General features: G+C 43.1%; 4 protein-coding genes across 10 annotated transcripts; 2 read left to right on the plus strand and 2 right to left on the minus strand.

The window, feature by feature from the left end:
* The first annotated feature begins 11,932 nt into the window (after positions 1 to 11,932).
* On the plus strand, positions 11,933 to 30,337 carry PRG4 (proteoglycan 4). The gene is made up of 13 exons (XM_030953360.1): positions 11,933 to 12,029; positions 14,309 to 14,431; positions 16,477 to 16,596; positions 19,912 to 20,013; positions 21,486 to 21,956; positions 22,581 to 22,868; positions 22,983 to 25,898; positions 26,751 to 26,837; positions 27,258 to 27,397; positions 28,057 to 28,213; positions 28,706 to 28,885; positions 28,997 to 29,122; positions 30,042 to 30,337. The coding sequence occupies exons 1-13, from the start codon at positions 11,933 to 11,935 to the stop codon at positions 30,143 to 30,145; spliced, it is 4,911 nt and encodes a 1,636-aa protein (XP_030809220.1). The 3' UTR covers positions 30,146 to 30,337.
* Positions 30,190 to 63,600, minus strand: TPR (translocated promoter region, nuclear basket protein). Of its 5 annotated transcripts, none has more exons than XM_030953359.1 (51): positions 63,429 to 63,600; positions 61,344 to 61,448; positions 60,850 to 60,923; positions 59,740 to 59,836; positions 59,410 to 59,513; positions 58,619 to 58,783; positions 58,296 to 58,388; positions 58,095 to 58,175; positions 56,970 to 57,057; positions 56,384 to 56,524; positions 55,517 to 55,608; positions 54,551 to 54,748; positions 53,944 to 54,051; positions 53,203 to 53,429; positions 51,992 to 52,155; positions 51,773 to 51,912; positions 51,534 to 51,682; positions 51,109 to 51,271; positions 50,716 to 50,850; positions 49,934 to 50,074; positions 49,607 to 49,775; positions 48,971 to 49,137; positions 48,597 to 48,749; positions 48,205 to 48,321; positions 47,347 to 47,550; positions 47,072 to 47,256; positions 46,738 to 46,885; positions 46,239 to 46,376; positions 45,489 to 45,620; positions 45,100 to 45,230; positions 44,534 to 44,744; positions 44,230 to 44,376; positions 43,654 to 43,852; positions 42,812 to 43,017; positions 42,246 to 42,307; positions 41,152 to 41,360; positions 40,575 to 40,847; positions 39,640 to 39,788; positions 38,750 to 38,833; positions 38,233 to 38,319; positions 37,775 to 37,906; positions 37,124 to 37,214; positions 36,495 to 36,682; positions 35,519 to 35,587; positions 34,835 to 34,944; positions 34,087 to 34,193; positions 33,310 to 33,405; positions 32,968 to 33,124; positions 32,201 to 32,319; positions 31,235 to 31,333; positions 30,190 to 30,398 (listed from the first exon to the last, which is right to left on the minus strand). In XM_030953359.1, the coding sequence occupies exons 1-51, from the start codon at positions 63,577 to 63,579 to the stop codon at positions 30,343 to 30,345; spliced, it is 7,011 nt and encodes a 2,336-aa protein (XP_030809219.1). In that variant the 5' UTR covers positions 63,580 to 63,600; the 3' UTR covers positions 30,190 to 30,342. The 5 variants fall into 5 exon arrangements, with proteins under 5 accessions (XP_030809219.1, XP_030809216.1, XP_030809218.1 ...); XM_030953356.1 differs by having other exon boundaries at positions 37,127 to 37,214; positions 38,233 to 38,433; XM_030953358.1 differs by having other exon boundaries at positions 34,835 to 34,926; positions 38,233 to 38,433.
* A 304-nt stretch (positions 63,601 to 63,904) lies between these two features.
* ODR4 (odr-4 GPCR localization factor homolog) lies at positions 63,905 to 80,159 on the plus strand. Of its 3 annotated transcripts, none has more exons than XM_030953312.1 (14): positions 63,905 to 64,031; positions 65,576 to 65,709; positions 65,808 to 65,939; positions 66,295 to 66,390; positions 67,520 to 67,626; positions 68,337 to 68,373; positions 68,481 to 68,621; positions 69,193 to 69,288; positions 69,747 to 69,812; positions 71,104 to 71,232; positions 71,989 to 72,079; positions 73,016 to 73,201; positions 78,128 to 78,220; positions 78,935 to 80,159. In XM_030953312.1, exons 2-14 carry the CDS (start codon positions 65,611 to 65,613, stop codon positions 79,000 to 79,002), a joined length of 1,341 nt encoding a protein of 446 aa, XP_030809172.1. In that variant the 5' UTR covers positions 63,905 to 64,031; positions 65,576 to 65,610; the 3' UTR covers positions 79,003 to 80,159. The 3 variants fall into 3 exon arrangements, with proteins under 3 accessions (XP_030809172.1, XP_030809171.1, XP_030809173.1); XM_030953311.1 differs by having other exon boundaries at positions 63,917 to 63,986; XM_030953313.1 differs by lacking the exon at positions 65,808 to 65,939 and having other exon boundaries at positions 63,917 to 63,986.
* Positions 80,160 to 84,526: 4,367 nt separating this feature from the next.
* Positions 84,527 to 103,349, minus strand: PDC (phosducin). Its single transcript, XM_030953635.1, has 4 exons — positions 103,266 to 103,349; positions 88,732 to 88,815; positions 86,892 to 87,052; positions 84,527 to 85,051 (listed from the first exon to the last, which is right to left on the minus strand). Exons 2-4 carry the CDS (start codon positions 88,790 to 88,792, stop codon positions 84,527 to 84,529), a joined length of 747 nt encoding a protein of 248 aa, XP_030809495.1. The 5' UTR covers positions 88,793 to 88,815; positions 103,266 to 103,349.
* Positions 103,350 to 139,969: the final 36,620 nt, after the last annotated feature.

The following is a 139,969-nucleotide window of genomic DNA, read 5'->3' on the forward strand; positions in this document are numbered from 1 at the left end:
AATGCATCCAACTCCATCTTAAAATTCATTTGGTCAGCAGGCTGTTGCCAAGTCTCAGTGATATAATGCTTAAGAACATTGTTCTAATTTCCTGCAATCTTACTTACAAAGTGCTTACAATGATTGGGCTTTGGCTGCTGTTGCTAAAGGCTTTATTAAACTAAAGGTTCAAATAATCCTCTTCTCTTGGTGCCCCATAACCTTATTGCCTGGAGGTATTTACACACAGAAATAAAGCCCTTCTTTGCTGGAATTAACAAACTGAACTCAGTGCTTTCCTCTTGCATCTTTCCATTACTTTATTTATTATTGCAGCCTCTTCTCATTTGTCTTACTTTCAGTACCGTGTGCTCAGGCAGCCAAAGCTGCTCACAGTATCCCACACCAGTATAAAAATACTAACCAAGCCCCATGGTCTGCTTTCACTGAATCCAGGCCCCTGATTTTCTGAACTGTGCTGGTCTAAATGTCACCAGAAAAGCGTGTCACAATAATGGGGCAGTTTTATCTGGCCACACAGTGAAGTTCACTGAGTAACCTGAGCCCTGAGGAGCAGAGCACCAGGGCGTTGCCATGAGGTAAGGCAGAGTCATCAGCCCCAGCCAGAGCCCTGGAACAGAATGTTATGAATATAACATCAACCCGAAAATGGTGCCAAACTTCTGCAATCCTTGCAAATTCCACAGCCATCTCCCCCATCCCTCAGGATTCCCAAAGACAAAAACACTTTAGCCTATCTGCTGTCAGGGAGGGCTATTCCCAGCCCCTCCATGAGTGAGTATTCCAGGCAGTGCTGGCTGCCCACGGACTGGTAGCTGCTCACTGACGCCAAATCCTCCTTCTGCTCTCATGTCCTGTGTCTGCAGCCCAGCCCATTCCCATCAACGCCCCACTGGCCAAACAAGCCAGCACATCATCTCCACCAACACTGAGGGACTCATTGAGTGCCCAGAGCCTCTCAGTCTCTGCTTACACCCTCCAAAGTCCCCTTGATCTTCACTGCTCAGGTTCAGCTTGCCCCCTGCTATGTTCTTGTTAATGCCATATTTAAAATTCACCTGAACTAGCCCCATTTCTCACTGGATCTAATAATGCAACTGGTTAAAACACAAGGCCACCCCTGGCACAGTGCACCCTCTAGCCACCTGAATTTCAGTAAACTTGAGGTGAAACAAAATTTCATCCCATATGGACACTACCTACAAACCAGGACAGCCCAATAATAGTCTGTCCTTCATGTTTTCCACATCAGAAATACTGCAAAGGAACACCACAACCATCTCAGCAGAGCCTCAAGACAATATTCAGGATTTGTACATATTCTGAAACCACTGTGAAACTGTAAACTGGGAATTTAAAAGCATCCTAAGGTTTAACATTTATTAGATACAGATGGGAAAAAAGACCTTGGATGTTTTGTGGCTTTGACTTAGAGGTAATAGGCTGGAATACATTCCAATAACATACATTATTTTATGCATATATTTTACTGACATAAATAATTAATTTATGAAATTTTCCTAGTTAAATGATCCTTTTTTACGATCATTTAATTAACTACTTGTTGCAAGGGCCTAAAGGAAATATGTATCATCATATTCATAAATAACTGCAAAACACTGAGTTTTCCTGTTTGGTCTTCACTCTGGGCAAAATAGGCACAATGAATATTCAGGTTTCATCAGGGCTTGATATAAACTTGGAAAAATACCCTATATTATCTATGTTCTGTTTCAGAAATAAACCCCTTTAACCTAGCCTATGCTCACAGCTCTAGTATTTGTATATAAAAACCACTCTAGTGAATTAAACGTGAACCTCAAATGGATTTGGAATTTAAATACTTATGTCTTAAATCTGGAACACTTAGCTTATGAAACTAATTTCACTCAAGCCAAAGTTACAAATTTGTCTTTCTCTAGGCTTAATGGAGCTAAAAATTTTTCATAGAAACAGATGAGACTATGTAGCACATTAATCCAACTAAAAAGATCAAACATGCCCAAAACACAAGGAGAAGCACCTTATCTCTGTTTATAATTTAGATCTTCCTAGTTTAAACTCATCTCATATTTTCACATGAGAACAGTTTTATATAAGACACAGTGTCTTCACAGGAACTCTTTATCTGAAAACAAAAGTTGCATCTTTCTGGGCATTCTGAAATAAATTTCCTAGAATTTGACAGACAGCCTGCAGTCCCACTGCTTTAGCTTCTCCATTCTTAAACATTTTCTAGCAATTCTTCCTCTAGTAGATGTCCACTTCATGGATTCTAAGGATCATTTTGAAAATGTGGTGTTCATATCAGAGTTACATCAAATTACTTTAATCTAAGAGTTATGCTAAACACTTAGAAGGACTTGCTGTTCTCCTGAACACACTGGTGAGTTTGGAGCACATGCTTAGTCAAAATGTATGCTATATTCTTGAAGAATCAAGGGAAAAAAGATTAATTAAAACATCAAAATATCTGAATTTCTACTGAGCTTACCATGAAAGGTTGAGCAAGATGCTTCCCTTTCCAGCTCCTTTTCCTTTCAGTGTACTCAGGACAAGCAAGAACACATGATCTTGTACCAGGAAAGGACCATAGCAGGATCTTTCTTTGAGCTGTTCTTCCTCACGTGGCCCCCACATTCATCTGAGAGTTCATTTTCACTGCTATTTGACATCACAGTGTAGTCACTAAGCTCCTGTGGGATTGGCTTTGGCATGCCGTTACACTGAGCTTTCCCATAAATTGTCTCTCCATCCTGCTCATTTCTCACGTCCTGCACTGAACAGCAGCAAGAATTGGCCTGAATCATTTGCTAAAGCTCAGGCAGAGCAGGGGCTCTGATGTTCATTGTCAGTACTTTGGTACGTGCACCTCCACCTCCACCCCATGCTCAAGGTTTTCACTCCTCAGCAGAAAAGGAAGCAATTAGCAATGTCATTTTGTTACTGACAGGATTTCTGGAAGGCCACGTTTTTAAGCAGCAGTTATTGTATATTATCATAGTTATGCAAATTCTTTTCTTTCCAGTCTGATTGAGCCTTTATGATATTTGTTTCTCAGGCACAGCACCCATAAACACAGGATAAATTATGTTCTCTTGTAAGATTATGCTTATGTCAACTCATATTCTTTACCAGCACTCCTAGGATTTTCTTTTATTTTCTGAAAACTAACTTTGAGCAAAGAATGTTGCCAATACCCTGAGCTCAATCTTTCAGGAATAGAATAGTCTTAAGGGTGGTGCATTATTTATAATGTTAATCTTCAAATCAACTGCTTTGGTCACAAAAACATATGACTCATTCTGAAGTGAATAAAAGAAGGTTGACTGTAAAAAGTCACATCCTCCAGATACATCTCTGATGATATACTAAAATAAGATTGTTAAGTGCTGAGGGAAAGGACTTTTTCTTGTCTGGTCTGCAAAGCACCTTCCTTTTCCTTTGGGAGAAGTTTTTAAGGATGACCTTCTACTTCCCTGAAACACCTTCTCCTACGACGTCCTTTACAAATGCACCTCCCTCCTCACGTCAGAAACTGACATCCTGTCCTAATCTTTTGGGACAAGAGGAAAAAAAAACAGATAAAAAGAGGGTCCCTCCCACTATCTATGCTAGAAAGGGAATCTTCAGAGTCCAGCCAAGGGAAAGAGTCTTTATTCAAACTAGGCTTTTACTGCAGGCAGGTATTACCTATAAACCTGTCAGCCCATCAGAGAGTGATGCAAACTGCTCGATTCTCTGCTGCAGAGATTTTATTTTCCTTTTAAGTCCTCATGACAGCTCAGAGTCCCTCAAAAAGTTGAGTTAAAGAGCCATCTGCACAGAGAACACTGTGACAGAAACAGAGGAGACTATGTTTGGTGACACCAATTAATTTCAGGCGTCAGTCACAGAAAATACAGAAAACCATTGCCAGACTTTGGTGTTCTTTTTCCCTTGACCGTGGTGCCAGTCAAGGTACAAAAGCCTGGCAGATGCACCTGCTCTCCCATGCTGTGCCTTGGGGAAGGGAAAAGTGTCTTTTCCTGTTGCTGTCTGGTGATTAAACATGTCCCAGAGCCCAGCAGTTAATAGCCACATTCTTCTAGACATGCATCATGTTCATATACTCTATATGGGGGTGAGTGAGCTGGGATGGAGATGCTTCTGTTTTCTCTTCCTGGGAACATGACAATGATTTGCTCCCTGGCTGTTCTTAAGGCTGCAGTTTGTGATGGGTTTAGTCTAAACCCTGGTAGAATAAGTAATACAGCAATCAATAAAACGGGTTTCTGAGACTGTAGTTTCCTAAATGGTAAACCAGACTATAACATACCCATCTATGCAGTAAAAATATTATTATATGTTTAAATATCACATATTTACAGCCAAAGGTTGACACCAGTACAAATTATAGCTCTGTAAAGTACACCAGAAAAGCAGTTCTGAGACTCCAGGATAACCACAAAGGCAATCCCCAATTAAAACATAGACACGTCAATGGCCAAAAACCTATACCACAGAGGGCTCCAAATTTCATAATCCTAATTTGAAATCCTGACCCTGATCTTAAGTACCAGATTAGATTTCTCCTAACTCTAATCCTATCTCTGCAATCCCCAGATAATGTATGTATTGATGTGCTGAATTGTGAAATCCAATCTTCCTTATAGGCAGAGATTAGTGCCTCTACAAAAGTAAAATACATGGCTGTGGATCATGTCTGCTGACATTTTTTAGGCTGTAGAAGCCTAAGTATTGACTCCAGCTCCTGAGGCTAACCTCAATAAGGTCAATCCCTACAGTAACATGTAAAGCAACCGAAACACACAAATCTCTGAAAATTTAGACCAAAACTGAAATATATAAATTGAACTATAATGAAATACACTGAAATGCTATTACTAAGAATATACTGAAAGCTACCCATAAATTTTAATATCATGAAAACCTCAAATTTTTTACTGTAGAGCTCAATTCCTGTGATAATGCAGAAGGCTGATCTTTGTCAGCTCTCAGCCCTCCTTTTAACCTCCTGGTGCCAGAGCTCCAACACCAGAAGCCCTGGCTGTGAGCCCACATAAATGCTTAGTAATATCAGTATATTGATCAATCCCTACAGTAAATGAAAGCAGCAGGGCCATGCCAGGCACCTCCCTAAAACTGAACACCACAAAGTTGAATCACTGATTTATAATCTAACTTTAATTGAAACCATAAAATTAATTGGAAGTCTAGAAGGGGGATGAATCATTTAAACAGAAAAGCTGCCAGCCCTCTTAACTCCTTGAGCTTTTAAATTCCACAGAGGCTCATCTTTCCAAAGCTTGACCTTGACCCCAGCCTCCAGCATAGTCACCCCTCAGGAAGGATATGGGGACTAGTTCATATCCCCAGCACCAACAGCTGTGAGCGCTGGCAGCCCATGCTGTGAAGGAGAACTGCTTAGGACAGGTAAGGAACTCCCTGCCAGAAGGGAGCTCCCAGCACCCATGCCGGTGCCCTTGAGAACCAGGGAATTACAGGGGCTTTCAGTTTTAGATATCTAAAACCTAATACTCAGCTCTAACCCCAGCCTTAATTATAGACAAGCAGAAGCCAATGCCTAGAAATTTCCTGATGTATCAGAAAGATATCTGGATAACAACTACAGCTTGGGAAGTTTTTGAATTTCATTTTCCCTCATCAGTTAAGGTCAAGAATTTTGCCTTTGCTGCAGATCATTCCTGCTTCAGATCAACACTGCACAACCTCTGATATAGCATAGCCTTGCTGAATAATTTACATATTTGCCATAGTTTCATTTGTAGACAGAAAATTCCTATTATAGTTGAAGTACAAACTCAGGGCTGCTGAGCCTCAGTGCCCTGCTTGGAGCTGCTGCAATCATGCTGTGCTTGTGCAACTCTTGCAGGAGGCCTGAGAAGAAAACTGATTTTTTAGAGGCAGAGTTCATGTTGAAAGCATATAAAGGAGAATACAACAATTTCAAAGGTCATTGAAACTGAAAGGGAAATGAACATTTTCTCATGTTTTAAATACCTCTACCTCTGCCAAAAAGGGGATTTATCATGCTGAGACAATTCACTCTGCCAAACACCCAGGCAACCCTTTTTCACTGTAGGTGTCTTTTAAACAACAGAATCTGAATAGACAGAAGTACTGAACATTTCACAGAAATAATTCAGATTCCTGTAAAACAATGTTTACAGTAAGAAAGAAAGCAGGTCCCACAAGCCTCTGGCAGCTTTAACCAAAGCTTTCTCCACTACCATTAATATACAGTATTCAATAGTGCCAGGAGAATTTTTTTTGTACAGGAGCTTGATATTTGACCTTTGAGAGCTTCCTGTTGAATGTGCATCAGAAGTTACTATTCAGTTCTCACTCTGAAGTCAAGCAGCAGCAGAAAACTTCCAAAAAAGAAAAAAAAAAACTCTTCTCAGAGCCATATACATTAAAATCTACTCATCACTTTTCTGTACAATTATGCCAATCCAGGAAGATTTCCCCCCTTGCATATACACATTCAAACAGATTATTTTTGCATGAATACATTAGAAGTGAACGCTTGAAAATGTGCTAAAAGAATTATTTATGGTAGCCTGAGTGTGATGTCTAAGAAAGATGATTCTTCATGTTACAAGAAAATTACCTCACACCAAGTCTGAAAAAACCGTCTGACACCTTTTCACTGCTCTTTTGCCAAACTGAGGGTGTTATTTGTCAGCCATATGAAAAATGGTGACTGTTTCTGGGAGTCTCCACCATCTGTCCTGAAGGGGTGATGACATAACTAAACTGAAAGAATTGTCTGCATATTTCATTCCCAAGATTTCCAGAAGCCACTGCTGATTCAGCTCCTACCATTGAACTGAGAATTCTGGTTTAACTGCTAAACATAATTTCCTGCATTATAGACAGACATATACAACTTCTCCTAGATTTACCTTTCTTGTGTTAATTTTCTTCATTCTTCTCATCCTGAGCCATTCTTCATGTTGAAATGCTGCTTGACTTTTTTTCTTCCTATAGTTAAATCACTTGTTTTCTTGCAGCTATGATTCAGTAGAACTAGTCCATACACTGTATGAATAAAAAAGAACAAACAATATGAAACATATTCCATTTTGTGAGACATTTTTTTATGAAACAGAACTCACTTTTATCAGCTATCTGTATCCAAATGTTTAACCATTTCACTAGGCCCAGGTTCAGAGAGAAATAATTCCTGTAGGGGAAAAGAAAGAGAAGTTCAACATTTCTTATTTAATGAGGTCCTGTTCTGCCAGACATTCCCCAAAAGATTTCACCCAGTAATTTTCTGCCACTAAGTCTGCCCTGTTGTATGAACCAGAGCACAGATTCCACATAAAATGAGATCCCAGTCTAGCTCAGATAAATCCATGCTCTAGCTTTGGGATAAAAACGTTTAAAATTATTTTATAGAAAATTGTGAGGAACCACTGAGAAATATCATGACATCTATAAAGTGATGTACTTACAGCCAAGGCTCCAGAGAAGTCCATTACATCCACAGATGTAGCCAGCCAGCAAATCTGCTTCTCCTCCTCCTGCTCCTCAAGATGTTCCATAATGTCTGCAGCTATACTGAGTTTAAAGGCTTTTCTGGAATAAAAAGATTTCTGCTACTGATATTGGCAGTACAATGAAAATAACACAGACCTGCAGATTCTACCAGTCTTCCACCTATCATTATGGGTTTGCCTGAGATTTCTGTGAGAGCAAATATAATATCTAAGTAATATTTGAATATGACTCTCCACTTCTTAATTTTAAAAAAATTTCACACCTTTTTCAGAATTGGAAATACAATAAATCTGTATTTACATCAGCTGGATGATGTATGTGAGCATTTTGAGCCTGGGTGCAGCAGAATTCATTGCAGTACTACTGCTACTCATAAACCACAGAAAAGCTAGGGTGTTAATATTCCTTTTTCTTAAGAGCCAGAGGCACTCTTTCAAATTAACTCTTTTTTTTCCCCACAATCAGATAAAATGCCAGTGAAAGGTAGCCAGTTGTGCATGGAAGAAAGTGACAGACTGTAGAAGGCAAGACAAAGAAGCACCTTTGATCAATTATCTGTTGTCCGAGAATTGCAATCCCATGAGTTTCTCACATGGAGCTTCTACCTCCTCTACACCATCCCCTTCCTTGCCCCCCCAAGACCCCAGCCCTGAAAGTCTGTCAGTCCTTCCTGCAAGACCAATTTTTTTCTGTGATTCTTGACAATTTTTCTTAGTAACTTCAGTGAGACCTCCAGCATTCTCATTTAATTTACAATTACATTCCTTCTATGATTCTTTTCATGTGAAATAAGGGTTCACCAATCAATGAATATTTAACAGGCCAACACTACTCCAAATATCTTTTCCCTTTCCTGTTGCTCAGCTCAGTTTGTATCACTTCTGCTGGGATTGCCCAGCAGCTCTTCCTGAGTCCTACAGGGACAGAGCACCCAAGGTAACTTAGTGTCTGTCCAAAAGTCACAGGATATTCTGAGGATCCTGATGGGTTTACAGAGGGGACCAATGATGGTCTGAAAAAGCAGTTTTCAGTTCTGCCAGACCAGGCTTCTGTCAGACCAGGCTCAGATCATCCCAACAACTGTTGTCTGGCATTTCACTGACTTACATTTTCCATGTGATCCCAGTGGATATGATCACATCCCCAAACCACTATCATAAATGTGACTGACTGATGAGCTTGGGAAAAAGCCTGAAGAAAGGCCTGAAAAGGCACCACCGGGTCACGGGCACCAGCGTAAGGAATCTGTTCATCCAGAAATAAAAAATAACAGCAATTGTGCTGTAATTGGGATCCTTGCAGTACACAGGCAAAGCAAGGGCTTTTTTTTTATCTCTTCTTTTTTTTCAAAATGCAATCTACCAGGGGAAGTTGGAAGTACAGATAAGATTTTGGATACACATGCCAAGGTCTGATGAAGGGTTTGCGCTGCCTGAAAGCCTTGCCAAATTAAATGACTGGCCAGTTGATATTAAGTGAAGCAATAAAAATCAGATAAAAAATAAGGTTCTCTCTTTTTGATTGGAGTGACTAACCACAATATGAGGTCCCATGTGCTTCTTTAGGACAAAATAAAATGCTGGTGAAGCCATGTATCCCTATTTACTCATCAGGAATGATGAGCAAATGTAATGAGTCTTGTTTCCCTAAAGGCAGCTGAACTCAAAAGAAGGAAATGGAACATTTTGTACTTTCCCTATGTTATATCTGTGTTTGGGATGGAACTCTCCCTCCCCTGCCCGCGCAGCTCCCCATTCCTCTCTGGGCCTTTCTCCCTGGCACGCCAACCTGGGCACAGCAGCAGGAGCACACCCCGCCCAGCACTTGTGCCCTGAATGCTTTTCTTGCCACCTATGAGAATCTACAACAATAATTTAAACTAGGATTTCAAAATCCATACCTAAAAACAAAGGGGAGACCAGCAAAAGCTGGTCAGGATCAGCCCTCACCTTTGTGTTATCTGCCCACCCATCTCAATGCCACAGTGACCCTACAATTTTAAGGTGTCTTAGGTGCTCGTCACAGCCTGTTGATCCACTTATAAAATTTTTTCATGCAAACTTTGCAACTCCATGCGACCTCTAACAACCCAAAAGTTCAGTTCAGAAGAGAAATTAAAAACACAATCCTACCAAAAGGTATATCCATAACACAATGTGGCAGTCAGTCACAACTACCCATTTTTCAAGTGTGTCTATACCCAATTGTATGACTCAGTTGAGCCCTGGCTCAACAGAAAAATGATAATAATTTTGATCTTCTGGGTTTTTTTATTGAGTCATACACATGCACACATATATATTCACCTCAGGTAGCCAGCCAGTATTTACTGGGACTCACAGCTGCACCAGCTGTGAATTGATGGAAAAGAAAACAAATCTTCTCAATGCCATGGATCTCAAAGTAAGGATACACTAGATTAATTTGGCCTTAAATGTTTTGCATGATCAAATGATAAATTAATTAAATTATAAGTATTTCAGTACTTTTCTAGGAAACGTCTCATCTTGCTGATCCTGTTTAGCTACTCTAACAAGTACTTCTTCCCCAGGCTTCAAATAATCATAGACAGGTACTATTCTACCCAAGCCAGGGTTTCTTTATCAAGCTTATAGTCTACTAAAGACAGCCCTGAAACTCTTATAATATGACACGTAATATACATTGCTTTTTGTATGACCTTGAATAAATTCCATAAAAACTCAGTCTCCCCTTTCCCACAAAGTAAAGTAATAGTTACTCCGTTTAATTGAAGCAAATAGTTATTCCATCTGCACACAATGCAGAAAGACTGAATGGAAATCTCTCTATAGTGATAATACAGAAATTAGAAATTCTAGCATAAAATCACTCAAGTTATTCAGTCAATGAACCAAGTGAGGGAAACATTCAAACACATGTTTAAAACCACTCCTGTTCTGCATTATTTTCCTTAAGAGACTTATTCTCATTTGAAGTGCTTTCCTCAATTGGGATCAGTGTCAACTATACCATATTTATTTTTGGGGTTAACAGAACTACTTTGGTACTCAAGTAATATAATAAAAGAAGCATATTGAAGTTTCCTGGCCGTTAGGATAATTTCTGAATAAAAGATCCCTCCTAAAGACCAAAAGTGAGGACTGTAAAAGTTTAATTTAAAACCTCCTCTGTCTCTGAGAGTTACAAATGACCATTTCCACTATCCCAAATCTGGAACCAATGAACACAAAAACCATTAAAACAATTAAGGCCTCTTTCATTCATTTTTGATGTCTTACATATCATATGTTCAATAACTTTGTGATTTGACTCAATTCTTTGATTTCCAGCCAATGCCTTGGCAGCGTTTCCATTCAGTGCAGGGAAAAGTACAAAATATTCAGTGCAAGTGGTGAATTACTTATGTCTGTATGAATTAGCTCTCACAACTTCTTGGAGAAGATACACCATCAGTAGCAGATAAAACTGCATCATTTCAGGCTACTGTCACCTAAGCTCCATTTGACAGGAAAGAAAATACACTCAGCATTTGCCTGTGATGGTTTTTTATTGCTCTGCAATACTCTCTAATGCCTTCCAGCTGCATTGAGGACAATTTGTTCATTTCTCTCAGTAATCAAAATGTGTTTTGACTAGTAAGTCCCTATTTAGTTTTTCTGTAATCGTTTTTCTTAATGGGAGTATTTTCCAGATGTTGTGTTAGTCTAGTCATCCGGGCCCTCTTCCAAGCCCTGTGGAAAGTTTGCTGTCATGAGCTGTCATTGGTGGTGTGTTTAACAAACTGCCTAATTACCTGACCCCAGCACAGCTCCAAAGCAATATATAAGGACTCTGGAACAGCCCTGGGAGCAGACACACTCTCTGCTAGGTAAGTGCTACACCTGTCTCTACCCAGAACTCTTCTTCAATAGGAGAACAAGGAACTGGGACAGAAAATCCAAAGTTTTCCTTTTGAAAGAAGATTAGCTTATGTTTCCATTTGACATATTTCAATGTTAGGTCATGGTTTATAAAGTTATGTTGCTGAATAACTAATGTTCTGTCAGTATTTGGTTTTATTATAGGTTTTCATTTCTCAGTATTATAACTTTAAACGTTGTTGTGCTGAAGTGTACCCATGTTAGAAGATTACTGTGACTGTAGTCTTCATGTAATAGAATTCTGCAAAAATTTATTTCTATTACTTGTTCATAATGAATTTCTATAGTCTTACTACAGAATTTAATGGCTAATTGACTAATAATCAAGAGGGAATTTATGGAGCAATACTAAATTAGCGATTTTTCCTTCAACAGTTTTATTATTTATTTTACATTTTTATCAAGCTAGTCTTTGTATATAAAGATATGCACAGCATTTTAAAAATTACAAATTAAGTGAATTGCAGATAGTGATGTGAGATTATTTCTTTTTAGGAATGATGTCGTACCTGAAAGTTATGATCATATGGAACATACTATGCTTATCCCTGGTGGTCCTTTCACTGTCCTTGATTCCAGAAGTGTCTTCTCAAGGTACTGTAACACACAACACTGAAGGGAGGCTGTCTAGGAGTGTGTGACACACACTAAGAATATTTCAAATGCATCTTCATAAAAAGACAAGGTTCTAGAACTTTATTGAGATAGGAAATATAATTCAGTTTTATCATCACTGAATATTTTCATAAATAAATTTTGGTGTAGCATGGTGCTCTTTTTTGAGGAATAAGATAAAAATATAAATATAATGTAAAATATATATGAACCTATTACTTTTTCTTTAGGCAGCCTACAGAGCCTCTTGCCCTCATACTGATGTATTTAGCCCTAGTGATTTGCAATTTGATTTAGAAAGAATCTAACTTGAGAATATCCACAAAGTTTGGCCAGAAATATTTCAATAAGCTCTGGGAAAGAAATGTCTCTACCTTGCTAAGTGCTTTCCCATTAAATGCACCATTATTACACCACTGAGGCAAATTTAGGGAATTATTTGTCTAATGATACTTCAAGCTCTATAATTAATTCCTTACTAAAGTAACACTGTTATGGTGAAGCAGAACATGCCCCCTAGCAAATCCTGTGCTGTTGCAGTTCTCTAATAGCTCTCAAATTTTCAGGGGGATGACACTAGGTGTTACTTGCTGGTAGAAAGTGATTTATTACTACTTGATAGCAGAAAGCACAATGTCATGTATCTGAGAAGTTCCTCAGGGCACACCCCATGCCAGATGCGATCTCACGTTGACCCCTTGATAAGTGATGCCTTCCCACCTGTTTCAGCAAAAATCAAGACTTTTGCCAACAGCAACCAGGACTATTCAAGCACTTCCTTACAAGTAACTCCATAACTTACAAGCCATAAACTTAAAAGAAACAAATGAAGGAAGAGGTGCAACTATTGGACTACTACATATTATCCATATAACTACTGGACTTATTTTCTTTCCATAAAGGAAGAAGGGTTTAATATATTGGGCATATATCCATAAAGGAAGATGCCCATTTTGTCTTTTCAATTGCTGTATTAATAGCCCAGTAACTCAAGTCCATTAATGTCTCCAGTTGTCCCTAGGTTCCACTTTTCTATTTGTGGCAAAGTGGTAACAAGCATTACAAGTACTGGCTGAGAATCACTGTATATGTATTAGATGTAATATTTGTTATCTCATGCTCTTCCTTCAGAGACACACACGTGGAGTGTGTGCTGTTAGCAATTGTCTTTGGTGTTGTGTTGTGTTACATGTTATTTCCTTGTTGTTCCTCAATGTTTCAGCTGATTATCTGTTTGGGCTTGCTGATTGTTCAGCTTCTTTGTTTGTATTTAGGGACGCTTCACTTGTGGTCCTGCATGTTTCATGTCCAGAAGAAGCTGTTAGCTGGTTGTGTTAGCAGAGATTTCACAGAGGAAGTGGGGGATTGCAGGGTGAATATCTGATTTGGCAGCAGAAGGTAGCAAGGCACTGCTGAGCTGGAGTGCTCACAGGTTAAAGCAGGACACGTCCTGATGTCTTGTTTCACCACCTGTTATCTGCACCATTTCTTGTTATCCAGCATTTCCCAGCAGTCTGGCAGTAAAGCCATTATGGGATGAGCTTTTCTGTTAGTGTGCTAGTACATAATCTTCTAATTACCAAAATGTACTTCATAGGAGTTACAGGGCTAGATCCCAACTGTTCTTAACCTGAGAGCTGATACCAAATTCTTCCCTGACATCAGGGAAAAAATATAGTGTAGGGAGTAGGCAGATTTTGAAACTTCCAATAAAAATGGTTTCAGGGACCTGTATTTATTATGACCGCGTTCTCCAGTTTGCAAGCTAGCCTGATTAGATGGGTTATTAGGAACAGCATTACCAACAGTAAAAATCAGACACCTAGGGGGTCTGTCAGGTATGGGTGTGCAGATGCACATCTATTGTCATACAGAGGGTGAATCAAATTGGAGAGTAAATCAGCAAAGCTGATATACTGTCAAAGGGACTAGTTTGGAAGTCTGTGGTCATACTACAGAACCAATCCTCAAGGATTCCTTAGTTTTCAGAAGAAAAGGGTTAAGTTAGCTCAGTGGAAGACCCCTCTAACCTGAACACGTGCTGCTGCTGGTCCTCAGGCTGGTTCAGAGCAAACCTCTGCTCCCCACACCTTCAGAGGTGGGGTGGGTCACACCAGGCCCTCATCTTCTGCAGTACTGAGTGAAGAAACCACATTCTGTAGGAAAAAAAGAGAGAAGCTTTAGTCCTTTTCCATTCAGCATTTCCTTAAGGACTGTTGTTGTTGGGCAATGCTTACACCAGTGTTGTGTGATTTTAGATGTATCAAGCTGTACAGGGAGATGTGGGGCAGGGTATTCTAGAGATCATGACTGCCAGTGTGATTTTAACTGTCACCACTACATGGAGTGCTGCCCTGACTTCAGGAAAGTCTGCACAGTGGGTAAGTTCCCAAACACAACCAGCTCCTCTCCTCAAAATTCCCCTCCCAGCTCCCTACCACACCAGTGTCTCCTCTGAATGCTTAAATGTCTGTTGGTTGGCTGTGTCCTTGTTCCCTCTCATATATGTACTGTTGTTCCCCTCAAATATTCAGGATAACCTCTTGCAATCCAAAGAAAATTGTGTAGCCAAGCAAAGAATTTTGCTTTTTACACAGCAGAACTAGGCAAGATCAGCAAAAACTGTTTGTTTTCTACTCCTTAGTGCATTTGTACTGTATGTGTCTGTCTCTTAAACAAAGAGAAAAAGTGGTAAAAGCCAATTTAGGGTTTTGCAGAAAGAAATTCTGGCATATTCCAACTCAAATTTAAAGTGTGGATGCTGTGGAGTCTAATCCAAAGCCAGGATTCCATTCCATATAGTCCATAGACAGAAATTGACTCTGGATTTGAACCATGTCCAGAGTCTGCTAGAAAAGGTTTTTGGATGAGTATTAATTTATCATTTATTTATAGGCAAAGCTGTACAATGTAAATAAATAAGGTTTTTCAAACTGCTTTAGTGAGCATTAAAAGCATTTTCTTAGCAATCACCAATGTCAGAAATGTCAGTGAATTGGATAACAGTAGTTTGTTACACTACACTGTGGTTCCAGTAGGGTTACAGGAGTAACAAATACTTCTCAGAACCAGCTACACCACTGAGTGTTGTTCAAAATGCAGACCTAGCATTCCCTAAAATTCCAGTTCTGCTGCCCAGACACACACTGGGGACACTTTGCCTTTCAGTCTCCCCCATCCTCATTTTTCTTTGTGGGGGACATCAGCATTTCTCACAGCTGAAGATGCAGAGTGAGGCATTTTAATTATGGAGACTATTTATTCATTGTGGGTCAGATTCTAAAGGTATTCTGGCTTCTGCACCACATTTAACTAAAAGTTTAAGGCTAGAGGAAGTCTTCCCTGTTCTACTCCAAATCAGTGAGTCCAAGCAAGCACAGTAGGTGCCATCCTGAAAGGATACAGACAGTCTTCTTAAGGACTGTTGTCCAGCTAGTGTGGAATCAACACTGACTAAATGACAGAAATGCCAGGCATTATTTATGAATAAAAATTTACCTAAGACAATAAAAATAATTCTCACCTGTGCACGTGGGATGGATCCACTTGTGGCACCAACACTGATTCCACAACTGCAGTAATCCAAAGATGTTCAGAATCTGCCTATACAGCAATCCTAATTTTTCTTGATAGTGATTTAACTGTATAACATGATTTTATGCCTTGTGTGCCACAGGGACAATGACTTCAATGGAGACATATGAAGAGAAAGCTCTTTTTCTGAAGTCTAATAGCTGTGCACACTCTTTCTAACACAACATGGTCATTATTTGATACGAAATAGCAGTTTTGGTCAGTGAAGTTTCAGAAGTTAACCAAACATGAAATACTAAAATCATGTGGTTATTAATCATGTCAAAACATGGTATATAGTCCTTTAGTACTAATAATTAAAGAACTGTATTAAACAGTTCTTAACTGGTCTCTTGGGGTAACTTGGCTAACCTGTTCACACAATTAGGTTGCAGTGTTTGCCTGGACACACCAGGTACGCTTGGTTGTGACCTAATTAGGTGAATTATTTTTCAGAAATGCTTTGGTAGACACATCATTTTTGTTGCAAAGGGATACCCTGGTGAACACCTTCCTGCAAACCCAGCCCAGAATTTAAATATCACTCTTGAGATCACCTCTCTGTGGCTGGAGAAGCAGAACCCTCATACGGTGGGACCTGGCTAAAGTGAATGCGGCAGTCAGGTTTTATCACACTGTCAATCCAATGTCACTGCCATGGCACAGTGCCCTTCTGGTGGCACTGCCTGATCCAAACCCCACATCAAAGACAAAGCCTGGATCAGACCAGGATAAGCACCTGATTTTATGGAGCTGCTCTTGGCACAGCTCGAGCCAATGACTTCACTGTAGAGAGGTCCCAGCGTTGCAGGTGAGCTGGCCCAAAGCCTGACTGTGCTCTCTGCCCCTGCAGCCGCCTCCTGCGAGGGACGCTGCTTTGAAGCCTTCGAGAGGGGCAGGGAGTGCGACTGCGACGCCGACTGCGAGCGGTACGGAAAATGCTGCCCAGACTACGCCAAGCACTGTAAAGAGGGTAAGAAATTCCTCCATCTGTTTCTCAAAGACATGTTTAAGCAGAGGTGCTGTACCGTAAACAACACTGTGTAGGCTTTGGTGACAGCTGAAAAACAGAAAACAGAACAAAACAAACCAAACAAAACAGAACAAAAATAACAAAACCAATTTCACAAACAAATTGGCCAACTTCTGAAGCATAAGCACTTTATGGAAACATCCAGGTAGATATCCTGGAAGCCATCACCAAGATGTGAATTCTGAGGTTAAAGTTGTATTTTACATTTGGCTCTTTTGGCACTAGCCATGCTCTGTTGGAGCCCTTCCTCAGAATAGCACGTGTAAAGATAAGGTCTGTACATCAATAATAGAATTCAGCGAGAGAAATTGGGGAATCAGAACAGATTTGTTTGAAAAGGCCTTTTGAGATCATTGTATCCAACCATTCCCCCAGCACTGCCAAGGCCACGACTAAAGCATGTCCCCAGGTGCCACATTCACGTAGTTTTTAAATCCCTCCAGAGATGGGGACTCCACCCCTGCCCTGGGCAGCCTCGTAACCTAAACCTCCCCGGGTGCTCCTAGGGGTCATTTCCTCTTGTGCTATCCTATGTTCCTGGGAGCAGAGCCCAACCCTCCCCCAGCTGTCCCCTCCTGTCAGGAGCTGTGCAGAGCCAGAAGATCCCCCCTGAGCCTCCTTTTCTCCAGGCTGAGCCCCTTTCCAGCTCCCTCAGCCCCTCCTGGTGCTCCAGACCCTTCCCCAGCCCCGTTCCCTTCCCTGGACACGCTCCAGCCCCTCAAGGTCTCTCTGGCCACGAGGGCCAGAACTGGACACAGCACTGGAGTCCCTCAGCAGTGCCAGCACAGGGCACAGCCACGGCCCTGGGCCTGTGCCCACACCAGGGCTGGCACAGCCCAGGGGCCACTGGCCTCTGGGTCCATCTTGGCACACCTAGCTCACATTTAGCCACTGTCCCCACTACCTCCCCTGGGCCTTTTCCACTGCGCAGATGAATAAATGAATTGCAGTAAAAAGCTGAGTTCATCTTATAAAAACAAGGTGGAAGGTTCATCTCCCTTAAAATCCCCACCCATCCAAAAGTGGGGAATGGCTACTCTATGCCTGGGGATAGTAATACCTGGACCTCCAGACCACTTGCTTGGGGTCACCACAAGCAGTCACTGGCAGCATATTAGAGATGCACATCCTGCATTCTCTCCATCTCAAATCCAGCGTGGGAAGAACAGCCCAACCCAGAAACCCATCCTGTGAGGCAGGAGGGAGGAACTGCATGTCACATGTTGACAGGGTAGCAAGAAAAAAATTTAAGAAAACACACATTTTACCTTTAGGCTGTAAGTTCAGTCCAGGGCAAAATCAGTCACTTCTTTTGCTCTGTCCTTTTCTGCAGAGCCTGGTGGGGTTTCAGCTGAGCACAAAGGCACAGATCTGGAGGTGCAGTCCCGCCCTCATGTAGCTTTAAGGACACCAGCAAATGAACTCTAAAAAACAACAACAGAATATGTTTAATTCCATCATGTCCTTAAACCTTTCTGGTACCTACAGACCTAAATTAATTTCTGTCAAGACACTTGACAAGTGACGCTTGGCAGGGGGTCATTGCACCCACAGAGCAGCGCACCTCCAAGCAGCCAATTCCCAAAGCCTGCAGTGTGACACACAACACAAGTCACAATTATCATTTGGTTCTCTTCACCCAAGTGGTCCCCAAGTGCCGGGATAGCATCTTGGCTTTGCCACACAATTGCACAGTAATTTAGGCTGAAATAGAGTCTATATCCAGCAGACAGATGCTATGTCTTTTGACTGAATGTCTAGAAAAGTGTCTTGGAAGCATATTGAGGTGAATTTGCTGCTTATGAGGCTGCTTAATATTTCCCTCTTTCTGCTGAGTTTATCACACCCAAACACTCACAAAACACTGTTAAACCATTTCACATCAGTTAAAATAGAATGAAGAATTAATCAATTGTTCCTAATCTTAAAGAATTTTTTTCTGTATTGTACTAAGCTTTGCTATCAATTTTTGTCAAAAAATCCAGCAGAAATCCCCCAAAACACTGTACTCAGTATTTTGCTATTTATGTTATGTGCGAATAACTGAGAAATCTGTTAAACCTCTTGGAATAAATTTGCTGTTTTAGCATCCTCCGAACATTTTTTTCTCTATAGTAAAGGCAACTGTTCAATGCATATCCAGAGCTCCCTGTTAACTTCCCTGTCCTCCAGGAGCTCTTTAATCCCTGAATACCTGTACACACAAAAACAAAACATTCCCCTCCCCAGCAATTGGCTTCCAAAGGAGTCATTCAGCTTCAACTACAACAATTTCTCTCTCTTCCTCAATAAATGTTTCAGGATATAGTGCAATACCCAACCTTCCTTGCTTTGAGCACTAGCTTGCTGTGAAAGGAAATCTTTTGACACCATGGTCATCCCTTGGAGATAAAAATCCCATTCCTTTTGTAAAAAGCTGATTACACACACCTCTGGCAGTTACCAGCTCCCTTGGCTGGATCAAAATAATTTGGCCAGGTCCCTGAGCTCCGTCACATTTCCTTCACAACTAACAAGTTACTTCTACAAGGCTATGCCAGTAGCTCATTTCTAATTGTACAATTTGGCCAACAATTAATTACAAAATATTATCTCGCTCTTACTGGATGCAACTGAATTTCCATTCACTCTTCCGAACTGGAAAATCTGAACACAACCTCCTATTTCTCCTAAAACTCAGCCTGCTAGAATTTAGCTTAATACCCATGTTGTTTCCTTGGTCCATGCCTGCTTTGTAGCTCCTGTCTCCTTCAAGGAAACCATTTCTTTTAAAATGCCTCTCCAAAACAATCACTTGTGTAGAATTATCACATCTGAAGAACTGCAAGGAGATTATCTAAGTAAATTCTTGCCTAATGTGACAGCTCTCCTATTTCCACTAGAGTTAGTTATCTGTAGTGAAAGTCAAGTAGTAAAAAGTCGTCTGTAGTGAAAAAAAAGACAAATTTTCAGAACATAGAGCTCTGCTCAAAATTCATTTCTTTTCCCACCTCAGAATTGCCATTAGCTAATAATGCCTCACCTCAAACTTCTGGGAAAAATATTACTTCCATCTGTGATGAAATACTTCAGGATCAAAAGGGTATTTTTGCTCTTTTTCACACAAATACTTGTGTAAATAATCCTGTAAATGAAAAGAAACTTCGTTTTAAGTAGAAGAGGGTGACTGAAATTTTGTAATCACTCTTATACAGTTGACACAAAGCACCTATAAAGATAAAATAATCTGTTAATGGGAGCACTTCTCTCTTTCAGCACACACAGAAAAGCCAACCCCGGAGACTCCCCCAGAAAACAAATCAACATCTAAAAGGTCCTCCACAGATGAGGAAGAGTCACCAGAGGAAGCTGTGGAAGGTAGGCAAGTATATGGATGCACAAGGATGGGTGTTACCTGAAGGAAAATTAAAGACCATTTTCCTGCTCTGGAAATAGAAAGCTGATCCTAGACATTACCAGACAGTTAGCAAGCTTGGAAGCACTTGGTTTATAAACTGATTACCTCACTGAGCCCTCAGGACTTTGGAGAGTTCACTCAGCACAGATGGTGCAGAGAGGTGATGTCTCCTGTGTCTCTATTGGGCTGTCACACACATCCTCCAAACACAGGGTACAGACCATTGTCAGTCTTGGACAGCATCCATGCCTGGAACAGGAAGAGTGGGACAGTGGTGAACTGGCAGCACAGGAAAATGTCCTAGCAGGTTTCTTTAGCTCCAATCAAGCCAGCCTTACGCTGCTTCAGAGAACACATTTATTTATTTATTCTGACTGGAAAATATGCTGCTTTCCTGTGTTCTTTGGTAATGTGTTCCAGCATTTGAAGTGATAACTCAGGAGACCAGTTTGAACTTGAAGCACAATTGAAAAGACACTAGAAGTCAGTCAATATTTTAATCCTCCCAGCCTCTTCCTTTTGTTTTAGATTTGGAGTACTTATTTTCCGCTGTTCCAATTTCCTATTACAAAAAAACCCAACCCCCAAACCAAAAAAAACCACAAAATCCCCCCCACAAAAACCTAAAATCCATGTACTGGGTTAAATGAAAGAAAATTAAGGAAATTCAAATAACCAGTAACAGGATCCCAGCTGGCTTATGGTATTTCAGCTACAAGGGATGGCAGTGAAACCTATTCTGCAATGTACTGCTCATACTAAACACACGTTTGTGAATGCAGAACTAATCTGCAAAATCTCAGAGAGACTGCTTAGGGAGCGATTGAAATGCAGAAGCATTTACTGTTCTTCTTGCTGAATAAGGATTTGACTCATATCAATGTAACTATAAATAGAAGTAAGAAGAGCCTTAAATCCATGCATCACAATGAGGAAAACAAGCCAAGGAACAAAGAGACAGCAGGAGATGCAGTCAGGGCTCTGTGTTCAGGAATGATTTTCATCTTACTTCCCTACCTCCAGGTTGTTGGTGCAGACTAAGTTATAATGTAGGGCAGTGGAATAAATCAAAATAACAGATTGAGAAGGGAAGTGTTCTGTCAGAAGGACTATTTTTCAAAGTGGCTTCCTTTCCATGAAAGCAGCAGGAAACCCCAGGCAGCTCCACCAACAGGCACCAAACTAAACCATGAACCTGGGGCAGCACCCGGCTGGCCAAATGAGATCACCTAAAATTGAGCTGAGCTGCTGCAAAGTCCCATGCAGACAAAAGGAACTCCCATTTCACCTGGTCCAGGTTAGTTTGGCCGTTAAAAAAGGACTTGCTATTCCAAAGGAAGCACCTATAGCTAATGGGTGTAAAACAATTATAGGCAATAGCTACCTGCATGGTAAATCCAATGGCTGAACCGAATTTGTATTTGTTCTGTAGATCCTGAAATCCAAGTGACCACTCCTGCCCCAACCACAGAACCTGCAGAGACAACCCCTGAGGCCACAGACGAACCAGCGACTGAGGCTGAGCCTCCCACTCCAGAAACGGCAGAAGATGTGACCCCTGACGTCACAGAGGAGCCACTGACTGAAATGGACCCGACCGACCTGCCCCCAACACAAGACCCGACCCCTGATGCCACCGAGGCAGCAGCAACCGACAGCGAGCCTCCCACCAGCCCCACGCCTGAAGAGACAACCCCAGAGGAACCGACAACACCAACACCAGAGGAGACAACCCCAGAGGAACCGACAACGCCAACACCAGAGGAGACAACCCCAGAGGAACCGACAACACCAACACCAGAGGAGACAACCCCTCCGCCGGAGGAGACAACCCGCCCACCATCAGAGGAGACAACCCCAGAGGAACCAACAACACCAACACCAGAGGAGACAACCCCTCCACCAGAGGAGACAACAACACCACCAGAGGAGACAACACCACCACCAGAGGAACCAACAACACCAACACCAGAGGAGACAACCCCAGAGGAGCCGACCACACTGACACCAGAGGAGACAACCCCAGAGGAACCAACAACACTGACACCAGAGGAGACAACCCCTACACCAGAGGAGACAACTCCCACACCAGAGGAGACAACCCCAGAGGAGCCAACCACACCAACACCAGAGGAGACAACCCCAGAGGAACCGACAACACCAACACCAGAGGAGACAACCCCAGAGGAACCGACAACACCAACACCAGAGGAGACAACCCCAGAGGAACCACACACACACCAGACAACGCAGAGGAACCACACCAACACCAGAGGAGACAACGCCAGAGGAACCGACAACACCAACACCAGAGGAGACAACCCCAGAGGAACCAACAACACCAACACCAGAGGAGACAACCCCAGAGGAACCAACAACACCAACACCAGAGGAGACAACCCCAGAGGAACCAACACCAACACCAGGAGACAACGCCAGAGGAACCAAACACCCACACCAGAGGAAACCCCAACAACACCAACACCAGAGGAGACAACCCCTACACCAGAGGAGACAACTCCCACAGCAGAGGAGACAACTCCAGAGGAACCGACAACACCAACACCAGAGGAGACAACCCCTCCACCAGAGGAGACAACCCCAGAGGAACTGACAACTCCCACACCAGAGGAGACAACGCCAGAGGAACCGACAACACCAACACCAGAGGAGACAACCCCAGAGGAACCGACAACACCACCACCAGAGGAGACAACCCCAGAGGAACCGACAACACCACCACCAGAGGAGACAACCCCAGAGGAACCGACAACACCAACACCAGAGGAGACAACCCCAGAGGAACCGACAACACCAACCAGGGGACAACCCCCAACCCCACAGAGGAGACAACCAGAGGAACCAACAACACCAACACCAGAGGAGACAACCCCAGAGGAACCGACAACACCAACACCAGAGGAGACAACCCCAGAGGAACCAACAACACCAACACCAGAGGAGACAACCCCTACACCAGAGGAGACAACTCCCACACCAGAGGAGACAACTCCAGAGGAACCAACAACACCAACACCAGAGGAGACAACCCCAGAGGAACCAACAACACCACCACCAGAGGAGACAACCCCAGAGGAACCAACAACACCACCACCAGAGGAGACAACCCCAGAGGAACCAACAACACCACCACCAGAGGAGACAACCCCAGAGGAACCAACAACACCACCACCAGAGGAGACAACCCCAGAGGAACAAAACACACCACCAGAGAAACCCCAAAACCAACAAACCAAACCAGAGACAACCAGAGAACCAACAACACCAACACCAGAGGAGACAACCCCTACACCAGAGGAGACAACAACACCACCAGAGGAGACAACTCCCACACCAGAGGAGACAACGCCAGAGGAACCAACAACACCAACACCAGAGGAGACAACCCCAGAGGAACCAACAACACCAACACCAGAGGAGACAACCCCTACACCAGAGGAGACAACTCCCACACCAGAGGAGACAACCCCTGAGGAACCGACAACACCCACACCAGAGGAGACAACGCCAGAGGAACCGACAACACCCACACCAGAGGAGACAACGCCAGAGGAACCGACAACACCCAAACCAGAGGAGACAACCCCAGAGGAACCAACAATACCACCACCAGAGGAGACAACCCCTCCACCGGAGGAGACAACCCCAGAGGAACTGACAACTCCCAAACCAGAGGAGACAACCCCAGAGGAACCAACAACACCAACACCAGAGGAGACAACCCCCCCACCAGAAGAGACAACTCCAGAGGAGCAAACAACACCACCACCAGAGGAGACAACCCCAGAGGAACCGACAACACCAACACCAGAGGAGACAACCCCAGAGGAACCGACAACACCCACACCAGAGGAGACAACCCCAGAGGATCCAACAACACCACCACCAGAGGAGACAACCCCAGAGGAACCAACAACACCAACACCAGAGGAGACAACCCCTACACCAGAGGAGACAACCCCAGAGGAACCGACAACCCCCACACCAGAGGAGACAACCCCAGAGGAACCAACAACACCAACACCAGAGGAGACAACCCCAGAAGAACTGACAACACCAACACCAGAGGAGACAACCCCTACACCAGAGGAGACAACCCCAGAGGAACCGACAACACCACCACCAGAGGAGACAACCCCAGAAGAACTGACAATACCAACACCAGAGGAGACAACTCCAGAGGAGCTGACAACACCAACACCAGAGGAGCCCACCACCCCCAAACCAGAGGAAACTACACCAGAGGAGCCAACAACTCCTAAACCAGAAGGGACAACCCCAGAGGAGCTGACAACTCCTAAACCAGAAGAGCCCACAACTCCAAAACCAGAGGAGCCCACAACTCCTAAACCAGAAGAGACAACCCCAGAGGAGCCAACAACTCCCAAACCAGAGGAGACAACCCCAGAGGAGCCAACAACTCCCAAACCAGAGGAGACAACCCCAGAGGAGCCAACAACTCCCAAACCAGAGGAGACAACCCCAGAGGAGCCAACAACTCCCAAACCAGAGGAGACAACCCCAGAGGAGCCAACAACTCCCAAACCAGAGGAGACAACCCCAGAGGAGCCAACAACTCCCAAACCAGAGGAGACCACTCCAGAGGAGCCAACAACTCCCAAACCAGATGAGACAACCCCAGAGGAGCCAACAACGATCAAACCCAAAGAGCCAACCACCTTGGCAGACTCTCCTGCCACCCCCAGACCTGAAGAAACAACCCCAGAGGAGCCAACAACCCCCAAAACGGAGGAGACAACCCCAGAGGAGCCAACAATGGCAGACTCTCCTACTACCCCAAAACCTGAAGAAACAACCCCAGAAGAGCCAACAACCAAGGCAGACTCTCCCACTACTCCTAAACCTGAAGAAACAACCCCAGATGAACCTACAACCAAGGCAGACTCTCCCACCACCTCTGAAGCCGAGGATGCTCACTCCCCAACCACCCCTGCAGCCCCTGAGGCCAGTAAAGCCACGGCTTCTTCAAGTAGTGCTGCACCCACAACAGTTGGGAAGGACTCCCCCACAACTGGGGCAGGGACAATGCTTTCAGATACCACAATGGAGATCAAGGAGACAACAACACCAAAGAAAGACAGAACTACTCTGCTTAAAGACATTTTCACAGCTGCAACCGGGAAAGACACAGTTACTGCAGCTATGGTGACAACAGCTAAACCAGGTGATTCTCCTAAAGGTGTGGATGACATTCCAAACACAGCTCCTACGGCCAAGGAACCTGTCACTGCAGCAGCTGAATCAGAAACAACTTCTACAGACACCAAGACTGCAACAACAGCAGCCACAGCTCCCTTGCCCAGTCACACTGTGCTGGTAACAACCATCGAGGAAGATTCGACTCCTCAGCCCAGTGAGGCTGTAACACCAAATGAAAAAGAGACAACTACAGACACTGAGCAGGCTGGGCCAGCAGCAGACAAAGAGAGCCCAGGTGCTTCTTGTGTTATTGTGGAGATGACAACAGCTGGTAAAAAAGAGGAAACAACCATTAAAGAAATGAGCACCACACCTGAAAAAGAAATGGAAGGTGTCACTGAAAAGGCCCCTGGTACTGCCAAAGAAGAGGTGACTACAGTTACCAAAGAGACCACAACAAGGGATAAAAAGGACACAATAGAAGAAATGTATCTTGTGTCTAATGGGACATCCAAGCCAACAATATATTTCCAGGAGGTCACTGAGGCTGTAGAAGAACCTCATCCAACTGAACCTGAAACTCTACCAGCAAAAGAAGAGCCCGAGATAAACAAGCCTTTAATACAAGCTGGGGACCTGCCAATGTTCCCTGGAGAAACACCAGGTAAGTGCATTCCAGCAGGTACAAAAGCATCAGCAGCTGTGGAATTAATTAAATCCTCCAGGTAGTTTAGAACACGATCTACCATAATTGGTTTCAGTAAGTGGTCCTACTGAAAATTGTTTGCTGTAAGTTTCTCCTCCTCCTGCTTGCTATTGTAGAAGATGCAAACAGACAAAAAGTCAAGGAAAAAGATGACAAATTTCTAAATCCCATGAAAAAATTGCTAGAAGTCAGGCTGCATATCCACCCTCCCTCATGGTACCTAACCTGGTATTTTGTAGCCACATACTAAAAATATCATATAAAAGAGACAAGAAGACTATTGTCATGCTTTTTGCCACAAACTTTTTCATGCCTTCTCTTTATTTTAATCAGACATAGCCTGCAGGTTCTTGGGCAATTTTTGAATTAGATACTGAAAGATATTTTGGGGGAAAAAACTAGGGATTTAGAGGCAAAATACTTGAATTTCATTCTGACTGAGATTCATCCTTCTGTTATATTTAACTGCATATATATATATTTAACCACAAAAAAGCATAATTTTTTTTTAAAGAAATAACAAGAGGGAAGAGAAGCCGCTAAAGCAGCTTAAAGGAACAATAAAATCCTAGAGCATGTAGCACACGAGGTGTTTGTAGGTGTTTTCGTGAATTACGGGTACTTAGGTGGCAATAAGCAAAGACACCCACCTGGTCACTCGGCACTGCCGGGGCCGCAGCACCAGAGCCGACCTTCCCGAGAACTCGTCCCCAGTGAGGAATTAATCCCTGGCCCACCGGCGGGGCCGAGGGGAAAGCTAAGGCCGTTCTTGTGGAACCTTAAACAAACCCACCTGGCTGTGTTTTGCAGAGAGGAACGACGAGAAGGACCTGTGCAGCGGCAAGCCAGCGGACGGCATGGTGGCCCTGCCCAATGGCACCCTGGCCGTCTTCCGAGGTGAGACTGCTCCGAACATCCTCCACCTGCCCCGGCATGGCCCCGCTCCTCCTTCACCTTACCCAGCTCCGGCTCTGGCTCCAGCTCCGGCCCTCCTCCTTCCCCCGCACAGAGCCCCCGCCGGAGCTCCTCCCTCACCTGCCCCAGCCTCCTCCCGAACCCTCACCTTTCCCGAACCCAATCCTTCACCTGCACCGTCACCTCCTCCTCCTCCTCTTCCTCCTTCACCTGCCCCGTCTCTCTTCCTCCTCTCTTTCCTCCCTCACTCGCCCCGGTGCCACTCACCCCTCACGAAACTCTCCCGAGCCGAGTCCGTCCCCTCAGATCCCTCATGGGGCCGGCTCAGCCTCGTCCCCCGGGGCAGGACGGCGATGTCCCCTCGCTGCCCCCGGCGCCCCTCACGCCTGTCCCCCGCTCCAGGTCACTATTACTGGCTGCTGAACGGCCGGAGCCCGCCGACCACCAACCCCCGCCGGATCACCGACGGCTGGGGCATCCCCTCGCCCATCGACTCCGTCTTCTCCAGGTGCAACTGCGATGGAAAAACCTTCTTCATCAAGGTGGGAGTGGTCCGGCCGGCACGATGGGGCGAGGCTGATGAGGAGCAGCTGGGGAGGCTCAGCTGGGGGAAAAGGAGGCTCAGGGGAACCTTCTGGCTCTGCACAACTCCCAGACAGGAGGGGACAGCCGAGTGGATTCGGGCTTTGCTCCCAGGCAACAATAACAGGATGAGAAAGGGCCTTAGGTTGCACCAGGGGAGGTTCAGATTGGATATTGGGGAAAAAGATTGCCTAAGCTTACTTCTAGTACGTTTCCCAAGCTGAAATAAAATGCTAATGAAGTGCCCACGCTGCTTTAAAGCTGTCATGCAGTTACTTCCCAATAAATCACTCAGTCCTGGAATTCAAGCTGCTTGTTATATCTATGAAAATTTAAGAGATTTAGAAAGGAAACCCCTTTTTCAGCAACCCCTCTTAAAAATTGGCTTCTAAAATACTGTAGCCCTACTCAAAAGTTAAAAGGCTGCAGGAGGTACTTAATGAAGTTGTAGTAGTTTTATCCCATTTGTATGGATGTAGGAGTGATTCCAGTCAGATTTACAATGTAGCTGTCAAAGAACTAGTGCTTGATTATGGATTATTCTTCATGTTTGTTTTGTTGAATAACCAGGAATTAACTTCCTCTAAAGCTCCTTTTTTTTTTTCCCTTACATGCTCAGGGTCCCCTGTACTGGCGTTTCACGAATGGTGTTATGGATAATGGCTATCCCAAACCTCTCGCAACTGGATTTGCAGGGCTAAGTGGGAGAATAGTAGCAACCCTCCCTGTGGCAAGATACAACACCAGACCAGAATCTGTTTATTTTATCAAAAGAGGTATGTTTTGTATTCCTGAAGTTCAGGAAGGTGCTTGAATTGCCTTGGTCAGGAATAAAACACTGTTTCTCTTGACCCAAGACCTATTTCTTTCAAACACAGAAACAAAAAGTTATGCCAGTGCTCCAGGTGCTCAAAAATAGCCTGAAGCTTTTAAAAAATTTGTACTAGAACTTGGAGGTCTTTCAGTGCATTTTAAACCAGGTCTGTAAGGGTGAGAATTTGGGAATCCACCACTGTAGTGGCTGAACACTGAAATAAGTTTTGTCTGGTGGTAAAGCTATTTTAGGCTCAAGTTAATTAGAGAAGGGAAGGCTTTAATCTTGTTAGTTCCTAACTATGTGTGGAAATTTCCACCTCCATTTCTGATTTCCTGTTATTGATTCCTTATGTGTGCTAGGAATATAATGACATTTTCATACCTGATCAAGCTGGGTGTTTTTTTGGGGGGGGATTTGTTTTTTAAACTAACAAAACAAATGTGTGTTGTAGATGGGAACATGCAGCAGTATGTGTACAGACAAGAACCAGCCAAGAAGTGCCAAAGAAGAGCCCAGGTCACCATCAGATACCCAGCCTTTGTCCCCAGAGTTGTCATCCGGCGGCGCTTCCAGCGTGCTGTGCGAATGCCGACCGTCATCCGCACCGTCAGGATCAACCCCTACCCCTCTGGTAAGGCTCTCTTACACAGGTGCTTTCTGTAGGTGCTGGCACAACCTTGTGTTTGGAAGGTTTTAATGGATATAGGGGACAGCTGCTCACGGAAGGTTCCTTTGCTTGCAGGAGTTCTGCGCAAGGAAATCAAAATGACAACGTACTGGAGAGGGCTCCCCAAGGTTGTCCACTCAACTCTCTCCATACCCAACCAGAACAAGCCCGATGGCTACGACTACTATGCCTTCTCTTACAGTAAGTAAAACTAAAGCACATCACTATAGACCTCAAAAGGGGGTGGGGAAGAAGCTCCTGTTATCACCTGTGGTACTGCTTTCAGCACTACTAAAAAGTCCTGAGGATTAAAAGGTTGCCCATAATCAAGAGATGTTTCTATTAAAAATCAGGACAAGGTGCAGCAATGAAATACAGAGGTTCAAAGGAGCCAGTTGGGGAATGCATTGCCAGGGAGTTCAGCCTTGTAAAGGGACAAACCTTAAATGAAGGATTATTTTAATGATAGACTTAAGTCTTTGGATCACAACACAGCAAATTTTTTAATGGCTTCTATGGAACTATGTTTCTGACAAAACACAAAAAGGAGGGAGATGAACTGCTTGACTTAGCCCCAAAAAATTATTTGTGATCCTAGATTAGGTAGACTCATTCCCCCAGCCAGGATCCCATATAAGCATTCCTCAGTTTTCATAAAATTAAATAGCTCTAAGAACAAGCCATACCCAAATACAGGCTATTAAAGTCCCAGTTCCTCACCTTGGAGGAATCAGCCTCACAGGCCCATTCACACTCAGGGACCATAGACTTCCCACTGCTGTAGTGAGTGCAGGATTGTTGTGGATGTAGTTTGATTTCCAAATTCTTAAGACTATTTCTGTGCTCTAGCAACACAAGAACATTCTTCCCTGGCTCCTGCTCTTGGGACTGATTTAATTATTAGCAATGCCATAAAACTTACTGCAACTAAGGACACTTGAAAAATAAAGCTGAGGAAAGAAATTTATTGTTGGAGCCTCTCAGCTCCCTATATGGACATGGAACAGTAAATCTGTTATCCAGGCCTAAATGACACTAACAAGCAGGCTTGAATTTGTGAATTCTTCCCATGAATTAAATGTAGTTTCTGGAATTTAATCCTGACCTCTCTTCCTTTCAGATCGGTACTACAGTTTGGATATTGGCAAAAGAATAGCACGGCCTGTTACTGCTCTCACAGGAAAGACTGTAACCAAAGACTGGTACAACTGTCCCAGCAAGTGATGCACAGCAGAGGAGTTCAAATCAAGATGCCATTTGGATGTCAATGTTTTTTCTAATTTTATTAATAAAAGACAATGAAATATGTGCACACAACTCTAAGTATTAAAATGCTGCTTCAAGCTCTGGCTTCATTACACTAAGCAATCACAGGCAAACTGGCATTTTGTATACACAGCTAGAAGTCCTTTACATTTCATTTAACTAATGTTTCCTCTGTTCAGGCCTCCTCTGCCTCCCATGGCATGAGTTACACCTGTGCAGGGAAAGAAAACAAGTGCATTAGTATAAACCCTTCTACTCAACCATTGCACAGGTGATACTTCATCATTCCTAAGGAATTGTCAGGGCAGTGGAGTGGTTCCTTTCTGATACAGTTCAAGTTCCCCCTCTCTCCCCCTAGGCCTGGTGACACATGTACACATCACCTGCGTCATGGAAAAGGCTGGGGGTGACTTGTGATCCTGAGCCAAACCAATGAGCAGAGGATTCTTACCGCATCTGAAATCACTTAGTCCCTCCTTGTTATTAAAAAAATGGTGACAGATGGAAGAAAATCTATCCTAGTCCCACCTCCTTATTTTTCTCCCCGTAAAATAGCAGCTAATCCATATTTCAATGCTAATATTGAGTCTTCTACAATGTTAAAATAATGCAAAACAAAACAAAATCCAAAGGCTTTTTTTTTAAGTACAGAAGTTGCAAAAATAATTTCTTGCCATGGTTTAACTCCATTACACTGGAAAACCTGTAATACTTCCAATAAAGCTTTTTTCAATGAGTACACATTGATATAACTGGAATCCTTAATGTACCAAATGGAAGCTTCTCTAATGCTAAAACCAGAATTTTCTCAACTGCTGTCCTAACAGACTTCTGGAACCTTCCTTTAAAACTTTGAAGATGTAATGCCCTTCTCTCTACTGATATGAGCCAGCTGCCACTGCAGAAGGAAGTTTGCCTGTCTGAAACCTGCTCAGCCTAACACACTAAACCCCAACTAGAGCTCAGGATAACCCACCAAACTGGAGGCAGGGCTGCTGTGTCACTCACTCACTCCCTGCCAGGCTGGGAGCAGCCAGGAGCACTTACCCCTCTGCCTGTTGAACTGCCGGCCACGCACGCCCGTCCTCAGCGTCGGGGGCTGCAGGCGCACACGGCGCAGGGACTTGGGCTGAGTGCTGCTCGTGTCTGTGGGGAGAGGCAGTGCAGAAAGAAAGGGTGGCTGTGCCTGCCAGCTTCTCATCTTTACATGTTTTGATATGGTTTATGCTTTCTTTACTTTAGAATGATGAAGGTGCCTACTTATTTCATTGACCTCTCCTCTAATATAAATAAAAGCTTCAAAGCAAATAAGTTGCACTTCTCTTGCTCTCTATACAAGGGGTTAATTGATAACTGAATAGAGATTAACTTGTTGTTTCACAATTTAATTAAAAATATTCTAAAGCTGACATCAAATAAGCCAGTGAATAAATCAAAGTATCAGTAATGTTTGCTCCTTGAACTGTTGTTCTTACTTTGCCTACTCCAGTTACTGCGGTCCAAGGAAAAATGGTTTTGCCAAAGTACCAAAGAATCTATAAGCATTAAAATATGATCTTGCTCTTACAGAATCTGGGGAAACCTTAGAGCCCCCTCCAGTGACTAAAGGGGCTCCAGGAGGGCTGGAGAGGGCCTTGGGACAATGGCCTGTAAGGACAGGACAAGAGGGTATGGCTTCCCACTGCCAGAGGGCAGGGTCAGATGGGATATTGGGAAAGAATTGTTCTCTGTGACAGTGGTAAGGCCCTGGCACAGGGTGCCCAGAGAAGCTGTGGCTGCCCCTCGAAGTGCCCAAGGCCACGTTGGAACCTGGGCTAGTGGAAGATGTCCCTGCCCATGGCAGGTGTGGCACTGCATGGGCTTTAAGATCCCTTCCACCCCAAACTATTCTATGAATCTGATTCTAAGAGTTTTATCTTATTTTGTATATCCTGGCTACCAGCCATGATGCTGGACAAAGGAATTCTCACTCTTAATGAAAAGGTATCAACTATTATTGTGATTATCCTGTACCTGCAGATGAACTTGAAGGAGGATCCTGACTAGTTGAAGGAAGATCTGACTCATCAGATGCTTGAACAGATTCTTCCTCTTGCTGGCTATCGATTTCTAGACCTGCTTCTGAAGTAATGCTAGAAGGGAAGGTGGAGGAGGAGAACCATGTAAGTATATTTGCATAGCTTCAAAAAGGTCCAGAAAAAAACCACCCTGTCTTGCAACACAAAGATTTAAAGAAAATCAAAAGTAAAATATAGCATAAAACGATAAACTGTCCCCTTTTAGATCTTTACTTCATCATAATACAAAATATAGCAATTATTATAAATATTAAAAGTTGCACTTGTAAAGCAAATGTCAAAATTATTTGTCTACAAAATTCACTAAGAACTGCTTATTCCAGCCCCGTGTTTCATCTTTTGTACATGCACTGTCTTTACTGGGTGACTTAATCATGTATGTGTGCTTTGCATGAGGAGTGATTTTCTGTATTACACAGGAATGCCTTAGTCTTTATTCTGCAAACTGATCCTTCAACCCATGCCTTTACCATCAGTATTTGACTACTACAGAGTGCTCTGCATTCTTAAAAAATAATTTTTTTTGGTGACTTTTATATTAACTCTGTTAAACCCCAAGGAGATCAGCAGAAAACCACTGGTTTTGGATGAAGACACAGATTGTCCTGCCTCACAGCACTACAAAGCGCTGTCTGGGCTGCCCCTGGGTGATAATGAACATATCAGCAGTGCTAGTGAGCCAAAGCAGCAGCGGTGCTTTACCCCTCAGACTCTGCCTCTGCGAAGACCTCGTCGGCGTCGTCGCCAGCGCCGGGCTCGGTGGTGGTGGACAGGCTGCCGGTGGAGGTGGTGACCATGGGCACGGACTGGGACGCGTGCTCCGAGGCATCGGCCGAGGCACTCTCTGTGAACACTGTCACTGGGGAGCACAGACACCCTGAGGCCCTGCCCACAGAGCCTGTGACAGCACAGGCAGCTCGGGGACAGGCTGCCCAGCGCTCCTGAGGAGCAGCAGCACTGCACCGACCACGGGGAATCATTCCCAGCTTCCCTCTGCAAAAGCACCTGCACCTCTGCAAAATTCCTTGCACCTCTGCCACTTACCTGGTGCTGCCACTTGTAATGGTGTTGTGGGGACGCTACGACCCCCTGATTCCTCCTCGTGGGCAAGGAACAGTGGGGTTTCATACATCCCTAAACCTGCAATACAAAGTTCCAGTGACAATCCATCCAAATGAGCAGCTATAAAAAGGATTAACCAATGTCTTCCCTCTGGCTATTTGATAAAATCCAGTCACTTGTATTTAGGCAGATTTTTGTTATTTTGTTTTGACTTACTGCCAGAGCTGACCATAATTTATTGGAAGGCAAAACCTTCATGAAAATATTACTGCTTGTTTTCTTAACTTTCATCCTTGTATTATGCCATTATTTTGCTGTGAGATTTTTTCAGAGAACAGCCTGTGTTCCATGCCAACAGGAATGCCAGGAAAGGGAGTGATTCAGACCAACAACAAACACAACAGCCTGGCCATCTCTGAGCAAATGAGGATATAGCCCAAAGATTTCTTTGCATTTGATGTTTTCCCCTATTGTTTCACCACAGAGAAGCTACAACCAATAGTAAAATTGAAGTTAAAAACCATTCCTTCAATATTTCATTCAATTTCAAAATCCCAACACAACTATAAATGTAGCAGCTTGAAGATAACACCTTCTCAATTTCTGTTATTCTCTCCTTGACAACAATTATTTAAGAGTTGCAGGTTTCTACACTTCAACAATTTCCTGAAGTGTTGTGTGAAGAATTGTGTTTTGTTGACTGAATTCTCTCTTCTTCACTCAAAGACCCACAGAAAAGAGAGCCCAGAAGTGCTTTACCTCCTTGTGATGCCAGCTGCCCAAGATCAGAGTGACTGGAGCTGGTTTGTGGCATATCTTCAGGGGGCCCAAATCTGAACCGAGGAACTCCAGCTACCTGGGGAGAACTGGAAAATAGAGACTTGAGGAATTCTGCAACTTCCCCAAAGATCAGGGCAGGGGGGAGAACTTTCTGACCAGGAGAACAAATCAAGCATGAGACAAAATAAACTAATAGTGACCATAAAAATCAGCTGAGCTACTGCTAAATAAACAGCAATTAGCTCTCAAATTGTTAGGAATGCATTCAAAATCAGTACAACAGTCCTGAAGAGAATATTCTTTACTTATCCATTCTATGGACCCTCACAATTTTAAGTGGATTGCTGGACATGTCCAGAACATCCTGAAAACAGAAATGGAAGCAACTTTTCCTACTTTCATTGGCAATATTAATAGGGAGGGAGGAAGAACAAGGAAGGAACTATGATAGAACTTTTTTGTTTGTTTAATCTCTTCTTAAATCACCAGGTTACAATACTCTGGAAAATATTCACTTCCTAATTTGCTGATCAGTTATATGACATACAATTCTAACAATAATTACTTATCTGCACGTGCAGTTATCTATCCTACTACCTACCATGTTACTTCAATCACAAGTTTGTTTAATTTAAATTTATTTTCATTTCACTAAAAAATAGAAAGAAATAGAATAAAGAATAGAGAAAAGCCTTTTTTTCCCCTTTTTCTTTTCGCATCTACTTACTGAATGGCTTCTGCAAATCCATCTGTACGATGTGGAACTACAAGAGTTGGTGTGCTTGGAACTGTTCTGTCCTCATCATCAAAGAAGTGCTGCTGCTGGAAAAAAAGAGACTGATATGAGAGCCTACAATGTATTTCCAGTTTATACCAGCTGAGTTAAAGGTTGATTTTTCCACACAGTCCAGCAAAACAAAGACAGATTTAGCTCTAACAAAATTCTTGTTTGATTTCAGACATCTAAAGCTGATGCCTTTGGTCTCACAGATACTTAGTCTCTTTTCTCTCACTGAACCTGCATTTGTTCTGCCAAATACAGCTGAATAAAGGGTTCAAAATTAGCTGATGGAGACAGCATAAATTAGTCTTATTCCTTTAGGATGAGGCTGAACTTAGTATTGTTTTTTCCAGCAACGCAGCCACTGACTGACTCTAAAAATAAGTAAATAAAATCACCTTAGACAAAACCAATTGAGCCTCTTTTGAAGCCTTTTGTTTCCTGGGAGTTTTCTAATCTTTGCCTTCCATTAATACAAGAATTAACAGGAGTAGGATATTTTCTGCAAGACTACAGAGACCATCCCCCCTTGAAATCAGAAGACAGGTTTCTTTAGAAACCAAAGTAACCCCAAGAGTCAGGAATGTTCCCTCAAAGCAGGGCATTAGTAGTAGACTCTGATCCACTCACCATTCCACCTATCCCAGGGGTCAGCTGAAGCCCTCGCCCCACCGACTGTCTCCGAGTCATCTGGATTCTCTTTATGGGAAAGAAAAGGGGAAATTGTGTGAATGTGGTCCTGGAATTCTAACAACATACAAGTGTTCAGTCAGAGCCAAGGATAGCAGCTAGATGAGTAAGTATGGCAATCATTATGGAATCATAGAATATCCTGAGCTGGAAGGGACCCACGAGGATCATCAAGTCCAACTCCTGCATGAAGGACAGACCCAAGAAACCCAGGAAGAGCCAGAGAGCATTGTCCAAACACTCTTGGAGCTCTGACAGCCTTGGGGCTGTGCTCATTCCCTGGGGAGCCTGTTCAGTGCCCCAGCACTCTCTGGGGGTACAATGTGTATATTCTGGGCAAGTGACAGTAATCTTTTACTCAAGTCTCTACTGAATACAGAAAATTTGCACACAAAAATATTGTGATGCCTCAGCACAAGTTAATGGTAAAAGATCATTTCAGTCAGGGTATTTTTGAAGAATTCCTGTTGTGATGTTTTAATTTACAAAATCTACAGGTCTTCAAGAAGCATAATTGTGGGTCAGGCATTGACTGTGAAACATTTAACTTGGAAAATAAATGGCAGCATTCCTTTGCCCCATCTACATTGGGGCAACTCATAGAAACCCTTCAAATCTGAGCTACAACCTGGCTAAGAAAAGCTTTTTGAGTGGAAGCATCATCAGCCACTGACTGACACAGCACTGGTATAATATAATAAGAATTCCAAGATAAAAAGCAGTAAGACACTGGGGATGGATTTGTACATTCCCTGTCCAGCAGGATCATCTGCAGGATGACTAAACCCCTTTGTTCAGCTACCATTTCCATCATGTTGAACAACTGGCAACATTTTTCCCAATGGATTACATTGATAAGAAACCATACAGCAATTTTTTTCCCCAAGTCTCCTGAGGCACTGGAGCTGGTTTGTACCTGCACCGGGGGCCCCAGCTCCTGGGGAGGGGCGTGGATGGTGAGCCGTGGGGGCAGGGGGTGCGGGGGCCTCCTTGGGGACTGCGGGGGCCGCGGGCCCTGGCGCTCGGACGATGCCGACGACGGCTGCTGCTCCCGCAGGCTCTCGTGGGCAAACGTGGACTCTGCAGCGCTCGTGCTCCCCTCTCCTACAACACAAACACACACGGGGAAAACCTTAGGAACCAAGTTGAATGCATGAAGGCAAATCTTGCAATTCTGCCACCAATTAACTCATTTTTCCCTTGCAAGCCTGGGGACAGCCCAGTGTTGTTATGTAAAATCACTTGAAGAGGACTTGTGCCAGCTACAACTCCAGCACTGAAACAAAGTGTTAATTATTCAGGTGCTGATTAATCCAGTGAGCCATTAAGTTTCCACAGCAACCAGAGCTTGCAGGATTTTCAAAGGAATTTAGAACAAATCCAGAAAAGATAATTTCAAAAGAATCCACACTGCACATTGAAATGGCCTTTAGTATTTCACTGATATTTTTACTTTTAAGTGCAGATTTTAACACATGAAAAATAGCTTCTACATTTCCCTCCCTCTACCTACACAGACTGTGAAGAAACATGGAATAACTGTACCACTGTTTTGGGAATCTGCTGCCCTCTGGTTGCTTTCAGCTCCTCCCATGCTCTCTTCAGTCTCTGTTCCAGGATCTGTACCATCAGCACCCTAAAATCCCACATAAACAGAGTATGACTAAACAAATTATAGGTTGTAAAGAGAATATAAAAGCAGTACAAAAGTATTCAGAAAGTAAAAAAAGTCAAATATATGACAATCTTAAAATATTTTTGTATCTACAGCATTAGGTAAATATATTCAACTGTATGAGATTTCAGGAGTTTTGAGTACCTGTGCATATATAAACCTGAATAATGTAGCCACTATCATTTAATAACAACAGATAGTGAAATATCCAGTTCTTCAAAAGCCTCACCAGTTTTGCAACCACAGTATTTGCTGCTGGCTCCTGTACTTTGTATTTTCATTCAGCCCTCTTAAAGATTCCTAGTTGATTTTTCTTGTGAAAACACCAGTTGTAAAAAATTACCATGACCCAGTATCATCCCTCAACTTTTGGGGATGAATTCATACCAGGATTTTCTCTTCCAAGCAGTCACATTTGTGAATGAGTATTGGTAAATTTCTTTCAACAAAACAGTGAGTATTACAGCACTGATTTGTTGCAAGAAATTTATCAGGCTATAAAAGAAAGGTACAAATCTCACCTCAGCATCATCTGCTTCATATCCATCATTGCCATCAGCACTACCAGTTCCTTCATTGCTGTCATCACCTTCATCTCCCATCCCTGTGTCTTCATCATCATCCTCATCATCCTCTTCCTCATCATCATAATCCTGTGATGAGACAAGAAAAGAGCCTTAGGGAAATGCAGAAAGGGGAGTGGAATAGGCTGGATGTGGTGCACAGATCAACACCCACCCAGACACTCCCTCTCTCCCTCTTCAACAGGTCAAGGGTAGGAAAGAAGATGGAAAAGCCTGAGGGTTCAGATAAAGGAAGGTAAAAGAAAAATTCAAGGTGAATTAGCAGGTAGCTTTAAAACACTGCAAGTTCAGGCAACAAAAATACAGACCAATTACTCAGTCAAAAATATTTTGATTAAATTAGTTTTGCATCTCATGAAAGACAATATCATAAAGGAATTCCATGATATACATACTTCCTGCTCCCCTTCATTTTCTTCATCATCATCATCTTCATCATCACTATCAATTACAATCACATCATCTCTCTTGGACTGGCCATCCTGAGATGAAGAAGTGTTTTGTTGGTCTGACTGAAGGGACCCCAGGTCTATAGGGATAGACTGGGAAGTCTCCTCGCTGTCCTCCATGGCCGCATACTCCCCCTGTGTCACACCCTGCCAAAGAGCAAAGGCAATCACCAGAACAAACAAAGTTCACTGCACCATCACCAACAGCAAGAGAACCACACTCTGATGCTTACAGGACAGCTACTGCTGTTCCTTAAAAACTGACCAGAGGAGAGGACAAAAGAGAATGTGACAGGTGACTGTCAGTGACTGAGCAGTTCAAGTCTAAACTTTAAAACATTTAAAGTGGTTTCCATGGGAAACCTGCAGGATTCCATTTGAGATTTCACTTCTAAATATACTGAGAGTTTGGGGGGCAGATGGCTATTTCTGCTGAAGACTTTTGCTCTTCAAATATGCTTACTTCTCCAATGGAGTCTTGTGAGTCTTGATTGTATGTTTGTGCCTCCACCTCTCCATCAGTGCTCTCTTCGGCTGTCACCTCCTCCTGGGAAAACAAACATTTTTCTCACTTAAAACCTATCATTAGCCGTAAACATGGTTGAGATTCTTGTTCTTCACTTCAATAAAAATTATCTTTTGCTACAAAGATTATGGGCAACCTTTTCTCTGGCTTCCTTAGCAATGCTTTTATCAAAAATCTCACTTCCCTGCCCTGGAGAAATACAAGTTCCCCAGTCCACTAGACCTCAGCATACCTCAGTCTTTTCAGGACTAAAACCAAACCACCAAAGCTTCCCATTCTACCTCCAGCCTTCCAGATCCTTATAGGATAATGTTCTTACACAATCCTGCCCTTTTTCCCTTCTGAACATCCCTCTGGTACAGGGTTAATAAAATATCTTCGGCTTCCTTAACACTGTGAGGTTCTGTCTCATCAATTTTATCCCTTTTTCACAGCACATCCCAAATCCCTCACACCAACATTCATATGCATCTTCTGTAGGCTCTTCCAGCAACTCATCTTTGCTTTCCATCTCCTAAATACCCTTTATTTTTATCTAAAATTACTGTAGATAAAGACCTTCTGAACCACACTGAAAGATGTTTGAACTTCTTCTTCCTCAATTCCAGGATATGGCACTCTCTCTCCCATGCTACAGGTTAAGATTTACATCATTCATTCTAACTGTTTTAACCTCTGCCTTTTTAGATACCCAAATATAATTGTTTCCTCCCCAACAGATTAGAAAGTCAATTAAGAATTCACTGATTTGCTCTGAAGTAACATAATTTTTCTTCCCATTCAAATCCTACAAAGATTAAGTAGTAGCACTTTATGTTTGTGCAAACCTCAGGTCCAACTCTCTGCATGATTCTCAGTTTCTTTGAAGTAGGTGCATCCACTGTTTCCTCAGAGATCTGGTCTGAGTTCTCCACAGTGTTGTCCTCCTCTTCCTCTCGGGATCGTTTAGACAGCGAGGAACTGGGGGTAGCTGAAACTGCAAAGACCTCCCAGTTATTTTCAGAACAACACATGTGTAAACCAGAAATCAAAAATTTTGATATTTTCCTCTGATGATCACCTCCATTTCTGCATTGAATAACAAACAATCAGAATTGCACTGAGCTGTCTCCTAGGCCAGGAAAACATCAACCCCTTTAATTATGTCTTAAGCTCTCAGGCCTTTATTCACAACTTAACTGACCCTAAGTATAAGCCCCAGGGTACAACCCAAAAATTTCTTCCAACATCTTGGCTTTGGACAAGTACACTCAAAATTTTTAAGAAGAGTATCAGCTGGAAAAAGAGAACTCCAACAGTCTGCAAAAATGTTTTTTTGGGGAATAAGTGATCTATTTACACAGTATAGGACAAACAGATGTGCAAGAGTGTATTACAGTGTGTAGCATTAGAGCACTTCCTATATTTTAAATTCAAGCTTAAGTAGCTTACTCACGGCTCCTAAATATAACCTTGCTCATAGTGCCATGGAAACAGAGCCAGCAAGGGTTAATGTATTAAACTCCAAAGCTGCTCTGAAAAAGACAAACACAAAGTTTTATTTTCTTTCTACTTCAAGCAATGCAGTGCCAACAGCATTTCAGAGGCACCATTTCTGACAGCTCAAGAAGGAAGCCTAACTTTAGAAGTTCTTAAAATGTACAGTAAACTAAGGGAGGGGGAAAAAGCCCCCAACTGAAGTGAGGCCTGGCTGGCCAAGGGTCCAACTGGAGCTACCTACAAGGAACTATTGAGCAAGGCAGGCCTACAAAATGACACCAACCTGTGCCAAACACAGCTGTGGAGGTGGAGGGCCTCTCAATCTGGGAGCTCTGCACCACCTCCACAATGGCAGGGGCAGGCTCCTGAGCTGCAGGCTCGATCTGAGCATGGCTTTGCTGGGTGGGCTGCACAAAGGCAGTGGCCTGGGTCTGCTGCTGCACAGTCAGGATGGGCTGGGGCAGGGATGTCTGCACGTTGGGGCTGGTGGAGCGCACGGAGCCGCTGGCACTGCCGAACACCGGGACGTGCTCCACGGGTCCTTCCGACTGCATGGCTGCAAGGCAAACAGCAGCACAGTCAGGGTCTTCATTCATCCAGCACAGCTCACATTGTCCCTCTCAGGATGCCCTGAACAAGCACATTCAGTGTTCTGCAAATGAATTCATGTTATGCACATCTTCAGCTGAGGAACCATGAACTTTGCTGCAAGTAGAATGGTCATGGAAGTGCAACACTCCAAGAGATGCAGGGACAGTGACACTGTCTGTGGCCCTTCCAAACTGACTGCCACCAAACTTTCAAGGCAAAGGCAGCACTTCTGAGTACTGAGGATCCTTATACTACACTAAAAAGCTCACCTTCCTGAGTCTCCACCTGTGTTGTTGGCATAACTGTGGCTGTGGGGGTAGTGGTGGGATTGGTGACTGTGGCAGGAGTCACCATGGGACGGATGCTGGCCCTTGGAGTAGACTTATTTCCAGCCATTGCAGCAGCAGTCACTTTACTGGGAGTTGACACAACAGGAGTTGGTTTAATGTTTGCTGTTGGAGGATCTGAAGTGCTGGCACTGAAAAACAGGAGATTGGTTTCATCATGGTACAGAAAGCAGACTTTAAAAATAACAAACAAGTATATTTTCATAGTCAGAAACACTGTTTTTTAAAAGCTTTTAAATTTAAAAGCCTGACAACAGCCCAAGGAATTGTCTTTTTATAGCTGAAAATGAGAGACACAATACGCCATCAATAACATTTTATCCAGCTTGGAGAACTGACAGGTTTCTTCCAAGATAATCAAGTGGAAATCTAGTAACAGATCAAAATGTTTGTACCGTTGGCTGTGCTGGAACTTTATTACAGTGAGTAACACATCTTACATCAAAACTGATTCACTCAATACAGAGTGACATCATCTCTTGGCTGAGACAAGGGGCAGCCAAATTTTAAGAGACATTTTTGAAAGTCTTGCTGTCTAAAGGATACATTTCATAATAGCTGAGACGAAGTTTGTTATCCCAGCTCAGTAGTACAGCAATATTTCCCATTTCAGGGCTTAGGCAAATGACTATTTTATCTTTGAGAGTTATCTGTTCATTCCATTTCTCATTCTTTCACAAGGCAGATCCTTCCCAAAACCAAAAAGGTTAAAATTAACAATCAAAATTACACAACTTCAAAAACCTTGAAGTCTGAAAACAATTTTTAAAAACTTTCTATGTTTCCCAGATGCCATCTTCCTGGTGGCTAATATGCCAGCTTGCAACTTGAAAGCCCTATTGATTAGACATAGCTGAGAAAACAGGAGGAACACATTATTTCAGTCAGTATCTATCTTTGCAGTTGTTTAAGAAAAATTATTATTAGCCAGTGGTTTGCTAAAAAGAAGAGCAACCACATAATGATAAACCCAAGAAGTATCAACCACAGAAGCTCTGCAAACCCCTTGAACTCACATTCCTCTTTCACCTGAAGCTGGAGTAGATTTGAGTGAGATTTGCCTCTGCTGTTCTGGGACCTATTAGGTAAAAACCAGAAATATCATGTCAGGTACACATGAAACAGAGAAAACAACATGGAAAACACTTCAGCACTTCGCTAACAAGTCTGTGAAAGAAACGCTTGTTGGGTATTACCTGGGCAGACTCTGTAATATGGCAAATTCCCTGAACGAAATCATACCAGCCATACCAAGGCTGGAAAACAATTTGGTAACTGCTCGGGTATTTTCTGAAGCTTTGAGACATGAACCCATTATACTGAATGCATGAGTAAAATACAAAAATAGAGGGCAGAGCACGAACAGCTCCTTGACTGATTCACAGTGAATGGCAGAACTGCCTGCTTGTCGGGGCTGGGAACTCTGATTAGGGCAGGAAATTTAAATTAAGTTCTGAACCCTTACTGAGGCCAACCTGCGGATTTCCAAGAGCCGGGCATGGTGGCACCTGAGTCCAGGCTGGGCAGTGGTGGCCTGGCTGCTGTGCCAGGGCTGCCTGGCAGGATTGTGCACATGCTGTACCTTGTTTGTGGACTCTGGGGGCTCGTCCCGCTGCTCGTGGTGCCGCTCCTGCTGCTCCCGGAGCTCCCTCTCCAGGCGGCAGATCCGCCCCTCGTACTGGGACTTCAGGGCGCTCATCCGCACCTCCAGCTCCGTCTTCTGCTCCTCCAGGGAGCTGCTCTTCTGCTTCCACTCCTCATTCTCCTTTGTGAGCTGCTCTTTTGTACCTGGCGGAACAGGAAAAGGTCCAGCCTTGCTGAATCTGCATACTGAACACCTGGGTGTTTTACCTGGTCACTGAAGTATCCTGAAATCCTAAAAAAGTTAAGCTATAAAAGGAGATCTGGGAGGCAATATGGCCATTTTTCTTTTCAATTGCAATTAAATAAAAAGAAACTGAGATAAAAAAATATGTAATAAATAATAAATAAAAACTTACAGATGTAGTCCCAAAAGTACAAGATGTTTCCAGCAAGCTCTTACACCATCATTCCTCTTGGTGACATTTAAAAACAGAGGAGACAATGTGTTTTGCAACTCTGCATTTAGGGAAGGGGAGATTACCCAAGTTGTTAGTAGGGCCAATCTGCTCTAATCAACGGAAGGATCAAAAATGTAATCATGTTGGCTGGCCAAAAGTAAGTAAAACTTTTTCTACGTCTAGTGTGCAGCTACTTATGTACTTATACTATCCCCTGGAGGAATTAAATTTTAAACTTTAGAACAATCCCTGTAGCATTTAGTCTAGAAAATATTTTTCAGTAAAATATGAAGCAGGCCATATTTTTCAAGCATCCTGTCTAAAAGTTTTTCCACAGAAATAATCAAAAATCTCTAAGAACAGAAAGAAAGAATTACAATACCAGCTAACTGTGCAATTTTCTGCTTGGCTGCAAGCAAGGTCTTCCTTGTTTTCTCCTCCTTCTCCGTAATCTGTTGCCTGAGCTGCTCTTCCTGTGTAGTCTTCTCTTGCAGATCTTGATGGAAACGGGCCAGTTCTGCCTGTAGCTGCATTATCTGCTCCTGAAGATTTCTAACTTCAGTTTCCTTTTCTGTTATTGTCTAGAGAGGGAGAAAGATTGCAATTGTTGGCCACAACCAACTACTTTGGCAAATATGGGGCCCAAGTTCCAAGGAGCTGGTATTAGCTGGCCACTGGATTAAGGTTAAAAGGCTTCTTATCAACAACAGGAGTTCAGTCCTCTCTGAATGCAAGAGCTGGAGAACAGCATTCTCTTTCCCACTTATTCCAGGAAATAATGTGAGACACACTAAGATTTACACCAGACTAAAGATCCCTCCTTCCCAAGAAAATAGAGGCACAATTGGTCACTTCTCATATTTCTGTAACAGACATCAAAACATCCTCCCATTCTTCACTGTTACACACTCAGGACTGCAGTGGAGAACAGTACTCTGAAATTACTCACTGTTCTTACCTTTTGTAAACTTTCAACCTGAGTCTCCAAATTCTTCGTCTTCACTTCAGCTTGACTGAGAGTGTCTTTTAGCTCTTGTACTTCTTGGGCAGAAACTTGGTCTTCTTGTGGTTCTGCCAAAGGCAGAGTTGACGATTCAGCAACCATCTGAAAGGCATCAAGGGGTACAAGGCTGAAGGGGACTACCTGATCCAACATTATTACTTTCACAAGATGCTTTTGTGATTAGTGCCAAGTGATTAGTTTAAAAGTTCTCGGCAAACCCCAGGAACACTAAGGAATGCTCCATTTCAGTTCTACCTACCTTATCATGCTGTGCTTTCAGCTCCTCATACTGGGTCTTGTACCTGCGACCGATTTTCTTGACCTGTGTTATAGTTTTCACTTTTTCCTGTATGTCAGCCACTTTAGCATCCAGTTCTTTCTGCAAAGTGTCCTTTTCTGTTCTTATTTTAGTTACTTCATCCTTCAGGCTCTGAACAAGATTCTGGCTTGTAGTCAAGGATGCGTTAGTTCTAAATGACAAGAGATCAGAGGGAGATGCAAATGAGATGCTTGAAAACATATATACATTTCAATATCCCTTATTTATGTAACATCACATTATCTGCAGTGGATTATGTTTTCTAGGATTTTGCAATAGAGAATAAAAATTATTCTAAAATACATTATTTTGGAATAATTTCAGCTAATAGACAGCTTGCAAAACAACTCTCACTTCACCTTACCTGCTTGTTATCAAGCCACAGAAAGAATACCAAAACTTTCACACTTACACAGAGACACTTAGGAAATGACACTTCCAGATACAGCTATAATTAGAATATTTTGCTTTGCACCAAACCTTTTACAAATTGACCAATACCACACCTGGCAACTTCTGCTTTAAGCCTGCCTGTTTCTTCACTCATCTGTTGGACACGCTTGGCATTTGCCTCCTTCTCAGAGAGCAGCTTTCGATACTCTTCGAGATCAGTGTCCTTCTGCTGGCTCAGTAAGTGCTGGAAGGGGAAGAAAAGAGGGGCATTTTTGTAAAATAATTACACAGTTATGGCCATAAAATCTCCTTGAATTAGAGCCACTGCTTTTGCATTTTGATATGGAACAGCCAACTCTGAAGCTGCATGAACAATGCTTTATAATTCAAACATATTTCTTAGTTTTTTATTCTTTGTAAGAAAATTTAGCACTTTTTTTAGTTGTTTGACTGGTGGGCCTTTTTTCCACATTATGTTCTTTGAAAGGAGGAATTTCCTCACCTGAGTTCTGGCTTTCCAGCGTTTAACATCCTCTTCCAAGAGCTTTTTCTCTGCCTGCAGCATCCCACTCTTCTCACTGAGCTCAGCATTGGACTCTTGCAGGGGCAGGATGTCTGCCTCAAGCTTGCGTACCTGAGAAAGCACAGTAAGGGGTTACACTCTGCACCTCAGGAGACTGAAGGAATCCCTCAGGAAAAAGCCATGACAGAGCTTCTTTCCTAACTCTCTGCCTTCTTTTCCTAACCCTCTGCCACCTGGAGGAAGAGAAAAGGACAAAGACAACAGCAGAGAATGATCCTACAGAGAAAAAAATATTGGTGCAACTTCCCAATCTTAGATGCTCACTCTGTACTTTGGTACAGGAGAGATTATTAATGTTAAAATCCAATGCACTGGTTACCATTAAAATAAGCAGCATCTCACTTTTAAACTCTTACTAAAGCTGTACTCTGTTTTATATGCATTCTTGTGCCATTTTTAATGTAATTGCTGATAATATCCTTGCTCCTGGTATACCTCTAGCTAAGGATAAACACTGACTTTCAGGTTCATCTAAATGGAACTGAACTTCAAGCTTTCCAATACTGCAGATGGACCAGTCTTTTAAAATTGGAAATGTAAAGTTTCCTCATTAGTGTATGACTAAAGGAATAATGTAAATCACATATTTACTGGAATTAGCAATGGTGTATCCCAACATTTAACTCTACACTGAATATTTGAAAGGTTTATGTGAAGCTCAGTACTAACCTTTGCTTGTATCTGCTGTAGCTCTTGTTCCAGCCTCTCCTTCTCTTCCCTTAACATCTTGTTGGTTTCTATGAGTATGTTCATGGTCTCAGTTTTCTTCATTAATTCTTCATGCTGTGCAATGGTTTTTGCTGTTACCTGTGGAAAGAGTCAACCCAATCATTTGTTTTGCTTGCGCATGCACATATACTCCACCCGTATATGGTATAACACCACCTTGGAAAGCTATCATGGCATTCATTATTTCACATGTACTTTCAAGACATGGGGAAGCAGGAGATGGGAAAAAAAAAAATATCTTTATTTTCCCTAATTACGAGATTTTTGGGATTGTCACACACTCTCACAAGACCTGGAACAAGATACTTCATTTGGTTATAAGCAATCCCAGTTAAAAAAAAACCAAAACAAAATTTTTCAAAAATTCATTTTTGGGCACAGGCAGCCACAGAACAGCCCCGTACTCACTGAAATCACAAGCATTAACCCCCAGCCATACCTGCACCTTCTCCCTCTCAGCGTTGAGGCTGTCCTGCAGCTCCTGGAGCTCCCTCTCCAGGTGCTCCACTCTCTGGCGGTACCGCAGGCTCTCCACCTGCGCCACCTCGAACCTCGTCTCTGCAATCTCCTTCTCCCGACGGATAAACCTGCAGGGAGGAGTTCAACACCACTTCACACTAGGAAAATGTTCTCAGCTAGAACAACCACCCCTCATCAGCAAAAAAGCACCTGGATTTTTTAACATTATCCTTCAAGTATAAAGTAATGCAGAATTATTTAAGTTCAAATCTAATTTATAACCCCCAGGAGATGGAACCCAGAGCTAAGGTTACCTAAGAATTTCCAAGATTTGTTCCTGGGATTTGCCTTCCTCACTAAGAGAAACATTTGCTGCAGTTGGGATGGCTTCTTTCATGGAAGTCACCATCTTATTGCTCATGCTCTCCAGCTGCTCATGTAATAATCGATTTTGTTTCTCCAGATCTTCACAGCGGGATGCAAGTTTTGAAGCTTCATCCTACAACAAAATCATTCATTGAGTCTGATTTCTCTGGCTGAATTTCTGTTAACTGAAAAAAACCCACTGAAACAACAAAGCCCATCACACCTTGATCATTCTCTCTCTCTCTTCCCAGGAGGCTTTGGATTCCAAGAGCTCAGACTCTGCTTTCTGAGCAGCCTCCTCCAGCTGCTGCCTCACTGCTGCATTCTTGGCAACTTGCTCTTTGATGGCCTGCAGTGCCTCCACATCAGCAGCATGAAGCATCAACTCTCGCTCATATTTGTTCTGAGCTTCAGAAGCCATCATTGCCTGCACAAAACCAGAATAAATGAACTCTCCTACCCTTATTTTGTGTGTTTGATGTGTACAAAGAGACAAAATCAAATTACCACAAAGCAAGAAGAAAATCACTGCCCAAAATCCCTGCTATTCTCAAGCACAGGAAACATGGAAATGCCCATCTACTACATTTGGGGTTGGATTAAACAGCCAAAAGTTTTTGATATCCTTGAAACCAATTAGTGCTGCTCGAATTCTCATCTGCAGAAAAGTAAATTCCCTTTAAAAAACAGTTGATAACAAGACAATCTTACCAGCCGCTGCTAAATATCACACTGCCCCACAGTCGTTAAAGATGACAATTATCTATTAGGTTAGAAAAATACTTTCCCCATTGTCTTGTTGGGAGCATTTTCAGCCCCCTCCTCAGGGCATGAAGGCAGCAATTCATTAAAATCTGTTAATTACATTCCCAAGCCAATCTTTTTACATAATGAAACAGACCTTAGAAACAGAAATCTATTGCATTCAATAAGCAGCTGCTCCCAAAATAGAAAATGTGCTCTCCCAGCATTTTTCCCGCCTCCAGCAGTCCCTGAGTAACAAGTTTAGTTTTGAATTCAACTGAAAGCTAACAGGAATTCTGTTGACCCTGGCTAAAATAGGCAAACACCACTAACTTACTTGCTCCTGGCAGTCCCTCCTGGCCTGTTGTTCATTATTCAGAGCTGTGCTGGCTCTCTGAAGAGCTTCCTGAACTTCTGACTGCACAGCTGACAGACTCTTCTTCAGTTCTGAAAGCTGCAGTGACAGGCGAACAACAAACACAAAGTAAGAACAAACCCAGGACTGAGAGGACTGAGTGGCAAAATATCTGCAGAGCGCTGAACACAGTCACTCATAATGGTGATTATTTTATTACTTATAAATTAAAGAAATCTCTCACAAATTCAGGCACTCTGTGTACACTCTAAAAGACTGGTTCAGGGCACTGCTATAGTGTGAAACCCAAGTGAAGCTGAGGCAGCTTTGTGACAGCCCATTCCTGGGGACTCTCAGGGAGGGTCAGTGCATACCTGCTGCTCCATGTTCTCCACAGCTTTACGCTTCTCCTCCTGCAGTTCTTGTTTCTCTTTTTCTGACTCCATCAACTTCTTTTCCAGCTGGGCCTGATATTCTGAAGACTCCTTCAGACGAGCTTCAACTGTTGTACGAACTTCCTCTGTCACCTTCATTAAAATCCAACATGAGATCCATTTTTTTATCCAGTTTAAATACATTATTCTGACACAAAACTTTGTTAACAATTTTGTTAACAATTTAAAGCCAGAATAGGTATTCTCAGCATGTAATTTAGAACAACAACACTGAAAAAACAGAAAATCACAAGCAGCAGTGAATTTTTGCTCTAAAAAACAAAGTAAATAAAAACAAATAATTAACTACTTACTTGTTTTTCCTTATTGAGGGATTCCTCCAGGCTAAGAACCATGGCCCTGTACTGTTCCACGTTACTGGAACTAGTCTTGAGCCTTTCTCTTAGGTCATTGACTTGCTCCTCAGCTTGTCTCAGACGACTTACAAGATCATCCACATCTTCACTTGTACTAGGCTGACCTGCAATGTTAGAACACATTCATTAACTGAAGTTTAACTTAGTCTTAAAACCATTGTTCTCGTGAAAACTGAAGTAATTTTTGGATAATAACATGATAAAAACAATTATTTTTACAAAGCTTCTCTAAATAAAATTGTAAGCCCTCACCAAAATAAAGGCTTATAATAAACTTTGTTGACTATTTAAAACTATGTAGCCTAATACATTTAATCTCCTTCAAATAATAAAAGGAATCCTTTAAGAAGTTTTGCATTATTTTTCCCCTTTGTCAAAGGGGAATGTGGATGTGAATTGTACATTAATAAATCATGCTAGTTATCATCTGCCTGAATATGTGATTGCAGTAACAAAGTGATTTATTATTTAGTGTACTGTTGTCCCAATTCTAATTATCATGGACTATGAATTTTACCATTCTGCAGATGGCAATGCTTAGCATAAAGAGAAATTAACTGCAGAAGATTTTACCTTTCCCTAGAGGCCTTTGTGAGGACTGGGATGTGAGCTGGGCCTCAGTGTTGTTCAGCTGCTGTTTCAGCATGGCACTTTCCTTCTGGGCGTTCTTCAGGAGCTCCTTTGTGTTGATGTGACGGTTGGTCTCCGTCTCCAGCTGCCTCTTCAGGTCCAGGATATGAACCTGCAAGCACAGGGCTCCTCAGTTTGCAATTATTCCCAAATGGAACAGAGACCAACTGTGGCTCTACATGTCAGCCATGGAGAAGAACATGCTGCACTCTGGCAGAAGCACCTGGGGCTTTATTTTCCTCCAAACAAGTGCAGCATATTTACACTCACCTCTTGATTCTTGGTGAGGGAATGTCTTTGTTCCACCTCACTTTCCAGTTTCTTCTTCAGCTGAGATATCTCACGTTCAAGCTTTTCTATCTGATTATTGAGTCTCTGCTTTGTTTCTGTCTCAGATCTTTCGAGTATTCCCTGAAAAAAGAGCACAATGCATTTTGTTTACAACATACCTCAATAATTTTCTTCTGAATTACTGCAGCACTTCATACAAAGTTGTTACAACACTTCTCCCACCCCAAGAATAATTAAATAATAGGTAGATACAGAAAATTATGAAAAGTAGTACTTACAATGTTTGACTTAGCTTTGTAAAGGTTTCATTAATGATGTTAGTACAATAAATATTATTAGAAGAATATCTACTATCCACACAGTCTAATGCCATGGACTAAAAAACCTCCAAAAGATCTACTAGAGAAACAGAATTCAGTCACATGATAAAATGTGCATCCTTAAATACATTCTAAGTATTGCCATTATAAATCTTTTCCTTTCACTTTGTTTCATGTATATTTCCATTTGATCGTGAAAATCCTTCTCCTGAACTCAGAATTCTCAGTACTTTGCCCAGGTAAATGACAGAGTATCATAATGTAGGATAGGAACCCAAAACTTGCTGAAACAAGTTGCTGAAATATTTTATATTGTGCTGATTTGTAACCACAAAAAAATCCACATCAAGACCCAATCCTTTGAGTCTTTGATTTTCATGGGTATTTATTGAAAAGCCTGACAGACAAACCCAACCTGGGCATAAGAATAGCACCACATACCTGAATTGTTCTCAAATTGGTGAGCAGCAAGTTCTGTCCTCTTTGTTCAACCAGCAGAGAGTCACGTTGCTGAGTCAGGCGCACATCTGACATCTTCAGGATATCCTTCTCTTTTTTCAAGTTTTCTGCTCTCACCTTTAAGACAAAAAATTATAAAAACTTTGTTGTCAATCCCCAATCCCTCCATTGAATTTAATATTATTTTAAAATCTGTGTGAATTAAGCCAAGAATAGTAAGAACAGAACTACTAGATGTTCTGCTTTCCCTGCAAACTGAAACACCTTGGAATGTTCTTACATCTCCACTCTTCACTTGAGACATTTCAGGACAATCATAAGGAAGACTGTTGTACTACCCTGAAATACCCTGCAGTGCCACACACTGTTACCGACCTCTGCCACTGCCAGTTTTTCATTAGCTCCCCTCAGGTCCTGAGTCATGGTGTTAATGATCTGCTCCTGCTTCTGAGTGGTCGCTGTGAGCTTCTGGGTTCTCTCGTGCAGGGAGGTGATTTCCCGGCGATAGCCTTCCACGTTATCCTGCAGCATCTCGTACCTTCCAGGGAACACAGCAAAGCAAGTCTGCCACAGTGCACTGTCCAACTCAGCAGGGGCATGCACACTGCTGTGTGCTTCATGGTTTTATGCTTCAGTTTGCACAAATGTGCCTCACTCAAGTACAGCTTCTGCTCTTGATCCCACCTGCACTATTTCCCTTATGTTCTTACACAGAATAGACAGCATCAATGTTTAGGTGAGCAAACAAAATCAAGCAGCCAGAGAACATGTAAGGCAATGATATTATGTAGCTGAATTACCGTTTGGAGGCAAATTCCAGCTGTGTGGATATCTTGGCATTTTGTGACCTCAAGTCTGTGACCTGCTCCTGAAGCTTCTCATTCTGTTCATTCAGAAGCTTGTCATTCTCTGCCTTTTCTTTTTTATAGTTCTCAAAAACTTCTTGTAACTGCAGAAAAGGACATAAAAGTGAGCAAGTACCAAAAGCAAGTAAAAATAAACAGGGACAGCTTTGTGCAATGTCTACTGAAAAATGTACCTGCTTAAGAGCAGCCTTGGCCTCCACAGTCTCCACGGACTCAGTCATAGACACTGGAGCAGGAGTTGCCATGGACTGAGGTAAATTTGGGCGCTTTGGAGTAGATGTAAGACAGATCTCCTCTGGTAACATACCTGAAGCTACAGGAAGGTAAAGAGAGTTTTAAAGCCACACTTCTGCTTGCCACAGCAGATCACCCAGCCCCTGCAGCCTGGGTACCTTGCAGAGGAATGATGGCCCCCGTGGTCTGGGTGAGCAGGATGCGGAACATGTCCCGCTGGCGGATGATGGACTCCACGAGCTGCAGCTGGTGCTGCCGCGACTCCCGCAGCTGCTGCAGCTCACTGAGAGCCTCATCCAGCTGGCTCTGCAGCTCAGAGATCCTGAAACAACAACAACAGCCTTCAACATCACACACAGGCACCTCCAGGTGTTCTGGGCCCCTTCCTTCTACAAGGATAGTTAGGGTCTGGAGAGTGTCCAGGAAAGGGAACAGAGCTGGGAAGAGTCTGGAGCACCAGGAATGGCTGAGGGAACTGGGAAAGGATCTCAGCCTGGAGAAAAGGAGGCTCAGGGGGGACCTTGTGGCTCTACACAACTCCTGACAGGAGGGGACAGCCAGGGGGGTCGGGCTGTGCTCCCAGGGACAGGGACAGGAGGAGAGGGAATGGCCTCAACTGTGCCAGAGGATGCTCCAGTTGGACACCAAGAAGAATTTTTTCACAGAAGGGGTTGTTAAGCATTGGAAGGGGCTGCCCAGGGAGGTGGTGGAGTCCCCATCCCTGGAGATGTCCAAGGAAGGCCTGGACGTGGCACTCAGTGCTCTGGGTTGGTGACATCTGGGGCATAGCTTGGACTTGATCCTGGACATCTTTCCCAAACTTAATGATTCTGTGAATCTATGACAGAATCCTGCAAATTTCCAGGAGACAGGTCTTTGGGCTGCCATTTGCAGATGAAAAGGAAAGCAGGCCTCTTTCCTGAACAGCAGAATTCTATTCATGTGAATAACTTCAGAAATGTCAGTAGCATGAGCAGAGAGTCAGGCTAAGAACCTTTCACACAGAATTCACACCTGTGGCCTTTACAGTAGTGATGTAAAAAGTGCACACATGCAGTTTTTTGTTCAGCTAACAGGAATGAAAACTTATCTTTTTGAAAAACAGCTCTGTTGTGTGAAATCAGTCACTAGAAGACTGACAATTATTTTTACTTCAGGTTTTGATGACGGGACCTATTATAAGATATAAAGCTATAAAGCCATTTTAATAGAAACCTGAAGGTCCTTTAGCTTAATAAGAACTTGCTTTTATGAGTTACAAAGCTGTGCACACAGTTAATAACAATCAGAAGTAAAAAACTGAAAAATGCTTGAATTAATCCCTGTTACTAATTAGTACAAAGTTAATGAAAAGGAAGAGGTGACCTACTTAGATGATGTTGTTTCTTGCTCCTCTTTTTCTCTTGCCTCCCCCAGCTCCCGAAGAGCCACCAGGAGACGCTGATTCTGCTGCTGAAGCTCTTGGATATTTCTGTAGGACACCAGATGTTGAGTGATCACTTCAGAAGAGCTGCTGATGTCAGCAGAGCTCACTGCTTCATCACGGATCACGTGGTTGCCTCTGGCTTCTTCTAGTTCCATTAACAGCACACAGATCTGAAAGAGAACAGTGCTCGTGTAAGGCCTGCACAGACTCTAAAGTTTGCTGTGAAAAACATGTTAGGAATAAAGGACTTGGAAATTAAGGGGTTTTCCATAAAATGTGCAAACAATTAAAATCAATAGATCCTTGTAAGATAATTATGTGACAGAAAAAATAGCTTGACTAAAGGCAACAAATCAAAAGTACATGAACTGTTCAGGTCTGTGAAGAGATCACAGAACAGTCCAATCTAACAAAGAAATTATACAGATGAGTTTTCCATGTCAGATGCTTAACAATATTACCCTAAAGCAGCATCACTTCTATCCAGCTAAACTTATTCCAGTTTTGAAAGCAGAAGTACCATGCTGTCCTTAGGAGAAGCTTTTATGTCACTAAGGTACTTAGGAGAGCCAAAGTCTCCATGACTGTGGCTGAATGCAACCTCCAAGTAAACACCTGAAATGCAGCAGCACACGAAAATACAACTGCAAACAGCCCATTTAACCACAGCAATGTTTCCTGTACCTGCTGAGAGAGATCCTTCACTCGCACCTCCAGTCTCTGGCTCTCCCTCTCAAAGAAGGAGGCATGTTTGTTGGCCTGGTCAGCGCTGTCCTGCAGGCGATGGATCTCCTGCAAGCACACCAACAGGAGTAAACATCACAGCTCAACTGGACACATTCCTTTCCAGAGAGATAACAGCATGTGCAGACATGCCTGGGGAACCAAACTTCTCCCTAAAGTTACACGCCCAAGGTTAAACTCTAGGTGTTCCAGAATTAAAAGCCACGTTCTTTTGTAATGTACTGGTGCATGCTTTAAAAACAATGGGAAGGGAGCACTGAAGTCCAATTTTATGCCAAATAAACACTAAACTTTGTTTAAAGTGAACCTACCCTCAGAAAATCAGAGACTGTAAATCATCACTATAAAAAACTACAAAATACATTGGTTCTGTAAAATACTTTGTACAGTTCCAGAAATTACAAGCCAGAAAGTCCAAAACATCTTTTCCCATAATAAAAGTTGACTGAAAGATCCATTTCATACACTTACAGCAGCAATTAGGTTTAAAGATCTTTAAGGTAATTTGTTTTCCAAAATTATACATGCTCTTTTATTTTATACCAACCTTCATAGCTTGTTCAAGCTTTGCAGACAGACTTGCAACAGCTTTTTGGGAACGCTCAAATTCTTCACGCTGACGTTTTAAGATTGGGGCTTTGGCTTCGACTTCCTGCACTATTTCATCCAAATATTTATTGATTCTCCTATTCTCCAGCTTCTCCATATGCAACTGATCCTGAGTTTCTACGTAGGCATTGTACAGCTGCAACAAAAAGGTTTTGGGTTGGTTTTGATATGCTTGTACAGATCTCTTTAAAAAGAAGCACTGGTAATGATACAGTTCATACCTTAGGGTACTGCAATTTTATACAACTGAACTAGTTAATTCAGAAAAACAAGCTGGACTTTTAAAATAGGGTTCTAGGACTCGTATCACAGCAAAGAAGTTACACATATTAATTTTTAAATGGCAAATTGTATAGTGCAACTGTATGCAATAAAAGAATTCTGTGTAAGAAGTGTAAGTTTTAAGCAAATATAAGACAACAGAAATATCAAAACCAGTAACACAGCATAAAGGAATTTAATGGCTGGACAAAACAATCAGTAACAAATAATAACAACACAAATTGCACAAACAGAAGGGTAAAACCCCCTAGAACCTGTATGCTCTATTGTTATGTTAATTGTTTGCAAGTATAGGCCAAAAGCATAGCAGTACAGATTAAAAGATTATGTAAGTAAGCAAAAAAAGGCTGCTCCTGCCAAAAAATGCATATAGAAGGTAAGTTTATATTAACAAAACCCACCTACTTCTGAATTTGATCTACTAAAGAAAACCTGTAAGGCATGTTGAAAAAGATCTCAGTAATTTAGCAAGAGAAGTCTGCCTCAAGTAAGACTTCCCTTCCTTGCCTTCATCAGGCATGACCCCAAACCCAAAGGTGCCCCAAGCCTGAACCTTTCTGTTCTCACAGTGTCACTGATGGCATCCAAGGGCTTTGCTGCTGGAGAGGTTGTGCTCACTCACCTCAGTTAACTTCATGCCAGGCTTGACCACTTTGGCCACTGCTGCAGCAGTGGGAGACATGGCTGCCAGCTCCTCCTCGGACAGGATGGCTCCTGGAGACACAACCCCACAATTACCATCCAAAAGCTGCAATAATCCCCACCAGGAATACTCTTAGATATCAGATCTGACTGGCTTTATTTGAATTGCTGAAAAGCTATTGCTACTAGGACTCCTAAAATTTAAATAATTTCAGAACATGAGCAGTTGAAATAGCTGGAGCAAAGCTTAACCTCAGGTTTTTTAGCACAATGTCAGAGGTTTGGAGCAGCAGAGCACTGGTTTATTTTCATTAAATTAACACATAGATAGAGCAAATGTACTCCATGCCTCTGCTCCTTCCTGCTCTCTATCCTTTAGAAACTATGGATATAAAGCAAACAATAAAAAGGACAGAGCTAAAACAGTGAACACTGAGCAAAATTTAATGTTAGACAGAAATTTAAGGACAAGAGGTTTGTTCACTGCTGCCTATTTTTAAAGAGGAAAATAAGACTAGCTTATCATCTCCACTTCCCTCTCCAGAAAACCACTAAAAGCAGGCTGATTCAGCCTTGAAGAAAAGTTTTCCCTCCATTTATTTGAAAAGATAACAGATTAACAAAAAACTACAAAAATCTGTGACAGAAACACACTTTCTGCTAAGGGGAGCATATTTATATACATATATAAGGATATATATATATGAAACACCTTCTAAAATGAATTATTAGAAATTATCAAAGATGACATTAGATTAATGCAGCTGGTTCAGAGAAATTCAGCAATATCCTTGAAAGACCATAAAAGCCCAAGAGTTTCTGTGTTTCAGGTGCCAGCTGATCCCACCTTTGCGCTTTGTAGCTGATAGTAAATCATTGGCATTCTCCAGCTCCTTCTCCAGCTTACTGATCTTCTCTCTCAGCTCCTTCTCCATGGTGGCTTTTGACTCCTCCACCTCAGCCAAATGCTCCTGGGCTGCTTTATTAGCTAAAATTCAATCAGACAAGCAAGTTATGCGTTGTGATTGATTTTTATTTTAAAGGTATCAGAATTCAGCTGTGTACCTTAAATTTTACTTTATATGATCTGCAGAAGTTCATGCTGATAAGAAAACTCAGCAGTGTGAGAAAAGCATGAACCACTGCCTATTACCCTTGCTTAGAAAATGGCATAAACATGAACTGTCCTCAGCAGTGAAAAGAAACTAAAAAGCTCAAGTGAAGACATATCTTGCAAAATTATCAAAATCCATAGTAAAATTCCAGATCTATTTGAAAATAGTTCCCTAACCATCAGTAAATTCAACTAGTACAGTTTTTGTTACAATCCCCAAAGCCCAATGGAATTCCTTTCAGGAACACAAAAACCCCATTTTTCAGAGCATCAAGGTACTCCAAGGAGCCCAACTGCTCTCTTCCCTTTGCCAGCTTACCTTCCCCTGCTTCCTTCAGGAGCTTGTGCAGCTCTTCCACTGCTCCTGTCAGCTCATTGCTCTTTGCCTCTGAGTCATCAGCAGCACTCTGAAGAAAGCATTTTAGCTCACCTTTAGTACACAGCAACAGCAGCCCCATGTTTACAAGAAAGCTTAAACTGACCACAAATCATGAAACCACAGTTTTCTGCAAAAAAATGCTGAACGAGTCACCCAAGCTGGTCAGTCCTTTCCATGTGGATTGTCTCACTTTGATGCAAACTGCTTGAGAGTAAGAAGCATCAGACACTGATTTGATGTGGCAATCCCCAATACAATCTATGGCCTTTAGCTGTTTACAGCTGCTGCTGGCTCCTTCCTTCTTCTGACTAAAGAAAACTGGGAATTTTCAGTACTCTATTTCAAACAGTCTGAAAAAACAGTATTTTTAGGGGCTCATATTATATAACAGTTTATGTTTCTTTGCTTACAGCTTGAGATGCCCCAAGTACAAAGCTGTACAATGTTTATTTGGTGTTTGTGCAAGACAGTTCACAAAGCAGAGCTCAGTAACCTGTGAACTAAAATAACCAAACCAAACATAAAACTTTGCTCTTTTGCAAACCAAAGAGCAAAAAGTTGTACATTTCAGCTGACTTACATGGTATTTTTCACTCTTTGAGCAAACAGAACAAATACTACTTGTTTAGATGCTGTGTCTTTGACACAGTACAGGACATTCAGCTGGGTCCTAACCAAGTCACCAATATTTGCAGCGTTCATAAATGAACTTCTAACTCAGAAAAATCTCTTGCACAGTCATACTTTCCACACAAACTTTTACCTTCCAACAAATGCTAAGACATAACCACATATTTGCAACATGAAGCCTCAAAACAGTTGGCATCAAATTACTATTTCAACCTCAGTTTTGCTTATTGTCCAAGACAATCCAAGCTATGTAAGAGTCTAAATGCTGACTAAGACAGCAGCAAAGAAAACAATGTTTTGCATGTTTCACAAAGTCCTGCAATGGAAGTTAGCCTTTCCACATCCAAATTTTGTGTGGAAAAAAACCCTCCAAATTGGCCTGCATTATGTAAGATTCAGACCCTGCTACAGTTATAATGGAATTAACAAACCCACCTTATACAAGTTGGACAATTTCATGTGAGCATTCAGTTCATTATGGAATCTCTCTTCCATGCTTGTCTGCTGCTCTTTTGCCTGGCAAATGAAAGAGGAGAGAGGGTAGGGGAGCATTCCACTATTTCTTTTTCACTCATTTTATTGTTTGTTTTGTGGGAGCAACTGCAATGCCATTTAACATATTTCAAGCTGTCTCACCTCCTTCAGTTTATTCAAAAGTTCTTCAACATACTTCTGGAGGTTTTCGTTGGACTGTTTCAAGCTGTTCACCTGTTCCTCCATTCTGGAAACCTATTCAGAGAAGAAATAAGGACACTATATAAGATTTTTAGCTCCTAGTCCAGTTTATTTTGGAAAATACTTGCCTAATTGTTTTTAACTTAAAAATAAAAACAAACCCAACAGTTGCTGAAAGAGCATATAAGGTCACTCAAATACAGTCATTAAAGTAATGGCTTTGTTTAACACAGTTAATCAGGTGGTATAATTTGTAAGAAATGACAACTCAGTAATTACATTACCTCCTCCTTTTTGTTCTCCAGACTGCATTTGAGCTCCAGGATTTCATTGCCTTTCTCCCTGGCAGTATGGAGCAGCTCATCTGTTTTGGCTTTCAGCTCAGCATTCAGCCATGTGTTCTGGTTCTGCAGCAGCTCCTTCTCTTGCTCCAGCCTTTTCTCCCGGTACTGAAAAGAGAATTGCACAGTGTGAGTGTAGTGGTTCCAAAGAAAAGAGCACAGCCAATTAAGCTACTCAGATTAGAGGAGGAGTAGCAAAAATGTACTGTAATTTGGTAAATACAGGCAGTGCTCCTTATTACACTGGTAGTAAGTTACAACTACCAAGCAATGAGAAATTCCTGCCATTTGAGTTAGTTTCCTCCAAGTTTAAATTAGTTGGGAAGAAGAACAAGATGAGTAGCCTTTTAGAGGAAATTAATTATGATATTGAGATTTTTATCCCTTCCTCCTCTCTTTATGGAGTTTATTCTGCCCACAAAGTAACGGTACAGGTTCACAGCTCATTATTTTTCTCCTTTCTACCTCCTTTCATGGAGCTGAAGTCCTCCCTAACAGTCCTTCCTTCCACTGCCACCAAGAAGGCCTGGACATGCTTGCCCAGCCTGACACCCCATGTCTTCCAGGAATACAGATCTAACTTGTAGTCACAGCCATCAATTTTATAATAAAAGAATTTGCTATAAATAACAGGCACTCACTTGACCTACTTTCCAAGGAATTGTAACAAAATGGTGATTACATCACACACAAACAATGCAGAACATACACTGTGCTTACAAAGCCCTCCTCACCTTCATGGAAACATCTGATGTTTGAAGCTCATCCAATTTCAGCTGAAGTTTTGCCTTTTCTGTGTTGGCCTCTGTGAGCTTTTCATTTAAACGTTTAACATCCTCTGCAAGAGGGAAATCAGTGTTAGAAAAATCTGTTGTGTAACAGCTTTAATTACTAAATTGTAAAGAATGACAACAGGCAAGATACTTTGTATGTAATTGCATGTTGGGCACTAAGATACTGTGTAAGGCACATTTTTAAATGGAGAAGAACAAGCACCAAAGTGGTGTCTTTGTGCAATGACTGTGTTATTTCCTGGTATTTATGGACTGTGCTCCTGGCTGTACCATTTAAATGTTCGACTTCCTGAGATCGCCTTTCAGTGGTTCGGACCAAGTCTCTCTTCTCAGCTTCCAGTTCTTCCTTCTCTCGAATTAACTGGCTCTGAAAAAGATTGCAGAAGGGCAATCAAGAAATGTGATCAGCTCTCTGGAACAGTTTCTAGCCTCTGCTTACACTCAGAACCACACAGCGAGCTAAACCTCACTAAGCTACCCCAGCCAACTGAACACTGGGATAAGAGGCTTAGAGCAGGCAGGGAAATCACAATGGAGCTGTTCAAAACTGCATTTCATTTTAATATTCTTGAAAAGACAGCTGTAATAGTCAAGAATTTCCTGAAACAGCTTTGTTTGGTTAAATAAAAGGGCTAAGAGAGTAAACAAGGAATGACAGTGCAATTTACATGCACCAATATAAACAATGCACTAACATAAACAACCAAACAATGCAATTTACATGCACCAATATAAAAATCAAAACAAAGCCAACAATCTTGGATCATTTACAGGCTACACTGTGTCTCAAGGTATCACTCAAGGTATCACTACACTTGAGGATCCCTCAAGGTATCACTACAAAGCGCCTTGTCAGGCCCAGGTAAGCTCCTTTGGGGGAACAATGAGATCCATCTTCTCATTGTGGAAAAATCAATCTAATTAACTTGTTTTAGCTTCCTGCTTCAAAATTGCTGTTCTGCTGGATCAGTCAGCTCAAGTGACCCATCCTGCAACCCAGTGACTTTTGGGCATAACACAAGAAAAACTGTGCCAGAGCATGGGAAAGGATGGGGAAAAACAGAACTCTTGTTTATAGCTTTGTCTGAATTTTGGGGCTTTGGTTTAAAGTCACTTCCCAAGAGGTTTCAGCTGGAATGGAACAATCCATCCAAATTGAAACAAAAGCACCTGCTTGCCTGTCACTCAGTTTGCTAAAACATCACCTTTTTAAAAGCTCCTGCAATTTTCCTGCACACCCATCCCCATGGACATGTAAACACCTCCCTGAGCTCATACTGGTGCTGCTCCTGACACTCTCCATGGGGAACTGAGTGCATTCTGTGCTGCAAAGGGCCAGGGAGCCCCAGGGTGTCAGCCCCTGGCCAACCCCAGCAGTACCTGCATGGCTGCATTCCGGTCCTGGGCAGCCTCGAGCTCCTTGTTCTTCTCATTGAGCACCTTCAGCTGCTCATCTGGGGGGAAGGAACAGCAGTGAGGGATCTCCACCAGGACGTGACAGAACTCACCCTCCTAATGCAACAGAGCCACAATTTCGCTGACAAATATCTTGAGCAAAAGGGAGAGAAGAATGCCAGACCCTGCCCTGGATGGACCAGGGGCACTGAGGCAGAACAAGGCACTGCTCAGGGCAGAAGCAGCTTTTGTGAGGATCCATACACAGCCCACTGCACTGCTACTACCCAGCAAGGGGCTCTTCTGCCATGAGAACAACAGATTCCATTAATCTTGGAACACACCACCAAATCACATCCCAAATGCAGCAGATGGGAGATTTTCAGCTCCTGTGTAAACCCTGGGGCAGTGCCCACAACACTGAGCTGGAGGGTGAATGTCCTGCCCAACACCTAAGGATGTTACACAGTTATACTTACGAAGCTTTTTGAGCTCCTCCCGCAGAGTTTGACATTCCTGGGTCTCATTTACAAGCCTTTCCTGGCTCTGAGCCAGTCGCTTTTCCACTTCAAAGTACTGTTGCTCTGCAAAATAACAAAGTCATCTCAGTTTCACATCATAAACACTTTTTTCTTTCTCACCTTTACCGAAAAGCATTCTAAAAAGAATATATAAAAATACTAAGACTGTAACAGAATTTGAAGAAAGGAAAAAAAAAACCCACAACATTTTTGAAGGCAAAAACCTGCATTTCCACATTGAATGAATGCTGTTTAAAACACTTTGCTAGCATGACAAGTGCTATGTTTCCAGAAACTGTGATATGTTTCAGCCTGGTCTAGCAGAAAGTGTCCCGTCCCAATAGGAGGGGTTGGAATGAGATGAGCTTTAAGGTCCCTTCCAACCCAAATCATTCCATGATTCTGTGACATTGTCCATCAACTCAAAGCCTAATTAATCTGACTAGTTCTTCAATATTTTTGATGTAACCAGAGATGTTGTATCAGCCCAATTATGCAGTGTGGGCTCATCAGCTTAAAACTTCTTTTATTTCTGGGGTGTTTCTATACATACAAAATAAAATCCACATATACCCAAGTATCAAGGGATTTGATCTGGGGAAACTTTTAATAAAGACTTCTTAAAATTAATTCCTGGGCTCTATTCCCTTAGGAGTGAAAAAAAAATAATTAGATGTGAATTTTTGTGATCTAAAACAGTAACTGTGTCACGGAGCTTCAGTGTAAAATACTCAGTAAAATTACAATTAATCCCACTCTTGGGCAGGATGGGCTTCTAAGGAAGCACTGAGGGATGTCTGTTTATTTTCCTTTGATACATTACAATTTCAAATAATGCTGCTCCTCCTCCTGCCACATGCAAGAAGAATGGATCTGGAAGTGAGCAACTTGCTAAAGTATGTGGGTTACCTTAATTTACACCACATTTTAGTAATATATTTACCAAGATTTCTACCATGAGAGAGATTTAAAAACTGAAAGGTAGAAGAAGTATGAAGTATGAGAAGTATGAAGTATCAGAAGTATGTCACATCCTCTACAAATTAACTCATATTCACAACCTCACACTCTTGTCTTCTGCTCTCTGCTGGTGCTACTGTTCTGTTATCAACTCATCTCCAAATCAATATAAAAATATTGATTCCATCAGGGCCACTTTATGGAATGGAATTGAACAGTAAAGTATAGATCTAGGGCTTTTTGAGAGCTGTGTGAACAAAGCTGAATTTCTCCTCCACAACAAGGACCAAAGCAGACTGAAGCACAGAACTGTTGGTTTGGGTTGGACAGAAGAGACTCCTGAGATCAGAGTCCAACCATGGCCCAGCCCTGCCAAGGCCACCGCTGACCCATGTCCCCAAATGCTACATCTACAGGGCTTCAAAATCCCTCCAGGGGTGGGGATTCCACGCCTGCCCTGGGCAGCTCTGGCAGGGATGGACAGCCCCTTCAGTAAAGGATTTTTTCCCAATATCGAACCTGAACCTTCCCTGATGCAACTGAAGGCCGTTCCCTCTCCTCCTGTCCCTGTCCCAGGCAGCACAGCCCGACCCCCCCGGCTGTCCCCTCCTGTCAGGAGCTGTGCAGAGCCACAAGGTCCCCCCTGAGCCTCCTTTTCTCCAGGCTGAGCCCCTTCCCAGCTCCCTCAGCCGCTCCTCCTCAGACCTGTGCCTATCAATGGTTGCTCAAAACCTGGCGAAAAGCTGTTCAATATGACCATTTCAAACGCAGTTTTAAGCCTGAACGTCCCTTAGCAAGAGGGGAAAAAAACCCCAACAACCACCAGCAAGAGAAAAAAAATTAAAAAGTGTGTATATATATATATGTATATATATATATATATATATGTATATATATATACTCCAGGAGACAGAACGAGACAAACACCGCTCAGGTCCCACTGCAGGCCCGTTCCCAGCCCCCTCCCGGCCTCACAGCCCCCAGGGTACCCCCGAGAGCCTGTGGAAGACAGAACCGCGTTCCGCGCTGTGCCCGCGCTGCCTCCCCCAGCACAGGCACCGTGGGCCCGCCGCCCGCGCTTACCGCTGTCCACCTTGAAGCGCTCATGGCGGGCCCGCAGCCCGTCGATCTCGCCCTGCTGGTCGCCCAGGAAGCGCTCCAGCTTGCCCTGCACGGCGCGGGGCAGCTTGGCGAGCTCGGCCCGCTCCAGGAGCTGCTGCAGCACGGCCGCCATGGCTCCGGCACAGCGCCGCCCGCCGCCGGCCGCGCTTCCGCTTCCGCCACGCCCGCGCCATCATGGGAGTGGCGGCAGCGCCGCGGCAGCGCCACAGCCGGGACAGGAGATCGCACGGCCTCGTCGCCATGAGGGATACAGGAGCTTCAGCCCTGCTACGTGACAGGAGCTGTCTGTGCTTCTGAGGTGCCCCGTGTGCCCGAGTGGTGCCAGGGAAGCGCGGCCGCTTCCGCCACTCCCAACATGGCGGGGCGGGAGCTCTGCGACCCCTCCCGCGCCCTTTTCCCGCGCTCCGCTCGGCATTGCTGTGCGTCATCTTCGTGCGCCGCGGCGCTTAGCGATGACACAATCGGCCACATCGGTGCTCGGCTGAGACCGGGGCGGCTGCAGAAATTGGGGATGTGGAGGTACTGAATCCCCCTGTGCAGGGGCTGATCCATGGGGATGGGCAGGTACTGAACCCCCCTGTGCAGGGGCTGATCCATGGGGATGGGCAGGTACTGAGCCCCCCTGTGCAGGGGCTGATCCATGGGGATGGGCAGGTACTGAACCCCCCTGTGCAGGGGCTGATCCATGGGGATGGGCAGGTACTGAGCCCCCCTGTGCAGGTGCTGATCCATGGGGTGGGCAGGTACTGAACCCCCCTGTGCAGGTGCTGATCCGTGGGGATGGGCAGGTACTGAACCCCCCTGTGCAAGTACTGATCCCTGGGGATGTGCAGGTGCGGATCCCTGGGGATGTGCAGGGGCTGATCCATGGGGATGTGCAGGTGCTGATCCCTGGGGGTGTGCAGGTGCTGATCCCTGGGGATGTGCAGGGGCTGATCCCTGGGGATGTGCAGGTGCTGATCCCTGGGGGTGTGCAGGTGCTGATCCCTGGGGATGTGCAGGGGCTGATCCATGGGGATGTGCAGGGGCTGATCCCTGGGGATGTGCAGGGGCTGATCCATGGGGATGTGCAGGGGCTGATCCCTGGGGATGTGCAGGGGCTGATCCATGGGGATCAGCAGAGCCCTGGGAGTCTGGAAGTGCTGAGCCCTGCTGTGGGGGCATGACTTGAGGTGTGTGAGCACCTTCCCTGTGGAGGTTCAGGATGCTCTTTGCTTTCTCACCCTGTCCTCTTTGGCTTCAGCTTTTTAATGCTTAATTCTATGGGAGAGCTCTCCAGGCACAAAGGGGTTTTCAGCCCAGCCCTACAGAGAAGGGAGGGGAGTCTTTGGCACCCCCATGCCCTGGATTCTGGGGGGAACTGCAAAGCTGCTCATTGGAATGTTCACAGGTGGTGTGCTCTGAGTGCTTGGGAATTGGAGTGGAAGCGGTGTAGGGCATGTTCAAGGGCATGTGTGGAATTCAGCAAGTCACTGTGGGAATGGAACAGTGCATCCTTTACAAGTATCATGCAGCAAGATACTTTTTCTTGAAGGCATTTCAAAATTCAAATCCTAGGTTCTGTTTTGGGCCCCTCATGACAAGAAAGATGTGGAGGGGCTGGAGCGTGTCCAGGGAAGGGAACGGAGCTGGGAAGGGTCTAGGGCACCAGGAGGGGCTGAGGGAGCTGGAAAGGGGCTCAGCCTGGAGAAAAGGAGGCTCAGGGGGGACCTTGTGGCTCTGCACAGCTCCTGACAGGAGGGGACAGCTGGGGGGTTGGGCTGTGCTGCCAGGAACAGGGACAGGAGGAGAGGGAACAGCCTCAGGCTGGGCCAGGGCAGGCTCAGGGTGGACTTTGGGAAAGTTTCTGTACTGAAGGGGCTGTCCAGCCCTCGCATAGCTGCTCAGGACAGGGTAGAGTCCCCATCCCTGGATGGATTTTAAAGCCATGTGGATGCAGCATTTGGGGACATGGGTCAGTAGTGGCTGTGGGGGAATGGTTGAACTCTATGACCTGGCAGGGTTTTTTCAATCAAACAGTTCTAAAGGATCTTTGTGTGAGATTTGTTCTCCTGTACCCATTGCAGTGTATGTGCCTTCTTTCACTTAGTGCATTGTGTGTTTTGTAGGTTGGAACTACAACAGATCACTTAAACCTGGAGCCATGGGTAGAACTTACCTTGTCGAGGAAGGTATTGGGCAGTACCTGACAGAGCTCAGCACGAAGGTGAAGCCATATGTCACTGGCCTGTTGATAGGGCAGGTAAGTGTGGGGTTGTCCTTCCTTTCGTTCCTGTGAACTGGGGAAACCCCTGTTGAGCAGTCTCAAGGTGTGTTTGCTTCTGTTGATGTTCTGGCAAGTGCTCCCCCCAACGGGACTATGTCATCAGGGCTGTGCGAACCCCTCCCAAGGAGCAGCAGCAGGAGGAGAGCCTGGGCCCTCCCAAACTGGCATCCCTGGATGAGGAGTGGATCACCACACATGCCAGTCAGGTGAGAACTCGCCCTGGGAGGTGGCAAAGGGGTGGGAGGAACAAGAGGGAAATAAGATGGACACAAAGGATCTCAGCACTTGTATCATCTCAAAGTGACAGAGCCTTCCTTACCATGCTGGGCACAGGTGTTTTAAAGCAGAAATGCCCTTAATATTTTTAGGTTTTTTGATGAGAGGACACTTGTTATTATTGAAGGGAAAACACTTGCAGGATGGAGAGGGTCCTATAAATGAAAACCGCTCTCCCTTAGCTCGCTTCTGCTCTTGGTGCCTCACCAGTGGTTTTTGATATCTCGAGATACGTGGTTTCTAGATTGCCCATCCTGTTAATAAATGTTCATTTTCATTTTCAAGGTGTCCAGAATGCTCCCTGGAGGGTTGCTGGTTCTTGGTGTGTTTATGATTGCAACTCCAGAGCTGGCTAAAGACGGTCAAAATGCTCTGCGCAAGGTAAGCACAGTTCCTGCTGGGAGGCAGCAACATCCTTGGCTCTGTGTGTGAGGAATTGTCTCTCATTGCTTGACTAAAATACAGTTGTTTTGTTGCTTTATGTCACAAGTGTTGTGCTTTGATGTGTGGGTTTGAGACTGGAACTTCAGAAATGCCTGTCCTGTGGGACACTATTTGTTAACCTCCTGTTTGTTACTGCGATAGCAAATCTGAATTTCTGTTTGCTGGGTTTGTCTGTATTTAGTGGATGTGGACATTCTGGCTTAGCGAAAATATCCTCAAGGTTTTTATTAAGCTAAATCTTTGTTGCCTAATATAAAGCCACGTAAAGGTGCTAGTGATGTTAACATGTTAGCTTTCCTTGTCTGAATGGATCACTCAGTTTAGAGGTGTTTACAGTAGTGAAAGATCTATAATCCTGGTTCCTTTAAGAGAAACATCTTGTCTAGAACATGTGCACTTGACTTAAGGGTGTGGGATTAAATTTAAAATACTCAAAACTATCTGGTAGACTTAAAATGCATTTTTGTAACAGTATTAGGGAATCTACTGCCATATTTGGTTTCTGTTCTGAAAATGTATGTTCATTTTGTCATTTTTCTAACATAATCATGGTCAGTGTTTTAAGCATGAGCAGGTTTGGCAGCCTGAGATCCAAGAGTCAATTTTGGCAGTTCAGTGTAATTGCATCTAAGTTGTTAATGAAACTGGTAGCTGGCTAAAAAAGGGGAGCTGTGTCCAGATGACCAGTGATTGCTGAATTAAAAATTGGGGAGATTTGTTTTTTATATTTAGTAGCTATTTTGCACAGCTTTTCTGACCCAGCTGATAGGCACAAAACTGTAATATATCTGAAAGGACAAAAGCAGACAGGTTGGACATGTGAATGTGTACTGCTTGCTTTGGCTTATAAGGGAGCTAAATTAAAATTTAACACGCCTCTTTGACTGTGGGCAAAAGTGCCTCTGAAACCCTGTTGAGTTTTCTTTTACTGTGACATTTTGGTGACGTGTAAGCTCTGTTTCCTGCTCATACATAATTTTTATATTGCTTACACTTAAAATTTTAGTACATGACTATTTTCCAAGAATGATAGTGCATATTTTTGCAATGTATTTTTGGTCTTTAGCTAATCTTCTCAGTGGAAAAGTCCTTGAGTAAAAGAAGGCTCTGGAAACCTACTGAAGAGGAGGTCTCAGACAGAGCAGCGCTTCAAATCTGTTCTGCTACAAAAAAGTATCCTTTATGAGCAAGGTTATTGACTGAGGCTGCTGACCCAGCCTCTTTTATCCAGTTACTGCTGAATAAATAAGAATTAGAGAAGAGGAGGCTGTTCAAGTTCAGCTAGACATGTATAAGTTGAAATAGTGAAGTTTTCTGGTTAGCCGTGGTTAAGACTATTGACCCTCTTGTCCTTGCAAAATTTCCATCATTTCTTATGAGGTCTGTCTGTGTGACAACATCAAATGACACTTTTCCCCATCAGTCTTGACTTGCATAAACTGAAAAAAAATTTCTAAATTACTGTTTGGCTTTTTGAGTTGCTGTTACCAGTGGTGCTTGTATGGAACTGGGGAGCAGCAATCCTGTGGGATCAATAGTAGAGCTGCAGCAGAATGCAGGAGCTGCTGGTAATGACATCATACAAGGAGAGAAAGCAAAGATTTTTCTCTAAGGGGAGAGAGAGATGAAGACAAATTAAAAATTGATGCCTTGGTGCTTTTCCTGTCAATACATATTGATCTTAATTTGTTTGTAAGAGATGGCATCACTGTGGTAGTTGGAGATTACAGGCAAATGTTTTCCCACTTCTTTACACTGATGAAAACTTGCTCCAGAGCACAAATTAGCTCAACAAGGAAGTTTAGTAGAAGGCTAAGTTAATTGTGGATTGTTCTCAGTTTTTCCCTTGCTTTTCACTGGGTCTTTTTCTTTAAGTAGCACAGAGTAGTTTGCCGAACCTACGATGTGCAGGACCCAAAGGTAAGCTCATCCAGCTTTTAATGCATGGCAAGAAATGCTAAACCCCAAAAAAGCCTCCATACATTGCTTTGGGTAGATGCTTTATGGCTTTTCTTTTGTGCTCTCAGAGTTCAGCTAAGCCAGCAGACTGGAAGTACCAGAGTGCTCTGACTGCCTCCTGGGTGGCTTTGGGCTGCACAGTAAATGTGAACATCCACATTCCACTGCTTGCTACTTCCCCCAACCATGACCTGGAGAAGAATACCAAGGTAACTCACTGCCTGCACTGGTTCCTACACACCAGTGACCACACTCATTTCCCTGCTGAAAATTAAGAGAGAAGGAGTTGAACAGTGCACAAGAGGAGTAGGACTAATCAGTGGAGAATGTTTAACAATTATTCATCTTTTAAATGTAACTCTTCTGCTGTGCTCAGTGAGAAATTTCCTTTGTTCAAAATGATGTAATAATTGTCATGAATATCCCAGGTAACCTCTCTGGTGCCTCACCTGGTGAAAGGTTACACCCAATTTGTGCAGGACTATGGGATGCTTTTGCCATGAGTTGGCTTTCAATGGGCTGCAACCCTCTCTGCAACCCCCAAATCCCTGGGGTGGCACTTCACTATTTTGCAATGCTTGTTTCTTAATTTGTTCTGAATGTGGTCCATTTAAGGTTTACCTTTGGAAAAACATAGGTTTTTCCCTTTAAAACTCTGTCAGAGTAACTATTAAAACACATACTTCTATAAGTTTCAGCATGGAACTGTCCAACCCTTCAGTGAAATTCTTTCCTCTTTCTTGTGATTTTTTTTTTGTTTTGTTTTCACTTACTTTAAAGAATGGGTTAAACCGGTGGTCAAAGCAGATAGAAGACAGTGTTTTTCTGATCAATGGCCAAGTTAAAGATGAGGATACAGAACTGCTGGAAGGGCAGGTGAGTACCAAACAAGGAGGAATTGAGCTCTAATAGATGTATGGTTGGAACCTCTGTGGGACCAAGCATTGAATGAGACATCTCCTGTGCAGTGTTTGTTGGTCTGGTTGGCTGTTCCAGGTAGCCAACACACAGAGCTGCCATTCCTGCAGCTTGCCTCTCCCTCCTGGGCAGTGTGAATGCAGTAATTATGTGTGAAATGACTGAAATGTTTCTATTACAGAGTGAGGTGTGAATGTGGGTGATGACATTTCAAAGACCTACTTCAGTCACCTTGTCGATTGATTCATTCATCTCTCCTTTTAGTTTTGTACTTCTATTCTCTTGGTTGGTTTCTAAGTGCTATTTTTCCCTCTCAAAGGCTATAAACTAGGGAGCACTCTATGCCACGGTGAGGAGATGGCTTCAGGCACTTTTTTTTCCTGTTTCATGACACAAAGAATTTTTTTTCCCCTCAGAAAAAGTTCAGAGGAAATACTCAGGCCGGCATTCAGTTTTCTGATGTCAAGGTTCTGACACAGCTGGTAAGTTTTTAGTGGTTTGCAAAGTATAAGCTTGCCTTTCAATTATAAAATAGAGCAAAAAATAAAATAATAAGGTTCTGAATTACTGTCTAGAAATCTTGTGCACTTATTCCTAAGACTTTTTTTCCCCCTGGATATTGAATATGAAAGTGATTGTCAACAGACCTGCATATTTTGTGGCTTCAGAAATTTTTGGGGTGAGATAACCATGTTGTCCATGAATTGCATAGAATAGCTGAAAGATTGGAAAACAGGTTCTGGAAAAGAAGTCCTGTGGCTAATTCCTTTGGTAGTAGGATACCTGTAGGTACCTGTGCACATTGATTTCAAGTGACTTTGTATCTGAAGTTCAGAGTCACCCCCACACTTCAATGCACAGCTTGCCCTGGCTAGCTTGGACATTCACTTGGATGCTTTTGTCAGGAGCTCAGCTGCCAGCTCTGGATTAAGGCGTAGATCCCGTGAGCTGAATCATCATCTGGAGCTGCTGGATCTATGTCAGGAGCTTCCTCCCTACCTGACTTGTGAAGAACCGTGAATTTAGTGCCCCAGTCTAAGTCCTGAAGTCCAAATGTGTCCGGGCCTTGTTTCATAGCCTTCTGTGTTTTATCAGGTGGTTCCTGGATCTCAAAGTTATGTTCAGCAAAACTAGAAGTGTTTCCAATGCCATTTTAAAGTCTCCATGAGTATCTCAGCCTCTTTTGTTGTTACTGTGTATTGTATTGAGGTTAATTGCTGCAGGGAGAGGAAAACTCTTTTTGGCAGAAGTGGTTTGTGCAGTTGGTGAGGAAGTTGTGCACCCCAGTGTTTCCAGGTGTTGTCCTGGAGTGCTTCATGCTCACACTCATTGTTGTGGTAATTAGGGAGAGCATTTCTAGGCAACAGTTTGATGCAGCTCCCAGTGTGACCACGTGTATAATTTGGTACTGACTGATGGGATGACTCCCAGCACACCCTGGGTTACACTGATTATAGCAAACATGAAAACGTCATTGTTTTAAAAAAGCCTGTAAAAGACTTAACAGTTGCAATGCTGTTATTTTCCACAAGCCTGGAAAGTTTTAAAATCTCATAGATACAAGTGTTTGAAACATCTGGAGAGATAAACACATTTGCCATAATAGAAAAGAAAAGAAGAATCAAATGAATAACTAAAAATAAAATAAAAATAAAATTAGTTCTACGTGATGAGGGAAACTTGTGTGTGAGCACCTGCTGTCGGTTTGCTGGTTCTGGTTTTAGTGACTGTGCTGCAAGGGCCTGGGATAAAGGTGGATTGTTTGTCCCTCAGTGCCAGGGTGCCAGCCCCAGGTCCACGGCGACGGTGCAGGTGTGCAGTGGCTCCATCAACCTGCGGGGAGCTGTCAAGTGCAGAGCCTACATCCACAGCAACAAGCCCAAGGTTAAAGAGGCCATTCAGGTACTGAGCAGGGTCTTGGTCCATCAGAAACTTTCTCCTGGAGCACGTGGGACTCGGCGTACTGGTTTTCCTCTGCCAGAACTGGGGTCAAAGTTATTTTAGAAACCATCCATGTGTGGTTAGTTAGTTTTTCCCTTCTAGAGGATATGTGTGCTGTAGGTAAGGCTGGGCTCTGGGAAGGCTTTGCACAAATTGTCAGAGGGATTAGGCTTTGAAGAATTCTCTTTAAAAAGGTTGCAGACTTTATTTTTATATTTGTAGAGGTAAAATTCAGATTTACTTGCTCAGTAATTTAGTTTTTCCCCTCACTGAGTCATTGCCTCATGATTATTTTTGTTTGGTTTTACTGATAATTATCTAGAAGTTGTCCGTTCTTATCCTAGCAATCCTAAAACTTTCCTCAGCTTTTCATTTTTGTTTTGTGGTTTTCCTTCTTGATACCAATTCTTTTGATGGTAGCTTTTCTCTAATATTAAATTATTGTTTACTAGTTTGAACATTTTCTGGGAAATTTTTACTAGTTTTTATTTTCTGGGAAAATAAAATATTTACTAGTTTTTTTACTAAAATACAACTAAAATATTTTACTAGTAAAATATTTACTAGTTTTTATTTTCTGGGAAAAAACTATTCTTTAATCATGGGTTTAACATATGGGGTTTCTTTGGTTATTTCTTCCTGGTTAAAAGCTTTGCAAATAGTTTTGATTTTGCAAATGGTTTTGATATTCTTGATGATTTCACTGTGTCCTTGCAGGCTTTGAAAAGAGACATAATAAACACATTGAGTGATCGGTGTGAAATACTGTTTGAAGATCTGATTTTAAATGAAGGACCTCAGAAAAAAAGTAAGAAATAAAAAAATCCACCAGCTTATATTTGCAGTGAATTTTGGTGGTTGTAGAAAATTCTGTTACAGTGAAGTTCCAATATGGTTAGAGCAGAATAAAAAGGAGAAGGAATAATTGTTGCTTGTCAGCCTTGATGTTTTCTTAAGTCTGGAATTTTTTTTGGTCAAGTTTGTGTCCTTTGGTATCACAGTTCCTGTGACCACAAAATGCAATCCCAGCTTCTTCCTCACTAATCAGAAATTTTGTGAGTTTTCAAACTTCTGTAGTCGAAACTTTTGTCTCTGAATTTCCAACTATACCTTGCACACTTTAAATTTTTATTTATATATATTTTTTAAATCCATGTATGGTGTTCCTATTAATCTTGATGTGTGTTAAAGCTTGATAGAGGCCAGATCTTTGAGCTCATGCTGGGACTCTTAAATTTCTTTAAGTCAGTGCAGTGGTGTCGTTGCCTTAAACCAAAAAGGAGTTAATTGACAGATCAATGGGAATGTCTTGGGCAGAGAGCCTTTTCCATTGCCCGTAGTTCTGAGTCCCTTCTCTAGGTGGCAGCCGAGCTTTGTGGCTCTGGGTGTGACACCTCTGCAGTCCTGTGTGCTGCTGAAATCCTGCTCCTCGGGGAGCCCTTACCTGCAGCCTGTCCCTGAGCCCTCCTGCAAGTCATTCTGAACAGGAGAAAAGCTCTGCTTGGCGTTTTATGGTCTGTTTTGGAGCTGCCCTGGGTACTTCTGGAGAGACTAATAATGTAAGGACATAAATCCATGGAATAGCAGCCCACTAAGCCAGGCATGTCTGAAAGCAGGGTCCTACACAGAGACCTTGAGCTCTTATTTTGCAATGGCTTTATCTTATGCTCAGAGATTATGGAGGGATCTTATCATAACTGTCAAGGCTTTTATTGGGATGGTATTTCTCCTTCTTTCCTTTTAGATGTTGGGAGGGAATATCATGTCTTGCCTCAGAGACTGTTTGTCCCAGTTGCTGGATCCAGTGTGATGCTCAGTGATTATAAGTTTGGTGATGAGGCTGCTGGAGAAATCCAGGAACGTTTTGTGGAGATGTTGGATCAGCCTGTGCAAGCTGAAGATATGCATATAGCTGAGGACATTAGCACAGGTAAATATCTGGGAGCCAGGGCAGGCTGGCTCAGGGGCCAGGAAAATGCTGATTAATGGCATAGGCCAGTTTTATCCAGATATGGATAAAGTCAACTTACTTCATATGCAACTCTAAGGATTTATAACAATTCATTGCAGCTTAAATATATTGTGGGAAATGATCCTAACAGTTTGTGTTTTTTGGAACAGACTTTCTCCTCTCAAATATTTTGGTTTTTCAGTGCAGCCGTGACTGCAGCCCTTGAGCTGCTGTAGAAACATGAAGAGATGGTTAACTAAGGTTTGTATGTGCAATTGTGCTCATGAATTAGAGGGGATCCTTTATTGAGAAATAAACTCTTAAAAAACACCCTACAAAACTTTGTTTTTTATATGAAAATATATATTTACACTTTCAGTAGTTCATCTTTTTAGTGCTAAGTAGTTTTGAGACAGGTTAGAATAAGTTGAGTGATTTTGTCAAATCTACTGTTTTTTCACTACAGAATTAAAAACACTTTAAAAATTCTTCTAGTAAAACATCCATGTAGTCTAATGTGTCTTTCAAGAAGTTTTCATGCTAAACCCAATTTTTTTAAAAAAGCCAAATACCTTTCTTTATTCAGTGTTTTAATTTATGTACCAAATGCAGTGCCCAAACCTGAAGATTTGTGGTTCACCCAGAGTGAAAACAAATTTGAGAGCACTTTTCATTTTCTACTGAATATTTTACAAGTTTGTGGTCTGATTATGAGACTGCTATATTCCCTTTAATACAGATATTTTGACATAATCTAGTTCCTGGATTCCTCCTTCTGAATATTCCTGGTCTGTATAATTTCCTTTTGGGTTTTCTCCCTTGCAATGTTGATTTCAATGTAGATTTCAAATATGACATTGAAATGCACCTAAGAACATTTCCTGTTCTTATGGAAGACATTTTGCTCCCCTTTTTTTCCCCCTCAACATGCATATGAGCTGCAGGTTCCAGTTTTATAATTTAAAGAAATAAAACATCCAACACTAATTCTCACATTAAAACTATGAACGCTTTTTGATGTTGGTATTTAGGGACAAAAACTGGGCGATGTAACCATGACTTGCTGTGCAAGGTGAACTGTGAATATTGATATTCACCTTGACTTGCATGTTAACTTGAAGTGGGTTTTGAGTTTCCTAATTTCAGAGTTAACCATAAATTCTTGTCTTTCTAAATGAGTCAGCTCCCTCCAGGCTTTAACTAGACCTGTTAGCTGTGAACTGACTCATCCTTCTGAAGAGAAAGAGGTGTACAGGAACCTCAAGGAAAACAGGAAAGACAATAAAAATCTCTCTGGCATTATTAGAGTAACTTTAATACTCTTAAAACTAATTACTACTGAGCTTTAAGGAATCAGTGTAGCTTAGAGAAGCAAATGAGTATTGTTGTAGCAGTGCAGAGAGGTGTGGGAGGAGAGAGGTGATGATTCAGTTCAGCTTTATTGCTTATGTAAGGCTGTGTGAACTCCAGGTAGGAAGGAAACACCTTTCCACTCACAGCAGGGCATCCCAAAGATAATGCCAGCAATAGGTGTGAAGTGAAGGCCACAAAAGGAGCTTGGGTGTTCTTGTATTCTGCTGCTTGTAGAGTTAACTGGGGGGGGATTTATATTCCTTTTCTTTGAAAGAAAAGCAAATTAAAGTAGGTGTGTATTTTCTTTAAGAAAAGCCCCAAAGCCACAAATTGAAGTAAGTGCATAGAAGAGGAGAGGGAAAAACATACAAAGGGATTTTGGGAATGCTTGGCCTTGTCCTGGTGACCACCATAAAGTTTGTCCATGGAATGGGCTCTGTTAATTGCAGTGGTATCAATAATGCTGACAGCACAGCACTGTTCATTCTGATAATTAAAGCTGAGGCATCAGTCACTTGTGGTTTATTAAAATCACAAGTTATTTATACACTTTTATCATACCAGGAAGGTATGATTTTAGAAAGAGTCCTGTTAAATGCATACAAAGTGTTCTGCATTCTAAAAAAAATCCCCCATTAATTATGGGATTTGATTTTTATTGTTGCTTTGGTATGAAATGTCTTAAGTATTGCTGTGAACATGTTTTTTTGTTATAATGAGAGTTTGTGGTTTTTCTTGTGCAAAGGCTTTTCCAGTGCATCATTTTGGCTTGGGAAGCCTGTGCTGTTTCTCTAAGCTTAGCTCTAACTTTGTTAATAATAGTCACTATTCAGTAATTGGTTTGTAGGGAACTTTGTCATCAGCCTTTCTGTTTGTGTCACAGTTCCTGTGGTCTGAGGCACCTTCCTCAAATTAACTGGAAATGCTGTACATACTGAGGTTCTGGGGAAAGTTTGCTGATGAAAAGAATTCTCTAAAATTCTAGAACACGAGCAAGCTTTTGGAATAATTTGGGGTTCTGTTCCTCTTTAAAATATGCACTTTAGAAGAAGAGGATCTAATCAGTATAGGCAAAAGATTTATTTTTTTAAGCAACTTTTAGTCAAAACTTGAATTTTTGAGGTCAGTTTTATGTGTTTACTGAACGTGGGGCTCTCCTGGTGTCTCTTGTGTCTTGATTCCATGTACAGATCTCCAGTGGGGACACCATTGGGTCATGCTTTAAAATTGCTGTGTGGAAAATAGAAAGTAAACCCCGAGCTATTTATAAGTGAAAGCCTTAAATAGCCCTAACACTGTAATTTCAAGGTATTCAGTGCTCTAATACAGGCAACTGAAAGCTCTGCATTTCTGATTGGCTTTACTAAATCCCTGCTCCTCCTTGGCGCAGGGGGTGGGCTGGTAAATACCCTGAGTGGATAAACAGAAATAAGACTTCAGCAGTGGTAATCACTTCCCCATCTTGGTTTGGAAACTGAAGAATTAAGGATTCATCTAACTGGTACTAGAAGACATCTGCTATGAAAACTCTTTTGTGTGATTTTGCTGCTCTGCGTGCAAACCTTCCATAAAGCCTTGGGTAACTAAATAGCTCAAGGGTGGTTCTGTTTTCTTTTTCCCTTTGTCTTCTTATTTTTTCCAGGCAAGGAATGTGCAGCTGCCTTGATGTGCAGCTTCCAAAGGTCCCCTCAGCACAGGAAGGCACAAAGAAACCTCATATTAGAGAGACCATCCTACCTGCTCATCAAATATACAGCAGAAAGGAACCTGCTGGAGCTAGACTCCAGAGGTGACCCAAAAAATGCAGTCAGATTGTCTCAAAGTGGGATACTTCACAAAATTCAAAACTCTGGACAGAAGTTCTCTTGCTGTGCTAGTTAATGATAATTACTGAAAACCTATATTGCAACTCCTCTACTCTAGATGAAGATTTCTGCTCATTTTAGGCAGCTGAGGGAGTGTTTTACTTGGCACAAAGAAAATAATGATCTAGCCATGGCCTCACTGGGGACTAGTGGGATTCAGGAATGTTTGAAAATTTCTCTCCAAAAAGCACTTTGCACTGAAATATTGTTATCTTGATTTTACATAGATGTGCTGCTGGCAGAGAGATCTCAAGCAATGTCTGTTTGTCTATCTCACTGTCCTGTTGAGTTTCATATCAGGCAGTGATTTCCCTGCTGCTGTACATCCTGTACCAATGCAGTGGGTTTAGGGATAAAAACCCTAAAGACAGGTTTTAAAAGCTTGTTTGGGTGTTTTTGTGTAACAAGTCTTGTGCAAGCTTGATTTAAGGATATTTTGAAGACAATTATCCACATGACTCAACAGAAACAACCTTTCTGATTGTCTAGATTATCCATTTCCACCATAGCTAATGACAGAGAAAGTACTTCGTTTGCATATGAATCACACAGAGGATGTGCCTTATTACTCAAGCATGTAATTTGTGATTTATTGCTGATGGTCAACCCCTCTGTGGAAATGGAGATGTGTTTTTATTCAGATCAGTGTCCCATGGCCTTCTAAACCCTGATATCTGGTTCTGCTGGGGGTTCCCTTGTCTCCAGAACAGTCTGTTAGGCTCCTTCTCTTATCTGAGCCTGCTTGTCTCATTCTTCCCAGACACATCCAGCTCCCACTGCCATGACAAACACTTTGTCTTACCCTTTGCTTGTGCAGAAGGTGCCTGTGGTTGTAGATTCTGAACTGTAATCCAAATTTTTGGCAAGTTTTAGCAAACTTCTGAAAATTGGAATACTTAAAAATGATGGCCCACGACCACCCAGCAGCCTTGTCGCTGGGGGGGTATGGTGTATTCCATGCTGACTCAAACAACTTGGGCTGAAGGACTGGAGTTTAATCCCCTTCTTTCTCTCCTGCCCCTCTAACAAGCTGGATATAGCCAAGGGATTAGGGAGATCTTTGCAAAGGAAATAGATACAGGTTTGAGTCCCATCCGCCTGGAAATAGACTCAAGCTCTCTCACATCCTGGCTGGGCAGACTAAGGATTTAGTAATTCTTCCAAGGAGGAACGAGTCCTCAATGCCTGCTGTGAAGGGGTATTTTTATGGGATCTTCAAAAAGAAATTTCTGGGGCTGGAAAAAATGCATCTCTGGCTGTTGGGTAGGGAAGTGCTGCTGGGCTCATCCTCTCTGGTGTGGGATTTGCATGTACCCTGAACTGGGGACAGATGGCTCTGGAGGGGACCTTTGATCTTGGAAGGTGCTCAATGGTACATTTTGGTGGTTCCCTCTCACATAGTCAAATTCTCCCCAGGCTATGCAAAGAGGGTTGGGAATGTTATTCTGGAAGCAGGGTGTGGAAAATGAGTTTTGGAAGAGGAGCTCCTCCTGAAATTTATTTTGTCTCTTTAGTTTTACCCTTCCAGCCATACAGCATAGTTTAGCACTGTGCTATTGCAATAAACTGCTTTTTTCCTGTCATAAATACACTTTATAAAGTTGATGTGAAGTTCTTGGCCTTTTGTATTAATTCACTGTAAAAGACAACTGTTAATTTTCCCCTTCTTCCCTTGATTTCCATGCAGTTGATATTTGCCCAGTGACTGACAGCCCGAGTGACACACCACAGGCACAGCTGACAAAAGCAACGTTGCTGTTGAAGCTCCAACAAAATATGGGTATGTTCCTTCCCTGATTTTTGCTATGGCACTCCAGAAGCTGCAGTGGGCCCTTTCAGGACTGTTAGCTCCCACAGCATCCTAATTGTCAGCTCGGGAATTCAGGGAACACCAGCTACAGAACTTTCCATTGCAACTTCTCCATGGTGCTGCCTCATCCAGCTCTCAGAGATCTGTCTGCACTTAGTACAGCTCTCTTTGCTCTGGGGCTGCTTGTGTTGAAATAATTACACTTTAATCAGCAAAGCAGTTACTTCTGGATTCTATTAATTATTAGAAATAGAATATAGTAACTGGAAGATTAAATAGGAGCAGTAAATATGTGTTTGCTTTGAATGTAAAAATGTTTTCCCTTACATCATCACTGAGGTGTTTTGGGGTTTTCTGTGTGTCTCTCAGTTGCATCAGTAATGAGCATACTAATAAAAGTAGTTCTTGGGGTAGCTCTTTTTGGGGTAGCTCTTTTTGTTTCTCCTTTTGCTTATTCCCCCTGATCCACCCTCCCCTCCCTGCCTGCTGCCTGTGCTGCCCTTCCCTCACTGCCTGTGTTCTCTCTGGATTTAGGGCTGGTTTTTCTGCCCTTCCCTCACTGCCTGTGTTCTCTCTGGATTTAGGGCTGGTTGTGCTGCCCTTCCCTCACTGCCTGTGTTCTCTCTGGATTTAGGGCTGGTTTTTCTGCCCTTCCCTCACTGCCTGTGTTCTCTCTGGATTTAGGGCTGGTCGTGGCAGCTGCTGTCGCAGTCCTGGCATCGATTTTCTCCTTCAACTACTTCAGTGATTGATCTCCAGTGATTAAACTCCAGCCACCACAGCTCCTGGGAAATGTTGGCCATTCAGAAGATGAGAATAGCTGGGGTTAATATATTAGTAATTAAGAATTGTTGTCTAAATCTCACCAGGTAGATGTGCACTGTAAACTGTAATGCTGTAAAATGTAATTCAGTTACCTTGTTCCATCATACACTGCCTAAATTAAATAGAATTATGCACTTAGAGAGTCAAGTAGAGGGTGAATCAGGTTTACAAGAAACTAACCCTGTCTCTCTGTGTAAATGAATGATCATATTATTTTCTGGAGAGGTCCCTTAAACTAATACAGAACCTTAATTTCCTTCCTCCTGGCTCCTTTAATGTAAAATGCTACTCCTGGTGTTTCTCAGGGTATTGGTAAAACCTGCATAATGACCTGGTATGATAATTCCTGCTCTAAGGGTTCCTTTGCTAAGAGAAATCTTATTTTATTACAGTTAATTGGGGGAAAATTAGTTTTAGTAAAGCCAGCATTTCACCGTAGGCATTGTTTTCGATAATACTGGCTAGCTAGCATAAAATGTATACAAATAGTTTCTAAAAGTTTCAAGACTAGACCAAGGCAGCCTGTAAATGGCTTGGTTCAAGAGTGCAGAACTCAGAAATCAATGGAATGCATGGCATTGCTGAGCTGTGTGTATGCTGCTGCCTTTCCTCAGTGCCTCCTGATGAGGATTTCTCTGTCCAGCTCCAATGCAATCATTGCTATCTTGGAATTTTAACTATTTCAGCAACAGTTACACCTAGGCAGGCCTTGTGGGTTATCTTGTAGATATAGGCAAGTTATCAAAAGTATTGCTAATCAGGAGTTTTAGATTATAAACAGAGAGCTTTCCATGATGAGAGATTCTCCTGGGGATGTTGGCCAGTTACATGTTTACTCAACGTGAGGAAGGTGGACAGATGGAATGAACTCTAGTAAGGCTGATAAAGATAATTTGTATATGAAATGTGATGTTTACTTGGACCTGAGCTGCAACAGAAAATAATTAACAAAATTTTAATACCAATGCAAATTTCTTTTTTTGTTTAAAGGCAGTGGAACACAAAGAAAAAAAATAAACCCTTTGATTCTAAAGCATAATCAAGTGTGTACTGGGATACCTTTAATAAAGGCAGCTCTGAGAAAGGTGTGTTGACTACTGTTGCCTCACTTGTGTATTCTGTTTTTACATGTTTGGAAAAAAAAGCTGCTTTTCTGAAAGACTGTTTACCTTCTCTGCTCAGCATTGCTCAAGGGGGTGGTGAGTGTTGTAATGGAGGCACTGGGTTCAGCTGCTGTGGGTTCTAGAATTGCTTTTTATTCTGTGCCAGTCAGTGGAATCAATAGGCAGGAATCAGGAGGTGGGATGACATCCAGGGGAGGCTGAGGGTTATCCAGAAAATGGGATTAATTTTGTAATGTGATTCAGAATATGGTTGGTTTAAAAATTGCTCTGCTACCATCTCTGTTAGAAGGAGAAACAGGGCTGTAATTAGAAGAAAGGCACTGTCTTTTGTCTCTCTCTCTTTTTTTTAAGGAGAACAGGGTGTCCTTTTGGAGGTAAAATACAAAATAATTATTCTTTAGTTGCCTTTAACACAAAATGCAACCACAGAAGTGAAGTACAGCATCTCTGACACCAGAGAATAAAATAATCTGAAACACTTTCTATGGTTGTTCTTGTTTAGAGCTTGTTGGGATGTATTATTCCAAGGATCCCCTTGCAAAGAATTCTTCCTCTTTTTTCTTCCTCTCTTAGCATTTGCTAAGCTTATTCAGTGCTTAGTAAATGATCCTTTTCTTTGTGGTCATGGTCAAATTAATCCTTCAGTTTAAAACTAACTCAGTAGCAGGGATCTAATTTTCCAGTTTGGGCTTGGAGGAAGGCAAAGAAAGAAGTTGCTCTGGTGGAGATTCCAGGTATAATATAAGAGACAGTTGAAGTACCCATCTGTGCAATAATAAATTAATCAACCATGTCAAAGAAGAAATGAGTAATTTGACTTGTACCTACAGATTGAGCCTTCCAGTCATCCTGCCATGAGGAAATTGTGGATGTAGAAGAAAGCAGGTTCTCACTTGTCTAAGAATTACAGGACTAACCAAGAGGGGATTTCATTGTCCCATCCTTTCTTGTACCATTTTGTACTGTTGATAGTGTAAGATAATGAGGGTTTAGGATAAATTATATGTGTGTGTAAGAGGAAAGGAAAACAACCTTTTAAAAATCTATTTCCTGACTACTGCATAACTCTAGCTCAGGTGTCATTGTAGGTTTATCCTTTTCCTACCTGTACAATACTCCAAAGCTTTCAGTCTGAGAAAACTCCACAGTGACTGATACTGAGCTTTGTTAACTCATGTCAATGATTGCAGATATATATTTATTTTAATATGTAAGAGTTCAGAGGAATGGTTTGGAGTTCCACATATGAAAATCAGGCTCTTCTAAGTATAGTTCTAAAATTCATAGTACAAAATAGTTTTACAGAATCATTATTTTCTGTGCCATGGGGTTTTAAAATGTGGTTTTAAAAGCCTCAGTGGTCTTGGTCACTTGGTCTTGGAGGTTTATAATTCCTCACATCTGAGGGCAGCATTTGGTGTGGTAAGTTGTGACAGGTTGTGATGGTTTGACCCCAGCTGACAACTGAGGACCACACAGGGCTTGTTCACTTCCCTGTGGCAAGGGGCAGGAAGGTTGGAACAAAGATAAAACTCTTGGGTTGCAATAAGAACAGTTTAATAATTGAAATAAAGTACAATATAATAATAGTAGTAGTATTAATATTAATAATGAAAATGGAGATAACAAAAAGAGAGAGGGGAGTACAGTGCAGACAGATGAGTGATCCCAGTGCAGTGAGTGATCCCTCCCCACCCACCCACTGATGCCCAGCCCCTTCCTCAGCAGCCTTCAGCCCCTCCTGGCCACTGCCCAGTGCCCACCCTGGGCATGGCATCCCCTGGTGTGGGATATCCCCTGCCCAGGGGGATCAGCTCTCCTGGCCATGCTCCATCCCAGCTCCTGCTGCAGCTCCTCCCTGCCACAGCTGGGACACTGCAGAGTCCTTGGCTTGGGGTAAGCTCTGCTCAGCAGCAACTGAAGCATCAGGGTCTTATCAAAATGATTCTGTACTGAATCCAAAGCACAGCCCTGTCCAGGCTGCTGGGAGGGAAAATAACTGTCCCAGCTGACAGCAGGACACTGGCATTGACCAGAGGCTTTGCTCTCAGTCTGAGCAACAGCGACGCCAGTGATAATTTATTCCCTCCTCTGCTCCATCAGAACATTTGGGGACTTGGGGTCTCTGTGACTTTGAGTCAAAAGGAAGACTAACCACAGCCCAGGGTAGCAGGCAGGCTGTTCCTAAGTGCTTGTTGAAGCATTTACTGTTTGCTACTCAAAAACCTTCATATAGTAATAAATGTTTAAGTCAAATCTTGCTTTTTGCTTTTAAGGTTGGGTTTTTTCCTGCAGAAACTGACAACTGTTGTGATTGGAGTATTATTTGCAACTTCATTAGTCATGAGCTTCTGTTGAGGCCTGGTGCCACATTTGTGTTTGCTCTTTGGTTTTTGTTTTTTAAATTACAGGTAGAAGCAAATCCTGCTTAAGCACGTTTAATCTGTCTCTTAAATTGGAGTGTCAACTTTTACAGTAGCTGTAGGTGGAGCTTCTGTGGTGTTTTTGTTGGGGTTTTGTGCTTTCAGCCTTGTTCTCAGAAAAATGAAGCTTGTGTGATGAGGCTGCTGATGTACACCCTCATAGCTTTTAAACCAAATTGGATAAAGAGGGAAAGTTCTCATGGAAGTTAAGTTCCCACAGCTTACATGGAGATTTTTATGGTGTGCAGAGGATAGAAATTTTTCATGTATCTTCTTCAAAACATGTCATTAAATGCAAGAGAAATATTGTTCTGCTGCTCAGGTAACTGGTTACTTTTGTGATGGACAAAGATAATTCAGTATTTTCTACCTAAACTCCTGCAAGGTCATTGGATTTTCATGCTGTTGGGTGTATCTGCAAATGGTAGATCTGCAAATATTCTGAAGAGATAAATGAAATGTTAGGATGAAAGTGGCTTTACCTGAGGGGTCAACTTCATGCTTCAGTTAGGGGAGAGAGGACTGCTCCAAGGGAAAAGCTTTATTCCCCCTGGAGTTCTTGGGGCTCAGCACAATCTCTCACTCAGCAATTTACAACATGGAAATCATGACATTTTGGGAACATGCTGTTGGGATTCTTGGTGTAATAAGGTCATGAATTGTTTTACAGGTTAGAGAAGATTGTAGGAGACATGATAACAAACTTCATTTACCCTGCTTAGTGTACATGATGCGAGGTTTCTGGAGCTCTGGTAAAATAGTCATCCATGGGAAAACAATGTTAAAAGTAGCAATTCAGTAGCATTTTGATAGAACAAAAGAAAAATAAACAAAAGAGAAATAATCTTTAACATTTTCATAATCTCAAACATTATAAACTAATCGTGCTGTTAAGATCTTTAGTAAGACAAAAGTACTTCCATCCCCAGTCAGCCTTTAGCTTTGCCAGTCTGCAGAAGTCTCTGAAATGTTTCTAATGTTTTGTTGTTTTGTATCAGAGAATGTCTGTAATGAGTTTATCCCATATCTTCCTCTCAATCAGATGATTAAATTGTAGTTCTCAGCAGTTTCCCTTTAACAAATCTTAAAACTTTGAGTTTAGCAAATAGCTGGTGATACTTCCTAATATTTCGCGTTTCTTAGGGTAAGGTTATATACTACCAATATATTCCACACTTCCAATGGCAGGTTTTGAGAGCTGATAAGCTTTATTCAGTGTTATTACATAAGCATAACATACTTTTCCAAAAACTCACAGGCATTTTAGATGCTGCTGCTCAGCATAGGGAGCACTGATGAACTGAAATCAGCTGATGCTGTGTCTGTGTCAGCTGTTTGGGTGAAAAACTTACAGGACCACCGAGCTAACTTCTCCCTTTGCATCAGTATTGAGCATTAAATGTGGAATGAAATAATGACCTAGATACTTGAGCCATTTAGGAATGCAAGGACTTTGGCCTATTTGTCTGCCCTTAAAATTGCTTGTTCCTGCCAAAGTTGGTAGAAGTGAATCAGGAGCCAGGACTTGCTGTAACTCCAGAGCATGGAGATGGCTTTTTGTGTGCACAGAGGGATGGACCACTCCTGTCCACACTGAGATGAAGGACTTGTGCTTTGTGGAGACAGGCATGGACCCTCAATTTTTAGTTTGTTTTTCCTATATTTCTTAAATATCACTGCTGTTCTTCCTATTACTTGTGGCTGGCATAGAAGTATGTGCAGGACTGCCAGCTGTATGTGTTGTAAGTAGAATTCGCATGCTAACAGTTAAACAGTTTTTAGATCTTTATTTGTTACAAGTAAATCAGCAAAGACAGCCTTCTCTAAGTGGGATGGGCGTTACTGACATTGATTTACAGCTGACTGAAGAGGAAAGGGAGGCAGTGAGGACTCTGGCTCTAATATTATTCAACATCTGGCTCATCTGTGCCATTTCCCAGCGCCGGAAGCTCCCTCTCAGGTAGCAGCCCATACTCATTTAGGAAAGCCTCCACATCCACAGCAAAAAACTCCTCACCAAACTGTTCAGAAACACTAATGAAATTGCTCAGGAGCTCCCCAGCCTTGTAGACCAGCAGGGAGGGGAGCACCTCGCTGGAGAAGCGATCGCCGGCGCCCGTGCTGGAGGCCTTGATCTTGCAGAACTTGACGGTGGGGTACTCGGCCGCCAGGCAGGCCAGGCTGCTGTTGAGGGCCTCACAGCCCTTGACGCCGTCCTCGTAAATGTGCACTATGACCGTGGTGGTTTTGTGCTCCTTCTCCACGGCCTCCAGGAACTGTTCCCCGTTCTGCAGCTCACACACGAAGCCGAACTTGGGCCCGAAGCTGAGGCGCTGGTGCATGTCCTGCATGCAGCGCTTGCGGTACTGCTGCAGGCAGCTCTCGTCCTCCTGCGCCGTGTGGATCAGCTCGTACTCCTGCATGCTCATCTGGGGAGACCCAGAGAGGGACGTGAGGGACTGGGGGCCCCTCGGGGCTGGGATGGGGACAAACAGACCCCCCTGCTGTCTGGAGAGCACCCAGAGCTAAGCTAAAAGAGCCATCACTCCCTGCAGCAGCTCCGTGTTGTCATATTACAAGAGTTCTATTTTCATTACATTGCAAGAGCTCCATGTTGCTAGAGTTTCGTACCTCCTTGATGTTTCTTGTAGGCAGCTCCTCTAGGCACTGACTCTTCCTTGTCCTTACAGTAGCCAACTGACTCCAGTTCCCCTCAGTCAACCAATCTACTCTTTTATAACACTCTTCTTATTGGCTACAGGTGTGCCCTGTTAACATCAGGCCTGCTCCTAATCTTCAGTAATTGGTTCAGCTGCAACTCTTTAGGGGATAAGATTACATTCTATACCACCTTCATTTACCCATACTGTATCCCCCTACAGCTCTGGGAGGTCTTGTTGAGAGACAGGTGAAGATCCTGTCTCAACGCTTGCCTGTCAGCATGATGGGACTGAAGGCAGTGGCAAAAATCTGGCAAAAATTTATGGATTCAATTTTTAAATAAAATCAAAATTGATTAAAATTTCCACCAAGAGTTGGTGGAAATTTTGCCAGTAGTGAAGCAGGCTTAATTCCTATGTTATTGGGTGTGACAGTGTTTGCAGGGGTCTGAGGATGAGGGAAGAGATGAGAACCTGACTCAATGTTTCAGAAGGCTTGATTTATTTTTTTATGATATATATTAAAACTATGCTAAAAGAATAGAAGAAAGGATTTCATCAGAAGGCTAGCTAAGAATAGAAAAAGAAAGAGTGATAACAAAAGCTTGTGTCTCGGACAGAGAGTCTGAGCCAGCTGGACTGTGATTGGCCATTGATTAGAGACAACCACATGAGACCAATCACAGATGCACCTATTGCATTCCACAGCAGCAGATAATCATTGTTTACATTTTGTTCTTGAGGCCTCTCAGCTTCTCAGGAGAAAAAAATCCTAAGGAAAGGATTTTTCAGAAAATATCATGGCAACAATTGGGCGTTTGGTTCCCCTCTGTTTCAGAATTAGTAAATGGTCATGACTGATGTTCAAGCTCAGAGCTCTATCCTGACCTCCAGGTTTTTAAACCTGCTAAAAATTTTCCATTGCATTAACCAAGGATAGGGCATTGTGGCAGGGAAGAGAGGAGCAAAGGTCAAGCTGTGCTGTGGTAGATGTGAAATACACTGCTTGTTTTACTGAAGGTACACTTTACTTGAGAGAGGACTGGGTAAAGAGAATCACAGAGCCGCTAATTAAGGTTGGAAAAGCTCTTTAAGATCAAATCCAACAATTAACCCAGCACTGCCAAATCCACCTCTGACCTATGTCTCTGAGTACCATGTTCCTATTTTTTTGGATTCTTTCAGGAGGTGATGCCATCAATGCCTGGGCAGCCCCTTCTAATGTTTGACCACCCTTATGGGGAAGAAGTTTTCCTGGTATCCAATCTAAGCCTCTCCTGGAACAACTTGTGACCGTTCCCTCTCATCCTGTCCCTTGCACCCTGGCAACAGAGCCCAACCCCTGGCTGTCCCCTCCTGTCAGGAGTTGTGCAGAGCCAGAAGGTCCCCCCTGAGCCTCCTTTTCTCCAGGCTGAGCCCCTTTCCCAGCTCCCTCAGCTGCTCCTGGTTCTCCAGACCCTTCCCAGCTTCACTGTTTTGCACATGTTCTGTCTGCATTGTGAGAGCTCTGCTAAGTTACATGGAAATTGAGTGGAAAATTCAAGATTTTCTGCTTTGTAACAGACATGTTTTACATAGAGCCAAAGTTAATTCCTTGTGCTTATCTTACCTTACGGCAGAATCTCTCTCTGGTGTCTTTGTCATCTCTGCTGAAAGACCTGTGTGGTGAAGACATTTGTCTAAGCATTTCTTTCTTACTCAGGGGTAAGGAGTCTCCATCTTCACTCTCTAATTTGAACTTCCTCCAGTCATTGATCACACCTTTGGGCCCTAAGAGAGATGAAGTTGGGTGAGAAAGCAGCTGCAACAAGAGGTTTCCTGAGAAGTTTGTGTTCTTTGAAGGTTTGTCCTTCTGTGCCTCAGTATATCTGTCCCTACTCCTTCCAAAGCACTCTCCAGGAGTGCTGAGAGCCAGAGCTTTTGGATCAATGTGTCCCGAAAAGAAGAAAAGAGGGTTTTCTCACCTGGATCACTTCAGTGATCTGGCTCCCATTGGGATACTATGGAAGGATTTTGGTGAACTACATGAGCAGTTAACATGGATAAGAATGTTGAAACATAATAAAATTGCTATGCTGGCCAAAGGTAGCATTTCGTAGACAAATATTTGATTTCTTGATAAACAGGTTATTAAATACTAATTTAAATACTTAATAAAATTTAAATATTAAATGTGCATAAGGACTTGGAGTAAAACTAAGAATGCAGGACATTTGAGATTATTTTTAAAAACCCCAAACAATACCTGTTGCACTGGAAGAGTAACCCATAAGGCAAATGATAACTCTGATTGTAATACAGATCTTGATCTTTGGAGCTGCTTGATTAAACTGCTTAATTTTGAAATTGTGAATTTAAAAATTTCAAAATTCCAGCTGTTTATCAAAATGAAAACATTTAATCTGCATATTAGATTATAAAGCAAAACCAAAGAATATTTCAGTGTTTTCAGAGGTGAAGTTTCCTATGGAAAATTTAGAAAAGGCTGGGTAAGCAGCTGTCATTTTCACAAGGAAGATGTGATGAAAGTGAGATGTGGGGTGTGTATATATATATATATATATATATATGTGGTGTTTATATATATATATACACACACATATCTATAGAATGATTTGGGTTAGAAGAGGCCTTAAAGCTCATCCTATTCCACCCCCTGCCATGGGCAGGGACACCTTCCACTAGCTCTGTGTATATATCATAATCTTGGCCACCAGCAGCAAGGCTGGTTGGGAAATAATCCTGGAGTTATTACAAGAGCTGCATTCATTATAGCTCCAAGGAAAAGAAGCCCTTGGAGCAGAGGGAGGCAATGATTGGCATCTTGTTACCTGGCAGCAGGGTGGAGGAGCTGTAGAGCTGAACACCATTGTCAGTACTTATAAAAATCCTGGTGATTGAGCACTGGATTAAAAAGAATGACGGTTTTGAGTGAGGTCTCTTTTTAGAGCTTCTAAATGCTGTGCTGTGTTTGCCACAAGGGGCATTTTTAGCGCCGAGTGTTCCTTCTGTAAGAAGGAAAAAATCATTTTGCCTTTCTAGTGAAATGTTATCACCTAGTTCAAATGTGGGTTTTGGTGTTCTTTTGTTGTCTTCTCTCCTCCCCTGGAGAGCAGAGTGAAGCAATAAACCACAGGAGTGAGGCAATAAACCAACAGGAGCCATGTCAGGCCATGGCTCTTGGTGGCTTTGTCAAGTGTCCCCTGTGTTTGCCCTTTGCTTCAGGTTTGAGGAGGAGCAGCACAATTTTGTAAATTACAATTTTTGTAATTTGGTGTTACCTGCCCTCCATGGGGGCTGTCACTTGCCCCAGAACACCTTCTAATTGCCTTTGGAACCTGGGTTTCTGTGCAAGAAGTTTGGCTACTGGAAATCTGGGTTTCTCCAGTGAACAGTGACAGTTTAACTTATTTTTGGAAAACAAACAAACAAACAGTTAGTTTCCTTGCCTGTGTGAGTTGCCTGTCCTTCAAAGTCTTCTTCCAAGCTGGTATTGGCATTTTCTTCCATTTCAGCAGCTGGAGTAGGAGATGCTGCAAGTCCCAAAGGGAGAACAGTTAATAACAGGATAGCAAAGGGATAAACTTGCAGCAGGTACAGCACGGTGTGTAATTTCCTGTAGCTGGTAAGTATCAGTGAAGATCAAAATACACATGGTAATTATGGAGCTTGTCATTGACCCACAGAAAGCAATTGGGATATATGTCAGTCTCCTTAAAACTGTGCCTGGCCAGATTCTCAGGTGAGGGTTCCTTCTTTATGCTCTTCCTTCCCAGTCACTGGAGAATATCAGGGACATGGTCATGGGAAATAGTGGGTGTAAAACTTCCTGTAATGGAAATGAGTACTGAGTATTTTCTTACTTTATTTTTTTTAATCCCTCTTGGAATTGGACTCTATTAATTTTCTGAGTGCTGTAAGTATTTATTTTTTAAGGGTTGCCAAAATTGCTCATTTCACATATAGAAAATGGAGCCAAATACTTGAACCTGTTGGGCAAGAGACCTCTGAACATCCTGGAGCTGGTTGGGCCATATTTATTGCAAAACAGCAAACTGATAGTGATTATAAATCAAAATCATGTTCTTGTTCCACCCTTTCCATAAACCAGGCAACCCAAAGAGCCAGACAACACTCTCAGGGCACTGTGATTCACCAGCACCCTTTTTATTTCTTACAGTGGAGTTTTTGATGGAGAACCACATTTATTTGGAGTGTTCCCATGGAGGACATAATCCCAGAGCAGTGGTGCCAGAGCACTACAGAGCAGCAAGAGCCTTAAGGCAGGTGATTTGAGTGTTCCCATTAAGTCTAGATGAGTTTCAGCTGTTCAAGTGCTAAGTTAAGCTTTGTTTGACTTCACAGTAGCAAAGATGTTCTCATGCCATGGCTGCCTTATTTAAAAGCTGCTGGAGTGTCAGACTGGAATGACAAATAGTGATGTATCTGCCTTCATTTTTCATAGCACCATCCAAGGATAATGTGGAGCAACAGCTGAGCAGGACACAAGGTATCTGATTCTTGTATGTATTGGGACTAAAGCTGATTAGCAAAGGTGCAAATAAGTTGTTCCATGCATGTAGTCATGACAATTAATAATTAATCAAAACTTGTGGGAAACATTGCAAGTAAGTTTGGAAGGGAAGCAGGTAACTAATTAAGGTTCATTAGTATGGATTCTCTAGGTTGCTCTATAGATAGGCTGTTGTCACTGTAGATCCAGATTACCAGATCACTTGCTGTTCCCTCAGTTCTGAAATAGAAATCTGAACTAATCCCTTCTCACTAGGCAAAACTAAGAATCTTTGCCATGTCAGGGATGAACAGATATAAATGCTGGATCAAACCCTTAAGTCGCTCCCTTGGCTTACATGGACATCTACAATAAGCTCTTCTGGCTGCTGCTGTGGATTTTCTTTGTTCTGGGGAGAACAAGAAGATTTGATTCCCTGTGTGCTTTGCTGTTTCAGAGCTTTGAGCTGAAAAGCACAGGATATGAAATTCAAGGAACTCAGTTGCATGCTCAAACCAGAAACCTTGTCTGTGCTTTTGGTGAAACATCTCTCTTCCCAGAGGTGGGAAGGGATTGCTTAACAAATGAAAGGTCTCTGTAAAATTTATGTTACTGATCTATTGTGCCCCATAAATCTGTGAAGATTACATGAATCATAACAGCATAAAGGCTGTGTTTCACCATTCTTCTGCAGTGTGGCACGAGGTAACAACCCTGACCATGCACAGGCTGGGAGTGGGAATCCAAAACTCAATCCTGTCCCCGTGACTGAGCGGGGCTGGGAGCTGGGAGCCAGGCATGCAAACCCTTCCCTTTCAGCTTGGTGGGGCTGTAAATCCTTGTCATTCTTATCTCAGCCCCGGGAGAATGACTGAGCCAGGTGTTTCCCAAGCAGGCAGCTGAGGACAAGGCACGTGGGCAGGGTGGTCCATGGGAGGGTGCTCCAGCACCTCTCCTCAAGGAAAGCGCAGCGGAAACTCTTGCGTGTCATGTGTGGGCAAAGTCATGCAATCAGTCAGGCAAAAAGTGGGCAGGGAACTCTCCCACATCCTCATCAAGGCCTGAGGTGGAGCTGTTGTGGCTGGCTGGGTTTTTTTTTGAGGAGGTGCTCTTTTATGTGCCAGGCAAGCGGCATTTTCCAAAGTTAAAAACGAGCTTCCCAATAAATGGGGGAGTGTGGGTGCTGCCAGCTGTGGAGGTTGTTGTTATGCAAGTGTGTCTGTGAGGAAATGTCTGTGTGTAAGGCTCACTCGGCACAGCACAGAGTGTCACAGAGGAGGTCAGGATGGCCCATCACGAGTGGCTCACATGAAAAGGTGCCACCTGCTTGCCTCTACAGGTGTGCTGGGACCTGCTGTGCCCAGCATGGGGATGGCTGGAACCCTCCTCTGCATCACATGGCAGCTCTTGCAAGAGCAGCAGCCCCATGGAGAGGCTCGTGTGGCTGCAAGTGGGTCATCCTTTGTGGACTGATAGAGTTGTCTTTTAGTAATTCCTTTAAGGCCACCTGAATAAGGCCATCAGCCTGAGTTGGCCGGAGAGCATTGTTAGGCCCAGCACTCAGAGGCAGGGATTCACTGCATGGGGATGATTTGATTCAGCAGGAATGGCCTTGTGTCCTGGAGAATGACCATCCCTGGCCATCCCAACCTCCTCTTACAGATTCGTTACTGCTTTACAGCTGATTATTTTCTTTTTTAAAAATCATGTAATTGTGCAGTCTGTCAATCCCAATACATAACTGGCTCAGGGTAGGAGCACAGAGTTCCCTGAGAGGGTGTTGTTTCACGCAGCAGGAGGATGTGCAAGTGATGGTGACGTGATGATTAATGTCATCACTGGAGTTAATTATGTCTCCTGGTTCTAAGGAAGCATCCACAGACCTTCCAGCCCACCAGCTGCCATTGGTACTGATCCCAAGCATTCCCTTTTTACCATTCTGACATTCCAGATGAACAGCAGTCTCTGGGGAGGGGGAAATTGCTAATTTAGAAAGTATTTTTATTTTCATTAGCTTTTCTCATTGGTTTTGATGACTGAAAGTGTCTCAAAGTTCAAATGGGTGTAACAAATTCTTATCAGGTCTGTGGGTCATCGATGCACTAGGCCCTATTTTGTCATGCATATGGTGGCTTTACACATGTATTTTAAGAGGCTGATCATTCTGTAAGTTCTTTACTTTCCTGTCTTTCTGACAGATTTTCTGAGTGAAGAAATGGAGAAGGTTTTTGTGTCCAAAAAACTTCTTTGGGAAGAAAAAACCCAAATGCAAAGTATAGGCCTGATGCTGCCATGTAATCTCTGTGAGCTCTGGATGTGTTGTAGATCAGAAGCAGAATCCCTGTTACTGCTGCTCATTCGCCTGGTGTCATTAAACTGGATGGGCCAGCCTCACTACAGGGTAGAAATAACCATTTAATGAAGTGGTTCTTTTTTATCCAGTATGGAAGAAGGTTTACTGCTTAGTAACAAGAATCATGGAATGGTTTGGGATGGATGGGACCTTAAAGCCCATCCAGCCACCCCCTGCCAGTGGCAGGGACACCTTCCCCTGTCCCAGGTTCCTCCAAGCCCCATTCCAATCTGGCCTTGAACACTTCCAGGGATGGGGCATAATTTTATGCCTTTGGCCTTCACAGAGATGTCCCTGTTTACCCAAAATTACAATTTTACTATTTTCTCCTGGTCTTATCTTCTGAGGTAGAAAGAACTGTAGCTGTGTCCTTATAATGAGGCCTTATTTAATCCTTGTAAAAGGATTGCAGCTGTAAATACAAAAAAAAAGTCTTGTGATTGTGAGTTATAGTTACAGAAGAGAAGGAAAATAAAAGAAAAATATGCCTAAACAAACTGTAAAAGGCAAGATGCATTCTGCAAATGACAAAGCCAATAAATAAAACTTGCTTTCCAATATAAGAGTCTTTGCTGCTAGTCCAGTAAGTAAACATGAGTAATATTTTTCTTAAAATATAAACATAGTCTAGGCACAACTTTGCTGCTTTCCATCTGTGCAAATCCTGCTGAAAATGCCATTTGTGTCAGGGTTTAGGTAGGCGGATCAGCAGCAGGCTGCAGGTCCCCAGTGGTCAGTGGGATATTGCTGGGAAGCATGACATTTTGGGGACCCTTGAGGGGGACAATGAGAACTGAGGGGTGTTTGGCAGTGAGATGTGGTTGCACATCTCTGGGTTGAGCTCCCTGTGGGTGGGTGCTCAGCTGGGACATGCTCCAAGTGTTCCCTTGGCTCTTGGGAAGAGTGACCTCGAGCAGCACTCCCCTCTCACAAGAGCTAATTTGAATCTTGCTTCTCTGCCCCTTTTCCCTAGTTCTCAGTTGCAAATTTCCCTCCCCGACTGCTCCTGCCCTCTCTCCCACACGGCAAGTAATAGTCACAGATGTACCTGGCACGGGGGCAGCTTCTGAAGCAAGCAAGACAAGAGAAAGAACAGCCATGGATTTAAATGTTCAGGTTCCTGAAATTTGGGGGAATTAGGTAAAATAACCTGGAACTGGAGAAGGCATCATTCCCCCTGCCTGGGCAGTGAAATGGAGCAAGCCCCCACTCTTCACGTACCCTTGGGAGGGCTAGCATCCCCCTGTGCCTGCAGCAGGGACAGGCTTCCAAGAATCCTTGGTCATGGACACACTGAGGTTCACAGGAGGCATTAGCAGCATTATGTAATCAAGATCAATGCCAAAGCTGGGGTTCCAGCCCTTTGCTCAAGGCCCTGCAGCACCTGCCATGATCAGCAAGTGTGGTGCCTCTGCAGCTCCCCTTGCGTCACGGGCAGTCAGATCCCTTACAGGAAAGTGGCTAAAGACAGGCTTAAGAGCCAACCTGCTTTGACTAATTGTGTCATCCCAAGGTGCAAGGACAGGATGACTGTGTGGCAAAATGGAAACATCCTGGGCTTACCTCAAGGAAAAAATGTGGTGCATCATGGAGTGATAAGGTCACCGTGGCTGGGAAAAAACATAATTTCAAAACACCAGGACTTGATTTGCTAGAGAAGAGATCACATGATAGGAATAAAACATAAAGCAGGCTGGGCTGATGCAGGGAGCATGTCACTGGGGCTGATGAGAGGGTTATGGGATTGGATTATTGCCTCTATCCGCTTTAGCAGAGTTATTCTGCTCTTCATCTGTGAGGTCGAAACATTTTAAATAGATGAGTCCAATGTTTCATTTATCCCTAAGGCTCTGCCAATTAGGAAATGCTTTATGTGACTACCCCTGTTTTCAATGTTGTGTTGGGCTGCAAGATCATAGGATTAATAAATATCCCTTTCTCTTCCTCTTTATTTTAGTCTTTCGAAATTTGCTCTATAATTATGCACCAGGAGTTATTCATCTTTTCTGGATTGCATAGTTATTTCTGGATATCACTCCAAACCAGGAAATTAGCTCAATGCCTGCACAGCAATCAGTGACAGGACAAGAGGGAATGGCTTCAAACTGCCAAACAGCTTCAGATGGGATATTGGGGAGAAATTCTTCCTTGGGAGGGTGGTGAGGCCCTGGCACAGGGTGCCCAGAGAAGCTGTGGCTGCCCCTGGATCCCTGGCAGTGTCCAAGGCCAGGCTGGATGGGGCTTGGAGCAATCTGAGCTCATGGAAGGTGTCCCTGCCCATGGCAGAGGGTGGCACTGGATGGGCTTTGAGGTCCTTTCCATCCCAAGGCATTCCATGATTCTGTGGTTCTATGATTCACTTCTACCAGAGCACCACAGTTTTGTCTGGAAAGGTAGAATGCAGGTATTTTAAAACAGGACTTGTTTTATTTTTTGAGGAAAAATTACAGTTGTCATTATTGTGGCAATAGTATTAGTATTGCCAGTAGTTGCCATGTCCAATTTCATTTAGCACTAACCAAAAATTTTTATTTGGAAAAGCTTAATTTTTGCATATGAAGTGGTGAATATATTTTGAAACTTGGGGTTCAAATATTGGGACATGTTACATTTGTTGGATCCGCTCTATCATTGTTACTCTTGTGATGAATTAATCTTTTTAAAAAAATATTCTGCTAGGAAACCTATTATTGATTTATCTTCTTTTTAAACAAATTTGGCTGTATCAAGCTGGGTGGAAGAGGAGGGTGGCTGGATACTGAGAAAATGTCTATTTGAAGCCAGAGGGAACAGCCAACGTTTTCAAATGCAGATTATTTAAGGGCACGGACCTCAATCCATGTTTAACCTCAATGCCTGCCCCGATTTGTCAGATGGATTGGACAGTTCACAGTGCTCTGGGAGTCTGGGCAGAGTTTTCAGTTGATATTGGAGTGTTTGTTTCTTTCTGAACTCCATGTTCACGTTTGCTAAACACACATCCTTCAGAGCCTTGGTTAGAGTTTACTGCTGTATTTAGCAAAGTCATGATGGATGGCAGAAGCCCAGGGGAGAGATTGTGCATAAGCTGAACAGATGTTTGCAATGTGTTTGATCCCTGAAATTTGTCAAAAATCTCTTGTGTCAGGGCTGTAACTCTGGCAGTGACGGGAGACAGGCACTTGGATAGGTTGATGGTTGGTGTTTTCTGGAAAAGGGAAGGAACTAGAGTTTGTTGGGAGATTAATTAAAGGTCTAGAAGTAGTTACACTGTGAGGACTTAGACCAACTCTTACTGCTCCTTTCCACCAAAAACTGAAAGAAGCCTGTGAGGAGTCAACACTTGTGAAGCTGGAAGAGCATCCACTGTCTCTTTTGGGATGGGTTTGACCAAGAATGCCTCCTAAGGCAATAGACATGCAAAAAACCTGCCCACAATAAACAGTTAAGAATATATTTTTGGAATTATAATATTTATTTCTGGTGGGGTTTTTTCATAGCCCTTTTTTTTCTCTTTAGCTTGTTGATGTTCTTTTCAAATGTGTATTTATATATATAAATCAGTAGGAATATTTGCTTTTACTTTTTTCATATCTACACTTTGTTACCATCATTTGGAAAAAGCAGGCTTGACTTAGCCAATAGATTTCCTCTAAAGCAGGGTCTAAACAGTCATTATCTCAAACTTGAGAGCTAAGCAATTAAAAAAAAATGAAATTCTTCACAACAGCTTTCATATTGATATGTTTTTTATTCCTGGCTTTCTCTGAGCATTAATATCCATCCTCTGAGATGTGTGAGGATCCTGTTTGCTGCTTTTCCATCATTAAAAATTTAGATTATCTTGTAATTCTGACCGTCTCTCACTGAATTAGTGCCTTTCTCTGCAGCTGGGCCCCCTCTTTCCCGAGAACATCCCTGTGTGAAGGGAGAAGAGTGAGCCATCTCCAGCTTTGGGCACTGGGCAAAGACCCTTGACCAGGGATATTTATTGACTTTGTGGCAGTTGAATGAGATTTACACATCTTGTGGGGCTGATTTGGGTGTGAGTCACAGCAGAGGAGTCACCTTGCTGTGGCAGGGAAAGGACAGGTGACCTTGGGTGGTCAGGGATTAGTGGAGTCCCCATCCCTGCAGGGATTCAACAGTGGCTGCTCCTGGATGTGGCACCTGGGAACATGTTTTGGCCTTGGCAATGCTGGGTAAAAGGTTGGATTTAATGATCTTGGAGATTTTTCCCAACTTGAAGTCTGTGATTTGTCTTGTGCTCTCAATAATTTCTTGTGTTTTCCAGCCTGCCTCCTTGGAGCTCTTCCTGTAGGACTGGCAGAGCTGAGCAGCAGTGCTGGCTCGTGACTGCCAGGTGCTTCCTCTTCCTCCATTCCCTTTTTTATTCTTCTGCTGAAGCGTCCTGAGTGCATCTCCACATCTTAGAAGATCTGACAGAATAATTTCCTAATTTCTCTTAAATGGGAAGATCCAGAGGTGAAAGTGGTCTGTCTGTATTTGTCAAAGGCAGTGGAGATGCTGTCAGGAGGATGCTGCCAGTCTGGTGTTGGCTTCAGTATATCCAAAAGAGAAGAAAAAATTTCCTCTGTGGAACCGTAAAACTGTGGTCAGCTGGATGTGATTTTGGTTTGGTTTTTTTTTTTTTTTTTTTTTTAATTATTTTTTTTATTTACTTTACCATTTACTAAAAAATGGAGTTACCATGAAACTGATTAAATGATGGTTGCCCAGGTCCTGCTCCAACCAGCTGCCTGTTTGCTTCCAATACCAGAACTAACATTGTCTCCCCTGAATGATCCTGACATCCCTGTGGCAAATATGATTGCATGAAGTCAGTGATAATAGGAATGTATTCCTCTGATAACCTTTATTGATCAGAAGATGAAAGCCAAAGCAGACAGGATTGTGGGGCCACTGGAAGCCCTGGAGTGTTTACATCAGGTCTGTAGCTCCCCTATATCCCAGAATCACATCCTGGCTGGGGTTAGAAGGGATCTGGGGATCATCCAGTCCAGCCCTCTGCTAGAGCAGATGGATCTTACCTAGGTGGGTTTGAATATCTCCAGAGGAGGAGACTGCACAGCCTCTCTGGGCAGCCTGGTTCAGTGCTCAGTCACCCTCACAGAAAAGTTTATCCCTTTCCTGCAGAGAGCTTTCATCCCATCCATGTCATTCCAGAGGCTTCATGTTTTCCTTTGCATCCTGTGATTGACTTGTGATTATAAATGGTGAGCTTTCATCAGCTAATTTGTAAATATCTTTACATGTGGCTTGTAAAACTGCACGAAATTAGAATTACTATGCTTCCTTTTCAAACCCAAGAGAGGCAAGCTGGGGTTGCAGTTAAGCAGCAGCTGAGGCATGTACATGCATTTCTCTGAGCATGTAAATAAATGCCATGATTTGAAGCACAGGCTGATGGCTTAAAACACACCTGTTCCCTCTCCTGCTCCAAGACACAGCTCAGATAAACAGCAGAGCAAATCCTTTCCCAGGGACGTGCTTTTATTTATGTAGAAACTGGAGTACAAGTGCTGGGCCAGTTTCTCTGTGCACACTTGGTTGGTTCTAAGACTTCTCCACAGGGAATGCCATGGCTCTATGCAAAAATTAATTCCAAATATTTTAGCCTGCTCAGGCTATAGTTGTGTCACCTCCTGAGAAGCCATCTAACTGTATTCTTTGAGGCTTCTGACATTCACTGAGTGCAAGAGCATCAGCACCAAAGCCTGTTGTAACAAGCAGGAGGAGAGAGTAGGGGCTTTTTGCAGAGGAAAAGAAGGAAAATAAAGGAAACAGAATGATCTGGTGGGAAAAGACCTTGCTGTAAACCCCTCTGATTCATTTCATCCACTTCATGTGTGCACAGCAGCACCCCAATGCCAATTTACAGGGAGGGGATTTGGAGCTGAACCCAGGGGCAGCATTCTGATTGCCCAGCTGCTGCTTGGTCCTGCCAACCCAAGGAGTGACAGCATCACTGATACTGCAGCTCTAGGAGAGGGAAAAGGGCCCCAGCTCCTCGGGTTCCTGGGACAACCTTCAGGATGAATGGGAACTATGCTCAGCGTAGGTACCTGAGCACAATGTTCCTGACTGAGTTACCCCCTGCAGCAGCCCCAGCTCTGCTGCCCCTGGGGCTGATGTGATAAGATAAGCCAGGTCCTGACCCCTTCTGTGGGCAGCAGGTGGCCATGGGATCAGCAGGAGTCAGGACAAGGGACACTGGGGGTGTTCCCATGGTGGGTGTTCTCCTCTCTGCACGTTTGTTCCTGGAGCAGGGGGTGATGTTTGGTTAAGCCCAAGCCTGACTCCAGCTGTGAAGGCTGTGGCAGATGTGGGAAGTGGATGGAGGTGCAGCCCTAGCAGTGTGCTGTGCTTGAGAAAGGAGAGGAATTCCATGAGCATTAGAGGTAATGAAATATGATTTTTTTTTTCTAGGATTCATTTTCTAATTATTTTGGCACCTAAAAGCTATTTTGCTGTGTCTACAGCACTAAATGGGGCTCTATTTGTGGATTCTCCAGTGCTAAAGAATAAGAAGTGAATGCAAGTGAGAGAATTCCCTCTCCCTTTGGGAGAAATCAGGCTCAGATACAAACCTAGAGAACATCATACATCAGAGAAAAACCATCTTTTTTCAGATTGCCATGATGTCAGAGATTTGGATTTACTTGCTAAATGACTGTTGCAGCATTAGCTGTCCCAATGGAACAGCTCAACTATGAATCAGTTTGTGAGAGCCTCATTTATTGATGTGTTCCAACAAGGTCTCTTAAAAAAATCAAATCACAATTCATTTAACTGTTTAACAGCACCAGATTAGGCTATATGGCAGCGAATCTATATTTAATCCCTTTACTTTAAACATTGTAGGAGAGTCTTGGGTGATGCATTCATACTGAACAGAAGGGTATAATCAAATTTTAAAGTCCTAAAATGATTGTTACTCTGCTTTAAATAAACAGACACTTTCTAAAATTAATTAAGTCATGGAATCCAACCAAGAATGGCTTGGGTTGGAAGGAATGTTGAAGGTTATCTTGGCCCCCTGCCACGGGCAGGGACACCTTCCACTGGTCCCCTAAGGCAGATGTGGATGAACACATTCTGCTGTGAGGTTTGCCATGGGCTGTGAGTTACTGACATTGCCAAGACAATGTGGTTCAGTGGCCTGAAACCCTTTTTGGATGAGCTACAGAATTTGACTCATCTTGAGAGGGTGCAGGCATGGATGATGGGGACCAAAATTCACTCTCCTTGGCAAAGATGGTCCCTGGAAGTGAAAGGCTGGAGGGGGCTGTGGTGTGGGAGCTGAGGAAGCCCCTAGGGTCTGAAGGCACTATGTTTAGACCTCACACCATCCATGTCTGCCTTGTTTCTTCCTCTGGCAGAGCCTGACTTCTCCTAACCCTTCCTGAGCACTTACTTCATCCTGTTTGGCTTAAGGCTTAGCCTAGCTACTTTTAGCTAGGCTGTATTTCCAAATGTGCCTCTTGTCTGTGACCAAATGTGGAGTGTCACAACAAATAAACCTGGGCACATCCTGTATGGAAGGGGGCCAAGGTGAGCAGCTGGCAGGTGCTGCTGCCTGGCATCTGAGGACAGAACTGGGGCCTCCCCAAGGCTGGCTGTGTGTGACATTGAGTGTGGACAGGACCCACCTCTGAACCAGTGCCCAACAGTGACCACAGACCTGGGATTAACTTAGATTTGCCAGGGAAGGTGGTTCATCGTTGTGTGCTTCCAGAGATGCGATGTCTAAGGATTTATCTCGTAACTTCCTTTAAAACACCCTCCATTTGCTTTAAGGCCTTCCTGTGCTGCCACTGCTCTAAACCTGGACAGCATCCCTGCTCCCAGGAGGAATGGGAATGAAGGCTATCCTTGGCTTCTGCTGGAGGTAGCTGTTTTCATGGGATCCCAGCAATTCAGAAGGACAGGAACCAGCACCCTGGTTGTTTTATTTGGTACTTTGTGCCAGAATGCCAAGCCTTTATTATAACATGTTTTCATCTTAAATTACAGTAAAGTCTTTAATTCCGTTTAAAGCAACTCTGTAAAGTATTGCACAAATGGAATAATTCAAGAATGTTTTAATTATGTCACATCCTGCATGATTTACACTGCTAAAATGGCAAGGATATGCAAATAGAAACAAATGTCATTTCCAGATGCCATTTGAATGCATTCCTTTAATGTTTTCAAAACAAAGAGATTGCTTTTGTGGAAGATCAGCTCAGTCTGCAGGAATCACTGCTCCTGCCATGCCTTCCTCTGATAGAATGCAGCAAGAAAAACTACATGGTATTTGCTCACTGCAATTTCCTGAATTTTTCTTATTTGTCTGATCTCTGGCTGATAGATGGGAAGGGGTTCTGGGTCATCAAAAAAAGAGTTCCTTGGCAGGCAAATATATGGAGCTATTTGTCAGGCTCATCATTTTTTCTCTGCATGTTGTTGCCTTCATTTTCCATGTCTGTCCGTAACAAAAATGCCAATACAAAATTGAAATGTTTCATTTTAGCTTAAAAAAAAAATATTATTACATGAGGTGGCATGAATTCACCAAGCCTTTCACTGGAAGTTGGAAGGGGTGGGGTTGATTTGTTTTTGTTAGGAAATGCAAATCCCATAATTTTGGCTAACTCTGCTCATACCTGGTGTCAGGGCAGACCTCATTTCTCACTTTCACTTTGTTTTCTTCTACTCATAGCCCTTTGATACCCTCATTGCAGTAAGCAGCAAAATAGGAATTTCTCTGGACTGGGATGCTGACTGTGGAGATGCCCTACAGCTTTGTCTGGAATTCTGTAGGCACTGAGCATTAAAGGAAGAAGCTGTGGGATGCATTCTGCTCAACACAATAATATGTTGGTTTAAAGCATTTAAATCCAGGAAACAATTCTCTGTATTTGGACAGAGGCTGAACACTGTGCTCCTTCAAGCAGCTCAGAATGAAGGGTGTAATTCAGCCTCACTGTGGCTGGCCATGTGCCCTAGAGTGAGCCTCTTATGGAGTTTAAGATGGGATAGTGCTGAAAGCTGGTTATCAGAGTCTTCAGCTGAGTTCCCCATGTCCTTTGGCCACCTTAAACACACCAAATCTCAGGGGCAAGCTGATTTTCTTTCCTCTCCTCACTCACCAATGCCTAAGTGGGCAGTACAGTCTCTGGAGGGCTTTCTGTCCACAGGTGCCTTGTGGGGTTAGTCTGGTGTCATATCACTGGCAATGTGGAAGAACACAATAGGTATAAAACATGGGATGGGAAGATCAGGGTGCTGTGGATTTTCCTAAATTCTTGCATTTCTACATTTAAGATTCTTCTGAAGTTGCAGAGCTGGTGTCGAGTGAAGTCACAACCTCCCAGAGCTGCAGGTAGTTACCCCACTGAGCTGCCTAATCCTGGAATCCAGTGCAATATTTATGGAGAATTATTTCTCCTCTCATTGCATTGGTCAGGCTCTGGTTCTTGCTTTGGAGGGCTGGAAGGGGGCAGGAAATGCCCTTTGGTGCTGTGATTCACCCAGGACAAACCTTTGCAGTGGAGCCGAGGGTATGACCACGAGTATTTTGAAGGTGTGAAATACTTGTAGGGTTTTTGAACTTTGTAAATGAGGAATATGGGAACCCTGTGATGGCTTTGAGACGCACTGCTGCTAAAGAGAAATTCTCCTTATCACTGCAAACCAGCAGTTGAACATCCTGGTGTATAGTAATCATCTTTAACTCTGTTATTTGCTCTCAAGCTGTATTATTTTGGTGATTATCTGTCATGCCCTAATGCATTTCCCCATCTTTTAACTGTGCTGTGATTATAATTGCTAGGATTAGACTTTTATATTTATAACAAAGATCAGCTTTAAATCCTGCTCTCAAACAGGATGAAGCACTTCCATATAATTCTAGCAATCTGGTACAGATCAGCTGCAGAAAAATTGGTTAGGTTGAAATTATTCCCTCCTGTCAAAAAGATGCCAAATACTTGCAGGAAACGTGTAAAGCCATTGATTGTGCAGATGATACTGTTTGTGTAAGCAAGAATCCAAGGTGTAATTTTTCCCCAAGGTTTCTTGACCTCTCAGACCTGTCCTATTAAAATCATGCTCATTTTCTGGGGATCTCAGCTGTCCAAAGCAATCTCTCAGGGCCAAAAAAAGGGGGTTTTCTCCATCTTTTTATGTAATGCATCCTTTAGACCTTCAGTTATATACCTGTCACCTGCCTAAAACTAGTTCTGTATAGCAGCTACAGAAGGAATTGTCTTGTCTAGGGTACATTTGGGTTATTACTGTTTCACACCAGTATTTGTGCTCACCAAAACATTCTTTTGCAAGAAAGCGATTCTTGCAAAACCAAGCTGAGATAAGATACCTGGATAAGAAGGATTCATTCTAAAGTTAGCATTTAGAATTCCTTGGAAGCTCCAAAATGGGCCCAGACATGAACATTTTCTGGAGGTTCTCCCAGAGATTTGAGTCCTTCATTCACCCTTCCCCAGAGCACACAGCTCCATCCCAGCAGAGGCAGAAGGAATGGCGTCTTTATATTCATTTGCAGATCCTTATATACCCTTATAGATCCCTATACCCTTATAGGTTAGTATTAAAATGTAGGTTACAAAAGAGTAGAAATCCCATTTTTTAATCAAATCAATGCCAAAATCAAATAAAGAGAGACAGGATTCCACACAAGGAATATAAAAGCCTTGTTAAATTAGATACAGGTGTCACTTCCAATAGTCTGGGCACACACTGTCAGCAGGTCCAGGATCTGATTTCTAATATATTTCCATTTCCACCAGGTGACCCCAGCTGGAGTGAAGCAGCACTCACTGCCCATGCATTCATTTAAAGCAGAAATAATGACAGCTCTGGCAGCTTGTTATTCTCAGGTTAATGAAAGCAGCCTGCCAAACTCACAGCTGGGAACCTGGCAGCACTTGCTCTGTCACCAGCCCCATTTCACCCAAGCTGCCAAATGTGAGGCTCTTCTGATAGACCCCATCACCCACATTTCTTTATTAGAACCTTTCATACACCACTAATACATCTTCAAAACACTATAATTTTTTCCCCTAGTGAAATCAAACTTGAAAGGCAAGGTTTAATCACACAAATCATGGTACCTGAGAGGCTCAGTCACTCAGCTCTGCTGTTCCCAGGTGCTGACCAATGTCCTTGGAGTTTCCAGGAGAGGAGCTGGATTACAACTGACCACAGTGAGACCTGGCCCCAGATTTACATCCCTCTGCAATGATGACCCCTGCAGAAATAGCTTTGGGCAGGTAATAGGATTATCAGGAGGGAATTAGAAAATTCTCTTCATTAGTTTGAGCCAATGAAGCTGCAGACTGGAGAGAGGTTTAAAGGATTTGGTACATAAATATAATTGGGCAGGGAGAAAAACAACTGTGCTCCAAGAGCCATCACAGATGGCACCTTGCTATTGCAGAGTCAGGTGTATTAAAAATGCTGGAAATGTACTGATGGATTATAGGAATGGTGTAAGAACCCATTACTGGGTGCAGGAAAGCTGCCCTTACAATCATAATGGCCTTTTCATTTTTTCTGAGATTCCAGTTTATAAAAAGGATAAAAGTATTTACAGAAACTCTGCTAATATTTAAATAAATCACCCAGTTGTACCCAATTACTCATTGAGCACTGACAGGGCACAAATGAAAAAAAAAGTGAGGGAGAATTGTGTTCTATGGAAGACTATAAATGTCTAATGTGGCATTAAGGAACATTAAATTCTAAGCAGTTTTAAATGGAAGGCTTGCATTGAAATGCCCATATCTGTGGCTGTGACATGTAGTTGGATGCTCTGCAATCAAGAATATCACAGAATCCCAGAATGGTTTGGGTTGGAAGGGACCTTACAGCCCATCCAGTGTCACCCCCTGCCATGGGCAGGGACACCTTCCACTGTCCCAGGTTGCTCCAAGCCCTGTTCTTGGGCACTTCCAGGGATTGGGGGCAGCTTCTCTGGGCACCCTGTGCCAGGGCCTGCCCTCACAGGGAACAATTTCTTCCTAACATCAAATCTCTCATCTCGTAGTTTAAAGACATTCCCCATGTCCTATCACTCCCTGTCTAACCAAAATAAGCAAACTTGAACCAGTTAAAAAACTTATATAGACAACATCCTTCACAGGTGCAATCTTGAGGGTTATTGCTCCATTTGAATATCGAGCAAGAGTTGCAGGGTACCCAGAGCTTTTGGAATTGGGTTGCTGGAGTGGCTGGCTGGTGGCTTAGGTTATCCAAGCTTTTGTTCTGATAACACTGAAAGCTCTCCAGAGGTCTGAGTACTTGGTAAGACCAGCCTTCATTAAGCCTCATCTTCCTGATGTCAGAAAGGCTGGGACAAGGAAAGCCCCTCCTTCTGCCAGTGGGGGACATTTTCACAGTTGGGTTTTATCAGGATTGTTATCAGCCTCTGTCCTTGGAGTTTCTCAAGCCCAGCTGGTGATTCCTGGGCAGAGTTGTCTAGCTGGCCCTGCTTGAGCAGGGACTTGGACTGGAACCCCAGCTTTAAAAAAACCCCATAGTTCTAAGAAAGCTAAAATGGCAACAGATTCATTTAAAATGAGACATTCCAGTTTAGTGATGTTTTCCCCCCAACTTCCAGCATTTATGTAGAATTGTATGTACAGTTGTGCTTTGCTTGTTTGCCTGGTTTTGTTCCCTGTTTGGCCTAGGGGAAAGTGTCCCTGTCCAAGGCAAGGAGTTGGAATGAGGTGAGCTTTAAGGTCCCTTCCAACCCAATCCACTCTGGGACTTCCCTGTCTCTCTTTGCTAAGAGTTATTTCCTACCTGACATGCATGACCTGCCACAGATTCCAGGTTCTTCATTCCTCTCACTTCCTCATGGACTATCTAAATGTCTTTTATGAGATGGTTGTTAATTTTTAATGGAAGGTCCCATTAAATTGAGAAGCTCACTTAGCTCGCCTCCAAAGGGCAAACCAAGAAATTTCATTCCTTGTGAAAACATATAAAACATATAAAATCATAGAGTTGTGTAGGCAGAATTCAATTCAGCGCTGAAGGAGCTGAGGGAGTTTTCCAGAGCCCCACAGGAGGACACAGACAGGGGAGAGGGGCCAGGCAGGGAATTCCTAAATATAAACTTGTCAACTTCCAGTTCTTTGAAGATTTAAGCTGGGATTCCATTGGAGACTGCTTTTTATTTGAGCAGGGTATTGAATATCATGGTTTGTATATGTTGAACCTTTTGCTTTTTTCTGTTTTGTCCGTTTTTGTGACTTCAGGCTGTGAGAAGTTCTCTTATTTTGGTGCAAGGCCTGGATATGATTTAACTCCACCACCCTCTAGGTTCTCCCTGCTGCAAGTCACAGAAACATTAAAGAAACATTAAAAAAATTCAGTGTGCCTGTGGAGGAAACCTTTTAAACTAGCATCTCCAAAAAAGCTTTGTCAGGCCTAAAAATGACATTTTGAAACAATTTAGTCTTCTCCAACTGGTAAACTTTATTAAATTTTTAGGGTTTTCATGTTTTTCTCTCTCCCTCTTTTTTCTTTAATTATTATTATTATTACATATTTTTCTTTTCTCCTTGCTTCTGATAAGATATCTCTTCTGCAGCTTTAGGTTAAAACCCTTAATGCACTTAATGTTTTTAATTTAGATTAAATTTTCACTGCTAGTGACTGCATCGTACATGCCACAATTTCAAACAAAATATCTGTCCAAAAAATTGATTGCTGGTGTTATTTTGTGATAGTTTTATATCTAATGATGAAGAATTTGCACTTGCAGGAATATCTACAAATTTACAGTTGTTCATCACTGGTTCAAAAAGCCCCTTTGTTGCAAAAAGATGGATTAAATCTTGACACAGAAACTGATCCTAAACCAATTAGGAAAACTCCATTTGTTTGCATCCTTGTCATTGAGTTAAGGAAGATTAAAATGCAGAGCAGGAAGAGGTGCAATGTGTTTCCCATACCAAATTTGTCATGGAGCTGCAGCATCCTGCCCTGATGCAGGTCTGAGGCAAAACAAGGCTTAGAATTGTCGCCAGTTTAGTTGCTTTTCCACTGAAGAGGTCGGAGCAGCTCCTGCTGTCAGGGAGAGACTGACACCTTCCCACTGCCCTGCTGTATTTGTGCAGTTTGTGCCATAATTGGTGTGTTGGTTTTGCTCCTGCTGTGACCCAGTGTCACCGTGGTATTTTCTGAAAAATCCCTTTGCCAGGATTTCTTCTCCTGGAAGCTGAGACGCCTCAGAAAAGAATGAAGACAATAATTATCTGATTGCTTTGGAATGTGGTCTGGAGATCATTTACCAACAGGTGCATCTTTGGTTGGTTTCATGTGAATTGTTTTTAATTAATGGCCAATCACCATCAGCTGTGTCAGACTCTGAGGAGTCAATCATGAGCTTTCATTCTCATTCTTGTTTAGCCTTCTGATGTATCCTTCCTCTTTCTTTAGTACAGTTTTAGTATAGCATTCTTTTAATATAATATAATATCATAAAATAATAAATCATCTTTCTGAGAACATGGAGTCAAATTCTCATCTCTCACCCCATCCTGGGGACCTCACAACACCACAGCCCTGTCTCCATCACCTGGGATGATGGCTCCATTCCTGCTGGCAGTGACCTTCCTGCCTTTGAAGAGGGATGAGGAGAAGCCATATTCCCAACTGGCCATCCTCTGGCATGGGAATTCTGCTCCTTCATCCTGGCTGCCCACCCTGTGTGCGCCAAGTGATGCCTTGGCAAGGCTGGGCTCAAATGTTGGTGTACAGTGGAGGCGTCTGCGTTCCCTAGTGGGCTCAGGAACGCCTGAGGTGTGCCGGATCAGGAGCCAGAGGGGCTCAGGCACTGGAAAGTTCCTTTAGGGAGTCGTCCCCTTGGTTTTAGGAATGCTCTGTGCATTGAGTTGAGTGTTTGCCACCAAAATCTGTTCCAGCAAGGGTCAATACAAAACTTCTGGAAGCGTTTGGGGAGGGGTGTGACTACTTCTGGAGCGCATCCTTGCATCCACAGGGGTGATCCCTATCCATATCCTGCTTCAGTATTATGACTTTGTCTTCCAGACAGGTTCACCAAGATTTTTTTCCTTTTTTTTCCGCGAACATTTGGCCTTTCTTCAGTCTTTTATTTTGCACCATTCCGTGTTGCCCACAGAGGTCGGTGTTTGCCTGGGAAAGCAGAGCTGGGTGCTGGAGCTCCACCGTCTCCGTCCTCTTTGCTTCAGAGGTGCTTCCCCCCCTTTCCCTGCGATAAAAACGTTACATTCATCTCTTCTGAGCTTCTAAACACGTCCCTGAGCAGGAAGGTGCTGGTGTGTATCTTGGTACAGCATTAGGCTTTGCTACCTTTAACAGATTTTAGAAGATCAAACATGGTATTTAAAAAAACTCCCAAGATCTTGACATTTCGTAAAATATTTGCATATCTTAAAGAGGAATAGAGGATAATTCAGAGTGATAGCTGTGTCTGTAGTTATCATCTTACATATATTTTATGCAGTCATTTGCTGGCTGAGCACATGAAATGTTTTCAGGGATGTGCTTGTGGAACGAAATGCTCCCTCTTTATCCTGACACCCACCCCCCGGATTTGTCTGGGGTAGGAACAGCATGAGAGCAATTACACCAACTGTCTGCCAGAGATTATGGAAGATATTTGGGGAAATAAAGTCTGTGGAGTGGGTTTTCAATAAGGAAAGTATAAGAGCCATCACTCAACAACCAGGTTGTGTTTTGTAAGGAATTGTCTCCTCAAATGTTCTTTACATGAATCACAGGTAATGCTCCTAAACACATTTAAATGTGTTATTTTAAATTATTTTCTTTGTGCTTTCACATGGAAAGTGAGGCGAGAATTAATAGTATTTTAATTAGTAGTTCTGTGTGTTCCTGTAATTAAATTGGCCTAATCCCTCTTTGAAGACTGACCATTATTCTACAAAAGTCAAACCAATTGATTTAATTGGATAGTTCTTGGGACTCCATTCATTGGGAAGTTTCTATGGAGGGTAGGTTATCAATTAAATGATTGTGGAAAGTGTGGTGTATCCACTGCTTTTGGAAATGTATTTGTGGAAATTTCCAGCTAAAAGCAGTTATACATAATTTGTAATATTCATTTTCCCTCCTTAAAGATGTTGTCTCCTCCTAAAGCATCTTGGCAGTGGCCAAGATTTCTAAGTGCTGAAATCCTGTTTGCACCCAGGTGTGCTCCCCTTAACTTTTTATTAAGTTAACTTCCCAATCCTATATTTTAAAATTAAAAAAAAATAATTAAATAAGTGCATAGGGCATCATGATGCATGGCTTTCTCAGTTTACATCTAGGCAAATGAAGATCACTCTCTTTCAGATTTTCTTTGAAGCTGGAAGGAGCACTGCTACCTAAGGCACTGAAATGTTCTCCTTACACCTCAGTTTTTGCTGGCTTGGTGTGTTTAGGCAGCAAATTCATTCACCAGAACAATGGGTAAAGGGTGAGGCTGGGAGCTGTTAGATGATGCAGTTTCTAAACTGATTTGTTGCCACGTAATGAGACTTTTGTGGCTCTTTCACTACTGCTGATAGCCTCTGCTTACTAACATTAATGGCAGCTTGGAGTGAGATGAAGCAATTCTCCTTTTGTCTTCTCCTAGGGGTTTACCATGTATGTGTTTCCACAGCAGTGATGTATGACCTTCATTTTGCCACTCCTCAATATGATCATAGCGTTCTTCATGTTGGAGGAGACCTTAAACCCCATCCAGTGCCACCCTTGCCATGGGCAGGGACACCTTGCACTATCCCAGGTTGCTCCAAGCCCATCCAGCCTGGCCTTGGACACTTCCAGGGATCCAGGGACAGCCACAGCTTCTCTGTTCCAGGGTCTCCCCACCTTCATATTGAAGAATTTCCACCTAAAATCTAATCTAAATTTCTCCTTTCATCCTAAATCCACTACAGACCATAAAAACCTCTCTCGACCTTTCTTCTTAAGCCCCCTTTTGGCACTGAAAGGCTATAGTAAGATCTCTCCAGACCATTTTCCTCTCCAGGTTGAACAACCCCAACTCTCTCAACTATTCTTTATGGTGGAGGAACCCGAGCCCTCTGACAATTTTTGTGGTCCCTCTGGATTAGCTGTAACAGATCCATGTCCTCCTGTGCTGGGCCCCAGGTCTGGGGACAGCTTTGCAGGTGGAGTCTCACCTGAGTGGGGCAGAGGGGCAGAATCCCCCCTTTCCTGCTGCCCACACTCTGGGAATGCAGTCTGGGATACCACTGTCTTTGTGTGTGCCAGCACCCATGGCCAGGGGTGTCCCATTTGCCACCCCCCCAGTATCCCCAAATCCTGGCATTGCTGAACTCCACAGTCTCAATTTGGCATCATGCAGACAGTGTCACCTAGGATGTATCACCAATGTGGCACCTCACTGCCATGGGTGAGGTGTGAAGCATGCATTGCAGAAATCTGTTGTGAACGTGTGTAACCAAATGAAAGTATTTTCACAGAGGAAAGCATCAGGTTCAGAAAGTAAACTGGCCCATCAGTCACCCCATTATTCAAAGTTTTCACAGTCAGATGGCGACAGCTTTCATGCGTTTGTTTTTCTTCCCAGGATTAACCAGAGCGCCACACATGGGTCAGTGAAGGTTTTAGAAGCAAATGGGAAGTTTTCCCCTAACAGGGTCCAGGTAATCTCCTGTAGACATTAATTTGTCACACAGAGCTCTGTCAGGATGACAGGTAGCTGCACCCTGCAGTAGGTGGGTGTCTGCATCCCGGATGTCACTGTTCCTGGTACAAAGAGCTTGGAGCTGAGCCCGCTGTTTCCTAGAGCCAGGCCACCCAGTTCCCCCTGCTTTGGATGATGATTCCAAGGGTCAGAGTACACATGGTGGAGAGCCACTCTGTGTGTGGTAAGTCACCTCTGCACAGTTGTGGAATCACAGAATATCCTGAGTGGGAAGGGACACACAGGGATCATGGACTTCAACCCCTGTCCCTGCCCAGACACCCCAAGAGTCCCACGCTGTGCATCCCTGAGAGCATTTTCCAAATGCTCCAGAGCTCTGGCAGGCTCTGTCACTGAGATCCCAGCAAGGGCCTTCTGGATCTCTCTCCTATTTGTCTGTTTTGAAGCAAACCCAAACAAACCATTTCTAACAGCAGAGGAGTGCAGGCCTTGCTGGTCTCCTTAAGCCCCTTCTCAGATTTCTCTCCAATGTCCAGCTGCTCCTCCAAAGTTTATTTAAACTTGAAAGCCATGGGCAGCAGTGAAGCTCTAACTGCTTGTGCTAATATGGGGTTTGTGCAAATTATCAAGGGCATCTTTTCAGCAGCTCTTTGGAGAATCCACCACGGGAATGTCAGGCTGCTTGTGCTGGTTCCCTGTGTGCAGGGTCTGGTGGGAGGGCTGTGGTTACAACACAGGGAGAAAATTATTACAAAACCAGGGGATGGATTAAAAAAAAAAAGAGCAGAACTTCCCGGGGCAGACACACAAGGGAGAGGGATAGTTATTCATAGGTCCTGATATAACACTCACGTCACAAAGTGATGCAGGGCCAAGCCCGATGAATTTGGAGCAAAATGGGGAAATACACGCAGGTATTTAATCAGCACATAATCACAGAGAGGTCTTTGGAAGAAGCCCTCTGTTGGTCATCAGGTCCAGTCCCTTGCGTCATGGAAGAGTTTAACAGTGCCGGGGAGGCCCAGGGTCATTATGGACAGCAAAGAGGCTTCTTGGCAGCTCCTGCACTGTCCAGCTCTTATTAAAAAAAAAAGACTGCAGTGTAGTGTTGTTGAACTCTGGGAAGTGACAGTAAAAAATGGGATAGCTTGGGCTCCATGGTTACTGCTTCCCAGGAACTTCCAGCCCAGTGTTTTCAGTAGAGAAGTAAACTTGTATTTTGTCTTCTGAGCTGGAGTCATGGTACATGTTCCCTGGGAGCTAAAATTCAGGGCTTTTTCTGTCTGAGTTTTTGCTAAAGAATCTGGGGCTCAGATGCATGTGCTGGTTTATGTTGTCCTATACATAGAACAACATAAACCATATGTGTGTATATATAGAATATATATATATAATGTGTGTATGTGTGTGTGTGTGTGTGTGTGTGTGATCTGTATACGTTTGTGTTCCACACACATTTAGACCTGGCAGAGTGTGACTTCTTGAGTTGCTTCTGCTTCCCTGGAGGAAGTGAAAAATTACAGAAGTTTAATTAATTGAAAATCACTATTCCAATCAAGAATTGCCTTTTTAGTGCAGTAAGTTATCTAAACAGACTCTGTCTTATCCATGTATAATCCTAAATAAAGTTTGTAAAGAATTTTGGAGATTTTAGGTCTTTTGTGAACTCTTTGCTTTGGGTATTTGAGATTCAAATTTATTTTTCATGCATGTGATTTAGTAAAAATCTGGAGTCGGATGATGTGCTAACTTTGCTTTTTAAGGGACAGGGACAGATCCTGAGGTCCCATGTTACAAACTTCAGCTTGAAATGTTTCCTACATTTATGTTCTGTTGTCCCTTCTTGTAGCTTTTACCCTTCACAAGGCTCTTGAATCTTTCTTTGCCAGTCCTTTTCATGGATATTCCTATTTTCATAGTCTTTAGCTCTCTTTCAGGCATTTGCCTTTCCTCAGGTACTACTACAATAATGGGCTAATTGCTTCCTTTGCTCGCTGGCATATCAGATTCCCAAACTCAAAAAGATAGGAATGGACTATAAATAGGCCCTTGGCCTTTTCTGCTGTCCTTAGGCATTTCTGTTGCCTCATCTGCCTTTTCAAAGAGCTGCTTTGTGGAACTGCCAGTCACTACCAGAGGGGGAGGATTTCTGCCTTGTCTTGGCACAGCGTTAATGGCACCGTGCACAACAGCTCTATAATCTGGCAGATCCCAGATTTTAAGGGAAAGAGATTGTTTCTTCTGTTTCCTGGGGCTTTTACTTTCTCTGTTATTGAAACTAATGCATTTCTTAAATCATACTTGTGTTGGCTCCCATTCTTGCCTGATTTATGTGTTAACATGTCTGTGCTGAAGGCTCTTTCCTTTTTCCATAAGCCTCCAAGAGTTTGGATCTTTTCTTTGCAGCCTAATCAAAATCGTGCCTCAAAATCTTGCAGTTCTGAAAACTTATGTAAAAGAACTCATAAGGAGATACTTTATTTTTACTGGCTGTGAAAATCTGTGGCAGTTACATTTTAGATTTAGTGAGAATTAATGTTTGTGAACATCTCTCACAAGGTTCATTTCCTGAGCAGTGGGAATGCTGGGAATGGCATGTTCCTCTGTTCAGAAATGTGCAGCTGCAGAATATATCAAAATTTGGTTATTTAGATGAATGTTTAAAGGCTGGCTTTGAGGAAAGAGGATGATCTGAAGGTAATTTCTGAACAAAGAATCTTTTGCAGATTATTATAAATGGACCTGTCAATATCTAATGGAGGCCCTTTTAACTCAGCTCATGAAGAGGTTGTAGAAATGCACATAGGAATCAGTCTTGACACTATTTCTTCCTTTACCAACTACATCATAAAGCATCCAGGGAAATGCTGACAATTATTGCTTGGTCCTTATCATTTTGTCAGTGATGATTGCCTGGCTAATCACTGTGAGTATTTAAACCTCAAGTACTTTTCCACATGAGAAGATGTGCTAGTAAAGGTCTGCAGGGCTTTAGTTTTCATATGTAGTTACTTTTTTTCTTATCTTTCTGTGGATCTGATATTGCCAGGTTGGATGAGCTCACCAGATCTTTTGCCCAAAGAGTTTAATATAAAGATGGGAAGGCAGAGGAACATCCATGGTCAAGACTCTCATTTAGCTTGGAGTAGAACCCTCCAGTGTGATGGCATTGTCTCTTCTGGCAATCTTTCATCTGACACCAACTCACTCAGGAATACTTGGAGCCCTGCCCACCTTGAGATTTCGATATTAACAGGAGTGGCCTTTTGAAACTCCTGGGCTGTGTGTGATCCCTGCAGCTGTCCCGTGTTGTTTATAAGTCAGGAGACTGAAGCCTATGACATGAGCAATAGGAATTTGCTTGTAAACCAGCATCTGGTCAGGACACACCAGAGGATATAGGATGTGTGTGTAATATTGTGGCTGAGTGCCCACTGAAACCCCCTGGTCTCACCACCTAACCCCCTCAACCCCCTCTGAGAAATCCCAGGCTATGGAATCCAGGGGAGGAATTAAAACTTCACTGTCATCAGCTGTCAGCCAAGAGAGGAACGTGCTTGATGCATCACATCACCATCTTTCACTGTCAGCAGTGATTCATGGAGGGCAGCTGAACTCCAGGGTGTCCTGAATAAAATAAATCCATCCAGGGAAGTTTCACCAGGACATGCACGTGAATCTTTGTGTGGGAAGAAGAAGCTGAGTATGAGGGTGGGCAGGCCCTGGCATGGGGCACCCAGGGAAGCTGTGGCTGTCCCTGGATTCCCTGGAAGTGTCCAAGGCCAGGTTGGATGGGGCTTGGAGGAGCTTGGGATAGTGGAAGTTCTCCCTGCCCATGGAAGGGATAATATCAGAAACAATATCAGCTCTGTGGTGCCTTCCAACCCAAACTATTCTGGGATTCCATGTACAGCTGTGCTGGGGTGTTCCCAGTGGACGAATCCATGGAGATGTGTGTGGGGTTAATATCACACCTTTCCTCTATTGCCCTTGTAACAGGAGCAAGAGGAAAGAGTCAAGTGAGAATTCAGCTGTTTTCATAGTTAAGGTAAAAGGAGTCGTGAAGAGCCTGCACAGCAGTGCCAGCACCACCTTGGACTGGGTGTGCTGGGCCTGCAAATGATTTACTGGAGGAACTGCAGAGAGAAAAAAACTGTATGTAAGTGTTTGGTTTTTATGGCACAGAGTTCATTTTTATCTCCAGACAAATATCTGAACTGAAATGTTCTGCAGAGATATACCCCTTTACAAATAATGGGATTTTAAAGTAGCAATAACAGGCAGATGATGAGGAAACTGTGTGGATGATGCAAGTACCTGAAAGGAGGATGAGGGAAGTGAAGGCTTAAGGTGAAATGAATGTATCTTGCTCTTTCTAGGTGTAATAATCACAGTTTTACAAGTAATTGAAAATAGACTAAACACTTTAAAAAGACATCATCTTCCTCCTTTCCCTCCTTGGCAACAGGTGGAGAGTGATCCCGCAAGAAGCACTTGCTGCTCACACGGTTTCAGCAGCCCCTGGGGTTATGGATATCTGGCTCAAATTCCAGCAGGATGCTGTAATTTATGTTCCATGGCTGAGCAGACACATCTGGCCTGGGCTTAGGAGACCACAAAGATGGCTTAAAGCTTCCTTAACATCGTAACCCCTCTCCAAGTTAAATACATCCCACAGCTGTTACTGAAGGTTGTGGTTGTTATCTTCTCCTATATTTTTTCTGCCTTTAGGGTTTGTTGTGCAGTTTCATAAACTGAAATAGGTGAAGCAGGAATTGTTGGAAGGAGACATTTTCTCATTTTTGCTGACTTTCCCCTAATCTCTCACTGGTAAGTTAGCTTGAGAATCTTTTCCAAAGTGGTAGATAAGGCTCTATCTAGTAATGGAAAAACCTCATTCCCATATTCCAGTGGTTTAAGTGTTGACCCTTCCAGACATATATTTTGGCTTCTCTCTGCTGCAGCAAGAAAACAAGGAGATGAAGGGGATAGGGCTGGCTGTCTCCTCCTGCTTTGGGGTTCTTTATGTATACATTTGGATATTTCAGTGGGTTGCTCCAATATAAATATTTAAAGAAAAACAACAGAAATCCCCAACTGAAGTGGAGAGCAGCTCCAGAGCCACTTCAGAGAACATCTGTGTCAGGACAGCTCTTGACTGCGAAGGAGGGGGTAGAGCATGCTACCCAAAGATGGGAGATAACTGCTAGGCAAAATCACAGCCCACCCTGGCACTCCCACCCTGGTCTCCAGACAGCAGTAAATCAGGCTTGATGTCAGACTGTGGGGGGCTGGGAGGAAAGCCACCAAGCCTCCCTCCTTCCTCCCCACTCCTCGAAATGCCAGAGTGGTATTCCCCCTGTCCTGAGCCCCCTCAGCTGTGCACAAGTGTGGGGAGTCCCATGGAGCACAGCACAGGTGGAAGCAGAGCCCATGCAGGGCAGGAGCACCAGGGACTCAGCAGCAGCATCTCCCCAGGATTCAGAGCATCTGAACTATTGCAAACCCTGTGGAGAAGGGCTGCTTTCCAAAGCTGCTTCCCAAAGAAAAATTAGGAACAGATCTGTAATCCCTGTAATACACAAACACTGGGGCAGATATTGCCAATGATCAATAAAGGGCAGACAAGTAACTTGATATATTTTAAATTATCTGGGAGGTCTTTTCCAACCATAAAGATTCTATGATTTAATACTTACAGCCAAAGAAACTTTCTGCTTTCCTTGCTCAAGAGGCCTCAGCACAGGGTTTTAGGGAACCAGTGCAAGGAAAAATGGATATTTCTGGTTTTGTTTTTCTTCTCATTGACCTGCTATGACTTTAGTCTCTGAAATAAAAGAAACGCTTGTGCTCTGAAAACATCTTTTGTTTTTGTTTTCTTTTTGAAGAAAAAGTACTTTATTCTCTGAGGTTACCTGAGTGTAGATAAAATTATCTTCAGAAAATTTACTGCAGCCATCCTAGGTATGGAGCTGTCTGGCATGCTAGATGGATTCTTGAAGACGTGTTATGTACATAAATTTTTTTAAAAATAAGCGGATTTAATTCTCTTCCCTCTCCCCTTTCTATTAGGCCAATTGTGAACTTCTGAATCAGAAAAAAACACCTTTATTTTTCCTGCTGGAACCCTCTGCTTTGATCCATTGGGTTGATTTGGCACAGCCTGGTTTTTGGTAGCGGAGGTGGGCACAGGGGTAACTTCTATGGGAAGCTTCTAGAAGCTTCTACTATGGCCCACAGAGCCAATCTCTGATGGCTCTGGAGATGGACATGGCCCAATTAGAGAGGTTGGTAATGCCTCTGTGATGACATATTTAAGAAGAAAATAAAAAACCAGCACCTGCAGCCATTGGGGGCCATCCCTGGTGTGGCCCGTGGCAATGCACTGTGACCAATGCCATCTCGGGGTGGCCTGCAGGGAGCCCTGCCTGCCTGAAAATTTTCACTTACGATTGTCCAGATGGCTTCCAACTCCGTCCCCCCACCAAGCAGAAATAATCAGCAAATAAAACCAAAAGGTTTCCCCTCAGTGATATTCCCCACCTGACCTATTTTCCAGGTTTGGAAGGAAAGAATTCAACATTTTTCAATGCCTGCTGGAGCTGGCAATGACTACAGAGCCTGTTATTCGCTGGATTTAATGTTCAACATCACCCTGAAGAGCAAAACACATTGCCCAATGCCTCGGAAGAGATCCCTGCGGTGAGGAGATGACTCCATCAGCTGAGCTCTCTTCCTTTGTCCATTTATTTTCCGACTGGATTCATCACTTCGGTGTCAAAGCACCCCTTCAGTCATGGGGCCCTGGAACCTGGGATGTGTCACAGACATTTGCTGGTGCAGATGCTGTCTTGGGTTTCTCCTCCTCACTCACTGCCCTGCTCCTCCTCCAGCATGTCCTTCAGCATGGGGTTAGTGCACGTAGCCCCCTGAATCACGACCTATTGTAGTTTGTATTTTACTCATTTTGTTATTTTTCCAGGTTACTGATTCATTCAACTTTCTGAGCAAATTTCCATGGTAAGATCTAAGGTGTCAAAATATCTCCCAGAATACTTGATTATCTTGGCTGCTGTAATTTCCTTTTTGAGATGTTTTGACTGGAAACAATGATGATGGTGGACTCAAAACTAATGACTCACTTTCAGAGAATGGGGACTTATTTGAATTCTTGGAATTAGCAGGGGAATATGCAAAGTACCTCTCTACATTTTCACAAGGGTTCAGTGTGAGCAAGCCAGGTGGTGACCACAGGATAAGTTTTAAGAGGATGACTTTGAACTCATTCATTTGAGAGGAGCAGTGTATCCAGGGACAGAAGAGGGTAGAAGTGTGGCCTTTACTTTGGTAGTGATTAATGAAATGGATTAAATAAATGAGATCATTAGTGTTTATGCATGGACCACTCAGCCCAGCTTGTTTGTCCTACTGTGGCACAGCAGGTAATTTGTTCACTGCTCAGCAACAGTTCTAGTAAATTTTTGGCTGCTGCTCATTCTGCTTTATAAATCACCTGGCAAGAGATGTGATTACAAAGAAATATTTCTAAATATCTTGGGGCAGAAGGGTAACTAAGGTAGAGGCAGGGAGAAATCTCTCATGAAACGTTAATGCAACAACTTCTAATACTTTCATGATCAGTGAACTGCCTCAAGAGGTGTTTCTCACTCCTTAATCACACAGGGATGTCTTTGCTTTCTGATTGTCTCATGGCCCAGTACCTTTCTGGCTTTTCAATGTAAAGCTCAGTGACAGTTTGAGGTCCCTTAGGACTCCCATGTCCAACTTTTGTCTTGGCGTTAAGCACAGCTCAGTGAGCTGCACCTTACTAAAATTGAATTTATCCATAAAATTTTGGTTATTTATTTCTTTTGATTGTGGACAGCACAGCTGTGACCAGGAGGGTCACAGACATAATGCAGGTTCTTTTGCAGCACCATGTTCCTCACCCGAAACCTGACCTCAGTCACTCCTTCAGGAACGACATCAGCAAAAGAAAATATAAACTCAGGGTTCTGGGTTCCCTTTTGTACAGAACATTGCCTGTTCTGTATTGATGCATTTTAGGCATTTTGAGTGTAACCTGTTTGAAAAAAATGACACTAGTTTGACAGACTGCTTCCAAACAAATAATTAACTGCTCAAACTAACCTTTGACTACCCTTCATAAAAGACAATACCTCTGAAACCAAACAAAATGAGAATTCTTCATTGCTGCTGTGGTGTCTGTGCCTACTCAGAAAACACAGCTGTAGCAATGACCCTTTTTCAGTTTCCAGATTTCTGTTCTGCGGCTGGAAAATCCCCAAATGACACAACCTGTCACTTTGCCTTGGTGTTGGTACGTGGGTGATGTGTAAATGTCCTGCTGCCCCTTCCTGCCTGCAGGGGCATCTCCAGGGATCTCCTGCAGGTAGCAAGCTCTGCGTGGGATCTCCAGATCATATTGTCCCCTGACATTTTACCCAAGGTGTGAAATCCAGGGGCAAGCATTTCTGCACTGAGTTGGCCATGCCTGGAAATGGCTGTGCTGGTGGAGTGGATCCTACTCGCATGAGAAACCTGGATTTAATCACAGTTTTCCACACTGTGTCTCAAATTCCTTACAACAGAACAGGGGTTGAATAGTCTGGAACGTCAGCCAAAAGGCTGGTTGCTATTATGACAATAAGATGAAGATAAATTTGCTTCTCCCAATAATTTCAGTCTGCATCAGATTTTGTGTGTTGAGATTCTTCTGATCTCTGCTCAACTTTGCAAGAGGGATCTTGTAAAAGAGGCTTCTTTCTGGTTGTCAGATTTGTTCTCAGCTCTTCAGCCAGTATAACAAATTTAGCTTTAATTGTTCTTAAAATCCCAACACAGCTTTGGTAACTGGTGAATTTTCTAGGTGTCTGCATTTGAACAACGTCTGTCTGGTGTTTGAACAACACCCACAGAAAGGAAAATTCCTATTCTGACTAACCTATTGCTGCTGAGGAGAAATAATCCAATATTCTAGGAATAATCCAATATTCTAGGAATTTGCATGAATTTACTTGATTTTGAACAATCCTTCTAATGTTAATCCTTGTTTAAAGCAGAACACACCCTGCCAAACTGTACTCTGGTAAGGGTTTTATTTTTCCTTTCCCTTACCCTGTGATTGAATTGTTCCATAATTGCAGCTATTTGAATCTGAAACTCAAATTAGAAGGGCTTGAAAGAGGGAATGCAGGAGAAGACATGAATACAGCATGTGAGGAATCCAATGTTCCTCTCTGTGAGTTGGAAGGGTTTATACTGTGACCCTGAAATGTAGCAAATCCCATTTTTCCATGAGACCCAATAACTCCTTTTCTTTTTTTCCTTCAGAGAGGATAAGTTGCAAAGTGCATTTCTGCTGCTCTGGCTGCAGGCTTGCTGCCCCAAATATTTTAATGTCTATCTTGCTATAGATATTTAATATGGTGATCACAATTTTTTTTCAGGTGTTAAGAGAGCCACTGTACTGCATTTGCTGCTTTTTGGAGTGGGTATTTATTTATTTTCTAGGCATTTGAGACACCTCTATGTGGCAGATCCCTCTTGGAAAGCAGCAAATCTGCCACGTCTTAAAGGTCTGATGACCTGCAGATACCAATTCTCCTGAGCAAGGAGCTCCTCCCATCATAATCCAGATATAATTAATCCTATCTCAGTTTCCTGGCAGTGTAACTTAAAATGAACCTGGCTGCTCTGTATTCCCTCAGTCCTTGCTCCAGGACTTTCTTCCATCCTTACAGCCCCTGTAAAGACCTCCCAGCCCAGAACCAGCTGCTGCTGAGGCCACCTTGAGCATCTTTTCTTTGCCTGGGGACACCATGGAGACAACAACATCCCACTTGTTTTGATAATTTCCCATTTGTTTGGATAATCTCCTGATAAAATTCCAAAGGGAGATTATTCATGTGCTCCCTGGGACATGCGGAAATTGGTTTTGAAGGAAGTCTGGAGAGCAATGAGATGATTTTCCTCTCAAGCCCCTGCCCCAGGGCTGTCCCTGAGTGCAGAGAGCAGCAGTTCCACTGCAGCTGCTTGGGTTCAGTGTGAACCCTTTAATGCCACTTGTTCTTCCTTTGGAAAGCAGAGAGAATCCAATTTTGATTCACCTGCTGCTGATCCAGTTGTGGAACGTTTTTAATATTAGGCTTTTGTCCTTTTTTTAAATGAGGTTCTTCCATCCTTGTAGGGTGTCTGTGTAGGGTAGCAATAACATCTCGGGCATTTACCAAGTGGAACTTTCAAATTAACTTCTTTGGTAGCACAGTTCTTGTCTTCTTCACTGAGGCAGATGGAATTTTGCTGGAAATGCACACTTGAAGGCTGGGTGGTTATTAGTGTTTCACTATTAGACGGAGGCTAGAAGGTTTTAATGGAGGAAATTAGGAATCAACTTCCTTTAGCAATAATTGTTTTAAAATTGTCTGAGGACTCTTGACATGATTCATTATGACCTTTCTTAGCACAATCTGCTGCAACAAGCTTTCCATTTCATTGTTTTACCCAGAAAGAGAAGAGAATGGTATTTAACTGTGCTAATTGAAATCTTTCCTCTTGAATCAAGCATCTGGCAAGTTCTCTCTGGCGGGATCCCACTGGGCTGAGTATGTGTGAATTCACACTCTGAGAACGCACCACGCACTCGGGGTGGACTGTGCTCATCACTCAGCAGAAACTGATATTATCCCTACATTTTCATCTTGTCTGCTGCATTTGGTTGCTCAAGTATTTTAGATGGACTCACACTGACCTTACTCATCAGAGGAGGTTAATCCTGACCAAGTGCTGGGGTCATGCTGGCTCTGCTCAGGGATGAGGAAAACTCATCTTTCACAAAGGGAGAGGGAGCATTGTGATCAAAATTACAGATTTATTCTTCCACAGATTATTCACTTTGCCACATGTTCAGAGCAAAGCCCATTTTTCTCTGTTCAGCTAATTAAAAAGCAAGTTCATTGTGAAATTCAGTTCCTGATCTCAGGCCAAGTTTTTTTGTGGAGTAATAAAGATACAAATTGCCTGTTCAATTTATGGAAACCCTTTCCCTACCTTCAGCTTAAAAACTGATTTAAAATTATGCTTTTCTAGCCATGATTCTTCATAAACCAACAGCTGTTCCCTGTGCTCTGTGAAACTCTCAGAGAACTTATCTTCTTCATGTCTTGTTCCCAGGAAGGGAAGAACACAAAACAATCCAAAGCTGCCTTGGAAGGACACAGTAAAAGGAGAAAATATGGAAAAATACTTTGTCTGTGTCTCTGAGATTTGACTCTGAGCTTTTATGCCTCAAACACAGACAGTAGTATAATTGCTGACTACATATATTCTTTTTAAAATACCTTATTGTGTTCATTTTGTGTTAAAATGAACTTTAAATTTCTTTATTTATTTAAAATGAAAATAACCACATTATTTACTTAGTTTATTTAGTTTATATTTATTTTATGTTGCTTACTTTTGGGGTAGGATCTCTCATACAAAGTTATGATTTTGGAATATCAGCTTTAACTCCCTTTCAAAGAAATTTTTACCTGATGTGAGAAGTTTTATATTTGATGAGTCTCTCTTTTAATTTGGGCAGAGTTATGTTCTTGGTGTGCATTCCCAGCTACTGTTGGCAGCTGGAAACACGTTCTTTTTTAACAATATATTGCTATATTTAATCCAAATTGGCTGGAAATCTCTTGAAAAGGAAAAGTAAACTAAAGCCATTACTGAGAAAGGCTGTCATTTTTAGAAGTATTCCAAGAGAAACAATAAACTGAACATGCAATTGTATAATTGCCACACAGAAAAGAAAAGGAAAACAAGAAAGTCTTCAGGAGCAGGAAAAAATTTAGACTCTTTAAGAAAAAGTATCTGTGTGAGCACCTTAATTCCCCACTCACAAAACAACTCTGGTTAGCTTAGAAGTTTGGAGATGGTTGGAAGAGCTAAATGTAGAAAGCAGAACCAAAAGCTGCAGTGATAAATCTTGAACAGTGGTGTTCTTGTGCTAACTCAACATCTAAAAATTATAATGTTAATAAAGAACTTGACTGCACAAATTCCAGGGATTTTAATTACAAATCTATTTTTTATTGGCTGCTTGCCTGTGAACAGGAGGGGTTTGGAGCAGAGGAATTTTGTGTGCTGAATAGAATTCTGGAGCTGTTTATTCTTCAGAGGTAATATTGCCCCAAAGATTTTTGTGGCTATTTTTAGTGCTTGCAGTTCATTTTGGGAGACAGACACTGCATTACAAAAGCAGTATTAATAGAGATATTCTTTAATTTTTTAGTTCGTGTGTGGTTTAAGCTGACATCAATTATAACAATTTTATGAGGGTTTTTTTCCTCATCAAACAGAGGTAATTGTTCAGAGGAAGATTAAATCTTGGGCAGGTCCTTTTGCAAAGGAGAAGTTGCTTCCAGGAGTTTCTCCTGAAGAACTTTTGAGTTCCACTGAGGTGAACTGCTGCTTTGGAAATGCAGCACTAAAGTGGATGGAATTAAGTCAGTAAGTCAGGGGCAGAATTGCTGCTTTCAGGGGGATGTTTAGAGGATAACTATAATGTAAGACCTTCCACAGGACAGATTTATTTCAATGGACTTTTACAGTTTGTACTTAGTTGTCTTAATTCCTCTGTTTTGTCACTTTTGGATTCAGGAAAATCTTAAAATACCTCTTGTGCTTCTGTTCCCAGTTCTCCACCTTTATAAAACAGGAGTAAAATATTTGCTCATGAGAAACTTTGAATTTTCAGTTGTAAAAGGTGTTTGGGTGCACCTTTTTTCCCCAAACTTTCTTATCCATATATTCATTAAAGTTTCTGTTTCACTTCAAAAAAAGAGAAAATTTGAACAAGCAAACAACACTTGATGGTAACTCAGTGTTACATTTGGCTTCTTATAAAAACCTCCACTGAAGCTGCTTCCTGATTTCATCAGCTGAAGGGCCAGATTGAATTTTTCTGTGTATTTTTTCCTAATCTCCTGCAGGAGCCACTCTTGCTGAGCCTGGTGCCCTTCTCCTTCCTGTGAATTTCTCTGGGTCCACTCTCCCTCATCTGTGTTCCCTTTACATCTAAAACCTGGAGGTTTATAATTTGGGACAGATGTTGGCTTGGGAGCATCTTTGGCCATAAACACCCATCCAAAAGGCCTCCTTTTCTCTCTGTTCTCCCTCAAACCACATCACAATTTTCATTATTTTATTTGATGGCAGCATTTTCCTCAGTTTGGGGAATTATGGAGACCATTGCAGAGCTGATCAGATGTTCCTTTCTAATGAGTTATTCTGTTCTCAGAATTAATTTCTCATATAATTTATTTTCTCAGTCTTTTATGCCAGCTGTTAGATGTCACCTTAAGTCACCTCTCCCACACCCACCGATGGGGCTGGGAGCTCATTGCATTTCACCAAACTCAAATATTTGCCTGGCTATTAATTACAGCCCAATTTGCAATCAGTACACAAATAAAGGCACGAGATATTTCACAGTAAAATAAGGACCTTAAAGAAGTTGCCACTCCTATGGGGTAATTTATCCTCCAGAAAGGCTGCAGTATGGGGAGAATCCCTGGGCACTGCCATGGTGCTCATTAGCAATTTGAGCTCTGACCTGAGGGTGGGAACACCCAGGTTTTGTTCTCTCAGGCTTTTCAGTTGTGTGTGCTGTGTTTCAGATGCAGGACATGACTGAGCCTTTATAAATAAAAGATCATAAAAATGCAGCAGGGAGGCTTCCTTGTGCCCAATCTCTTGCAAATTTTTGCATGTGAAAATTTTCTTCCTCCATCTAAGGGTGCAGTAAACATTTTTGGAGTTTTCCTGTGTTCTGTAGGTTTGAATGTCAAATCTGTGTTCTAAGAATGTACTCTAGATTCTGAGTCATTCCTGCTTTTATTGTGGCTCTGCTTGTGCTGGGGGAAAAGGATCAAAGAAAAACTGAGTGAGTGGGCCTTTGGTTACATGGACAATTACAGTCCTTACATTTACAATTCCTACAGAATCATTCAGCTTCACAGAATGATTAATCACTGAAACATTTTGGAACAGCCAACTTGGAACAGTCTGCCAGGAGAATACCTGGAAGCCAGCTGTACTAGGAGCAATAACCCTGTGGGGAAGCTATTTTGGCCATAAATACTAACTTAGAACTCTTTGGGGTTTTTTTGTTTCCAAGACTCACAGATTTTGGTCAAAAGACTGCTTTTGATAAGTTGCTTTTCTGCTGGGAAATTTTAAACACATCCCAGTTATTTACATGTGCAGATTTACGAATTTTTGTTGGACCTTCAAATTTGTAGGAAGATTTTGGCTGAAGGATAGCAGAGGTGTCAGAGGCCGTAGGAAGTGTTCTCTTCAGTGGCCTAAATAAGGGAAAAACAGCAGCAATGTAAAGCTGGGCTTCCTGTGTTCCAGCACCCCATATTTATTGAATCCCAATTAATATCTCTTTGATCTTCTGTGCTCCTTCAAGAATGCCATTGACACCAGCTGCTCAGGGGAGGGGAAAGTTGTAAAAATTTTTGCTTCAGCTAGGTTTTCCATGTCTGGGGACTGAATTTGGTGGTGGTTTGGTTTGGGGTTTTTTTATTCCCTGAAAAGCTCTTTTTTAAGCTTTAAAGGAAAAAGAAATGCTGGAAAATTCCAAAGCTTTTTACTTTGTGACTTTTGTGCATTGTCAAAAAGAGGTTGGTGAAGCCTCCAGTGTGAGGAAAGGTTTCCTCATCAAACTTTTAACACCTAATTACAGTGATTTTCTGCCAGAGGCACTGAGGAGGCCAGAAAGCAGTCAGAACCGTGGTCAGAAATGGTGAGCTGTGTCTGGGAGCCCTTCTCCTCCCTGGGTCTCCTCTCTCAAAGTAAAAGGGTCTGATTGATGCCAGGGACTGAAAAAAGCCCCCCAACATTCAGTGAAAAGGGATTCTGAGCAAGGTGAGGTGGGAAATGACCCTTGTAGGGCTGGTCACAAGGACCAGTGTGGGGACAGAGGGGGAAAAGCTCTGCAGGAGTGGGGAACATCTGGAAAACTTCAGCACAGACAGATCTTGTAATTTCTGTCCCCATAAGAGCTCAGGAATGAGAGGCTGAGCCCCACCATGATCCCAACAAAGCTCAGATGTTGCAGGAAGTGAGGTGGGGTCTTATCCCCATTCCTGTTCTCTGCTCCAAGGCCAGTTCTTATTTGGTGTATGAACAATAAAAAATGATCTGAGGTAGAGCTTCACTTCTACCTTCTCTGAGGCAGAACTTCACTCAATGGGTTGGACCAAAGATTTGAATGGGGAAGCCCTTTCTAGGCTCTCTGGTTGGAGGGGAACACTATGTCTTAACTTTATACCTTGACTTGCTGCAGAAAGAAAAGTGAAGTGAAAAAGAAAAAAGTGAAAATGTGAAAGATGAAAAGTGAAGATGACAATGATTAATATTTTGCACAGTGGTTAAAGCCTTAAAGAGAAGTATCTCCAAAGGGCCAGTTGCATTTTCCAAATTGAAATTTTGAATGGTTTTAGCAAAATGCTAGTGCCATTTTCACCCCTTAAAATTTATTTTTATTAATTTTCAAATTAATATTTGAAAATTTTTATTAATTTTCAATTTTAAATTTTAAGTTCTTCATATTAAACTTTTTTTTCAGCTAGCTGGTAATGCCTGTGGACATGCCTGTGTGTTTCCAGCTATGGTTCTGCAGTACTGAAATACCAAGGGAAGGTGTTTTCCATTTGAAGGGTGCTAGAAAATTCTCTCTTTGTGTAGCTTTATTCAGTCACTCCATCACCAGGGCTTCTTTTGGCTTTGTTGTGAGGGGTTCTGTAGGATGGCTGGGTTGTAGAAGACATCCCAGGAGATTTGGATGGTTTCTCCTATGGGAGAAGGAGGAAATCCACAGCCTCAAGGAAGGTTTTGTGAGGTGCAGAAATGCAGTGTACAGAGCTCAGTGAGTGTTTTGGCATCTCCCCAGCATGCAGGGCTGGGGAGAACCCGCTGACCTGCTCTGAGGGAAGCTGTAAACGCCAGCTCTGGTGGTGTTTACAGATAGGTGGGCTGGATTTCCAGGGTGGTGCTGGGCCAGACTGGGTTTTTCCTTTCCCAAATTAGAGGCTGAACGTGCGGCTGGGAACCCAGCAGAGGCAGGGAGAGGCTCCCAGGCACTGCACAGGCAGCACCTGGGGAGCAGGACAAGCTCTCCCCAGCCCTGCTCCTCACAGGTCCTGCTCTGAGGGGAAAACCCCTCACCCTGAGCTCATGGTCTGGTTTTGGCACTTAGTGTGTGGGAACTGGCTGTGCCCTGGCACTCAGTGAGCTTTGGAAAGAGACTTTCCCTCCCCACACAATGCTGCCCTGGAGAGGGGATCTTCTGCAGGGCTTGCTGAGAGGTATGCAAGCAATGCACCCTGCTTGGGATTCAAAAGAAGTGCAGTAATTCAATTATCTGTGAGGAGGAGAGAGGTGTGAAATGGTGACACAATGAATTGGTGTTGCCATGGCTGTATGTGACTGAGTGCGTGTACGAAATGCCTCTGTTGGTGACATGATCCAGCCACGGCCATTCCCTGAGCCGCTTTGCAAGCCAGAGTGGTCTGTGTCACCATTGTTTCTTCTGTGGCTGGAGAGAGTAAATCAACAGGAAATAGGATCATTCTGCTGCTTTTTCAAAGGTTTTCTTTTTAGAGTGTGGCAAGCTGCTCAGCGAGGAAGTTTACTCTCTACTCACACTAGCTCTCGCTCTGGACTTTCTTCATTTATGCAAGAGATTGTTTTGCCTCATCCAGAGTGATTCATGATTGGCATTCTGGTGTTTGACAATCAGAGTGTTGGGAGCTCTATTCCCTGCCTTCCAAGGGAATAGATCCCAGATTCTGCAGAGACACTTTGGAGCATGGAGGGAAAGCAGGGAAAGCTCCAAACAAAAAGTATTTGTGTGTGCTTTCCTGTTTATTTGGGAGCATGAACATTGATGCAGGGAGGAGTCAGCTGGAGTCTGAGGAACAGTTACCTTCCACACAGGCCTGTGAGACACGTGGATCTTCCTTCATCCACATTTCCTGCCCAGGTGGACTTCCAGCACCTACGTGGAGCTGGTCCTGGAAATCTGTTCCATAGGCACAAGGAGGAGCAAATGCAGGATTAGGTCACCATAGCAGCCAGTCCCCTCTTTTGCTACAGATTCTAGAAATAGAATCTGTAGAAAAAATTTCTAGAAATCATCTAGAAATAGGGATTTCTGAAGCTTCTGGGTCTGTTCCAAGGCTGGTTTTCCTGATTTCATGGATGTGTGTTCAGGCTGCCCAGGGGGAAGATATGAGACAGTCCAAGAGCTGGCAGGAGATGAGGTGGAGATGATGGTTTCTGAAGCGTGGACAAGAAGGTAGAAGAAGGGGCAGGTGGAACATGACAACCAGAATTGGGTAGTGTCTGTGGAAAAATACACCTTTCCAGTTTCTCTCCAAGGCCTTATGACGCTGGTGCAGTCAGAGTCTTTTTTTCCCCTAAAAGGTTGTCTACACTACTTCTCTTCTGTATTCACTATATAAAAAGGATCCACCTTCACCCGATTTCTAGGAAACTGGCTTGAAGTTTCTGTCTCCTCTGATCAGTTTGTGCTACTTGGCAGAGTGTGAATGGCCCTACAGAGAAGTTAACAAAAAATGAAGTAGAAAACTTCCCATCCCATTGCCAGCTTTTCCAGGTCTCTAGACTGGTTAATGCATGGCAGCTGCTGGTTTGTCTGCTTGCCTTGGTGCTGCTGTGTCCTGCAGGCAACCTGAGGTCAAAACCATCTGGGTGGGATGAGGTAAACCATCCCAGGAATTAATTCAGTCTGAGCTTTGAGTGCCAGGGGGAATGCGCTGTTTGGAAAATACACTTTCCCTGCTAAGAATGAGGAAATGTGGTTTTTCCTTCCCCGCTTGGTATTCTGTAATGTGGCCTATTCCTGCCTGGGGCAGAGCTGCAGATGACAGAACGTTTTCCCAGCTGTCCCCTCAGAGTCCAGCCTGTGGTTTGAGGGAACAGCCACTGGCCCATGCGGAGAAACCGGCGGGCACCCGGCCCAGGGCACCATGGCACGGCACGTCTGTCTGTCTTGCCCGTTCCCACTTTCCCAAAGCGAGGTGTGGCCACAGGGATCCCAGGGAAGGTGCCTTCCTGGGGGTGGATGGTGTGCTGGGCGCAGGGGGGGACACCAGTGCTGTCAGTGGGGCACAGCAGTCACAGTGGAGGCTTTGTTTCTCCTGCTGAATGTTTCTTGTGAATTGCCCACACCCTGTGCCCACCTGGGCTGGCATTAAACCATCTCAAACCCAAAAATAACCACTGAGATGTTTCTTTTTTTCCTTATGGATACCTTCTCTTCTGCCTCTGTCTCATTTTCATTGCTAAAAGCATCTCCTCTATGTGTGATTCTTGTCTGCTGTACAAATGACTGCATGTTAATCATTGTTAAATTTCTGCACATAAAAGAGGAAGAAATGGGATAGATTTAAATGGCAAACTTCACCCAGAACATGATCTGAAACCAAAATATCTTTCCTGATGGCCTTATTTGCATTTTCCCAGGTCTCTTGTTGCTGGAGCACCTGGGTGGGATGATGTTTGTCCACTGAACATGGGAAATGCTGAACCCTGGCAGGGGATGGGTATTTCTGATCAGGATTTCCTGGTTGGTTCAGGTTGACCAGGAAGAACTGTGTAGGCTCAGAAAAGCACTAGAAATGGACCAAAACAGGGCAATGCCTAAAACATCTTTGATATGTGGAAGTGAAGAAACTGATACTGATGCACAAACCTGTTCCACTCTTCTGCCATCCCTTTCCAGAATAGAGCCTTTTATGACTGAAATGTGACAAATGCCTTTCCCCCCCTCCTGTTATTTCAGACGAGCTTCAGAAACACCAAAGCTCAGCTCAGACATCTATTTATATCCTCCAAAGTCTGTCCTTGTGCTGCACATCCAAAAGGCTGCATCCCCCTGCCCTGTCTGGTCCAGGAGATGTAACAAAACCAGGAAGCCACAAGAAACACAAAGGTAAATGTAGAAACTTAGTTACAAGTGTGATTGGCCTCACAATCTGCAAAGCTACCTTGCTTCATTTTTTACATTGCATTATTTTGGGGTTTTTTGGGGTTTTTTTTTTTTTTTTTTTTTTTGTGTATGAAATTGCCTTTTGTCTGGGCATGGGAAGAGCTTCCAGTGTCTGTTCCAGTGCAGCTCAGCGCATTTCTCTTGTCTCAGTCACTTTGGTCCTGGATTGCTGGAGGCTGGACCCTCATCCAACTGGGAGCAGGAGGAGTCTGAGGGGTGCAGAGGGCCATGGGAAGGAGGGTGTTTGGAGAAGCTTCTCAGGAAAAGGGGAGCAGGCACCCAGTGTAATGGGAGAATAGGAATTCATAGGGAAAGCGGTTTGGCACTGGTGACCACGGGCTCTCCTCACGTGGAGATGTCAAAGCTTCCCTGGAAAGGCTCTCAACAGCCTGACCCGGCTGTGGGGTGCTCAGAAACATCCCACTGGGGCCCACCAGGGCCTCCTTCTCATTCAGGATGTCCCCCCAGCCATGATGTTTCCATGGATGTCCCTTTGTGCCTCTGTAGTCGAGGAGAACGACCCTGATCATGGCTTTGGGTGTTTCCTCCAGGGAAATCCACTGCACACATGGGATTTACTGGGGTTCCTGGCAGAGCTGCAGCTCTCCATGTACACCAGCTATCAAGAGGAGTTTTTGGAGTACCTGTTCCAGCAGGATGCTGAGGATGGCAGCTGCCAGCCCAGGACATGAGCAGATGAGGGATAAGGAAGACACACTCCTGCAGTGCTTCAAAGGCAGCTTGGTTTTCAGTGATTATGAACCTGCTGCCTTGAACTTTTATGAGCCCATTGGCACAGGGTTAGTTCAGGCTTTGAAGGCAAGTCACCTGGTAAAAATGCCTGTGAGACTAAGGCACAGTAAATAATCCTGCAGCAAAGCATATTATTAATTTATAATTAATTTTTTCTGCTTCTGGTGCTCTTTTTTAAAACATTTCTTAAATGGAAACATTTTGTTTCCTGGGAGTTTTGTCTCAGCCAAAGTGCAGTTCTTTGCTATTTTATGATTTTGGCATATCGGCATTGATGAATTTTAATAGACAGACCAATTAAAATTAAAAGTATGTTTGTGAGTGCAGCTGATACTTTCAGGAAAAGAAAGATTTTATAGGTGCTGTGATAAATAATGCAGATGGGTATTTAAGTTCATAAAGCCCAGATACTGAGATGGATGGAAATACCTTTAAAAAGTGAATTTAAGAACTAATAAGCATGTTCACAGGGAATGTGGGGTGGCCTCAGCTGGGGCTCCCTCACCCCTGCCCATGGCCCTAGGCCACCATTTAGGCTCAGCCATGAAGCTCCAGGCCCAGTTTGAGTTTGATCCCAGGGTTGCAAATTGATTGAGATCCAAACATTCCTGGATTTCTGGGAAGTGGCTGGAGCGAAAGAAGGATTATGAAGCCCAGTTGTGGCACTGTCAAACCCCTTCCCTGGCACTGCTGGCTGATTTCCCACATTGCTCCTAAAATGGCTCCTGGGCAGATTCCTGGGGGCTGGCTGATGGAAAAGGCCCTTTGTGTTTGGGGTGCTCAGGATGTGGTGGCTGGGGGATCCTAATGAGCTCTGGCTCAGTTAAAGTGGAGAGGAAGTTGGAAAGAATGAGCAATGTCTGGAGAACTTTGATCACCAAAGAAAAATGGAAAAACAGATGAGTTTATGCACAGCTTTCAAAGTTCTTTGAACCAAGAATGTTTTCAATGGATATGCAAGATCCTGAGTCCTGTAACTACAGTCCTGTTTCTCTACACTAAATTTTATAGATTTTTTAAGTTGCGTTTTATGGGGGACAGGCTTCTAGATCCTGGAGGAAAGAAGCACATCCTCTAGCTGGGAAAGGTCTCTGGGAGGGATTAAGGGAATGGTCTCTGAGAGGGATTAAGAGAATGAGCTGTTCCTTCCTGGCTACAGGCAACAGAGCGAGAAGCTGTGGGTTTAATTTCCAATAGGAAACTCCAGTGCCTGTCTCTGATGGAAGCAAAGCATGGTTCTGAGGGTGTGGTATCTCTGAGGTTTTTATGAATAGGTTGGACCAGCATCTGTCAAATTATTTGGGTCAAATTGATCATGGCTTGGGGTCGTGGGAGGGAGCACGTTGGGACTCCTTGGAGCTGAGCGTCACGGAGGGAATAAGCACCATTCCCTTTCCCTGGGCGTCTTTCCTCACTTCCAACCAGGACAATTCTTGCCAACTCCTTGCTCTCTTCCATGCATAAAAATTTGGCAGATTCCACCCATCTTGGGTATTTTATTTTATCTGTTCTTGCCCCTCATCAGAAACCCTTTTATTAGCAACCACAGGCCCTACAATAGGACATTTCCCTATGATTATGGCTGCAATAGCATAAACCCCCTGGCTTCTAAATGCAGGTTTTTATAGTTTTAAAGTGCACAATGAGTTTTTTAAACACTTGAACCAAATCATGGGAATTCATGGGTATGGAGTTCATGGAGAACTCACGCTCCACAACTCCCTGACAGGAGGGTGCAGCCAAATGGGGTCAGGATCTCCCAGGGAAAAAGGGACAGGATGAGAGGAAAGGGCCTCAAACTGTGCCAGGTGACAGTCAGGTTGGACATCAGGAGGACATTCTTCATGGAAAGGGTGGTCAGGCCTTGGCAGGGGCTGCCCAGGGAGGTGTTGGAGTCCCCATCCCTGGAGGTGTCCAAGGAAGGCCTGGATGTGGCACTCAGTGCTCTGGGCTGGGGACATGGTGAGGATTGGCACATCTTGGACTCAGTGACCTGGAGGGCTTTTCCAACCATAACGATTTTATGGTTCTGTGACTCCCACCCTAGGCAAGCCCTAAGGATCTTTGTGAGAACAGAAGAGGCAGTGAACTTCAGAGCCCCCAGCCTGGGGGCCCAATCTGTGTTGAGGGAATTAGCAAATACCTGGATGCTCAGGTGAGCTTTGTAGATCTGAGCACCCTCAGCTTAGCACAAAACTGTTCTCTTAAGGGGAAATGTACCTGGGAGAAAGTTGTCATCCCTTTGGTTTGGGGAAGGCAGAGCAGGAGTTGTTTGGGGACAGCAGAGCAGGAGTGGTTTGGGTAAGGCCGAACAGGAATGTTGTACGCGCAGTGCTGCCTGTGCAGGAACCCTGTGACTGCAGCGGCTCTGGGATGATGGAGGAAGCATCTGGGGTTGGCCAGTTCCACCCTACAGCTCACCCATGATGTGTTGGATTGGTTGTGTTGGCAAGGGAGGTGATAAAATAGGGGTTCTCCCCTGGATTCCTCTGGCTGAGAGCGCTTTTGTCATGGAGTCACGTGAGCATCTGTGGGCAAAATTAGTAGGAGAAATTTCCTCTAAAGCTGGCAGCATCCAGCCCTCAGCAGAGAGGCTGGGCTCTCTAAAACTCATCCTAGAAAATCCATTTTTAAGTCTGCATGCATTCTTTTAAGGGAAAAATACTAAAAAGGAAAGGGAGCTGAGGAAAGCCAGAAACAAAAGTGTGTCTCTTGGAGCTTGAGTCTGTGGAAAAATAAAGGGAAAGGGAGAAAGAAATAAATTACTCTGAAGAGGCACAGATGGAAGTATTGACACAAGAGTGCTTTGGTTTTAGCAGGGCTGTAATTTGAGCAAAGAACAGAGCTGGGAAAGTTGGACTAACCCTGAAGTTTGGAAGAGCAGCACCTTCCTGTGACTGCTTATTCTTATTGTCAAAGTGGACCCAAGAAAAGCTGACCTTCCTCAGCTGACTTCCCTCCCAAACAGCGCTGGAATTGAGTTTTTCTGGCCATAGATAATTTCTCTTTTTTGGCTCTTTGTATGATACTTTAATTTCCTTTCTTTCCCTGGAGAGGGAAGCAGTGAAAGGCTGTGAAATACAATACAGCTCTCAGCTGAACTGATGATCCCAACATGGATTGTAATGATTCAAGCACTAGCAATTAATTTTATACAATTAACCCATTTAGTTAATTATTCAGAGCAAAATTAGAACATGACTTTGCTGTCTGTTCAGTGACACAATTTCCCAGTTACCAGCCAGAGCTTTGTACGTGCTCAGATGTGAAATCTCAGTCTTGGCCACCTGGCAGTTTGGAGCTGGCGTGGGCTGAGCACCTGAGTCAGCAGCACTTTTGGGGGCTGATGTGCTACATACAGACAAAACTGAGTGCAGTGGGCTTGCTCTCCATGTGGAGCTGTGTGTTTGCCCCAGCTGCACCCAGGGAAGGGCAGGAGCTGCCAGTGCTCTCCCTGTGATTCCCAGAGTGATCCATCCTGGATCCCATACATGGGTCTGCCTTTCTCAGTGTCATGGCCTGGGCTCAGCTCTCAGCTGCTGCTTCCTGGTGACACATATCCAAAAATGTGAGGTGTCCTCACACACCCAAAAATCCTGCTGGATAGCTCAGGAGGGAAGGGATAGGTGTAAGCCATGGAAGAAGAGCTTTAATCCTGGTTTTCTGCGTGTGGCATTGCAGTTCATCCCCTCACTGCTGGGAATCAGCCTTTAACGGGGGAAAACCACCCTCCTTTTGTGTCAGCGTGCAGGACAGGCTCAGTGTGCTCACCAGACCCCACTCTCCTCTGCAGAATTTCCTACCACAAACATGAAACTTGGCAGTGGGTCCCAAAGGAACTGAAAGAAGGAACTCTGCCACTTCTCACTGGAGACTTGCTTTTATCTCCTGGGAGGCCTCGTCTAAAGCAGGCAGTGGCTAAAACAAAAAACAAGCTCTGGTGTCTTCTTGGTGCTCTGTTAAATCCATTGCACTGAAGAAACTCGATTTCATAATTAAGTGAAGTGATCTCTCACATCCTCTCAAGCAGTAGGTACCAGAGGAGTGCCTGGCTGAGCTGGAGCTCCTCATCCACTTGCACATCTAGGTGTCCATGAGATTAGAAACTCAGCCCTTCTCTCCCATGCAAACCTTGAGGCCTTTGGAAAATACATTATTTTCAAATACAGACTAGGAAATAACAAAATGTCCTTCCACCCCAAGTTGTTCCTCTTCTTTTTCATTTTGAAGGGGATGCTCAGTTGTGGACCCTTGGAGCCCTGTGCTGGGCTTTAGAGCAGTTCACTGAAATTAACCATTTAGAGTTGGATTCAAAATAGGATACTTTGATTACTGAGACAATGAGGAGAATACTGAACCCTTATCACTGTTGGCTGGACCAGGAATTGAGAGGAAATTATTCAACCAGCCTTGGTCTTGAAAAGGATCTGCTTTTCCAGCAGCTTTCCCATCAGAGGAAGGTGATGGTGGGTCCTGTGTAGCCCAGCTTGAATATTTAGGTGATTAACAGTTGTGGTAATTGCAGAATTGGGTAAATTTTATGCATCCTAGAGATCTTAATGTGGACTCATTATTGCTGGAAATCAACCACAGCTTGTGCATGCTTGTGCATTTGGTATTTGCCTCAGAAATCTTGAGGATGATTAATCCACCTCTGGTAATCAGCACGTGGCACAAATGGAATTAACCCTGGATTTTGACCAGGCTATTCAGTGATGCTGGAATGCCAATATCTGTACATCAGCACATCTACTGCAGCCTTAAGAGGGGCAAGACTTCACAGGTTTGGGGTGAGATCACAGCTGGAGAGAATGAATTTAGTCTATATTTAGCCATCTGAGAGTCTTGTCTAAACGGGGCTGGTACCACACATCATGAACATCTGTCAGTGTGCGGGGTGACTCACCTGGGAGCACATCCATCCCTCATCTACAGCCCAGGGATGGAGCCTGGCTGACCAAACTGGTGAACTTTGGCACTGATAAGGTTTGGGGAGCTGACTCACACCCACATCATTTGCTGAGTATGTTTCTTCCACGTGTTTGGTATCTCCAGGTGCCACTTCTGCTGCCAGGGAGTTGATCTGAGGTCTCTGCAAAGCCTCTCTCAGGCAGTGGTTACAGAGCTGCACTTTTATTGATTTAAGGCAGCCTGGAATAACTAAACTTGGCTCACTGCAACAAAAACATCTGTTCTGACCAGGGCTTGAACTTCTCCTTTCTCCCTGCAGAAATTCCTCTCCCTGTCTGTGGGGCTCCTCCAGGCGAGGAGCTCAGTGCTTTTAATTCCAGACTGGTGGAAGCCCTGTGCTTTTTGCCTCTCTGGCCAGGGGACATGCAGGGGAGCAGCTGGCTTGGGATGGCTCTGTTTGAAACTGCAGGAAGAAAGGGGAAAGGGACAGTAGGAAAAGCACATGTTGACTATCCAGGGAGATGCTGGGAATGCATTGCCCATGTGTCTGGGAAACAGGGACACAGACTTTTCTCATTTCACATGTGGGCTGGAACTCCAGAGTCAGGCTCAACATCTGACTCTGAGCCCTTCCTCTTCTGTGGGCTCAGGGTGACTCTGTGGTGGTTTAAATGAACTCTCTCTTCTCCCTACCACTTAAGCTGCTTTTTAATTAACTTTCTCAGCAGGAAGCACTGCTCGAGACACACAGCTAGCCCAAGGTGCTTTGTGTTTAATGGTTTCAAGTGCAGACACATAAATTCATTATTAATTATTAATAATGAATTCATAGCTAATTAATGATTTCCTGCTCCTTTGACCCTTCCTCATGCCAGCTGTGGCCAGGAGAGAGTGTCCCTCCACCAGTCTGGGGTGATGTTATTGTGGGATGCTGCAGGGAAGCCCCACATGCAGCTCACACCACCAGCTCTGTCCTATTCTATGGCTCTGCATTCCCAGCATGGGGATCACACCTCTGGTAGCTCCCTGGATGTGTGTTGTAGGTGGAGTCTGCAATCACAGGCTAGAAATAAAAATGGAATGAGTTTTTATGGGGAAAAATATGGAGTTTCAGGTGCTTTTGGTGAGGCTGTGTGAGTGAAGAAGGTCCTTTTTCAATCTGACAGGGATGCAGGGACTGTCTCATGTGACTCTGCGAACCATGTGTTCTCCTGGTAGCTAGGAAGCAAAGCCATTGAATTGCCACCAAATCAGTAAATCTGAACTTTGTAAGGTTGGTACAGCTTGGGTTTCTATAGTGATTGTATTTTTTATAGGGTTTGGACAGGTTTTTCCTGTGTTCTCAGACCCCAAAGCTTCTGCACCTGTACAAGAAAAACAGCTTGTTTCCATAGCCCAGCTCTAGATCACATTGAGGCAGCCTCAACAGTTTGAAGCCTTTTGGTTTTTTACTTTTCCTTTGTGTGCTTTTTTAAGTCAGGTTGAGTGGGTTGGATTCCTCTGTCCTGGTAGCTCCAGAAAATAAAAGTAAAATCTATTTCTGGATCTACCCAGGTCAGCTCCTGTTGCACAAGCTTGTTTTGGTCCATAATTATATTTAAGTACTCGCTTTAAAATTAACCCAAAACCACAAATAAAGCAGACTCCATAACTTCTACCTTCAGCTGGGGGAGGGGGTGTAGAATCCCCCTAGTAAAACAGAAACCTAAAGTATAACAGTTTGAAACACTAAAGTGCATTTCCAGCTCCCAGATTTTCTCTTTTGCGTATGTTATTAAGGTACTTAATTTGATGAGCATTGCAAAATAGTTTCCTCCTTCTGTGTGCCGCATATTTCATGAACTTTCATTTTTCTTTTGTCTGAACTCTTCTGTGTAAAGTTAGGGATGTCAGGGAAATATAAAATGGCAAATGGTGCTTGACCTCCGATTTTTCTAGGAGAGGAAGCTGATTTATTTGTCTGAAGTTATTATTAGGCTAGCTGGAAATATTTAAGGAGCTGGAAATATTTAAATTGTTGATTTTTTTTTTTAAATCCTCTTACAATTATATAAAATGGAAATTTCTCATGTTCCTTGTGCCTGCTTCAGCATCTTTCTTGCTCCTCTATCTCCCATTATTTTACCCCTTGGTTTAATTGGTAAAATCACTCTCAGGAAACAGAACATGTAAGCACTATGGTAGAAAAAGGTGGTTTCATGAAGAAAAAACCCCAAACTTCTATTTTGCAATGAGACAATCCCAAAATTGATACATGTGATGGAAAATTTCTAGGAGGTGACCTGTAATTTTCCTCCCTGCTGTTTTTTTATTGTCACTTTCAAGTTGAATGAGACTTTAAATAATTTGTACATAATTTTATAATTACTTGTTTCCAGAACTCTCTAAAATCCTAGGAAGAGGAAAGCAGAGATACAGCACTGCTCAGGCTGCAAAATTGGGTTTTGATGTTGGCTTTTGGCATGGTTTAACTGTACTGGATTGAAGTTATCCTTGTGGGTGTAAAATGTAAGGTCATCTATCAGTACAAATATTTTTTGACCTGGGTTACATCAGTTCTTGGTCAGATTTGCATCCATCCAGCTTGTTAAATAAATACAGGTGAGAAGCTTAACCCTGCCCTGAGTTACAGAAGGAAAGGTGACAGGTAAATAAAGGAGGTTATAGTTCACATTGGTTTGCTGCTTTCCCATGATAGATTTGAGGTCATATTAAGGAGCATTTTAGCACCTGCTGGCACCTAGGGTAATTCCATATATGTATTTTTTATTCAAATACATGATGAACAGTGAAGCAAATCTCTTTCACTTTTCTGAGGGCAGGCAGATCTTAATGCTCCATAAATTTCAGTGCCTGTGAGTCAGGCATAGTTAGATACAGCAGGAATGTTACACACAGCTTTCTAATCAATTGTTTCATTAAGAAAAAAGTTAATCCTTTGTCTGTTTGTTTCTTTGGGGTTTTCTTTAGATTTCCGGGGGCTTTTGCATGTTTTCCTTAGTGTCAGAGTTCTGGGTTATGTTTTAAAAAGTTTGTATCTTCTGAGAGGATTTGAGAAGAAACCACATCCTGTTTTCTCTTCTTTCTTATCCATCAGAAATACAAGTTGGGCTGTTCCCAGCTGCTTTTTGTATTCTGCAGAGCTGTTCAACACAGATTTTCTATCGCAGGGCATGCAGCTCCCTCCTCTCTGCTTTTGGTTTTCATTCAGCACAAGGCAGTTGTAGAAACAAACCTTTTTATCTACATCTTCAGAACTGGCGTGTTCACTTTCAGATTTGGAAAGAAAACCTAGAAAATTTTTGAAGACTTCAGTTGAAGAAAGAAGGAAGGCATCCCAAGGATGATGCCAGCTAAAGAAATCCATAATGGAGAAGGGAGACATGATGTTGAGCTCCTCTTACCCAAAAGAATTCAGGAAAATATGTCAGTTCTGAGGGACTCACGGCTAAAGCAGCCAGGGTTTTGGTATAAAACCTGGTTACCTGTCCTTGGGAGAGGCAGCCACTGGGAATCCCAGTGACCAGAGCAGGTTTTGGGAAAGCTGTCTTGGTGATGACTGGGAGGCTGGGAGCAATCCTGCCTTCCAGTCTGACCAGCTGGGTCTCCAGTTCTCAGAAGAGAGCCAGAACTGGACAGCCCAGAGCATCCAATTCTCAGAAGGGAGCCAGAACTGGGCCAGTCAGGGTGCCCAGCTGCCAGAAGAGAGCTTGTGATGGTGTCTGAAAATAATTGTGTGGTCTTGTTCCCATCTATTGCTTTCCAAGACCAGGGATCAGAGAGCCCCTGGAATTTTGGTGCAGGGATCTTTTTGTATGGATTTGGACAATGAAGGTGTGACAGTGACAGTGCAGGGAGCTTTGTATGGATTTGGCAGGTGTGTGACCAGTCAGTATCCATGCAGGTGTGACAGGTGTTTCATGTCCCATGAGCCTTTTCCATGCTTTCCCCAAATGATCTTGTGGATTTGAGGCTTTTCCAGGCTGAGCCAGGAAGGACCACTCAGGGGTGGGATCTTTTGACCTTTCCCCATTTGCATTTTCAGCATCCCAGAAGCCACTTTGAGTCACTGTGTAAATCCAGGACAGGCTGAACAATGCAGGGCAGAGGAGGTGCCCTTGGGATAGCTGGACAATCCTGTCTGGATTAACAGCTGGATGTCTCAGAACCACTGGAGTCTTTTCCTCAGCACACACAGCTCATGGAGTATGTGAATCAAATCACATAATTAGACAGATCTGCAGGGTTCCACTGCTCTGGCCACTGAGAAATTGAGTCATCCTCCTCATATTTATGGTATCTCTTCCAAGCACAATGGGAGATGCTGGTGTCTGCAGCTGGAGGATGGCAGCTGCAGGGTAAATCCCAAGGGTGAGTGTGGTCCCTTCCCCTGATCATTCTGCCCCCAAACTAACACTGTGAAAGGGAGTTCAGGACTTCAGCTTCTCAATCTCATTGAGAAAAATTATTGACCATGAATTCCACTCAGAGCAGTCTGGGTCTGCAAATACTTTTACTATAAATATTGGGGTTTTTCCATATGTGTCCATGCTTTCATGTCAAACATGAAGGACTGAATTGAAAATATTCTTTTTAAATAATTGCTAATAGTCAACTAGACCTATGTGCATAAAAATCCTTGCTCAACAAATAAATGCAATGAAAGATAAATTAAGTGGTAGCTGCTGGTTATAGAAGCAGTAAAAAAAGAAGTTTTTTCTCTTCTCTGAGAGGGTAAAAATGAGTAGAAATAGGTTTGACCTGTAAGAGCACCTGCTTGAGGAGCTGAGGCTGTTTCAGATGTACAGTGATAAAAGTAGACAAGCCAGATTGCTGGTGGGTTTGGAAAGTAAAAGTGATGAAAAGGTGAGTTTCCTCCTCCCATGCTTCCAGTCCTGAAAGGAAGATGAATGTCTGGTCCAGGAGGTGCAAAAACCTGTGCTGCTCTTGTTGTGGAGGACTGGCAGTGCAGTGGTCCCATTCCAGAGTTAAATTTCTTCCATATTGTGCTTCATAAAGATGTAAATGCTCTTTTGCTTCGGCTGGTTCATATTCTCTAATTATGCCTTCAAGCTCCCTATTTCAAACTGTTTCAAACTGAAGAGGGAACCCAAAGATCGTTCATTTGTTTACTAACTTCCGTCCCCAGCCGCTGTAGTGTCAGAAACAGGCTATTGATGGTTGAAATCCATATTTGGCTGCTAATTTTTGAGCTAAACTTTTAATTAATGTGTTTAATGAGTGGTCACTTGTTGATGTGCACATGTATTTGAGTGCACTCCATGCTCAGATCGAAGGTTAAAATCCTACTTGTCAGAGATCACAGCCAAAAAACCTCTAAAAACCCTCAGTAATTCAACATATCATAGAATCCAGATTAGTCTGAG

The sequence above is a fragment of the Camarhynchus parvulus genome, chromosome 8 (genome assembly GCF_901933205.1).
Source record: "Camarhynchus parvulus chromosome 8, STF_HiC, whole genome shotgun sequence".
Lineage (NCBI taxonomy): Eukaryota > Metazoa > Chordata > Aves > Passeriformes > Thraupidae > Camarhynchus > Camarhynchus parvulus.

Bases quoted from the DNA above. Each gene is read 5' to 3' on its own strand.
- PRG4 (XM_030953360.1), top strand. From the start codon at position 11,933: ATGATGTCGTACCTGAAAGTTATGATCATATGGAACATACTATGCTTA. The intron at 22,869-22,982 runs CAACCAGGGGAC...CAGAGGAGACAA, and splicing joins CCCAGAGGAACCGACAACAC to CCCCAGAGGAACCAACAACA. The intron at 29,123-30,041 runs GTAAGTAAAACT...TCTTCCTTTCAG, and splicing joins CTACTATGCCTTCTCTTACA to ATCGGTACTACAGTTTGGAT.
- TPR (XM_030953355.1), bottom strand. From the start codon at position 63,579: ATGGCGGCCGTGCTGCAGCAGCTCCTGGAGCGGGCCGAGCTCGCCAAG. The intron at 58,176-58,295 runs GTGAGACAGCTT...TTCATTTGCCAG, and splicing joins TTTTGAATAAACTGAAGGAG to GCAAAAGAGCAGCAGACAAG. The intron at 32,320-32,967 runs GTAAAGCACCGC...CTTCCCTTCTAG, and splicing joins GCAGAGGCAGAGTCTGAGGG to CATTACTTCAGAAGCAGGTC.
- ODR4 (XM_030953312.1), top strand. From the start codon at position 65,611: ATGGGTAGAACTTACCTTGTCGAGGAAGGTATTGGGCAGTACCTGACA. The intron at 71,233-71,988 runs GTACTGAGCAGG...GTGTCCTTGCAG, and splicing joins AGGTTAAAGAGGCCATTCAG to GCTTTGAAAAGAGACATAAT. The intron at 73,202-78,127 runs GTAAATATCTGG...ATTTCCATGCAG, and splicing joins AGCTGAGGACATTAGCACAG to TTGATATTTGCCCAGTGACT.
- PDC (XM_030953635.1), bottom strand. From the start codon at position 88,792: ATGGAAGAAAATGCCAATACCAGCTTGGAAGAAGACTTTGAAGGACAG. The intron at 87,053-88,731 runs GCAAGGAAACTA...CATCTCTCTTAG, and splicing joins AGGACAGGCAACTCACACAG to GGCCCAAAGGTGTGATCAAT. The intron at 85,052-86,891 runs GTAAGATAAGCA...GGGTCTCCCCAG, and splicing joins GAGAGAGATTCTGCCGTAAG to ATGAGCATGCAGGAGTACGA.